Below are 144,179 nucleotides of genomic sequence, written 5' to 3'. Positions count from 1 at the left end.
CAGGCTCCCTTGTTTCATTTGTACCAGTACCACTTGTACCACTTTTGGGGATGAAAGTCTTCATATTAGTTTCATCAATCAGTGATTGAGAGTAGTATATATCCACACATTAGAGGACCAGGAAGCCTCAGGCCCTGAGAAATAATTTGTACCATATTTAATTCAACAGTTTGTATGAATTAAATCTGGGTTTAGTGTAAGATACCAATGCATCATTCGTATGTAATGATGACAAGTGTATTCCTCCAATGTGAATTACTGTCCAGTTTAAGGGATTCAGTTTACATTATACAAATGTACTCTACTCAAAACGTCATCCTTAAAACGGACTACAGAACAATGAGCTAAAAATGACCCAAAAGATGTCCTAAAAAAACAGTGACTAATTTCATGAGCAGGAAAAGAAACGGAGGCACATTATGCTCGGGCACACACCTCATTAATGTTCCAAGCACAACCCTGTCTGAGGAGGTGAATTACTGTACCGAGTGGATCTATTTATTTTCGTAGAAAGAGGAATGTCTTGAATGTTCTCCTTGCACTGCTAACAATGCTTGTGTCTGGCGTGGCGTCAGTGCGACAGCTTTAACGTGGCCTCATAAAATCGTTATTGCGCTCTGAAAGACGTGCTGTGGCCATCGTATGAGGCTGTGAGTCCCGGGGTCTACCCAGGAGGTAGCCTGCTGACTTTGTTGGACAGATAGAGGGTCCATTCAGCACACACAGGGCATTCCATGTTAGGAAAGCCTGGCAAATGAAGAACAGAGTGGATACAGTGGTAATGCATCTGCTACACTACAATGTGGCTGTGCCTAGGGTGGAAGAGGTACATATAAAATGGCTCCTCAAACACACAGAGATTCTACCTCACCTTGCGTTGGTACAAATTAAAGCGCATTGTGTGGGGAAAGAATATTTTCAATCATGTTGCATTGCAGCTCAATACAGTCCACAGCCTGGACTTTATACTGTGCAAAGAGTATTGACATACTGAAATAACATGTTGTCTTATATTGTTTTTTTGGTACCACGTCCATATGCATATACCATATACATATACCATATGTATATGGAAGTCTCTGATGCCTTCCTCTTGGGGCCACCATACAGGGACTGGTCCAGTCATGGTAATGTCCAGGTATGTCTGGAAGCTTTTGATATAGAAAAGATCTGCATCCTGGATGTACCTTAATCTGATCTGCCATTTTTGTACCAGGGTGGTGACAGCTCTCTGTCCTGTATTGTATTTATACAGGAGAAGCTGAATAGTTGGGTAGCTACTGAGTAGCACCTGAAAGAAAGATTTGTGCTCTCTGAAATTATATTGTCAGTCTGTGTTGAAATTTTCTGGCAAACCTGGACATTAAGTTGCCTACTCTCATTATTACAGAGCTGTGATCCTTTCAACTGTAATGTGTTGCACCACTGGTCAAAGATTAGAAAAAGTATATACAAATGGTCAATTAGCACGTCTGTTTTAATTGAACAATTAGCACATACACGCTCATTAGCACATCGGTGCTAACTGGCAATTCTATTTTCAACAATGTATGATTTGGTGCAAATATAAAAGTGATCAAGGATGTATCAAGTTTATTTGAATGCTAGGAAATGAAGTTTATTTTTACTGGCGATTTGTGGATGTGTGTGTGTACAGGGAAATAAAAGCTGTTTCCCCTTCGTGAAAACAGAGAGATTATATGTGCATCAATGTTTGTCAAATCTCTCCTAATTTATGACAGGGCCTCTATACAATTATCTGTGACGGAGAACCTAGAATCTCTTATTATGCCAATTACAGAGTACACAGGCACATTTCCATAAACATGACAGAGCTAGAAATCATATATTGTATGTATGCATGTGTGTTGGTGTACTACACAAAAAGACTGCTTCATTGGAAATGTTATTGGTGCATCTTCAATTTGATGGTGTTGGGCATCATTTTAAAATGCTGATAATTACGTCCCTTTTTAAAAACTCCCAATTATTGTGGAGATGTGTCCTGATGGTGGTCCATTTTTGCATTTCTGATATGAAAAAGATGGCTATCATCGACACTTTGTAGGTCTTATCTGAAAAAGAAGTAAGACATCTTTAATATCCTGTTATACCTCAGGTTTAAAAAATGTTATTAATTAAACTGATTAGTGTTGTTGTGTGACTTTATTTAATTAGCTACTAATGTTCCTGATATAATAATTATACTCTGTTCAACAATTCCTTTTTTTCCAAGAAAGTACATTTTTCTTATTTAATACTCCACTTTTAATACTCCTATCAGGCATGGCTAAGCTGTGCAGCTTGGCAGACTACACTATAGAATAGTATAATCATGTAAGGAGTTGATATTTCATTATTGCCTCAAAAAAAAAACATAATTATAATGACAGTGTTATGAAATGAGAAGGTAGGAGATGTTTCCCACAGTTTCAGAATGTGTGGCATAATATGTTTTTCTCAGCTCTCAGCAGTGTGCAGTATGAATGAAGTACTGGGAAAATACGGGCCCATAAACTTCACAGCATCTGTAGCCGCTTTGTGATAAACTAGCATTGTTTATGTGCAATGTTGGTGAAAAGCTTTTCAGTTTTTTGCTGCATTATTGTGAGCTGTTTAACAAGAGACTGAATTCAGAGGTACTTGAATATTATGACAATTGACTTAACAATGTTTTATTTCTCTTGTTTCTCTGGCTAAAATGCCACTTAACCGCATGACACAGCACAGCAACTTAACAGCAATATTTAAATGTCATGGTTCTGCAAGCAAAAAAAGGTTACATTAATTTTCATTCAATATAAAAACATACAATTTAAGGTTGTTCACACATGTTGACTATCGTAACATGAAAATAAAAAAACGAGTACACCATTATGATTTCAGGAACAATGCATGCTTTTATTTTTCTGTAGGTCGCACTCAAGATGTATATGTTTTGTGGGTGTGGGTGTCATGTTTAGCCTGTGATACTTAAAAATATGGCCTCTTTGAAATCCTGTACACTAATAAGTGGTAACTAATAAACATGACTGAAAGAACTGATATAATTACAGCCTTCCTCCTATTATTTTAACATTATATAACATTATAATTATAGAAGGTAATGACAGTGGAGAGAGATTACATTAGACTCCATCAGGAAGCCTTACATGGAAGCAGGACCTAGTGTTGAGAGCAGTACAACATGAATCATTGGAGAGGCAAATGACCCTTTGTACAAAATGCACATTGAATCTTCTTTATCTTCATCGGTCATCTGACCACGGTTCAGTATGTCCACTGGGATCCAGAGTGGCATACATACAGGGAGGAGGCAAATCAGTAGTAAATTAAATTGCCTGACAGTTTGATTATTTGAGAAGGATTACAAATCAAGTAAAATTGCAATACGATGGCATGGATGCAAGCTCCAGATTAAATCTGTCTGTGGAATGCCTTTGAAAATGTTGGTCCGCAAAACCTCTGTAGCAATCCATTCACATTGGGTCATACTATGATCCAATCACTTAGTCTACGGCTTGCATCGTCTCAAAGAGCCTGCATACTGGTACAATGTGCCCATACTTGCTGCATAATTCTGTGCTGCATATTGTTTTAGTAATTACAGATTATATTTCTATGTCAGAATACAGTTTAAGACTTTCTGGCAATTTCTATATATGGCCCTAAAACCTCAGAGCCAAACAATAGGCATGTACAATAGAGGTGTAATTTAGCTGCCCATGGGTGGGAGTCTTTCATACAAATGAAAATGTGAAAATATCCAGTTCTCAATCAGGCATTTTACTGTAGTTACAAGAAAAATGACAGAAGTTACTGTATGTAGCTATCTATCTTGTGAACTACAGTACCTGCAATTATGAGCTATTGCAGTATAGCTGTAAGACTTAAAAAACGATGTTGTTAGACAGTGTGTAAAGAATTATATGGGAGAAATAACACTGGTAGCTAGCTATTCTACTGTGCACATAGGTAAGCTCTGACTGCTAACTTACGCTAGCTAATTTACATATCAGTTCCTGCAATTCTAGCTGGTCTGTCAGACTACTATAAGGCTGGCAAAAGCAATTCAGTGATATACCCACCCATTTTTTGGGACATGACCAATAGTCTGTAAACAGTCACATGAAACATGTTGGTGAAGGTGGGCCTTCAAAAAGACTACTTACTTTACTTTATTGTCACTGTAAAAATACAACGAAACATCGTTTGGATCAAGCCTGTAAATGGCCAAAAAAGACCACAAGGTATAAAACTATGAGACATACTAGAGTTTGACTAGGTTGATGGTGTGTGTGTGTGTCTGTGCACCTGCATGTGTGTGCGTGTGTGCATGCGTCATACAAGTTTCATTGCTGTTGGGCTGGGCTGTACCTCCTGACTGAAAGGGAGAGCTTTGAAGCCGACTGCATATCCCCACGTGTCCTTACTACAGCTTCACCGTGGATTGTATCTGGCTTATTGAAATAATGTTGACCCTGTTTTTGTTCGTTTTTCAGCTTCCTGTCACAATGACACCACCGGGAGACCACGCTCCAATGGACAGCGGGAATATTGAGCTGCACTCCACCGAGAGGTGACTCCCAGGAAATTCACGGCGAAACTTTGGTGAGTTCCTGGAACCCTTCCCAGACAAAATTAATATTTGTTTGTGCTTTTCTCCCCCAGTTTTGATTGTTTGTGGGTTTCTTCATAACACTTCACTGAACATATATTTCAGACTTGTGTAGCATTTTTAATAATTAGTAGCATTTTATAAAAAGCTGTTGCTCCATAGTTGAATGTATGATGAGATTTGGCTCTTTTATACGTGGGTAATTTTGATTGAGATGTACTGCAGTGATTTACTGTATATCACGGCAGAAATTGGCATTCAGGAGGCTTTGGTTCAAGTCCCAGTCAGGAAAAATCTGTTTATTCACCCTGAGCTCCTCTAAAGACCTGAGTGTATCATCAAACTCACGGTGATTATATATGTTTACACCGTGCAAGCCTCCTTCCTTGTTGATGCAATTTAATTAATTTAAATTCATGTCAATAGGCCTACTTATTTTGTCCCAGAAGGAAAATTTGCTTTGCAGGCTGATTACAAATTAAGAAAACACACAATACACTCAACATGACATCTGTAAGTGCTACAGTCAATAGACATGAGATTAAAATGCAAGCAGAAAATACTATACCAACAAGTGGGAGTTGGAATAAATACATTTATATAATAAATAAATAAATAAATAAATTGTTACTTGCGTATGTTCGACAGATTAAGTGGGGAATTTCCTGTGCAGTTTGGGTAGCCTGGATATATGCCCAGACGGAAGGGGCTTGAAATTGCTTTGCAAGTGGTGGCCATTACAGTCAAGAATTGTATTGGCTTTTTGTAAAGCTTGTTCGTGGCAAATTTCCTTCAGCTATACAGTATCTGTTGTGCACCAATGACCTTGCTGGCAATCTTCACTATCCTGCTTGTTTGTTTGTTTGTTTGTTTGTTTGTTTGCTTGCTTGCTTGTTTTGCCTGTATGCAGGTTGCCATGTCATGTTCACTGGCATAAAGGTACAATAGGTAAGATTTTTGCATTAAAGCATTGTTACAAGACCATTGTAAATCCCTTCCTATCATTGAAAAAGGCCTACTGACATGTTGACTCACCCTCTGCCTGTGTTTATAGTCCTTAAATTTGAGTTTTAAAATACGCAGTTAACGGGCCAGCACTCTGTACCAAAACATCGTACAGCTGTACAATAATTCAAGCTCATTGATTGAAAATTGGTTCTAATTGCCACAGCCAATGGTGTTTCAACATCAGCGCGTTCACAGAGAAGGGGTGGGATAAACAATGTTGTGGTTGTTATTGTATGAGAAAATAGTCATTAAAGGAGCAGAGCTTTCACAGAAAAATACAGATGCTGTTGGCTCTATTTACCGACTAAGTCTGTATTTTCATCAAACGTGAGTTTATGGTCAATCACTGTGCCTATATACATATTTGTAGCTATCGGCTAGTTCAATGTTTGGCCCGTCTGTGACTGTAGCTTTTGTGACTAATAGCTGCCTTCTAAAATCGGTGACCATGTCTTTAGTTTTAGACACTTTAATTGAGTTCTCACACCATTTAACAAACTCCTCCATGACGTCCAGGCTCATTTGGCCTCTTCTCATGTAGCTGGCTGACAATTACTGAATCATCAGCAAACTTTATGATGTGTTTATCCTCACACCAGCTCCAAAACTCTGTATAGAGGATATACACAATGGTGGATAGTTCAGAGCCCTGGGGAGACCCAGTAGATGAATAAAGTTTATCTGGCCTGCAACCATTGACCTTCACACTTTGAGATGTACAGTATTAGTAAAAAAATCCAAAATCCAACAAACAATGTTACAATCTAGTAAGGAGGCTTTCTGCTAAAAGATGTAGTTGAACAGTATTAAAAGCAGAAAATAAATCAACACAAAGTCTACATTGTGTCTCGGGGCTTTCGAGGTGTTTACAGTAAATAAAACACTATGAAATGTAAGAGTGGCACCTTACAACCCCTCTTTAGGCAATATAGGCATATTGCATGGGATTGGGAAAGTCCTCTACCTCACCAAGCACTTCCTTTTTGGCTTCAAATGAGAGGTTGTGTGGATGACTATTAAGTCTATCCGGATTCACAATAACAGTTTTTGCTGGAGAGAAAATGTGCAGATTCCATGTTAGGGCTGATGCCTCTTTGTAGGATCTCATCATTCCCAATAACATTTTCACACATGACCCCCCAAAATGAAATACCATTTGGAAGGGGGAAAACATGGAATAGTCGTACAGCATAATATCATACGTGTGTGTATGATTAGGGTCAGGTGTGAATGCAGCTTTTGCTCAGTTACAATGTAAGCAATTTCACTTGTACAAAATAGATTTTTTTCATACACTGTAAGGACACGTGCCAGTTACTTGCATGACATGTTAAGGACTAGATTCTCCTCTATCGTGCGTTTCCCATGACTCACCGTGCTAAATCCACATGGGGAAGAGGGAAAAGATTGGTTCCAGGAGGTTTTTGTGAGCTAAACACTCCAGGGCCTTTTCATTTTTAGAACAGGTTTAACTCCACAGACATGTACACTGCCACCTCCCAACCTATGTACCTATTCAGTCATTTGGTAGTTTTGGGGTCATTTTGTCAAATGACTGAATGACTCAGTTTGATGTGAGTGCATGCATCATTTTCACTTAAGGTATCTGCTTTTCCAGTATGTGTAGGAATGTACCTTAGATAGATATGACAGCTCTGCCTCCAGCCCAGCTCTGAAAACATTTGCTTGTGTTAGAAAACTAACATTTCAGGACATTTAGGTATTTTGACAGTGAGTTGAAGTGAATGTATGGAAACCTTTCCATAAGCTACCGGAACTCTTCTGAAGCATTCTACACTGTGTATTTCTGAGAAGGACAAGATGTATTGTTTTGGCCGGATACCCAACTACCTCTTTAACTCATTTATATTACAATATAGAACTGGAATTATATTTTTAAAGTATATCACAATTCAAAGCTATGAGCAGGCAGCGTTGAAGTGCTGTTCCAAAAATGGCACGTTGCGAGGTGTCCAACAATGATGTCTTCCACATTGATAAATGGGGCCAAATGTGCAGACATATACACATTAAGCTCCAATTCTGGGACACAAGAATGCCATTTTAAATTAAAGAGACTGGGTTACAGTGACTCAATGAGATAATGCTCTAAAAATGTAATTTAAATGCAAGTGTCATTGGAAATGAATGCAGTAGATTTCCTTTTATTAGGAACAAGCAGGATGAAATGGAGGTAATTAAGACCACTTTTGTTGGAGCCATCAAAAAAAGATGAATTTGAAGCCAAGCTCGCTATGCCATCTCTCCATCCAATAATGAGACATGCATGTTCTACTGTATTTGGCCTTCCTGAAAACGACTTCACTTCAGAGAATTAAACTATTTACACCGGCCACACTAAAATGTCATCTTTATTTGTGCAAAGTTTTATGTCCATCATAACATGGTCATTTACCTATGCTGTATACTGTATGTATATTTGTTATCCATTTTTTAAATGTATTTTTTGGTACTAATACAATTTCTGAATGGAGTTTCACATTTCATCCAGATTAAGTGAATCACAGACATTTTAGCATAATCTAAAAATAAAAGGCTGAAATGTTAATTCTATTAGGAACTCGTCATTGGACATCTGTGTATTGCTGTCTCCTCAGTAGTACATTGTCAACTTATTTTTGGTGGTGGCCCCCCTCCAAATGCGCACAGATACGTTTGCGATGTGACGATAAGATACAAAACAGGTTGTTTGGAGGAGTGTGTGTTTGGCATGGCACTCACAACAGTCTCAGTGGCCAGATAACAGGAATGAGTTCTTCCTTAGCACCCCATATCTGGGTTCCACCAAATCATTTAAGGGATCGTAACAGACAGCTGCCAGTCATTCAGGGGTTGTAATTAATACAGTTAATACAGTTAGTATTAATACAGTTAATACAGTGTGTAATCAAACAAGATAAGTTAATAATAAGAAACTGATTTGGATCAAATTTTTAAAATTTCTCAAAAATAAAGGCAATGAGTAGAGCAGTTTGTTTTGAATAATTTAAGAATGTAAAGAGGTAAGCTGAAAGAAACACAAAGCCTGAAATTACGCTGCTCAAAATGGATCCTAAGGATGCACTTTGTAAATTCAGACTTTAGTTAATTGTTTGTTCTAGGTTCCTTTGACATGTTGCTCATTATTAAAGCGAATTACCTGTCTCTGTTGTTTTTCATTTACATTTAAATTTGAATAGCAGCACCTGAAACACTTTCAGTGATCAGTGGCCTTGGTTTTCTTATAGTGTGTCTAGTACAAAAACATGATGGGCTCATTCCTGAGCAGAAATCATCATGTCCACCTTTCTTTTGTGTTTTTTTTCTTTGTATTTTGGAAGGAACATTTTCAAAGAGGAGAACAGTACATTCTGGGCACTGGGTTGTTTTTTTGCCATAGTAAATCTCTGCAAAACCTACAAAAATAAGTCGATCTTAGTTCTATTACTTTTTTTTCGCAAAATAAGACTGAAAGATTGTCAATCTGAGGTGAGCCAGTTTGAATCATTTCATGCAATTTCAATTGTCAAGCAAAAGATCAAGTTATTTTCTACTTGACAAAAATAAATGACATCTCATTACAAGATTAATTCCTGAGAATTAAAGACAGACATTTTAGCATTGTGTTTCAGTAGTTGTTTATTATGCTGATAGAAAGGACTTTCTGCTGTTTCTTCAGCAATTGTGGTTTTGGAATAATGCATTACAATGGACTAACATGGGGGTCACAATGTCTGTGGAAGCAATTAGCGCTACTATCTGAATGTGCTGTTAATCAACCTGGTAGCTACACAGTAAGCCCACAAGCCCAGAGTGTTCTAAAATGCAGTCGATGACATGTCTGTGAATGGATATGCACCTTTTGTGTGACACTCCTGTCATTTCCATTGCCTCGATATCTCCTGGGAGCCTCCTGGTTGAGTCAGTCAAACTGAGCGATGTCTAGTGGAATAGATGTACTTTTACAACCGCCGAACCCAGACGCAGTCAGACTGATATGTGTAGAGCAGTTTCATCACTTCTGTAAATAACTCTGCTTTTGCGATGCTGCAAATGTGTCATGGTCTATGCAGTCACACATCTCACGCAGAAAATCTTAATAGCAATGGAACAAAACCAGATTACACTGATATCAAAACATTGTGTGTGGTAACTTCCCTTTGGCATGTGAAATGAATCCAAATAAATTATTAAAAGAAAGAATGATAAAAGAATGCCAATCTGTGCCATTTGGAGGTGGTTGATTTATGTCTTGGTTTTTATTTGTGACTAATATGCTTAGAGCCTTTAGCTAATTCTCATTACGGGCTTATCAGCAGCTACTGTATGTAATAGCCTGACCCTAGGTCTCTGGACACCGCCATTGTCACAGAGCAATTTGACATTGCCCTAAAGAGAAGGAAATTAACATGCAAACGAACTGCAACTTTCCAACAATTAATAATTCCTCTACATTGACAGGCACATCAAACAAGTGCTTATCAGCCGTTCAGCACACCGACTCCACTGAGATTCAATGCGCTGAACAACAAGCAAATGAATTCAGTGCACAATCAGGAAAACACAGCTCTTGGCTTGAGCTCCAGCCAAAAATCTTGCAGTTGGGCTGAACGCCGCCCCCCCCCCCCAAAAAAGAAAACCTCCTAACCCTTCCTTTAAGGTTACCAATCACTCATTTACCCCTGAAAAAACAAAGCAACTTAGCAAGAAAGAGTAAACGTCAATGGGTATAATTACCACATTGCAAATGTACCGTACGTTTCTCACAATACAACTGTGCAAATTCAGCGCAGAGGCCCTTGTGTCTGTGACCTTGGTTTTTAATAATGCAGGTGTTTCTTGTCTTCCACAGCACAATAAGTTGAGAATTTTTTTAAATAAAAGCTTGACATTAACTTTATCTTCTTAAACCTATTGAGTCAGGATGAAAACCCGGAGCACAAAGCCTTCAAGTAAGGTTCAGCGCTGAAAGAAATAATAGTTGTCTCCAGACAATGCCATGCAATGTGGCTTGCAGCACTTTTCTTCATATAATCAGTAAACTTGTGTTGCTGCCATGGTGGCTACCAGGGCTTCAGCATATTGCACCAGGATATTGCTATGCGCTTCATAAAGCTACTATATGGAGATGAGAATAAACCAAGGGCAGATCATATCTGCTCAATTTATATTTTCAGAACAGAACAACTGAAAAAAAATGACTTCATAAAAATGTCCCTAAACACAAGCAGATATTTTTCAGTTCAAGGTCTGTGAATGACCTGAGGTTGTTTTCGGCTTATCTCCTGGCCCTCTCAGTTGGAGGAAGGCACGGCCATCCAGAAAGAGGAGTGTACAGCATGCATCGTAGTCCTCGTTAATGTGATGAGCTCTGTGAAGGTTGGCCCTCCCCTGTTTTTACACTACAGGTCAACCGCTAAAGCTGCCTCTTCATCAAATATTGTTCCCTCCTGGTTTCTCTCACAGCAGAGTGCATTGATATGTAATCCTGCTACCTGGTGAAGGTGCAGAATCATCACTGAGTGACAATCCTCCAAAGATGTTTTGCAACCATTTTGATGTGTTAGTCTTTGGATGTGCATTTAAGGATGAGTCAGCCCTACTCTTGTCACACTGGGCATGCACTCTTTGAGGTTAAACTTCAATCATAACAGCAGCAATGGGTAGTCTAAACACAGAAAATAGGAATGTAAGCGTGCTTATGAGTGTTAAACTGTAGCGCTAAAAATAACACTGGGGATAGGTAGCACAGAATAAATTAATACAATTAATGAATCAACAACATGACCGTTGCTCAGACTTGTTTATTATTCTCAGTTTATGCAAGCAACTAACTTCCATATTGTAGTTGTTAATTTCCCATTTTTCTGAACATTTTCTGCACGTTGTTTCATTTAAATTTTTCTGCCTGTCATAGTTCTGAAACATACCCATCGTTTGCAATTGCATTTGATTGCAGTTTCCAGTGAAGTAGGAAATTAATACTTTTAATTTATTTTAATTGTGATAGATGACCAATTAAAAAATTCAGTAATGGGCAACCACGGTCCTTGCTCAACATGCATTTGACAGCTGTAGCTATCCTTGTCTTCTCTAGAGAAAATGCACATTTCATTGCATTGCTTTTTTTAGGATCTTGACATTTGACAGTTTAAATAGAATATTCCTTCCTGAGAAATGTTCTGTGTGTCCAAGTCTAGTCTTTTTCTGAGTGTGACATTCAAGATAAAAGTTGCTAAATTGAAAGTAAATTGAAAAAGTTAAGTTGACATTATTGCGTGCACCTTCATGATTAATGGCTGATGAGAAGTAAAAAAAACAACAAAAAACTGTTCTATTTATAGCAATTTAAGTTGAATTTATTTTATAATCTCACACCCTTTTTTCTGAGAATTACAATCGATGCTCTGTCCAGTTTGCCAAAAAGGATAAACAGTACCTCATAGATGTTTACAAAAGGACACATTATGCCTACAAGAAATTAAAAAAGTGGTCCAAGGTTTGGCAGGATCATTGCAAATAGCATTTGATGACACAGGGAGGTCATCGGGGGAGCTGGCATATTTACCTGTTCATCAAGTTAGCTGGTATTATTATCGGTTTATATTGTGGGGAAACTGATCTGCAGTGATTTCACTTCGATCCCATTTCTTCCCCATTATGACATTTAGTCATAACAGCTAAACCTCTTGACAATGTCTGCATGCTTTTATGCATTTACTTGCTGCCACATGATTAGCTGATTAAATATTTGCATTAACAAGCTGGTGTACAGTTCTACCTAATAAATTGGTCAAGTTATAACAATAAATTGTATAAGTTACAAATGTAAAAGTTCTGTACCCACTTGGTATAATGCTGGAAAACGCTGGTATAAGATTACTTTGAAATAACAAAATGGCACCTGTTGGCTCTGCCAAAAAATGTGCAGACACTTCCATGATTCAAACAAACACTTGGTGACTCAGTGCTCCATGAAAGCTACAGCCTGTCGCGTCTACTGGGATGACCAGAGGCTGGTAACTGAAGGAAAGCACTGATTGGTCATTGGCCAATATAAATTAAGGTCTTGTGGCATGTAAGGTTTCAGCTTGTCAGCAGAAACTTTTCTGAATGACATCCATTAATTTAATTCTTATTAGTTCTCCCCCAGCAGCTGGGCTCTCCAATCTTGGCCGCCACCAAAATTGGAGGGAAATTTACTGTGCTGTAGAGTACTGTGTCTGTGTGTCTGGCAGAAGTGAGATGAACTGGGAAATCAGTGTTAGCTGGGATTCGAGGGATGGATTCAATCAAAATGTTCCTTAACTTCAGTGTTACTTTTTCAATGCAGAACATTTTTTCTCATTTAGGGGATTTCTGTACTTCTGTATGTTCAGGGTGGAAAATCCTTCACTGTCTCAACAGTTTTGTAATAATCTTTTTTTGTTCACTCAAGTAGAAAATATTAGCTTGTTTTAAGGTACTGTTAAGTAAAATGTTCTAATGAGTCAAAACTCACCTCATTGTCTTATTTAGTGAAAAAAGTAATAGAAATAAGATTTTAATATCATGTTTTTCTTGTTTTGGTTTTCGCATTGTACTGCAATTGTGTCCTGTATACAACAAGCATTTGCTGTAAAGTACCACAATAAAGTATTTCTTCAGTTCTCTATGTCCTAAGCTGTTATCTTGCCAAACAATGTACATATGCTTTCAAATGTTTCACATAACTTTATCAAAGTCAAAGTTAAGACAAAAAGTGGATTGAATCTAGGCCTTGTGAGTCAAATTAAGCCTAAATCTTTATTCCATCCAGGCCACAGTGTCTTAACCCATCACAGGACTATGTTACTCTGGTGAGTGGCATGCACCTAGGTGATTAAAACTGCTTTAAGTAATTCCTGTATTTCTTGTATTCTTGGCATCACAAGTAGCTTCAGCATAAAAAATATGTAAAACCATCTGCTACCAATCAGACTACTTTGATGCAACTATTGACATGAAATCTATCTGTTAATGTGTGATAATTCAAGACTACTGTGCCAGTATTTAACAAATTTTTTCCCAAATGAAATTACCATTCATGTAGAGTAATTTATAATTCAGTTGAATGTTATCAATATTTAATGTTGGAGCAACACACTCTTTTGTGGCTGTCAAAGAGATGTCTGCCTTTTAAAACGGGCTGACAAAGACAACAATTGTAGGGATTGTGATTGAATAATGTGTAGTACTGTGCATACATTTATTAAAGCTATGTTTGGTGAGATATGATTTACAGCATGAAAGCACAGAACATCCTGGCCGGAAATCAGGGAGCAAAGAGAGGGACTTTATCATTATAATAAATGATAATGTAATAAAAGTGTCTTCTGGAAAAAATGTACAATGTAAAAGTATTCTTGCAACAAAAAATGAACTAAAGAATATTAAAAAAGTGCCATTCATATTACTATTCACTAACAATGGTTAATTAATATGATTATTTCCTCTCGCCCTTCAATCAATCTTCCAATGTTTTTTTGCTGCCATTATTTTCCTCATATGCTGTACAGTGTAGCCGACTAACAAAGACTTTCACTTTCAGTGCCTGAGTTAAAGAAGAACTACTGATGGCAGAATACTCTGAAGACTGAATTGATGATTCTGGCTTTAATTAGTATAGCCTGTATTAGTGGCATCATCAGTTCTTTACAGGCTATGCTAATCTATGCCAGAATCAGCAATGCAATTGGGACCAGCAAATCCATCATTTTCTCTGACTTGATGTGCAGAATACACGATGCTGCATTTGAAGAATGATAATATGAATGTACTGTATGCACAAGTTACTATTTGGAACTTTAAAGTAAATACATTACGGCCTTTCACTTGAAACTTTGTTCAGGGCCTAGTATGTATCCAGTCCAATGCAACCTATTTATTTGTGTCATGCCATAGCATTATACTTATTGTTTGGCATATGTTTTTGAATGGTGATTCAATGACGGCCAATACAATGAAGTCTCAGACGACCATTGGTATGGATTGGAATTTTTTTTCACTTTTTTAACCCAACTGTGTAATAATTAAAGGGCTTTATGGGTCTTTATAGAGGGATTTATAACAGTCTCTCTTGCTTGTTCATGTCATGCAATGAAAGATTGTTCCCTTTCAACCTTTGTAAAGCAGAAATGTGTTTGCTCCTTCAGCAGAAGAAATATTTACACAAAGTATTGAAAGGTACAATGTTCTCTAATGCACTCCATAATACATTAGGCATGGATCTCCAAGTTTAGAGGTTAGATGTTGTGCTGGTTGGAAAGCAAAGCTTTTGTTTGCAAATGCATATTTTTAGTAAATAAATAAATGTCACTAAATTACACAGTCTCTGTGATTACAACGACTGAAGCCAGACGTGTCCCAACTTAATTTCCATGCCTTTGTAAAGAAACAAGCGCAAGACACAGGAGGTACTGCAATGTTAATTTACAGCTGCAGAAATACAGGTCTCCTGGAGAGAGACAGAGGGAGTGGATACTCATTCCAATCATCTTCTGCAATCTCCCAAAATCTTAGCAGTCCTCTCCCTGTTTCTCTCTCCCTCGCTATCTGTCTGTCTGTATTGAAGAGAGCGGGCAATGGCATTTTCATTACAAATGGAGAGAACATTTCATAAATGTTGTTGTAATTATTGATTAGGGTAGTTGCAATCACTGTGGTAGGACTTTCTCACAATGTAAAACTATACAATTACATTGTTGAAATGATTAACGACCAACCACCATCACAAGCATTGGAAGCATAATAGCAATAATTCCTGTATGGTTGAGTTTTCGTAACCCTAATTATTTGCAAGTATTCCTTTGTAATCAATGCAGTTACATAAATTAGATGCAATGCTTCCAGAACTACTATAACATGCAGTTGGAGGATGGAAAGGCAGCATTTAAAATATGTTGAATGTGATATGGACATTTCAGTTTTGAGTTAAACTGTGCCAGAACATTAACATATTGTTTGAATGGTGGCAAGTGCTTTTACAGCTAGTCCCATGTCGCTAGAAAAATGAAACCTTATCACACAGTTATGATCTTTAAACAATTTTTATACTGCCCAGAATCTATGTATTGTCTATTATTTAATTTATAATTAATATACATATACAGTGTGGAAACACCAGAGGGATTTCTTTGTACTTAAATGTCCTAGAATACAGGTCATATTGTAGCTGAACATGCTTGCTTTTGCTTTGCGTAACACAGCAATGACATTTCCTACTTCCTACTACGATCGTCTCTGGCAGCTGTGTGCAGCACTTGAATTGAAGAGGGGTGTTTGAAAGAACCATATGGTGCAATCGAAAAGTATTTACTTTCTAGGGCTACGGTTTCTGCTATGCTACATTAGGCAGCATCCATTGAATTACCTGGAGTCATTTGATGTGGGTGGCTGGACTAAAGTGTCATTAGTCTCCAATACAGTATTGCTTTTTCAATAAAAATTAAGCCCCCTCATTAAAGTAATGAGTTTCTTTCACTGAGATAGATGCTTGATGAAGATGTCTGGATGAATGAGTGTATTTCTTTCAGTTGAAGCAGATGGAGATATTGCAGGTCTTCATAAACATACAAACATCAACATTTGTATGGATTTGAGGTCTTCCTAACATGGTGATTCATAAAATGGTGATTTTCCTGCATTCTGGAAATCCACTGAATGCAATGGAGGGGATGAAGTGAGAAATGCACATCTTTGGCTTCAGGTTTTCACAACAGGGTCTACAGTGAACAGGGGAAGGAAGCTCTTTGGGAAATGCAGTTTGTCACATGTGCCCCATGTAGAATGTTTGGAATGTGAGTGCGGGGCATGTTGGGCAATTAAAATGGCTGCACGGTGTGAAAGTGTCTATGGAGAGAGAGACTGGATGTGAGGGTTTCCCAAGGACATGGGATATGGAAAGTGCCAAATATGGGATCTTGCATGTTTCTACACCGCTGCGGTGACATTATGAATGGTAGTGTCGATTACATTGTTTTGCCCCTCGGCCAAAGGTAGAATAGGGCCGAGACACTAAAAAATTAAACACGCACATTTCAACTGGACATATTTTAGACAGAGTGTATTACATTGCAGAATTCCGCCTGCTTTTTAATCACACAAATGGTATGTTCTAAAAAAGGTTAAGCACAGAAATACACTCACTAAGCACTCCATTAGGTAAAGCTTTACACCAGCTTGTTAATGCAAATATTTAATCAGCCAATCATGTGGCAGCAACTAAATGCATAAAAGTGTGCAGAAATTGTCAAGAGGTTCAACTGTTTTTCAGACAAAATGTCAGAAGAAATGTGATCTAAGTGACTTTGACCATGGAATGACTGTGCCATTGAGCAGCATTCTTTGGACAAAAACGCCTTGTTAATGAGAGAGGTGAGTGGAGAATGGCCAGACTGGTCGAAGCTGACAGGAAGGTGACAGTAACGCAAATAACCACATATTACAACAGTGGTACGCAGAAGAGCATTTCTGAACACACAACGTGTCAAACCTCTTACATGGATAGTCTACAGCAGCAGATTACCAATAAGTCTAAAAAAATAAGTCTAATAAATACCTAATAAAGTGTTCACTGAGTGAATCTTCATCGTATTTTAGAGCTCAATTGTTCTTATATAAATTGCCTTTCACTATGTAATGCAGTCGTGATACTAGAAAACCTATATGCCTTGTAATCTGTTTTCAGCTGCAGAGGGACGTCAAAGGCAGTTGTGCAGAGAGAACTACTCAGCTGACAGCTTTTAACAATGATTGAATCTCTGCTGGGGAGGGGAAGGTTTGGTGTAAAAAGGAAACACCAGCCAAGTCAACCAATATGTTTTTAATGAGCATTTACGATACCTTCTATTTTGCTGTCATATGACGGTACTCAATGCAGTGATTTGTATTCAAGGAATACATGGATTCCTTGGTTTGGTTCATGTTCTGCACATTTTCTGAAATATATTACAATTTGTCCAAGTAATAAGTCATACAAACTATTGCATGTTATTGTAACTTGAAATTAAGAACTTGTTGAACTTGATTAAGAATGTTTTCCCCACACTGATGGCTGTTTTAGGTAGCAGGAATTCATATTCTTCTGTTCATGCTTTTGTGAAGTTTATAAACGTCTGTCAAAAAGATGCTGATAAAAAATAAGATAAATAAAAATATATTCATAGCACTAATACATATTTCCAGGGATACCCACAAACACAAAAGACAAGCACTATTTTTGAGGGCATTAATGAATTGGTGATTTAAGGTTTTTACCTGAATAGCCACACAACATGAACGATATAGCCATTTTGTGCAAAAGAGACAAAGGTTAATGTACTGTGTAATAGTGTGATCTATATCTGGCTTGAGATTAAATGCCCTCTAAAATGCATATTATTCCACTGAAAGATGTGCCACATTAATCTGGCTTTGCCTGTTATGACTATGTCCCATGATGTACTGTGAGTATTCAATATACAGAATTAAAACATCCCAAAAGTTTACTGTCAGTGTTGCCATCGTTCCCATAGTTCCTGTGAGGGTGAAAAACATTGGCACACATTAGCGCACACGCAAATTCAAGTATTAGCTTCCAGAAATATATTTAGAACTAGGTATTTGATTACAAGTTTTTTGGGGGGCTTCAGTACAATACGACTTAATCTAATTAATCTTAAAGGAGTCCAAAGCAATTGGATTTATAAAAAGAGAACAAAAACATTGTTGGTAATCCTATCACTGCCTGTGATTTTGTGTTTCGAAATTGATCTACACTGTGTGAAGGAAGCATCTGTCTGGTTAGTTATAATAATATTTGCAGTCTGAAAAAGTAATCTTTGGTTGGCTGTAATTAATATTGCAGAGGTATAACGAATGTGTGTTGCAGTCCAGGACACATTTCACAAGCCAGAAGTTAAGAGCCTCTTCGTTGCGGACAGAGCTTAAGAAGGCGCAGTAACTTACGCCGTGGAGGTCTTACCTCAGATGGCCTGGATTCAATCAACATTGTTCTTAACATTCACAGACAATTAAACACAAACACAGTCCTGCATGTTCAACAATCATTACAATTACCATTCTAATAATTTCTCAATATTATTATTATTGTTTTAAGCAATTACAAACAGAAATCAAAAGCATCAATCATCTCCATCCCTGCTTTTATCATGTTAATTTTATCATGTTAATTCTGAACCAGGTATATTCAAGTTTCAGTACAGTGCAGTCCATTAGTATTTGGACAGAGCTACAATTTCTGTTCTTTTGGTGCTGTACTCCAGCACATTGGATTTGAAATGAAGCAATTAATATGGTGTTGTGTCCTTTGATTTGACATAATACATAGATCCATATTGGCTGATCTGTGTAGGAATTGCATCCCTTTCATCCACAAGACCTTTACCCAGAACTGTGCAGGTTCATTTAGGTACTACTTTGCAAACTACAGCAGTAATCTGGCCATGCTGTTTTGTATCTTGCAGTGTAGCCTCTGTAGATCTGTGTGTGACAGTTCTGTGGAGGGTAGTAATTTACACACCTGCCTCCTGAAGAGTGTTTCTGATCTGTTGGACAGGTGTTTGGGATTTTTTCTTCACTATGGCGGGAATTATTCAGTCATTCAATGTAGCGGTCCTCCTCTGCATTTACAGTAATTGCCCCTTTGCCATTACTGAGCTTACCTGTGCTCTCTTTCTTCCTAGTGATGTTCCAAACAGCCTTTTTTTAGGTAAGCATATTATTTGGATAATATTTCTGACTGTTTATTCTTATTTCTCAGCTTAATAATGGTTTTCTTGACTTTCATTGGCACAAATCTGATCATCAAATGCCAATAACAGACTCCAAAGGCAATCAATAGCAAAACGCTACTACTACTACTGTAGAAACCAAAAGCTTTCTTATACCTGCACTAAAGAAGTGATTGAATGCACCTCCCTAATCAGTGACAGCTGAGAAGCCAACTGTCCAATTACTTTTGTTCCTCAATTTTAATGTAATTCCTACACAGTTCACCAGATGTGGATGTAAATAGCCTCAAATTAAAAGTCACAGCCTGCATGTTAACATATTCATTGTTTCATTTCTAATCCAATATGCTGGAGTACAGAGCCAAAATAAAAAATATTGTACCAGTGCCCAAGTACTTATAGACCTCATTGTAAAACATGCTCAGTGTACAGATTGTTAACACAGCACAATGTGTAATCTGTTATTAATTTGCTTTGATAGCAACCATGCATTATTTTCCCTCCTTTTCAAATTAAATGACATTTTAAATGCTGCATTAATTAGTCAGATGATATACTGTATATTGAAATTGCATACCACGGTAATGTACATTACTGCATTGTCATTAGAAACATTTTAATCAAAAACAAAAGGGCTTGCTTTAAAGAAGTGACATTTAGGATGGAAAAGCAACTTCAAATAGCAGCAGTATTCAAGCAGTACCTCATATCAATTTTTTTTCAATGAATATGTGAGTTGTGTTGTTGGGCAGATTGGAGTCTGCCTAAATTTAACTGGTGGCTGAAGGCTATCAACATTGTGACCCCTGAAAGTAAATGTAAAAAAAAATTATCCTATTTATTTATTTATTTAAACTTTTCTCCATATTTTGAATATTTTGTCAATCGCATTCACAGGTCCTGTTGCCATGGCATCCAATATCAATTACAGAGAATGCGGAATAGTATTAGCATCCTCTGAAGCATGTGCTGCCACTCTTCCTGGCTCTGCAGTCCACCGGCTAGGCAGCACAGTTACGCACTAGGCCACACACCCGCTCCGCTCAGCCGGCTCCTGGATTTCTCCCTTCATTTACTCTTACAATGGAAAAGTAATCATAATTCTGCCTGGATGCTATGTAGGTCACCCGCTGGCCGCACTCAATATCACCACCGTATAGATAACACACCTAAATAACAGTGTATATGGATACAGGATAATGAGGTTTTAACTAAATGAAAAGCTGGTACCAATTTTACATAGAGTACAGTCCGTGTTTGCATTTTCTTTTACATTGTTTTTATTTGCATTCACAATAATGTGCCATCTGACAGTTTTTTTTATTTTTAAATCCTGTATTAAACATCTATGATTGGATGTTTGACATCATCCCAAGTGTTATCAAGATGTTTTTGTCCCTGTTGAAACTCAAATTCTGGCCACACCATCAGCTGCTTAATTCTGCTGCAGGGTGAAGAAGACAAATAGTCTTCTGGGCACTTGGGCTCAAACCTCAGAAGTCCTGAACCCAAACTGCATATGTAATGTGGGCATGGCGAATGCTTATATAAAGGTGTGTCATTTTAAAATGTGTAGAAACTGACCACCCCAAACTATGCTGCAAGCCATTATCAAAATACAACCTATACTTGCTTGCACTGCAAAAAACATTGCTTATGTATCAACCAAGTCTCTGTGATTGAACTTCAAGTGAATCGCAATACTGTGACTAATGTATTTTTGTGATTACAAACATCCAGCTTATAAGAAATGCCTGTTTGCTTGTCCACCATAAATCCACTTATACAAAGCCTCCATGGTTTTCATGTCTGGTCTGTAGCCTACCTTCTGTGGCCACTCGGAAAGGGGCTGTGAAAATGAATGTCCACCACAATGCAAGTCGGAAAGGCTGAGCCTCCAACCCACCATTAATTCATAGCGAGGTACCTCAGAACGAAGCACGAGCCACAGCTCAGACTACGCTTGAAGATTGATTTGAGACTGATCTTTAATTACAAATCCGTTCTCGTCTGCGACTGGCAGCCATTTCACCAGCGTCGGGTTTCCCTTTCAAGTCTTAGGCTTTAGGGTATGGAGCTGTGGCAAGAGGATTTGGCGACGGAAAGTCTAACTCTTTAGCTTGAGGACAGTCTCGCCTCTTCTGTGTTAACAGACATTCATTCATTACACCGCAGAAATTCCTGTGCTTGTGAAGCCATGTGAATAATGTACTGAAGAGTGTCAATTATAGGCTGATCTCTGAACTAGTCAAGATCCATTCCAAGTATTATTTTTGCATGGCTTTTTTGGAGGGATTCTTCAATTCTGTTAGTGAAGTTCTGCCATGGTTAGCCAAGAGGAAATTAAAAAAGCCATCTCAATAGAATGTTTTTAAATGTTTTGTTATGATTTAATTATTTCTGTTCCACGGGGGGAATCAGCCAGTCTCCTAAAACACAAATAAGTGATTTTAAGGTGCAGAGTACTATGACCTGCAAAATTTCTCAAGCAAACAGAGTGCTCTGTTCAAAGTGAAATACAGCATTTCCACAATACATCAAATGGATCTAGATCCAGAAAAAGATATTTCAATTTCCCTTTATTAGTATATTTTCCACCTCCCTGGACTCAGAATGTGGGTGAAAATCCTTATTTGACTTTATGACCCAAAGAACAGTTTCAAGTGTTCTTCAGACCAGAAATGTTTTCACTCTGAAGTACCCGAGACTTTTGATTATGCCAGTACTCATAATGGTCTAATTGTGCATCTGAAATAGATTATTATTTTAAAACAGGGTGTCATTTCTAGTGTTAGTGTAGTTGGTCTTCCCAAATCTGTACTGTGAATACCAGGTCAGTAAGTTCTGAATGTGAATTACAAAGTATGATGCAAACAAACTGTACTGTGCTGACAATGGTGTTTTTCACCCTCTCTTTGCCTGACAGATGGGACTTTTTTTGTTTGATAAATTGGGTTCACTTTTCAGTGGAGAAGTGTGAGAGATCTGAGAGAACTGCCATGAAAAAGTGTGGGATGTGTGCTTGTCTAATCTGGGCATACACACACACCACATACCTCATAATTAGAAGAGATGATCGAAAACCTCAAGCTCCCCAGTGAAGCTAAGTCACCATGAATCACGTGTGACTTAAGCTGGCTTTTCGTGAATGGAGCTTTGTGATTCTGAAATCCGCATAATGTATGCTGAAAAATACTATGAGGGAAAATGTAATAGTTCCAGCACATTTATTCACCTCTTGTGCACATATGTTACAGTACATACAGTGAATATAGACACCGTTTTTAATTCTCGGATGAAATGTCAAGTTGATTGATACGTTTTAAGCCAGACAATGCCGATTCTTCAATGACCAATGGCAAATGACCCCGGTTACAGAGGAACAGAGTAAAGATAAATTGGCAAGGGAGAAGGTTTCATTTCTTAAGTGAGATCACCAAGAAAGGCAATTATCCAGCCTTAGAGCATGTGGAGATAATTACTCTATAATTGAGCATAAGTCAGAGACAGAATTACCGTCCATTTTGTGTCTCGTCTCCCAGCTCTCACCTGCCGGCACGCAGTGATGTTACTTTTTATATTTCAGTTATTTATCAGCTGGTCTTATTTAGAGAGGCTTAGGTACTGTACAATCCATTCATACAGCTGGGTATTCATTTACTCGAGGAATTCAGGTTAAGTACCTAGCTCAAGTGTACGACTGCAGTGTCCCACCGGACGGCTGTCCCAGCCCAGCGAGTTCCCTGCAGCCAGTCCTCCTGACCCAGGCTTTTCTCTGCCCTCCTGTCCCAATGGTGGACTGACCTACCCAATCAGTGAGGAAGGCAGATTTACAAACTTCTCAAAATTCACCTTTTGAAGCTTTTGACACTGAATGTCAATGTCAACAATTTAAGGGGCGACATTAGCTCAGGTGGTAAGAGCAGTCGTTAGGCAGTTGGAAGGTTGCCGGTTCGAGGTGTCTTTGAGCAATGGGTGGATTTGTACCTTGTATGGCTGCGAGTTGGTGTGTGTGTGTGTGTGTGTGATTGAATAAGATGCATCAATTGTCCTGTGCTATTGTGGGGATAAGGGCCTTGCTCAAGGGCCCAATAGCTGTGTGGATCCTGCCGTGGCTACTCCGGGGCCTGAACCGCCATCCTTCCGGCTCCCGGTCATGTACCTTAGCCACTTTATGTTAATATTAGGAGAGTGACATGTAGAGAGAGCGCAGATACTCTTGAAGAAGCCTTCTCCCCTCCTCTCTGCACATTGATTAATATGCATACCAAACCGACTACAGTCTGTCATGGGTCCTGGCTTCCATTCATAGACAGCTGTGAAAGCGCTAACACCTTACGGCAGCCGGGCGAGAGAGCTAAATCATCGCTTCCAAAATGCCTGTGAGGTAAACATTAAAAATAATGTCATTCGGCCAGCCTGCTTCAAAAGAGAAATGCTTTCCTTTCTATGTGGACTGTAGCAGTCTTCCCCTTTCACCAGCTCGATTATTAACACTGAAGTGCCATATACATCAGAGTTAAGATGTTTTCTTTCTCCCCAAAAAAAGATGATCTCTCAGTTGGATGGTCAGGCAGACTGGGTGGGACCCTATGGCAGTTTGGCGGTTTACGGTGCGATCAATCACTGCACCAGGGCTTACCGTGTCTGCCTCTGCAGGCATTCAAGCTGTGAAATTTATAGCAGGAAACCTGAAAGCCAGGTAACACAACACTGTCTCTGCCACTCAAAAAAAGGGACGGTTTCATTACCGGGCATCAATCAAGCCCGTCTTGAAAGCCGGTGCGATTTACAGGCTACAGAAGCGTTCAAAGTGCACTAATCGAAGTTCGCTCCGACCCCTGAAAGTTAATGAGCTGTGGTCCCATCATGGCAGCACCGAGCCATTCTGTGATGTACGTGAGACTGAAGTACAAAGGTCCATATCAGGGGAGCGCAATGCATGCTGGTACTACCCACCATGCATGAACTGTGACTGAACATTTAGCACCATCACTCTTCCGCAGATGTGTTTTTCTGTAGCTGCAAATAGAACGTAGAGGTGTCAACCGGAGGCAACTCATTCACAAGTACAGTGACTGAGTTGTCTTTGCTGTAGTTGATATTTTTTATTTGGAATATGGATGTAAATACCTTCAAATAAAAGCTGACAGTGTGTGCTTTAACCGCAAGTTCATTGTTTCATGCTGAATCCAATGGACTGGAGTACAGAGCCAAAGCAACAAACATTGGAGTCACTGTCCAAATACTTACTGTAATTTAAGTTTGTAAATTAAAGTTAATTGACAATTAGGTTTTGTTTTTTTTACAAAACTTGGCCTGTATTTAAATAGGCATTTGTCCTGACTGACATTTAAATGCAAATGTATTCGATTTTTTGTCTTCACATCATAATTTATTTAATTAAAAATAAATATTGTATCTGCCTGAATGTATTTGCGAGTCAATGCAGAGAAGAAATTGTTATTGAATCCACACTGGCTGTGTCTACATTTATATTCCTCAGGTATACAGGAGCTGCCCTTGGTCTGCACCTGATAACAGAGGGTCAAATATTGAGTGTATTACAGTATCCTGCTGTTCAAGTGCTGTATTTGTCTCTTAGGTTGTGCTATAGTAAATGTGTCACATGGATGTATTTCATATTTCATTACTGAAGCTGAAGGATCCATGCTCTCATACCTCCCAGAGAGCCAGGAAGGCTGGGAGAGGATCTAGGGTAGATTAGTAACTCTTTCCTCCATAACGGATGAAGTCCCAGTTCACTGCATCAATGCACGTACAGTGCAGTGCTGCTGGTTTTATTTACGTTGCTGGTTTTATTCACGTTGGAAAAGCCTGCGCGATTCTCTAGCTACAGTTTAACCCCTCAGCATATTTATGGCAGGGTCAGTGGCCTAAGTGTAATAATATAACCTGTTATGTTTAAACATTGTGTTTTATGGAACCACACTTCACGTTTGCAGTGGGTTGACAGTCAGAGAAAGCAGCAGCATTGGTACCCTGCCCAACCACCATCTATCATGCTCAGAGCGTTCGGGTCCAGGCTGTATGATAAATGATTGTAAAGTATCTAAGTGCATAATTCATCTTCTCGCATTTCATTTACATTCACTGTGAGTTTATATCTATATGATGTATTGCCTTTTTACAAACTGTGCCATCTGTAAGCCTTTTCTGATATCGTCTACAAAGGCCCCTGTGTTGTGCTTCCACTTGAAGTCAATTACCTCAAGGAAAAAGCTCTATCCACATGTCACTGCTCCGTATACTCATGTCTGGCAATGAGAGGAAGTTAATTTCCTCAGCTGTTAAAAATGCTAAAACATCAGCCTTGAATTTTATCACAATAGAGTCACTCGATTAGGGGCTTCCGGATGGTAGGTGGTGTAGCTGAGTTTTTATTCTATTTAACCTGAGCCCTTCAGTAGGAGACTGCAAACCTTCCTGCTCTAATATAATGGTCACAATTGGCAATACCAAAACAAGGCCACCACGATGAACAATTAACCATACAAGAATTGTATGTACAACACAGTTGCAAACTATATAACTGCAAGAAGCTTTTCAGCCCATATGAAATAGTTAACTGGCTACTTTTTCCACTGACATCTTCTGTGCTTGCTTTTCTAATGTGTTGGACATTACTTTTTGTCTACAAAAAATCAACAGAAGTACTTGTCGGGCGTTTTATGGAGTGACTTGATGATGTTTGACAGCTTGCTGTCAAAAAGTGGACTGAAGCATTACTCTTCCTCTCTTTACCCCTCTGTTGAATCTGTGCAGGAGCATCTGTCCCATTTATACACCTGTATACTTTTATACGTATATATATACACTGAGCACTTTATTAGGCATACCTGCATGCCAGCTTGTTAATGCGAATATTTAATCAGCCAATCATGTGGCAGCAACTAAATGCATAAGAGCATGCAGATGTGGTCAAGAGGTTCAGCTGTTGTTCAGACCAAATGTCAGAATGGTCAAGAAGTGTGATTGAAGTGACTTTGACCGTGGAATGATTGTTCGTGCCAGACAGGGTGGTTTGAGTATCTAAAAAAGAAGTCTAATAAATACCTAATAAACTGGTGACTAAGTGTACTTGCTCATTATTGCCTTCCTGGCCTCCTTGTGTCACTGGGAGTACCCTTCCTAAATGAGCATGCCCAGTGTATGAGAATTCACCTTTTCATCAAGATAAAGAGCCTAGGTGGTGTTAGTGTGTGAGGCTGGTGTTTCTGGGAATGAAAGTACGGTTCTTATATTATTCTTTGGCTGTATAACACTTTATCTGCATATCACATGCTGGCAGGATACAAATTGTAGCCCTTGTGTGTATTACCCAACATGCAAAGATAGAGCACATTATTAGCACATTATTTATGTTTAGAATTAAGTATTACAACTGTGAATATTGTTTTATATGAGCTGCATTCTACGTTCTCTTTCATTACACAGGACATACACGCACACACAGATGCCCACACACACACACACACACACACACACACACACACGCACACACAGATGCCCAAATATAAACTTCAGTGCATGCATATTTACTTTGCATGCTACCTGCGGTTTTTCCCAGTCAGAGATTTGACATTATGATTTCTCCTCAGAGGACCTCAAAGGTCTAGAAGAAAGGGTGAACATAACACTAACGCTGCTACGCAATTAAACTGCATGTCCCTCAAAAGCAAATATGAGACCTCGTGTTTTCACACAAAATGACATATTGTAAAATATGCCATTTTAAAATAATCATTTAAGTCAATAATTCATTTGGCAATGTAGAATATGATATTAATATCACAATTTTTTTTAAATCAATTAGTTCTGTTTTTGTTACTTGATTATACCTGTACTGTTCGCCATATATCTTGTGCCAAAAATCTAATTATAGCTCAGTTTAATTTCTTGTAATCACTGCTCTGCATTGTGCTGTGAAAAGCAATCTGTGGATCCCATTGTGAAGGACTCTACTATAATTAAAAAAATGATTGAGAGATTTCACTGATTTTGATCTAGTTTTTTTTATTACTTGCATTGAAGTGTAATTGTCATCCTGTCATGTTTCCGAAAATTGCACTTTGCTTGATTTATTTCATTAATTTTGCTATATCTGCCACAAAGGGATGGAAAGAGTCATGTATTACGATCAGACTTTAAAACTACAGTATGTCTACAATGGAAACTTTTCCTTCAGCCCAAACCAATTCAACTACGATCATTAGTGCCTCAAGTCCCAGGGTTGGAATGCTGTGGGCCATATGGCCTTTGTCTTTGCCACTGTATGGCTATAGATACAGTCAAAAACGGTTTATCCAGTCCTGCTTAGAGTTACATATTTTACAAGCAGCCATACTGTACTTTTTTATGTAATCAAAGAAAAGCTCCATTGGTAGGATTGCACCTCATCAATCTCCCTAATTTAAATCAAACTGGTTTGTATCAACACAATGTACAGTAATGTACTGTGTACTGTAGTGTAGGTGGCACATTACAAATCTGTCAAATGAATCTGTGATTTATGTTTTAGCATGTCCAATGTGAAAATTGAGCATAAAAGCAATAGAATTATGATTTTGTAAAGATTTGTGGGTGGGGGGGGGGGTGTCCCATAATACATTTTTGTATTGTCCTCCAGCAGTAATTCACATGTACAGAATCCTCATTTTGAAGGAGGCCTCTTTGTTTATCTACCAACTCAGGCCTGGCTGAAAGCACTGTGATAATAATTCTCAGTAGGTAAAATGAGAATAAAATAATATATCATATATTTGCAGTCAAGAAATGTCTGCCTTGTCTCCCCAAGCAATGATCCTACTCTTAATTGGCCTTCATACCAGTGGCGCTCCTGAGCTCAAAATCGAGGAGGCAGAAAATATCCCCTTAAACTAATTATTGGTCTTGACCTGTTTTCAATCATGTTCCTTGATTGACAAGTTTGTCAATGATGGGAATAATCAGTTGGCATGGAAACACATAGCTTCTTTTTCAAGCCGTATTAGGGAGATTCATCGATTTAATTTCAGACGCTTCGTCTCTACAAAGTCTGCACAATGTAATTAAATTTATAGAGACAGTGTTGTATTTACAGTACAGCATACACAAAACAATCTACTGAATTGTAAATAAAGGCTATCTAATCTGAGCTTGATTGTTTAAATGACTAAGTTTGTGTATTGATAGATACATCTTCTCCAAAATTCTCGCAGTATGAGTGCTACATGTATCAACAATTTAGTATAACGTCAATTGAATGTGCACAAATAAAGAGTCTTATTTCTGTTTTACCTAATCGAGTAAAGTGGCTACACCTGATACTACCAGCACTTTGTGATTTTACCACATTGTTAATCAAGGAAAATGATTGAAAACAGGTCAAGGCCAATAATTAGTTTCAGGGGATATTTTCTGCCTCTTCAATTTTGAGCTCAGGAGCTGCCACTGCTTAATACATTAGTATAATGAAGAGGTATACAGTATATGTGCACATTTCCTGGATTGTCTCATTTCTTGTGACTATTTAAAATTTGAGAGCAAGCGGAACCCAATTTTTTCATTTTATAGTAACTACTATTGATGTCGTATAAATGCATTTGTAATATCAGTGGTAATAATGCCAGAAATAGCTTAGCCTTCTTTCATTCTGATAACAATCAAGAAATTAACCTGTAGGGAGCCATCAAAAACCATACTGTGACTGTACATATATCATCCTGATTCACTGCAATATCAAATGGTAAGAAATGTCAGCTGATAGACAGAGTGTCCCATAGACTGACATGATAATCCACGCTAAAGCGAATTCTCATATAGTAGTGGGCTCCTGAACTGCCCCATCCATCACAAAAGCACGCTTCGGGAAAGATGGAGGAGAAAAACACTACACCTCAACTGCCATTCACCGGCAGAGAATCATTTCACATGGACTGCAGGCACGGTGGGGTGGAACGCCTTGAAATTGGCTCGGTGAGTGAGAAAATGTAGGAATTCGGGAGAGAAAATGTAAGAATTTCAGTGAGAAAATGTAAGAATTTGAGCGAAGATGTAAGAATTCGAGTGAGAAAGTGTACGACAGCATAGTTACCCAGCTCATCCGGATCCCCTTCCGTCCCCGGTCCTCTCTTCTCACTCCTCGCCACCCTGTCATCGCATATGTCCTCACCCCTTAAGCAGAATTTGAAAAGTAGTATAGTGTATTTACAACATTCAGCAGTGTTAACTGTCCTGTGTTGTGGCTTCTCTGTCATCTAAACTGAAGGACAGAAATCGAGTTAGCTCAGTCACAGCTTGCTGATGTTGGCAAATTGCATAACAACCACCCCAACACAGAATAAACTATCACCTGATTTTAATCATTTTAGTTCCTGAACTAACAGCCATGTCATGAGTACTGTAGGTATTATGGTTACCCACGTACATCATAGCGTTGAAATTATCGTTTTTTCCTGTACTCTAAACACACTGTGGCATACAGCTGGCAGGCTTGTCGGGTTAGGGTTGTGCCTCTTGTCTCAGGACATAAGGAGCTTCTGCCATGTTCTAGAGGAGTACAGCTGTTCAAGTGCAAGTCTCTTAATGAATCAAGTACTCTGTATATTCTGCTTCCCCCTTTGTGTTCATCTGTTTCATTTCTTCCTGAGATGTTTCTTTCTCTTTTACTAAAGTGTCTTGTTCATCTTCATATTATTGCCATTGTTATTGTACTTAAACAAGTACAGTTAAATGCAAACTTGTGGCAAATTGTTTGTTATCATGGCTCTGCACTCCAGAACATTGAATTTCAAAAATGTATACTATAGAAATAGTATACTATAGAAAAAGTATGTGGTATACGATGAACGCAACTTCTCCTCAACTTCTCTCACTATGTAATGTAACACTAGTGAGAGAAGTGTCACACTGACACTGTCTTATACTCATTTACTGGGTATAGTCAATAAAAAGTTAACTTGTTCATAGACAGTGTATAAGTGAAGCCATAAATGCCTGGAGAGATACTGCATCCTTTGAATGGCTATTGAAGGTGTCTCGGTGGCGCAGCCTGTAGAGCACTGAACGCATGCTCATTGCAAGCTGTGACGTCAACGGTTCGAATCCGACCGTCTGACAATTTGTCGCATGTCTTTCCCTATCTCTCGCCCCCATTCTTCCTGTCTCTATATACTGTCCAATAAAGCTGAAAAAAAAAAAAAAAAAAATGAATGGCTATTGAAATAGTTAGCTTTATAACCTTCACATTTCACATTTCTGTGGGTGAAATACATGCATAAGTGGATGCTGAGGTACAGTACTGTAGTTGTCTGACATCCTTAGCCTGTGTCATCTATAATTTATAGCATTTGAGGATTGCACATTATGGGTACTATTTTGGTGATAACCGTAGTGTAAACAAGCCTCACAGCAAGAAGGATGGGCTGGAATCCCTGCTGGGGCCTTTCTCTGTGTAGTTTGCATGTTTTCCCTTTGTCTGCCTGGGTTTCTACACTGACTTCCTCCGCAGTCCAAACATATGCAGGTTCGGCTAACTGAGGGGCCTAAATTGTCCGTAGGCGTGTGTGACTGAATTGTGTGTGCACTGTGATGGATGTGTGACCTCGCCCAGGGCATGCTGGGATGGGCTCCGGCCCCCACGCGACCCTGACCAGGAATAAGCGGATTAGATAGACATCCATTCGATGGATGGATGGATGGATGTGTAGATATTTAGATGTGCATTTAGATGTATAAATTCTGATCAAAGAGCAGGGCCATGCATCTTATATATCATCAGTTTGGGATCAAGCATAAATCAGTTTTAACATCCTACTTTTTCATCTGTATGTAGTGGGTATGCATATAGATAAGCAATCCATCACTGACTGTGGCCTACTCCACTTGTCCAACCAGTATATTGCGCCTATCTATATTATATTGGCTTAAGTGCTCTGTAACATCGCCAAATTAATCCCTTGTGTGCCTTCCTCAAAGATGACGCTGTTCCTTCCGAGGAAGGCTCACTTCACTTAATTGAAAGGAAGCCTTTACCTACAACCAAAACGTCCGTCATTTGGGAGACATGATTAAAGTTTGATCTCTGCAAATCAAGTACGAAGTAATGACATGCTGAGAGGAATATTTCGCTTTGCTTTGAAACGTCAGGACTGAAAAGTGAAAATATGTTGCATTAGAACAGTTTTATTTCTGTTATATTATTTCAATTTGCTGAATAATCTCATGCATTAAAATTCGATTAATATTGTAAAAGCAATTAAACACACCAATTGCTTGACATAAATCTGTCCACCAGCTGTTTTTCACATAGGCTAAATGTATGTTTAATACATGACCTGCATCTTTATTACTATACACTGACTAATGTCTTCTGCTTGTTAGATGTCCATTCATATTATCATTTCTATCACATTTCTCTCATCTCCTCTAAGGTTTCAGCAATTGGTGATTAATTATTACCAAATAACTGAAAATAAATATTTCAGCAAATGAGATCTCAAATAGGTTCAAAGTGCATTTCTTGAAACCTGCAGGAATACAGTTGCTTAAATTATAAAAATGTAGAAATCTGCAGGTACACATGGTCAAACAAACATGCTCTTGTAATTCAGATTTTAGCCACAATTAAATTAATGTGAAACACAGGAATAAATTTGATACCATAAATATTTATTTTTCAATTCTCAAACTCAAGGAACTCTTTCAGCATAGACGTATCCTTCATAAACCTTTAGTTTCCTCCTTGTTATTCATAATGGAATGGACAGATTTTCCATTTTCTGAACATTTGCATTTTATTCCAGAGTTTGGCTCTGATCCCAATTCCAGTTGATGACAGAGGAAGAAAGAGAAAGGCCAATGAGTGATGATTGATCGTAGTGGATCTTTTGTATTCACAATCACAATTTCAAGTACACATTTTTTATTTTCGTGAACAGCCATGTGGAAAATCTTTGTGAGGCAGTCTATGATTAAAGATGATTTTTTGTGCTTCATCATTTGGATGCTCCTGCTGGTCCTGTATTCTTTGAAGGAGAGCATTGTGCTTATTAGAAAAGACCAAGCAGTACTAACGTATAAACATTTGATAAATGCACACATACATATTTACAAATGAAAAATGAATGATGACAGAAGCAGGCTGAGCATTTGTAAAATGCAACCAGTTACATTAAGCAGAAATAATAGACTTAATGCATTTTGCAATGAAGGAGCTTCTGTATGTATAATGTGTTCGTTCATTATTTTGCCAGTACAGCTCCCAAGTTAGAATCTGTAAGGGAAATCGGGGGCGGTTTATACATTGTGCTAGTTGTAACACCATCAATTTGACCAACAAGGCATGGGTTGTGGTAATGTGATCACTTTTCTTCAGACCCATATTTCCCCTTAATGCTTGATGACTCTATATTAAATAGTGGGTGTTTTATGCCATTTCATGTTTAAGAATAAAACTCTTTAGTTTTCATTTATTTTATCTAAATAAATTAACTTTAGGCCTATACACAAGTTAAGTAAATATGGGTCTGATTTAAGCACATTTTCTGTTCCTGTTACATCCATCCTCAGCTCACAGCTCACCCCTAGTAGTGGGGTAGGTTGAACAGTGGCACTCCTTGTATTTGATATGAACTCATGCATTCTGTGATAGTGTAAATTATGGGTAAATTGCATGTATTTGTAGCAGAGAAATTTGGGTACAGTAACGTATCAAAGTTTGAGAGCTTAAACACTGATTGAGTTATACATGTTGGACCAAAACATGTCTCCCCTGTCTTCTCACAAGGTATTACAATCAAGCACCTTATGTTAGTGGATCCTGGTGATGCATATGCTAGTATAGGTAATCGCACAGATTTTCTGTGGCATTTCTGTTACATTACATTATAGTTATTTCGCTGATGCTTTTATCCAAAGTGACTTACTGTTGATTAGACAGGTGGTGTAGTACATGGTTGGAGCACATACCTACCCCCAGGATCTGGAGTTGAGGAGCTGGGCACTAGAATATAGTCTGATCCCTGTGCTGAGCGAATCACTTTGCCAGTCCATCACATGCAGATTCTGTGCCAGGTATGTGCCAGTGTGACAAAGGCATTTACTGTTGTTATACTTTGTGTATGCATACTGTACTTTGTGCAAGACAAGATGAAGAGCTTGGAGCAAAAACACTGTGTAACATTGCACAGACAGGGCACTGTCAATAAACATTGCCTTCAATTTCTGTCTATTGATGCCTGTGCCATCAGAGCTCCATAAAACCACTTCTAGCACTAAAAACGCTCTGTTCTTCAGGCTCCTCATCTCTGCAAGTGCTCTTTGCCATTACCGTTATAGCGGACCTGTATTAATATTCCCCCTTCACTATGGCAGTTATGCCTGACAATAATTGCGCGTTGGCATCATTCTTTGCGTTTTTTTTTTTTTATTGCGTTACAGTCTTTTATCCATTCCAGTGTTTGTATAACCTAATTTCAGGCACCAAGTTTTAAATTGCTCTCGATAAGTGCGTCTGATAAAGAAATAAATGTAAATGCAAAGTGGCCCATTTGCACAGTGAAAGTAAGACAATAACCATCCACTCTTCTTCAGCTATTGTAAATGAACAGGTTGAACTTTGGCTTGCCACTGAACACAGGATTCAGCCAATGTACATACATTTCGCTAGTTTGTTTTGGAATTTATTTGTACATGAATATGACATGTTGTAGAATATGATATAATATACCTGTGGCAGAGTTTCGTCACTAGGTGGACTGCACAACAGCATCAGCTACCTTCTTTCTGTCACTTAATATTACTAAATATTTATGGTATCACTGTGGGAAGCATAGGCAGCCACGAAAAACTCTAGGTGTTTCTGTAACAGTTTGTGACAGGAAGACCGTGGTCCTGGCGGTGATGTATCTGCATCGTGCTGGGATGCTGACTTCCCTATCTTTTATCAGAGGAATGAAAATTACTGCCTTCAAGTCTTGAAAACTGCTTTTGAAATCTTCTCACATTTAATACACCTTAGTCGTTCATTGACTACATCAGAAAATTGATGATAAAAATGTATATGCAATAAGTCATCATAATCATCATTCATCTTGTAGTCGAGGACATGTGATATTATGAAAGATTTTAGTATAATGAATGGCTTAAAGTGGATTATTGCTTGTGAATAATATATATAATTATATAAACGTTGCTTGCTAACCTGGAGGAAAAGGAAGAAAGATTGATATGTATTAATAGATTGGTATTCTCCTTTTCTTATTAATCTTTAGTGTTTCCAATGGTTGGATCTAATTTTAAATCAATCTTTGATTCCCACATACTTCTATCCCTTTTATAATTCTTAAGACACAATTGCCCTAATTGTATACACACTTTTTACAATTCCCTGATCTGTATATTCTGTATACTCTCACTGCAAACTCAGATATAAAAACAAACAGCTTGAGGAAAGCAACTTAGCTTAGCTAAGTAGCAGAATATATATCTTTCATAGATTTTGTATTAAAGGTGTGTTTTCCTGGGGGAATACTCATCTGTGGCAATGGTAAATGTAGTTTTATTTATTTCAGCAGAATTGTATTAAACTATTGTTGCAATTTACTGTATTTATGGTGTTTTTTCCCTAAAATATAATCTTTGAGGAATTCACACTCATGTATGTTTGCATTCCAGCTAATGAGAGCAGAAGAATTTAACTGTGTAAAGAGCACCTGATATACAAACACCAATATGATACTAAATTTAAAAAATCAATACCAAATATTTGTACTTTTCCTTTTATAAAATGTAAAAGCAGAACTGCCTTTGAAAAGGTGTATTCAATTTTCAAAGCAAGCTTTATTTTCACACTCATAAGAGCTTTTATAAAACCTGTCATTTCTGTATTTCCTCACGGTGTGCAACTTACACTGTCTGTTCTGTTGATAAGAGATGATGCCCTGCCAGTTCGTGTTGTGCATTCTTACATTTAATATGCTTTGTGTTTAATTTTTGCTTTAGAGGACTTGTCTGTTACTGGAAACTGCCAAGGCACTATTCAATGCAAGAAAAAAATCGATGCTTGACACATGGCATAAATTTCAATTGTGGGGTTTAGCCAAGCATGAAATCAACCTGCTCAGGTGTAATTGTTCTTGTTTCCACAACAACTTAATGGAAAGTGACAGGGAGAACATGCTGGGGTGAGCCACCAGCATAGGGGCATGGGTTCCTGCAGACCTGATGGAGCTCTTTTTTGGTTTGGTATTCAGGCAGTGTGGGTTTTTATGCTGCGAAAGCAAAAAAGTAAGTGTTCATTTCTACATAAGGTGGAACAGACATTGTACTCATTTTAAGTCTATTAGCACAAAATCCTATTTTTAGACTGCGACAGATTCATATGGTGGTATAAGAAGGTCCAACGGTGAAGTTATTGTGCTGGTGAGTGATCAGAATTTATTTATATTTTTCTATTGCTCCGGCAGCTTATATTTTTTATTGTTGGTAGAATGTTATATTTTTCCATGTTGTACTTCTGTTAATTGTTGATACAGCACATCAATGTTGTCAGAAATAGGGAGTATTCACTCTTCACTGGATACTGTACTATTGAATAGCCACAGCACTGTGGAAGGTGGAAGGAGTCCTGCAGTCTGGGGAAGGATAAAGTCCAGTGTTAATTTGACTCTAACATTAGGGATGTATTACATTACAGCTATTGAGCTGAAACGTCTTACAGTTGATAAGACTAAGCAAGGGACAACCCCCCTTGGAGAAATGGGGTTAAGGGCCTCCCTCATGGGCCCAACATGCACCTTTATCCAAAGTGCTGTATAATTGATGCTTCTCATTCACCCGTTCACACACACCAGCGGCGATTGGCCGCCAAGCAAGGCTCCGACTGCCAGACGACTGCTCTTACCTCCTGAGCCAATGTCCCCCTGGTCTTAGCCACTCGGCTACAGACTGCCCCACATACTGATTTAACACTGAGCATTTTACTGTTCTGGGTCATGGACCCGCTGTAGACCAGCAGCATAATCACACTGAAGACTTAACCCAGGGTCTCATTTGCATTCTGAATTAGCTCACAGAATAGGTGTCATGTCTACAACGACTACTAGCCATGATGTAATAGCAATGACAGAAGATTGTAGGGATGCTGTGTGCTTATTCACTGTTATCCGAGTGTTCTGAATGAAGGAGAAGCTGTGCAGTGCCTTTAATTTGGTCTACTGCTGTAAAACAGGCTTTACCCACCCACCCCACCCCCACAAACAAGAATACTCAAGTAATTGCAAAGAAAAATGAACTTCTCATCATGTAGACAGCACAGTAAGATATCCCACCTCTAATTTAGGGTAGCCTGATTGTTTACAACCGGCAAAATTGGCCAATTCAGCCACCTTTAATGCTTATTGATCCTACCCATTCACTAGAATACATTCTTCCTTTGCCTCATGTCCCTTGTAGTAAATATTTCAGTGAGAGGTAACCCTGCATGTGGTTTTTGTGCTTCTGAAGAAATAAGGAAACAAAAAATATATTTTCACAGTATAATTCACATTACACGGTACATTATTCTGCAGCTGTGAAGGCAAAGCCTGTTTTACAGCGATAAAGTTTAGATGACTGTAGTTCCAGTTTCAGGCTAGTAGGTAGGCCTGCTGTGCTGTGCTACAATCACGTTTGATGAACTGTACAGTGCTATACATGTGATTGAGTGAGGCAACACGTGAACAAGGAAACCACTTAGAGTATTCTGAATCTGCTTCTGATTAATGCCTTTACGCTAAAGACTCATTCGTCACGATCACTCCACATTACATTCAGACTACTGCCATGGTCCTTTTCAGATGAGTTAATGTTAAACGTGATTGATTACAATTACTAAATGACTAATTATCAGGAAATCTCATTACAAAAGTCAAGTTAAAACACATTGTTATGAAAGGCAGTACTACGAATACAATTTTTGCACTAAAGAAAACACATTGTAATATTCAAATGGAGGAAAGGTGTGATTGTTCTCCATCTACAGCGCAGTGGTCTTCAGACCACTCCCCTTCCTGTTCTGGCTGTGGTTCTGGCCGATCGGTTCAGAGTGACAGGGTGTGCAGAAAGCATTATCCAGAATGTCAAAATGTCCAACAGATTTTGTCCTCATAAATGACTGCAGCCAAAGTTATGAGCCCAATTTTTTGGAGAAGAGATACGATGCCTTTCATGCTAAGCACAACACATTAATTTTATACTGGCAGTCCTGGTTTTGTAAGTCTATTTATTACTGTCTTTGCAAACATATCAGTCCAGATCAGGGTGGTGGTGTCTGTATTTGCCAGAAATAAGAGACTTCTATTGCTATTTTCTAGGGTACGGGAAAATATTATTTGATTACAGTGAAGGCAGTAATGAAGTTTTGTTTCAATCGGCATCCTACGCTGTCACTTTATTGACCATATTTCTGTGTGTGAAAAGCATAACATTGCTGTGACACACCAGCCGGGCGCAGGGTTGAAGAAGATGACGGTTATTTCTGAGAGCACACAAGGCAATGTTGATAACAAAAGAACAGAGTAATGAAGGTCCTTTGAATGGTCCTGTTTGATCTCTGGAGTGGTTACCCTCTTTTGTTGAACAAGTAAAAGAAAATGGCTATGTAATGATGACTGTCTCTTGTGATTACCATGTGATAGCCCTCTGTGCTTTAATGGCGATGAAGCCTGTTTTCTTTTCTTTTGTTTTTTTTGTTGTTTTTTGTTTTACAAATGTAAAGCGGCCCACGTATTCTGAGCTGTGATGCACTTTGTCAATGAAATTTAATAACTGAAATTACGCAAGTGTGCTGCATTGTTTTGTGAATATTGTGCGCATACATTAAGAATGTATCAAATAGTTTACTGGCAACTGCTGATGGGTATATGCTAAACAAAATATGTTTATGAATTATCTAATATCATATACCTCATTTTGTTGGCAGGGTGGCCTCCTGCTAAAGAGATCTCTCATATTAGGCATATCTGTTCTCCAGTGGAACTGAACTACAGCTGATGGACTGTAGAGTGAAAAGAGCTGGTACATTTGATTATTTTTTAAGGAAAAGCATGCTTGTCTGCGCTCTCTCCATTGAGGATGTCGCTGTCATATGATAGGCCAGTGGTATTCACTCCTGGGGCTTGTTCAGCCCTGACAACACGTAGCAAAATGGTCATTTAAACAGAAACGGTGGCGCGTTGAACACCCTGTTACACCATAGAGTGTATGAGGAATAGTGGGACTGACTGATGTAGTACGGTTTGCTCCTATGGCGGCTGAGAAGGCATTCTTACGTCATTATCGATTTGGGATATACCTCCTACACACCCATCAAGCGGAGCAAACACACCTCAAAGCCTGTTGCAAAACGTTGCACGCCATTGGGAGGAAACATTCAACACAGGAACCATAGCAAAACGTTTTCCGATGGAACGTGCCCCTGTCTGCTGGTTTTTGTTGTTACTCAACACTTAATGATCAATGAACACAGTTAAACATTTTGACTGCATTACTAGCATGGACACTGGGTTTCTTTTGGTGCAGCAAAACATATTCTCAATGAAATGCTGAAAACGTTTTTAACAGGGGGGGAGTATTTGAAGTACAGGATATAGCACTTTGTGTTGACACCCTACTCTTACGCTTGCAGGTTAAAATACATTTAATATTACTCTAGAATAACTATTAAACTCTTTCGCTCACAGGTAATGCCAGACATTCAAGCTATCCTGTCCTCTTCATTTTCTCCAAAAGTAATTTCACGGATGTATGTTGAGGGACTGTTAATCGTTTGAAAATATTTCACATGGTTCCCTTTAATAGCTAAAAATGAAAACTCCTAGAATGGAGTAAACTGCAAGAAAGCACTCACCTGCGCACAGATATCTGAACTTGAATAAACAGCAGACCGTTACAATAACACATCCCTCTGCTCTGCACATGTAGGTTTTAAATGAAGAGGTAATGTGAGCTTGAAGGCACCACTTTTACCTGCAATCATAAGCGAGTACGGGATGAAAGTGCTCCATTGAGCAGATGCACTTTGAACTCTAATTAACCTGCAATGTCCTGATAAATGGCTTAACAGTAAATTGCTGCACTGACACAGCGCCTATATAATCCCAAATGACAGATAAAAAAAACCTGAAAAATGTCAATTTAGCAGACGTGACACGTGTGTTACATCATTGTTTATATAACATCAAAGAAAGTAGAATACTGGAAAGTGTGTTAAAGATAGAATATGCACTATTATTATTATTATTCCTCTTCTTCCTTACTTATTTGTTTAATTTAATTATCATTTTATGTTAGTATTGTATACAGCTGTGGATATTGCAACACAGCTGGAAATCCACAATCTCATTTGAAGTTGGAAATTCCCAAGAAATTAAATGGTGTTTGCATGGTGTATGTACTGTATATGCTGTAGGATATTTAATTAACATAAAAAAAAAACAATTTCTATGTATAACTAATTTTTTTGCAGACACTGTCTCCAGTTTAACCTTGTTAATACTGATGGATGCCATTTTCATGGATTCTCAAATTCAATAAATGTCTCTCTTGGCATAACACCTCCAACAGGGTTGTGTTCTGAAGGTTCAATAACAAAGCCCCAAGTAATTGATAAGGGTATCAAAACTATTTTAATTGTCGAGATTTACCTAAGCAAACAGACACATTCAAAAACAACACTTTCATAAACATGCACCCTGCACTTATTTAATATTTCATATATATTGTTTTTATTAATCAGAAGACACAACGTGATTCCACTGCACTGTACAACACATTTTCATACAGTTACAGTACACTAAAGCCTAAAATGGATTTGGACTTAAAGACTGATCTATTGGATAGACAATATTCAGTTATTTTAGCCAAAAGATATTTAGCAGTGGAAAATCGGCTTCACTGTCATGGTGGGTAAGCCCATGGCACAGCAGGCTTTAGGACTGCATCGGAAGTCGTAATGCCTTTGGCTTGTGACTCATGGTCATTGAAGAAGTAAAGCACATAGGTCGAGAGACATAGGAAAACCTCAATCTGATTGGATTTCAGGTGACCCCTATGACACCATGATTCATACCGTGACAGATTATCTGTCAGACTGCTGTTTTTTATCCTTTAATTAGTCAGGAGGGTCTCACTCACTGCGATAAAAATCTTTTGCAATGGAGCCTTGGCAAAAAGGTTACGGCACAGAGTACTCAATGCAATACAAAACAGTAAACAATATCCGTGAAGTAGAATGAGTCTTAAAGGTCAACAGCACCGTATCTGTCACAGCAAGAACATGCTAGTTTGTATGGTTTGCGACAAACAATAGTTTTTTATTTATAAACTTTTCCAACTTTTACATCCTAGTCAGCAATACGGTCTCTTGTGCTTCTGTGATGACTATAATGCCTAATACAGCAGGAATGTAGTGAAGTCCATCTAAAAAGATAACGAGTGACTTTGAAAACATTTGCTCACGACATTTAAGAATGCAAAAGGGAATATTTCTCAGGAACAAACCAGCTAGTCCCATGAGCTAAGTCTTTCACCACAAACCGCCAGTGTGTACAGTACTTGGAGTCTCTCCTCCTTTTCTGTTTGGCAAGAATACAATGTGCTCATCAAAGGGAGAGTCTAATCAGAGCTCTTGTTCTATGGAGTTGGTTGCAACCAGTACTAGAGGAGTGGAGCACCAGTAGCCAGTAAGTCAGAATGCAAGTTTGTGAGACTGGTTTAAAGTGTTGTGTTAATTCTCTGGCTGATTAAATCCCTGCATACAAACTTGCTGTACCCCCAATAACCCAGACACTTTGGACAAAAAACCCCTCCCCAGGAAACTCAAACTTCGCTGCAAATGCATCTTTCAATAAGGTACATCAAAATACATCAAAACCAGTCGATAAATGGTTAGCTGACTATAAAATTACTACTGTCCAGCCTTGAACCTGATCAAAAATCTGTGAGGACACAAGAGCTGACTGAAGGAACTGAAGGATCCTGAATGAGTCTGTAGCCTGGTCAAATCTTCCCTGATCTCATAAAACAAATGGACATCTCAGTAGTGTTGTCCTTATGAATGGATGGTGTTCATTACCAGTGTTTTTCCATTTTCAACAGCCTGTTTACCTTTTTTCAGCCATCTTTATCAAGGGTGTCAATAGTTTTGCAGGTGTGTATACTCTTGTTTTTCTTAAATTAGTCTAATTTAAGGGTTATATTAAGAGATTTTCTAATACCTGCTGGGCCCCACAATAAAGACGCTGACCCAGAACTGTATTGTCTATTGTACAGGGCTTAGTCATTTATTATACAGTGATATCAGTAATTGGCCCTGTGGATAGGATAGATAGGAACTTCATGGGTACTGTGGGCCATCCAGCGAATAAATTAGTTTTTTCTTATTCCTGTGAGCTACATAAGGACATGTTTGTTGGAGTGATTCATTTCCAGTAGGAAATCCAAGGTATCCAAACTGGAGACACAGCTGGAGTTAAAACTGGTAATGAGTCCCACACTATAGCGGAAATAATCAGACTTTGTGCGGATGCATATATTTAAAATACAGTTTAAAATAAGCTATTTTGGTATATTTGAAGCAGTACCAAATGCACTGGCCAGACGCTTGGTATTTGACATGGTAAATGTAAATGGTAAATGTTTGGCATTTTTACAATACTTTTTCTGAGAAATAAAATACTTGTACTTTCAAATATGTCATTATAATTTTACCAAAATTCGCTAAATGCGTTGAGATTCATTTAAAATCCCTACTTTCTTTCACCAAGTGTGTGCGTTTCGGCTCATTGCAGCAACCCCTGTCAAAGCAGGAGAGTGCAGTCGAGCATTCAGTCTCCTCCGAACGAGCCATGCCTAGCCACTCCTTCCTTTCGCTTCTCCCGGATTGGAAACACTTTGAGAAACATCTGAAATCTCCCGGAAATGCCTGCCACTTAAGGTAATTGCAATGACCTTTAGCCCGCCCGTGTATGGTCCCCTTCCTCCTATTAGCCCTTTTTAAAGGCGGTTTCAGACGCAGCTCCGGGAGATGAAAACACAATCAGCGCAATCAGCTCTTGTCAGAAGACCTTTCGCTAACACATGCTGATGATGGCACTGTATGGGGGAAATTGTTACGTTGACGGCAGACGCGTTTATTACTGTCCATGTTTAGGGCCTGAGGCTTAAAAATGCTTCGGGCTACCTTAGCTATTATCTGTTTTATTGTCCTCTTATGGCAATTATACTTGCATATTGCCATTATCAGGGGAAACCAAGGCCAGATAGGTAAACAATGTTTTTTTACCTTAGCAGGCAATCAGAGAGGTCACCCAGGGAGTAGGGAGGCATGGATATCATAATGACATCATTCAGCTGGACAATGGAAATGAACATGACTTATCTTGAGTGAGAGAGGTGTATATGCACAATGAAGAGGATGGTAAAAACATTTGTTTCTGGGTAAAAAACGATGCCCTTACTTGCTTCTTTAACCATTACGTTGCTTAGTTCTTCACTTTTATGCTTGCGCGTGTAAACTATATATTATTGATTGATACTGTGATCAATTAATAATACAACAATTTGATGTGCCTCAGATCTAGAAAGTGAATTTTAATGGCCAAGACTACATTTTATCGCAGTGCACTGAAAGCATTGTAGACGCACATTACCACTTAAACCCCTGGAACAGTTATTTTAGTGACATCAGGAAAAAGCAGGGAAATTGGAAACGAGCAGGAAAACCGACCGGATGGATCTCAGCCCAAGGGCTGTCTGAGCCACCCGTGTTGCCCAGCAACCAAGTACAAAATTAGTCTTCAATGTAAGGCCCTACACTTCAGTGGTCACATACCTGACTTGACAACATGTGTATGGAGTGAGTGAAATGCATCACAAATGTCATTTTAGACATGGACCGTGAAGAACTTTGGACATTGACCATGTTTTGATACTGTACAGACTGAAACCGACATCTAGGTTTATTATTGCAATGAGCCCTTTTTTTGATTGATTGCCTTTTGAATGACAATTACTTGATGGGTGAGTCTTGCTTGTCTACACTACCTTACAAATGAGTGTACACACTTTTAGGAGGACTGTGTACTGTACGGTATACCTCATAAATTATTCAAATTTCCTCACACAAAAACCAGTCAGACCACCATGAACCCTTCTCATGTCAAACTGCTGAAGCAATGCCTGAGAAGATTCAGTTGCAGGCCATTAGGGGAGGAGACACACTTCTCTGCCTGGTCCAAAATAGAAATGCAGGATCCTGGTGCAGTAATGGAGGCACAAGTGCCTTCCAGTGGAGGAGACGTGAAACCAAGAGCTTATCGCCCTCTTATCATATTCATGATAGATCGCACATGGCATGTTTCAAAAGAGTCCAGGTATTAATCTTATTGTCTTGTACAAATTACCACAAAAAAGGCTCTCCGGGTTGACTATTTCCTATTTAACTGATTGGTTTCCCAGTTGTCTACTCATATTGATTACCCCGGCTGTCAATGCAAAAGAGAATTGAGTTGGGTAAGTGAACATGAAAAACACAAAAGGTTAAGCGCTATATCACTACTTTAGTCATAAAAAGTATTGGGGGACATTCTCATTCTAGTGTTTGTTGTCTAATGTGTTTTTGCCACCTCTGTAACGGAGCCACCTCACGCTCCATTAGAGTCGCATAAACCCTGCACGTCACCAGCACTTTGTAATACATAATGCCTGGTGTGTTGGCGGCCCTCATTCACTCTGTCTCCTCTTAGGCAAAATATTTGAAATATGTATCCCTGAGCCCTGACTGTTTCCCTGACTGGCAGGGAGCTGGCAGGAGAGGAATAGCCAGAGGACCAGCCTGTCCTCGCGGCTGGATCGTCCGTATACAGTGCTGTTATGCTGAGAAACGGCTCACAGCCTCGCTCCGCTCGTCTATCAGCGCTTGTCACCATTAGCATTCATGGCCCATTACCTACTGAGCACCAAGCACGACATGTAGCTTCTGCCTGAGAAACGTACACAGCACTGGGGCTGTTCATCACTGGTACTGTTACAGACTATACACACACAAACACACACACACACACATATACTTACACACACAGACACGCTCACACACACACACACACACACACACTCACACACAGTCGCACGCACACACATACACACACACACACACTAACACACAAACACACACACACACATACTCACGCGCACATGCACATACACGCTCACACACACACAATCTCACTCACATGCACACATGCTCACACACACACTCACACGCACACGCACACACACGCACACTATGACTATGTGTGTCATTGTTTGATTGTGTGTCATTCGGACAAAATTGTTTATTATTAATAATAATAATAAACATTTTGTACTGTTAAATATGTATTGTGTGTATTTCATATTGCCTCTTCTACCATTTTAGTCACACGGCCTACCAATTCAGTGCTTTTTTGGACATGAAATTACCTTAAATGAGCATTTTCAAACATTATAGAGAGCGGTCTGTGACACTGTCTGGTTTTTGTATCCAGAGATTTCAAATAAATATAGAAATATCTGTAATATGCTTTTTTTTCTAACACTGAACATATGCGGAGGTTTGAAGTGAATGCCTTGTGTAAAATGTAGAAAATGAATGCCACCACATGACTCTATATAAAATCCAGAATCAGATTTTTCATTTACATCTCCGAATGATATGTCCTAGTTCTCTGTGTTGGCCAAACTACTTTTTGAATTATTTAGGTAGTGGCACTCACTGTTCAAGGTGTATGTGTCTGTCAGTGTCACTGAGAGAAAACATTAAGGAGGCACTTGGATCTAGGGAAATAGGACACCGGAGTAGACCATGATGCTGAAGAAGCACATTTAGACCTTACTGTGAGTTCCTAGAGGGTCACTTCACTCTGCCTTTTTGTATGTAAGTCTACTTGAAAAACATGTCTGTTGAATAAGGCAACAATGACACCTGACATGGATTGATGTTGTTCCTTTTATCAGAGTATCTAAAAGCACTTACCATATGACTGTGTGCGTGTGAGTGAGTGAGTATATGTGTCTGTGTGTGTTTATTCACTGTTCTGATACAGAACAGTGATTCAAGAACTACTACTGAAATTATTAACATACAATATAACTTACATCCACATGTGGCATAAATAGTTAGATGATAAGTCTGGAATATGTACACTTTATTAGGAACATTTTTACTTTATTACACCTACTTATTCATGCAATTATCTAATCAGCCAATTGTGTGGCGGCAGTGCAATGCATGCAGTCATGTAGATGCGGATCAGGAGTGGTCTGGTCAAAGCTGAAAGGTACACAAATAACCACACATTACAACAGTGGTGTGCAGAAGAGCGTCTCTGATCACACAACGCATCATAACTCTAGGTGGATAGGCTACAGCAGTAGAAGTCTAAAAAATAAGTCTAATAAATACCTAATAAAGTGCTTGGTGAGTGTATACTGTTATTGCCACCCTGGTACATGAAAGTGCACTTAAAAATGTTCTGAAAACACAATAATGATGCGAGAAGTGTCCATCTCCTGTCAAGTTTTATCAGTCTTTAATTCAGCCAGGTTTTAACAGTCTTTCATTCAGAAAGGTTCAGCCACTGGACAAATTGGAGAAATGTGAAGAGTAACGTGGCTGCTGGGGTTTCACTCAGGAAACAGGGGCAGACCAGGGATTGGGGATTATTGTGCACTGGCCAACTTCAATACAAGCAATATTCCACTATAATTAATCAAGGTAGTCTTTCCTTGGGTGGCATTCGCAGCATGGAAAAGTAAAAGCCCATATGGCCATGATGCAGCCTGGACGGAGAACAGAAGTGGAAAATATATCTGCAAAAACAGGAATCTCAGACTTCTCGTAATGTATTAGCCTGTATAACTATGTATAACTATACAGTAGGCTTTTAAGATCTGCAATATTGTGTCATTTATTTTAAAAAGGCACTCCGCCCCCTCTGTGAATCACCAGCTCTAAGCACTGCAGCTGAAGTGTGTGTACGTCTTGGGTAGATTACCTAAGATATGTCCGGCTCCCCACTATAAGCTAAACCACATACTGCAGGACAGCTAGCACCCTCTGGAGAAGAGACACGTCCCTTACACCAGAGAACAAACTGCTTGAGTTTAGTCCCAGAGACTGATCCCATTTCCCCTGCTAGCATTTTATACCTGCAAAACCAGTTGTGTTTCGCCCCTGCATGCTCTCAGCCTTAGAGGGCAACCGATGCGACTCGTGATTGAACAGTAGTGATGTCTTGGCTATAGGCTATGAACGTTTACCATCTCAGTCACTCAAAAGGGCCACTGTATGATTACTTTTGCATAATTAATATTTCAGTGTGCAATCAAAGCAGATAGTTTCACTGATACTCTCATTTGTTGTGATTATGTCATTATCAACATTATGTCATTATGCCGTTATCAGTATCTGAATTTCACACCAGTGAGAATGCATGTATTATCAGATATGATACAATATCTCTTCATGCAGAAGTAATCTGAATATTTTGTATCATAATATACTCATCTCCACCCAATTTAGCACATCTTACTATCTGTTCCTAGTAATTTATTTTAATTTTAGTTTAATGCAGCAGTCATTTCCCGCAATATTCTACAAGGTTTAATAAATACCTTAAAAATGTGGCAGCAATTGGACTGATAGTCAAATAAATAAAATCACAGAGACAAGTGCATCAACAAATAAATGCAAGGGCAGGCTCCCCCAGCAAACGCCTGCATGAACCAACAGTGACAGGTCCAGTGTCACTGGCTCACCTTCCAGGGACACCGTGTGGGGCTTAACTGATTAGCCAAAGGACACACGGTGCAGGATTCACTCTCATTATGGAAGCTGATGTGCTTGAAACCTGTTTGTGATTTGACGCTGTCAAAGGCCACTTTACAAAAATGTGGATTTGTCACATCCACATAAGCTGTAAAATGTGTGTATCTTCCCTAATCTGTATACTATAAGTATACCATGCAGTCTCCCTTGTTCATTTACGTTGGTTATTCAGATGTTTCATTGGTCGTATGAAATTTTAAAGGTAAAGTGTTGTTGGCGAGTGGGAGAGGGGTGTCAGCTCTGTGTAGAAACTGAATGCCTGCCAAACGTATGCTTCCTGTAACGGATCATTGTGTGTTCGACAAAGCACATCGGACAGCCGCAAGGTCATAAACATCTGCCCTGCTGCTCTGAAGCTATTGAACCTTCCGCCGGCTTTGAGTGGATTGATGGAATCATTCCAATGCACACATCCCAATTTCAGCCATTAGCACTCTTTTTAAAGCCAGGGTTGTGTGTACTCGATTCGGTTTAATTAAAAGACACAGGCATACAAGCAAACACACAGACACACACACACATACAGTACACACAAATTATGTCACCACAGTCCGTGCCCAGGTAAACTGCTAAGATAGAGTTTTTCCTTAAGCCTTTTTGTTGTTCTGCCCATTACTACACACAGCTCAAGATACAACAGAAAACCATGATGACCAAACTTCTCAGTCTCACAGTAGCAGCAAGCATAGGTCATCTGACCACAGTAGGTTACTTAGAGATGTGGTATGTTTCCCTGGGGAGCCATTCTGTTAAAACATTTCTGCGAATAATAGTTTATGAAAGGAGGACAAAAAATAAATGTTTTTCCTGCCATCTTAGATGTACAAATATTTCACTTGGCATGACTTTATATGGGTATATCATGCTCTTTATAATTGGTTTTGAGTATAAATCTCATAGTATAATGTTTTATATTCCTACTGTATGTCAAATCATTCAAATGTCAATGTACATGTCAGCTTCTGATATTTCTGATACTGGCATTGTTAAAGGTTCAGGGAATCTGGAACAGCTAATTTTGTAAAAGACAATTGTTTATATTGCCATTCAATTTAAACCTTTCCCAAAAGCAAATTTCTCTCGAATCAAGTTGATTATCCCAGATATTCACAGCTGGAAATATTAGCCCTGTTTGTATGGCAGTTGGGGTGTTTGGCAGTTTCATTTAGTTTCAGTAAATATCCTGCAGGGTTGATGGCTGCTATGCTCTGTAGATTGCCCTTAAAAAGGTTATCAGCTAAATGCATGAATGCAATGTCAAGATCAAATAGGCTGAGTTGACTTGCAGTAACAGCAGGTCCCCATCTGGAATTGATCCTTTAAATCAGCACCCAACAGATACTCAGCGTGCTATTCCTAGCAATGAAAGCCCTGTCACTCTACCACTGACAGAAAGGCATGGCAATGTGTCAGATTGTGTGGCTAATGACAATGCACTGAATACCTTGGGCACCTCTTTTCATGATTATGCATAAACTTTAACCTGACACCACAAATCCCAAATGTCATTACCTGTTACTTTGCAGTAATGAGGATAAAGGGACTACATGAGCTGATCACCTAGTTAGCCTATAGATTCTATAGATCCACGATTCAACCTACAGATCCCTACAGAAGCACCACACAATACAGAAATACTGTGCCTACTTTATATTGCCAGTAAGTACTGCTTCAGAAAGTATTCAGACCCCTTCACTTTTTGCACACTTTATGCTGTTTATTTAATTTTAAATGGATAAAATCGCTATTTTTGCCCATAGATCTACACTCAATGACCCATAATGGCAAAGTAAAAACATGTTTTTAGAAATTTCAGCAAATTTATTAAAAATCAAAAACTGAAAATTATGTTCATCTGATGGCTTCCATGAAGCCACTCTACCATGAAGGCCTGATTGATGAAGAGTTGTTGAGATGGTCAGCCTTTTGGCAGGTTCTCCCATCTCTGCCAAGGTCTTCCGAAGCTCTGTTAGAGTGACCGTTGGGTTCGTGGTCAACTCCCTGATTAAGGCCCTTCTTTCCCAGCCACTCAGATTGGCCAGATGGCCAACTCTTGGAAGGGTCCTGGTGGTTTCAAACTTCTTCCATTTCACAATTATTGAGACTCCTGGGAACACTCAAAGCTTTAGATTTTGTGGATTTCATGGCTTGTTTTTGTCCAACAGGCAGTGGGACCTTATATACACAGGTTTGCACCTTTCTAAACTAGGTCCAATCAATTAAATTTGCCACAAGTGGACTCCGGTCAAGTTCTAGACACATCTCAAGGATAATTAAAGCAAACAGGATGCACCTGACCACATTTAAAATTAAATCTCCAGCACAATAAAGTATGCAAAAAGTGAAGGGGTCTGAATACTTCCTGAAGCCACTGTTTGCAGAATGGATTTCTTCAATTTTATAAGTTGTGTGTTTTCTTTTGGTCAAACTGCCCAGACACCACTATGTTCTGTATCCTTGTGGATCCGAACCCAAGCTTTGGCTGCACTGTATGTATTTTATGGGTTGCTTCTTACTCACGGTCCCTTCCTGGGATTCTCTGTGGGGTGAAATTCTTTTCACGCTGTGCTGTGCTACATTCTTTTGCAAAATATATGATTTCTGCCAAATAGAGGACAAGGCCGAATGCAGTACCAAGAGACATGAAACCATTTTCCCTTCACAATTTTTCCCTGGAAAAAACATATACGGTATCGTCAAATTTGCAGTTAAAAAAGAAAGTAATACTCAATAAAATGTTCTTTTTTGAGTTATATTGCGTTTTATTAAAGAAGATAGCTGTCAAAATAATTGGCACCCCTAAAGATTCTTTTACCTAAAAATTGCCACAAAAATGGTTCTGTGGAAACAAAATCAGGATACTGCCTTGGCTAACTGTGTCCCCAAACCTAAACTGAAACCCAGTGGTCTGAGTGAGAAGAGATTCCTAAGGCACATAAAGCCAAGGAGATCAAAGATCTTCAATGTTTCAATGTCCCTCCATATACAATATTCTCCAACTCTATTAAATATTATGGAAAGGTACAGGGTCATTATCATTGCCAGCGGAGGCTGCATCACATACAAATCACAAGGGTACCAATAATTACTTTTTAAAATACTTTTGAAATGTTATTTTGGTTGATTCTTTTGAATCATTTTAGAAATTATTTTTTTTTTTCCTTGTGGGAAATATCCCTGTATTTGTTTTCTAGCCTTTCTTGTGCATCTGTTTTGAAGTGCTAACATATTAGGACATTTCCAAAAATGGATTATCATGCTCTCCCGAGCGTGACAGCATTGCTTACATCTGTGGTTCTGAGCATGAGACGTGGCCAGGGCGGTGTATAAACAGGAGTCAGGGGCGTTACCCACAGACGGCTGAGCGTGTGAGAAAACTGATTAAGTCATGGGGCATGTGACTGAACATCTCAAATTGCATTATTATTTTGCTGATGAAAACAATGTCTTCCAGTATCCCGACCGAATGATTCCCCGTTGTTTTGATCTTTCCCACCTAGGGTTTCGGAAGAGCTGTCAACCCTGTTCCTGTCGCTCCAACCTGGGAGCTGTATTTTCAGGGAGGCAGTTAGCATGTGTCACAATGACCCAGGAATAACAATCGTGGTGACATTTAGGTTGTTTTGTTCAGGGCTTAGTCAGGATCTCGGTTGTTGCCCACAGGACCTCAGTAATTATACAGGACTCACCATTCATATCATGTCCGATTCAGCTCAATTACAGAAGGCCTCATGGTGGTCGTACAACAGCGCTGATGATCAGCATTTGTTTACAATTCTCACTAAGTGGCTGCCATTGCTGATAAACCATCACTAAAATTGACTTCAATCTTCCTTGAACACCCTCAGCACGTAAGAAACTGTGGGGTAGGTTCAATTTGGATCAGAGGGTGTGAAAGATTTCCTGAGAGTGCAGCAGAAAAAGCAATAGTGGCACATAACAAATTGATATTATATTCATATCAGTTTGTTTTTATGAAGATGAAGCAGACGCATAAACAAAGATTGACCAGTTCAAATTGCCATGGTGTTTATTGATCAGTTATAGTGAAAGAAAAAAACAAAAGTTAACGTAAGTTTTATTTGCAAACAGTGACTTCAAAACCATAGTGAATTATGAATACATGGAGTGAAGTTGCATTATTTAATGTAGTCAAGGGTGAACTCTCATAATCACTGGACAGCGAAAGGAGTATAACCACCATTCAGCCACATGAAATCGAATCCCGACCATGACCGTGCTGACTGTAGCCTCAAACTGCCTGTAGAGTCTCCTGGGAATTAGCTGGCTATTAGAAATTAAACAGGTATCAGGGCTTTCCCTTCCATTATAGCAACTCATCTGGCCAATCAGGTATCTGCAATCAGCCTACACCAGCCAGCCACTCATGAAATAGTGTGGCAAGGCGATGACAAGGGCTGATCAGCAGCCAGACTGCACATTGTATAGGTAGTGGCAGCTGGCAGAAGGCAGGTGGGCTAGACCGCTCCATCTCCATCTTCATCTCCAATTGATGAAGGAGGTTGCAGTGATGGGTCAAGCCTGAATCTATGAAAATAACAAATCGAGTATAAACACTGGTTACAAAAACAACAGCCAGTTCTCTATGAAGATGGACTATAAAATAAATTGGACAGTATAGGTGGTTTGGAAAGCCTGTAGTCCCTTAGGCTGCTCAGTAGCGTATGGACAAAAGAAAAACAGCTGTTGTTTTGAATGTTTCTACAAGCTGTACAATAGGAGAATATTTTCTTTCGTGTTTCTGCTCAAAAGGACTCCAGGCAGATACCACCACAGTGCCTCACTTCCCACATATCAACCTTCATGACCTTCCTGGTGTAAATGAAATCAATGGACTAAATCGCACATGTGGTTGCTGTGAAATTATTTATTGACAAATGTGAGTTCAAAGGTTCCACCTAACCTTTGATTGGCTATCGAGGATGTGCAACTTGTTGCTATGTGATATTGTTTAGGAGGCAAGGTCATGCTTTATTTATTAATTTGTTTTATTTATTTATTTTTCGTTGCTGTTGCGGCCGCTCAGTGCAAGGTGCACTGCTCAAACTGTTTGCTCTCATATTGCCAAGATATATCAAATCCTCCACTGCTTTTTCTGAAGAGAGCTGAAAAATATCAACGTCAAGGGACACCTGCTTGATCCTGCCATTTGAATTTGCAGGGTCTGTTCTTCAAAAGGCATCTGGATTTCAATCTTTTCACACTGGTCACCTTGACTTCATCTAGATCTTCGGTCACGTCCATTCTTCAAGTGCAGCATAATGAGGTTAAAAAAAGAAAAGAAATGTAATCCAGAAGGAAAATTCTGGGAATGTTGCCTCCCTTCTGTGAGATGACAGATGGTGTCTAGCTGCAGTGGGAGATGACCAGGGTGTGGAGCAAGGAGACCCGCCCGCGTATCCAGTGGGACACTATCGTGAGCGGATTGGCTGAACTCTTAGGTGCCCCGGTGGCACCAGTTGGATCTCAGATTAGAGGTCTGCCATCAGGTGACATTGGTGACCAGTGGGGGGGCTCTATGTTGGGGCAGTTGATCCCACAGGTGGCTGTTCTGCCCCTGTGCATCTCAGCATGCCAGGCTTACCAGCCTACCAACCAATAGCCTGCGGGAGCAGCTGCTATGGCAACCCCATGACAACAGACAACGAGAATACCTAAAAATCCCTTGTGTCTGTCCAAAGCACACATTCAGCTTCAAATGTCTGAATTTTGTTATGTAGCGCAACTGTAGATGGTCGTTCTCCATGATTTACATCAAGACAGAGAGTTTGTTCCAAATTGTTTGAGTCATTATATTGTCTTTATAAACAAAGTTATAAGCTTCTACAGCTGTATAACAATTTCAGCCAGCAGTCATTTACTAATCCATGCCACTTTTGAGTCTGACTGTATTTAGAGGCCAATGCGTCCAGCGGGAAGAATGCTATGAATTCCACATGAAGGCAAAACATGGAATATGCATCCTCACTTCTTTTTAGCTACCATTCAGGACAAGTCCAACATTTTTCTGAAGGGGAAACAAATCTAACCGTTTTGATGTAGTCTGACAAAATGTTCAAAACCAAATGTCTTGATGTCTCTGTCTGCTCTGCAGAGTCCAGCGTGCACTTGGCTTGACTCTGAGATCCAGTCAAACAAATATGTGAGGAGTACATAATGTAATGAAGCATGCAAATAACTTGACTAATACTTTGGCCTGCTGCCCTGATGCTGTTTGAGTTCACACCAATAAACCAGGCAGCCGAGGCCAGTATCCATTCTCGTCCTAATGGTTGGATATGATATGTATCTGAACGGTATTGAATTGTTGTGGAAAACATAAGCATGGAATGTAGCTGTTGGACCAGTATGGGATCCTCTTTCAATTCAATTGCACTACAATTGTATTCGTATTGCGCTTTTCACAGGAAGACTGACACAACGATGCTTTACAGAGTAACAGCAGGGTGAAACGGGGAGAAACCTGGTCTGACCCCTCCACATAGTAAGCGTTTGAGGTAAAAACACTCCCAGTGTGGAGAAAAATCCTCAAACTGTGCCGAGAAAAAAGTCCTCAATGCGAAGAAATCTCAGGAGGAACCTGGCTATAGAGGGGGAGTCCATCCTCTTCTGGCTGGCAGGGTGTAAAGGTAGAATGGATATAGCAGATATGCAATAGGGATTCTATTAATCGAACCCAATCCAATTATCAATGAAATAAAATGACCCCGACAGCATTTACTGCTTTTCTATACACCAGGGAGGACCTTTCAAACTTTAAGTCATTAAATCAACATTGACTCCATATTCCCAGGGTTCCAAAGATGTAACACTGCACATACACATTTACATGAAACAGCCTGTTTCCCCAGACCACTATCTGAAGAAATTGGAATAACAAAGAAAAGTTTTGCCAAATAGACACCAGATGTAAATCAGTGTCTCCAAATGAGATTATTTTTCTTCTTCACATCAGATACAAGCATGAAAAGGGGCGCTGAATCAGTCATTACACTGTGCGGGGAAAACCAATGAAGATGACATCAAGGATTCTAATGAATAAGATATTAAGATTTGGCAGTGACAGTTTGTGATGTCTGGGCAGCAGTTGTCCTCAGCAGCACAGTGCCACCTACCATCTGAACCACAACCACAGTCAAATCCACAGCCACAGCCACAGCCTGATTATATGCACCGGACAACGGCTTATTTCGGCCTTTGCTCTCTGTCTGTACGGTACATGCAAAATGGCTCTTGCCACACATAGTGATGAATGAGATTTACCCAAACTCTTTTCATTAAAAGGACTTCCTCTATGAATCATCTTAATATACTTAAAAGAAGAGGCACAACTAAAGTAGAGTATAGTACATGAATAAGTAAAACCCCCTGCAGCTATGCCTCAGCACTCTTTCGCTCTCTCTTTCTCTCTTTCTCATGTGCTTTCTCACCCAGGCCGGGTCAGCTGTGGAGACCTGGTGTATTATGTCTGACTTTGCATTCTGGGCAGCTGAGGTAGTCCTCTCACCAATGAATGAAAAGCATCTCTGTTTCATTTGGCAAGCTGACAAGCATTCTCTCCCTTCCCACATCTCAGTTTCAAGATGTTTTGTTTTTTAATTCTTTTGTTTGAGTTCAGAACACCATGCTTACAAGAACAGACATGCTTGCTTGTACCCCCCGTTTCTTTTTTGTATCCCAAAGTGTGATTCAAAAACTTTACCTTTATCAGCCAGTAATATTTTTCAAGTGTATTCACACTATTCTTAGAACATGGGACCCGCATTTTTAGCTGTTTTTTGCTGCTTGTTCATGCCATATTTTGCCCACCACAATACAGACCAATCCTATGTCGCACAAAGATGTGGTATTTATATATTCACTGAGCACTTTATTTGGTAGACCTGTACACCAGCTTGTTAATGCACATATTTAATCAGCCAATCATGTGGCAGCAACTAAATGCATACAGAAAAAGCATACAGACGTGGTCAAGAGGTCCAGCTGTTTTTCAGACCAAATGTCAGAATGGGGAAGAAATGTGATCCAAGTGACTTTGACCGTGGAATGATTAGAATCCCCTGGGATTTCCATGCACAACAGTCTCTAGAGTTTGCAGAGAATGATGCAAAAAACAAAACACATCCAGTGAGCAGCAGTTCTGCAGGAAAAAAACGTCTTGTTAAGGAGAGAGGTCAGAGGAGAAGGGCCAGACTGGTCAAAGCTGACAGGAAGGTGACAGTAACACAAATAACCACACATTACAACAGTGGTATGTAGAAGAGTGTACCACTCTGAATACACAACATGTCAAACCTCTTAAGTGGATAGGCTACAGCAGCAGAAGACCAATAAGTATAAAAAATAAGTCCAATAAATACCTAAAAAGAGTGTATATACATGTACTGTACATTACATCTTGATTTTAGCATGTAAGTGAAAGTAGGCATAGGCTCTCCACCTGGAATATAGGTGGCCTGTTGTGTAGTGGTTAAGGTAAATGACTGGGACACCCAAGGTTGGTGGTGCTAATCCCGGTGTTGTCACAATAAGATCCGCACAGCCGTCGGGCCCTTGAGCAAGGCCCTTAACCCTGCACTGCTCCAGGGGAGGATTGTCTCCTGCTTAGTCTAATCAACTGTACGTCGCTCTGGATAAGAGCGTCTGCCAAATGGCAATTATGTTATGTTATGTAATATCTACAGCTAGCAACATACTGTACTGCGTTACATATTTCTTCATACAATCTCAATCAACAAAAGTTTATGTGGAAAATTCTGACATTTACGGTATTTTACAGCACCATTGTAATTTGCCAAACACAATAATAACATGCATAGTAAACAAAGTAAAGAACTCATCCTGAATTCAAACTACAGTAAGAATTTGGAGATGTAACACAACTGCAGAAACCGAAATGGTTATCTTTATTGCTCATTTTCAAAACTACTCTATGGCAGCATGATTACTGAAGATGTGATTCATTGTCATCTCAATGATATCATACAGAGATGTTTATCGAAAACAGCATGCATTAATATGTATAATAGTATAACCGCTAAGGCATGAAACAGTGTGTTACAAATTACATTGTAACAAATTAGCAGATACATGCACATAACCCACATATGCACACACACACACACCTTTTCCAAAAAAGCTCCATGTACTGGATTGAATGACCTTTAGCTTGTGGTGGAATAAAAGTGGATTTTTATACCATTAACAAACATTTTATTTCTTGGTTGTGCTTGCAGAATATGCCAGGCTGCAACAATGAACCTGAACGCCAGCAGCACAGAGGCCAGCTTATACCAGAGCCACAGTCCCCCAGGAATGAGAGCCTACCAAGACACAGACCATCTTCCCAGAAACCCCTGGCTGGAACGTCAAAATGGGGCCAACAATGACTCCTTCAGCAGAAGCTCCAACCTGACGAGTCTGTACAATGCTACCCTAGCCCCCACTGTGGCATACGACCCCCTTGGGGGTCACACCATCTGGCAGGTCATCCTAATCATCTTCTTTACGGGGTCCTTGTCCCTGGTTACAGTCATTGGCAACATCCTTGTCCTGGTGTCATTCAAGGTCAACAAGCAACTGAAGACAGTCAATAACTACTACCTGCTTAGCCTGGCTTTTGCTGACTTGATAATCGGTGTGATCTCTATGAACCTCTACACCACGTACATTATAATGGGCCAGTGGGCCTTGGGCAACTGGGCCTGCGACTTGTGGCTCGCCCTTGACTATGTGGCCAGCAACGCCTCGGTCATGAACCTGCTAGTCATCAGCTTTGACAGGTATTTTTCAATCACCAGGCCCCTCACATACCGAGCCAAGAGAACCACCAAGAGAGCCGTGACCATGATCGTACTCGCATGGTTCATCTCTTTTGTCCTCTGGGCACCGGCCATTTTGCTCTGGCAGTTCTTCGTCGGGGAACGTACGGTCCCCCACGGTGAGTGCCGCATCCAGTTCCTCTCCGAGCCCATCATCACCTTCTGTACGGCGATAGCAGCATTTTACCTGCCAGTCACCATCATGACTATGCTGTACTGGAGGATCTACAAGGAGACAGAGAACCGTACAAAGGAGCTAGCTGGTTTGCGTGTCTCGGGGAACCAGGGGGAGCCGACCAAACAGACCGGGAGCTCCCGCAGCTGCAGCAGCTACGAGCTCAACCAGCCAGCACGCAAGAGCTCCTCCCGGAGGCCGGGAGGCCGTTTCACCTTTTGGCCCCTGACCAAAACCCCAAAGTCCAGCAACGAGGGGGAGCCTGAGCACAGCAGCAGCGACAGCTGGAACAACAACGAGGCCGGGGCATCCGAGTCAGACGAAGAGGAGATACCCCAAGCCCGCGCCATTTACTCCATCGTCCTGAACATGCCCGGCATGAAGCGGGCCATCAACTCCCAGCTCACGTCCTCCGAGGACCTGGATGTGTCGGAGGAGGATCCCCTGAAGCCCGATGGAGACAGCGGAGCCTTAGCCAAGGACAAGGGTGACAAAGACTGCAACAGCTACCACCAGCGCTTCTCCAAGACACCTGTTCGGTCCATGCCCTCCATAGAGTTACCTAAGCCCCCTGACACCCAGACCCCGGCTACTAAGTCCTCCTCGATGCCCATCTCCTTTAAGGATGCGGCCATGGCCAAGCGCTTCGCCACCAAGGCAAAGACTCAGATCACCAAGCGCAAGAAAATGTCTCTGGTGAAGGAGAAGAAGGCCGCCCAGACCCTGAGTGCCATCCTGTTTGCCTTCATCATCACATGGACACCCTACAACATCATGGTGCTGGTCAACACCTTTTGCGACAACTGTATTCCTGAGACACTGTGGGCCCTGGGCTACTGGCTCTGCTACGTAAACAGCACGGTGAACCCCATGTGCTACGCCCTCTGCAATAAGACCTTCCGGACCACCTTCAAGATGATCCTGCTCTGCCAGTGGGACAACCAGAAGCGCAACAAGTCGCAGTTTCAGCAGAGGCAGGCGGTGGCTTTCCGACGGAAGATGGGGGGAGACTCGTAGGGTAGCCCTCTGTGTCTGTCCGTGATGCGGTGTCTGGGCAGGGGGAAGCACTGCGATTAGGACTGCGTCCAGGGCACTTGTGAGAGCCTACATAGAACTGCTCCCACATAAACGCCGTCTCTGAACACTGTCCGAATTCTTGTTAGTGTCATGCAAGATCCATGACGTTCACTATGAGAAGGTGTCAATGGGTCACTGGTATATTTTTACACAAAAAGGGCTTTACACTACAAACATATTGAAGCATGCAGTACACTGATTCTTTGTACTGTTGTTGTAAACCTTACTCTCTCTGTACTGGTGTATACTGTTGACAACTGGTGTGTTGCCTTACAAGCGGGCGAGTATGTTTAAGTTACACAGACCATTTTCTGAGTATTTATTTTCTGAGTATCATACTTTACTATGTTATGTGGATGTTTTTAATGCTATCAACGAGCAAAACTTCACTGGCTTCATATGACCAGTTCAACTATTTCACCACTGACCACTTCATGCGTTTTGCTGTTTTGTGTGGTGACACTTTAGCAAATTTTGTGATTGTGGTGGTCTCTCTTGTGATTTACAATAAGACATGTCGTGAACTGTTGTAAAAGCTGCTTAACTTTTCACTGTGAGGTGGTATTTACATGATTTTGAAAAGTATGTACAAGTATTTTAAACAGCATCCACATAAATCCAATTTTATAGTGATATAAAAATACTTGTATAATGGTCGCTTAAAGCTTATGAACGTGTATGCTCTGTAATTTGAGTAAACATTTTAAACGTACCCTCACACTTTTCCAAAGGATTATAAAAGTACATCAGTTCTGTATTTATCACATTACAAATACTTTTGTATTCTTTTATGTGTCACCAAATTTGTAAAATAGATGTATAAAAATATTTAATAAATGTGTATTTGCAAAAACAATGCTGAGGCAACACCCTTTTCGCCCAAATTATAACTGCAGAGCAGTGCAACAGTGACGCCTAGTGGAAATATAATGCCTATTCCCTCTTGTCTTCTTGAGGGGGACATTTAATTTTAGGTGCAGTTAAAACCAGAGGTACTGATGAATATTGAGGCAGCTTCATTGTATAAATTGACTGATTATGTCATACATAAAGATTATGTTTATTTGGTTTACAGGTTAAATAACTGTTAATGACACTCTAGATTTATTGTATAAGAAAAAAACATCAACATCATATTGTTCATATCCCGTTTGACTGAAGTTAGAATTGAAACTCATTCAGTTCAAAATTATTTATCACATATTTTGTTGTGCTGTATGTTATTTTTGTGCCCACACTGAGGTGTGCATAGAGTCTAGTGTTTAGCAGGTTAATTCACACAGGTAAGACATTTCTTCAGTTTTATCATTCACGTTGCAGGTAGAGCCTAGGCTGTGTCCTTTCAACAAAATAAGACAAAAGGGTGAGAGAAGGGACTTATCCAAGTGTGTAACATAGAGTATATAAACATATAAAGATATGTAGCAGCATTAATATGCAAATACCAATGTGTGGTTACATTTTAATGTAACTTTTTCAAATGAATGATGGCATATTGAGCATTATCTGACCTCACAAGGTGTTCCACTTTTTTATTTAACAGACGTGGGAGTTTTTAAATACACCCTTGATTTCCTGACACAAACAACACATTGAATGGTTGACAATGGAACACAAAATAGAGCCTTGCCTATTACAATGCTGCAGTGTACAGTGTGTATGTACTGTAAAATGCAGAGGCAAATGGTGAAAGGCTATAGCGAACACTTCTATACTTTCTACAGTGTAGTCCAAGTATTTGGACAGTTACACATTTTTTGTTGTTTTGGCTCTGTGCTCCAGCACATTGAATTTGAAATAGAAACAATGACTATGAAGTCATTATATCCGTATTGGGTGAACAGTGGAGGAATTGTAGTGTTTTTTTTTTTTTACATAGTCCCCCCAATTTTAGGCGACCAAAAGTAATTGGACAATTGGCTGCTGAAATGTTTCTTGGACAGGTGAGCTACGTTTCATCATTAGTTTTTGCATAAAAGAGCTAGCAAAAGGGCTAGAGTTTATTCTAGTTGCCTATTATAGTTATCTTTCAACATGATGACCAAAGAAGTGTCAATGCCAGTGAAGTAGGCCATCATTAGGCTGAATAATCTGAATAAATCAACCAGAGACAGCCAAAAGATCAACCTGTACTGATGGAAAGAGGAAAGTGTGGAGAGAAAAAGGAACAGCTCATGATCCAAAGCATACCACCTCATCTGTCAAACATGGAGGAGGTAATGTTATGGATTGGGCATGTACTGTATGTCTGCCACTGGAACAGGCACGCTTGTGTTCATTGATGATGTCATTGCTGACGGCAGCAGCAGGATGGATGCCTCAGTATACAGAAACATCTTGTCTGCTCAGATCCAAGCAAATGCATCAAATCTGATTAGACAATGTTTCATCATGCAGCAGGACAATGATCCAAAACATACAGCCAAAAGAACAAATTATTTTTTTCTGGGCCAAAAATTGGAATGGTCCTGACTGGCCAAGACAATCACCTGACTCCACCTGACCTGAATCCAACTGAGCATGAATTTAACTTGCTGAAGACTAGACTGAAGAGAAAAACCCCCCTAAACATGCAGGAGCTGAAGAGGGCTGGTAGAGCATGACCAGGGAAGATGTTTATAGACATATTGAATAGGACTTTTTCAGTTTGTGTTCATTTGTACAGTTACTTTTGGTCCCCTAAAATTGGGGGAACTATGTTTAAAAAGGGCTGAAATTCCTACACTGTTCATCCAATATGGATGAAAAAAAAACCCTCAAATTAAAAGTCTGAACTTTAACAGACACATAGTGATTGTTTTTTATTGTTAAAATGTGTCATTGTCCAAATGCTGCACTGTATCTCCTCCAATTTAAGAAGGTCTATGTACTGTAAGGTTTTGACTGGTATTGATTAGGTCTGTTTTGAAGGATACATATTTTGTTGTAATTGGTATTTTTTTATAATTCAGATCATTTATAGATTAATGTGTAATGAAACTGCAGCGTGATAATACTTCATTCACATGTCCATCCTTCTGTATATCATCATGGGTTTAAAGGACACTCATACTATTTACAAAAAAAGCTTTAATTGGACATATTAAATGAACAACCCACTAACTGGATACATTAAAGAGGTATTAAAAATGCTCTATAGATTACCCAGGCATTTAAGGACAGATGTTTTTTTATGGGAAAACTCAAACACAAAGAACAATGCTGTTGCAGTCAAAGAACATTTTTTTTTTTTCTGCAATAGCTTTCTGGCCTCCATCCTGTTTGTATAGATGGAGGCAATAAATGGGAAAAACGGAAGCAATCGACTAAGCCTTGTTAGTTCTCTTGGACTAATATTGAATGGCTACACATAATCATATAACTAGCAATGAGATAATGTGGCTAATTTGTAACAATTACGCTGATTATGACCCCTAGGCAATAAGCTATATAACCTTAATTTCTTAATAAATTGGGGCATAACCATATCATGGCGACAGACAGAAATTACCGGAGCCAAACGTCAGCTAGGTAATGTAATGTACTGAGACTATTATCTGATGAAGGGAAAGATAATACTGCCAACAGACCATCATTTCAAGATGCATTCCAAAGCTGCAACTTTTTATACTCATTTACACCTCCCTTCCACAGCGCCAGATTAGGCCTACTCAGTGTTATCGCGTTACTTCATTGGCCCCTCTCTGCGATCAGTCATAGGACTCGGAGGATACGTCTACAACTCAGCCTTTGTTTACCAGTACATCGAGCAGAACACCTTCCCTGGTATTTATTTCCAAACAAAGGCATACAGCACATTTTCCAGAAAACATTTCATTTTAGTCTCCAAATTCCCACATAAAGTTAAATTATAAGCCTGACTTTGAGAGATGCTCTTTCTGCAGTTCTTTCTAACCTCCTTTGCTAACCCTTTCTGGCCCGACCTTTGTTTCTGCAGGAAATAAGAGGAATTATACGTGCGTGACATTGCACAGTGACCGCTCCTTAAATGTGCAACTGCCAGAGAAAGCCAAATAGATCTGTGGAAGACACAGTATGTTTCCAGTGACCTTTTATGTTGAGGTACGCCACAGCAATAAAAGGACAAAAAAGCTTTAAGAAAGCTCAAGATGTATTTTCCCCTGAAAACGATGTCTTGAAGGAGTGATGGGAATGCTTGCTGTACATTTACCATTGTGACATCATGACATTTAATCATTTGAGAGGATGAACAGGTTTTCATCTGCTGATTGTCAGGAAAGAAGCGTCTGATAACATCTGAATTATCCACAGCAAGGTTAGGTCAGACCCAAATTTAAAAAGCACTACTCAAAGTTAAGGACAAGGTTTTATGTATTTGTACTGTATCCACTGAGGGCCATAATTTGAAAATGTATAGTGCTTTATTTTGCAGTATTACATATTTCATTCTTGTTTTTGTAAATAGTGATATTTATTTTATGATTTATTGGCAGGTGATAAATCATAAAATTACAAACAGGAGGATAGTGACTCCTGGGTTTTTAATTCACCATCAGTATTATTTGCATCCATGGATGCCATTGACTTGTGCTTTATATCTTTTTTTTGTTTTGTTTGTTTATAAGGTAAATGTTTGCCATGTAATCAGCACAAACTGCATGTCCAGTCAAGATGTGATGATTTTCATGTGCCGTCTGCATTTTAATAAGAAAAGGATTTCAGTGACGGTTTCATTTTAAGGGAGTAAAGGATTCTTAGCTTTTGATAGGTATTTAACATTGCTTCAGAAGGAAAATTAAAGTCTTAAACTGTGAAGTGGTTCTGTGTTGTGCTGCAGAATTTGTGCGTTTACGTGCATTAATTCAGCCCTATATTAAACAGTGACAAGGCTTTGTAAGTGATGTTTTTTTCTTTGTTGAATTGTTTCTTGCGGTTTGTTGATTCATTTTACACCATGAAAACAGGATGAAGTGCATTCTCTGTCTTTTTGTACACAGAACTGTCCCTCATGGCCATGTTTTTAAACACAGTCATTTATATAATGTCTATGGATTGCTTTAAAAGAGCAATAAATATTCAAATACTGCCTGTGTCTGCCTTTTTATTCTACCACATATCTGTCAGTCAGCATCTAAACTGATAACTTTAGCTTTGGAAGACCCACCTGTGCGGCACTAGGGGTGGCCACCTTGCACTGACAGCTTTTTATTAAAAAAAGATACAGACAATCAACCAAAAACTCACTCCAGTGTAGGAAAAAGGAAGCAAGATATCCACAACCCCAAAACTAGAAGGCTACCAAAACAACCATTCCTCACCTGCCCCCAAACATCTCTTTCCCCGAACTGAAAACCCTAGTTCTCTTCGTAGCCCTCATAAAGAGGTACTGTAATTGGCCACAGCTACCTTGGTTGCACTGAATCACAGCTGTGGCCATACCTGTATGAAGGGCCAGTGCTGCCACCTTGTGGACAGCACCCTATTTTCCTTCCTGGCACCATAGGATATAACACAATTCAGTTGTGGCACCTGCTGTCAAAATGAAAAAAATAAAGCTGTGAGTCTCTTTGTCTTTGTCAGTGTGAAACCATAACACCTGGTTCCAATCAATGCTGAACTTCATTTGGAACTGGGTTTTAAGGTCAGAGGAGATGAAAATATAGCTTTTTGGTCAGGTTCCCCAGTGTTGGGTTTGGCGTCACAATGATTGTGTTGAAAAACACGTCATACCTATGGTGAAATATGGCGGTGGTTTGATGTCAGGGGGTTGTTTTGCAACCTGGGGCTTTTGTTAAGGCCAACTGAATGATGAATCCAGCATAAGACATTTTGACCAAATTGTGTCGCCAGCCAAGAGGGCTTCCCTGCAAATTGGTCTTAATTAATCATTTTATTACCTATCGTTTAGGGAAATATCTAATATTTTTTTCTCTGAGCAATTACATTACACTGACAAAGTATAGTTCGCCCTGATGTATAGAGTCTATTTTATAAAGCCTTTGCAGTTAATCTTTATCAAGGACCCCACTCATTTAAGGTAACTGAACATTGTATTAAAAGAAAGGCTTAAATGTAAATGCTACTTGGAGTTGCAGCTCTTCGTTTATGAAGATCTAGGCATTACCCTCACTTAGCAGCAAGAGGGTGCACTTTCCTCAGTTATTCAGGCTAACGCAGTAACTGGTAAGTATATTATTGAAAAAATAAAATAGCGTGTGAAGTGTAAGTAGAGCTGGGGTTGAGGGGGCACCTTTTCATAATCGTGGGCATCACTTTGAACAATACCACCTTCCTAGATATATAGAACACATATATAAGATATATATAGACATTACTCTCTTTACTGGTTTTTCCGTGGTGCTCGTCAGTCAATAGATTTGAGGTTTTCAAGATTCGAAATGCTTTTCCACAGTATCCCCACCAGGTGTCAGTGTTGAACAACTTTTTGTGACTTGGGTAGCCAGCCTCAATATTGGGTCTGGTTAAAGAGAACAGTTACAGGATGTTCAAATGCACCATGTCATTATAGTTTTTTTTATATGCTCTTTATTTTGATTTTATGATTTAAATTACATTCACACACAAATGAATGTCACTCTATGTAATTAATGTCATTAAATAGTCCGAAAAACACATTTTCAATAAAAAAACAGCAACCAGTCTGCAAGATCAAATAGGGTGCCAAATGTTCAAAATCAAAAATGTTGTCCAAGATAATGAATAATAAGAGAAAACGTCACCTTTTCTTCCTAATCTGACCACTCTTTTATTACTCATATCATGCTTAACATTAAGAACATTGCTAGATGTTTTGATGAGCATGAGTGCTTTTATCCATCCATCCATCCTCCATTATCTGAACCCGCTTATCCTGATCAGGGTCGCAGGGGGGCTGGAGCCTATCCCAGCATACATTGGGCGAAAGGCAGGAATACACCCTGGACAGGTCGCCAGTCCATCGCAGGGCACACACACCATTCACTCACACACTCATGCCTACAGGCAATTTAGACTCTCCAATCGGCCTAACATGCATGTCTTTGGACTGTGGGAGGAAACCGGAGTACCCGGAGGAAACCCACACAGACACAGGGAGAACATGCAAACTCAGAGAGGCCCTGGCCGACAGGGATTCGAACCCAGGACCTCCTTGCTGTGAGGCGGCAGTGCTACCCACTGCACCATCCGTGCCACCATGAGTGCTTTTAGCCTAAATTAAAGTTTATTGGGTGTGATGATATCACCGGGTCTTCCTTTCCATTCCCAAGACATTAATTAAGTTTGGATTATTTTCTTAATTTACTGCATATTAAGTCCTTGAATTTATATTTCAACAGGGAAAGCACATTGACACCAGATTCATTTTTGCAAGTGCATTACCACATCCTGTGCAGACTATTGCTTTATAGAAGATCAATTTTAAAATGCATTTGGTAAGTATGCACAAACACAATGCTGTGTTTCTTATTTATGAGAATCTCACCTCCCCACTGCCCACATCCAGTATACAGTTGATGGACTGACACTGTACCAAAACATTGTATAGCTGTACAATAATTCAAGGTTTTTGGTTGAAAATTGGTTCTAATTGCCACAGCCAAAGGGCGTTGAGAAGTTCACAGAGAAGCTGTGGAATAAGCAGTGTTGTGGTTTGAGTGTGTTTGTTGCTGCAATTCCTCTCTTCACCATTAGAAGTCCCAAATTTACATTACAGTAAATACATTACAGTAATTTAATTGTGATGTAATCACAATGGGCGTTTCAGAAGAAAATTGTAATTGCAAGCCAGTTCAGATTGTCATGATAAAATATATTTCCACCATTAATAAAAACGAAGCTATTGTTTTTAGGCATATTAAATGTAGCAAGCAAGCAGCGCACAGTAGCTTAAATCTGACTTTTATAAACCAGTGTATTTATGCTATATGTTGTTAACTATCTAATGAATACAAGAGGTAAGATAATTAGTTCGCCAACATTATGCTTTATAAAAGCTATCTATGAAGGCAAGTGAAACGGTGTAGCCTGGACGAGCGTGTAGTTCAGGCATTTCATAACGGCTAAACTAAATCAATTAATATTTAAACATGAACTGAATGACTTACCATTAGAATGCTGGACAATTGAGGGATGCGCTCAGTTGCTCACTGGCTGCTCGCTGTAGGTCAAACCAAACCAAACCAAAGTGATAATGGCTTCGTAACACAGCCGTCTGTAAAAGTTGTGTGTGTCCATGGGCACGAGCGGCGGTGCTCCCCTCAGCACTTGCTGCCCTAGGAAACTGCCGAGGTCGCCTATGCCAGGTCAGCCAAATTTAAAATGCAAAGAGAAAAACAAACACCGCATATTCTTTGGAATGCAAGACATTGGTTTTAGTTTACCATTACACAAAACAACACCTTGTGATGGCATAATTCATGACAAGAGTGTCCTAATTTGCTTAGTGAGGAGCTCATTATTGTTAATTCGATGTCAATGCGGTGCAGTTTCTGGCCTCCTGCCATTATAGCGCCCATTCAGTGTCCAGGCACACCCCCTGGGGGAGGAATAGTTCTTGGTTCATTGGAGTGGGAGTAGAATTTCTCCCTTATTTATTTATTTATTGTTTAGTTTTTTTGTTAAATGTCTGTGTGTGCACTAAAAATGAATTTATAAGTATACTAAATTAAAGAACATCACAATTGCAAATAGGCTATCCTGCTGCCCTACACACTTCTGCAAATGTCTATACTTGCACTTAACGGCTGCTGAGCTTTCGGTGCTGTCCTAAAGAAAGGTACCGAAAGGTCAGCGTTTTCAAGAATGTAGTACTGCACGTTGCAGAATTGCGCCGTAAGCCTAAATGAAAACACGCCGTCCAACTTGACGGCGAATGAGTCACCCAACACGTGGTGGAATTGAACGACTTGAGAGGGAACATAATGGGCGTGACATGTGTAGGGTACGGATAAATGTGCGCGAACGATGATTGTAAGTTGTTTTTCATAAATGTCGTTTGCAGTAATGGAAGGTAAACACAAACACACCGAATGCAACATGCCATTGAATTGGTCCACGTTATCAAACAGAACACTTAGTGAATTATGCATTTCTTCAAATAATAATTTTCAACCACTAAAATGCAGCCAAGTGAGTTCCAAAATGGTGTTTAATTTTCGCCAATGAACTGATTGGGGATGATGGTGGAGAAATAAAATCCCCGGATCATCAGCAATTTACCTAATAAGTCTGTCTGTCGGCCTACAATTGAATGTGTTGTTCCAATTCAGATTTTGGAACGTTTTCGTGTTTTAGTGCAATATATCAAACTTATTTATTGTCTTTAATCATTTTAAAATTCTCAAAGGTTGCCGCAGATAGCCCGCAGGCCTGCCTGCTAACCCAGGTTGTAGCATGTTTTCGAGCGGGTGTTGGTCTCTGTACAACTTAACTTGAATGTTTCTTTGTTCTTTGTAACAACAACTATACCGACTTTAAAGGATTCGCAGTGGTGACCAGACCATGTGGATACTATTTTGACTGAAAACAGTATGTGCAGTGAACCGAAATGAGGCGAGTAGACTGTCCTTTCCTAATGTTATATCGGGTTATAATAGTAGGTAGGCTACTGTGTTTTGGCTCGGTGTGTAGGCTTTTTGTTCCAACGAATCATTCGTTTAATAGGTTATTTACGACTTAATTTTACACTAAAACAGATTTTAACACTGTCAGTTTGGCTCATTATTTTAAAAAAAATTGGTTTTGTTTGCTTGTAGATTTAGTTTCAGTGACCGGACTATGTGCACTTTTGGCATTGGACTTCACTGACAAGATGTAGGTCTATTAATATCAATGCAATCCAGTGTATGTAATCAATATACATATCCTTTTTCAGAAGGAATTATTTGCCACATTAGTGGTCAGAACTTTTTGGTTAAAAGTAATTGTATGAATATGGAATATAAATTATTTGTGACATGAATATTTGTATGAGATATAATGGCAAATAATCTCTCGTTTGAAATGAAATGTCTCTAATTAATAGGATTAACACATCAAATTCGTGTTGGAACAAAAATCAGCATGCATGGGGATAGTCTTGGAATTGGGTTGATTTGGGACTGACCTTTCAGGAAAATTGCAGTGTATTTGATTGACTGATTTCTATGAAGGATTTTCCTTTGTCCAATGATTTAAGAATCTACATTACTTTTTTTTCTACAGCAAAGTTTTTATATCTTGACTGTTACACTGACGACAGTATCAGGAGAGCATAGTTATTTTACTTAGCAGGACTACATTTATAAAAACCTGGTACAATTTAAATTGTTTTCATTGAGGCATCACGTTTTATTGTGTTTGGTCCAGATTTTTGTTGAGTGTAGCACATAGTTCAGTTGTTTAGCATTGTTCAGGACAGTAGTCTGTTTATTGTGATTTTAAAATCTTTTCCAAAGATTTTCCATTTTTACATGGGATATAGCTCTTTGTGTTGCTCTGTGCGGAACTTGAATATCCAGTCCTTGTCAATCATGTTTTCATTCGGAAGGATGCACAGTCTACTCGGTGTAATGGCTTGTTTTGTAGCTTGCTCTAGTCGCACAACGCATTGAGTTTTGAATGTACTCTATATCTATAAGATGGCATAATACAATTAATAGTGTAATTGCACTTTTACAAAATAGACTGTTTTGGTTTGTTTTTGTGATTTGAATAATTTATTTTGTTGGGTCAACGGAAAATTACTCTTTCCTCAACCCTATCACACATATAGAATATCCCATGCCTGCTTAATCTATTCAGCCAATGTGGTGGCTTGACATTAAAAACGATAGGGCATAACCCTCTTATTGCTAACCCTGACCCTCTGGGGACGTCATTATGCGTGTGCCTGTTACCATATCGCATGCAGGATGATGGGCTCTTTTTCTGTGAATGAATTAAGAAATGTAGTCTGTTTGTGCCTGAGTAATGTCAGAATAATACCAACATGTATATCAAATAAATGTTTAATTTTTAAATGTTTAATGTGAAATACAGGCTTAAACATTTTATTTTATGACCGTACATGTGGACTGTGGATGGTGAACATTATGTTCAAACATATGTAGGTATACGAATATATACATTTTTATACATTATCTTGTACACTTTAGTATTTACACTGTTAGAATACTGTATTGCATGTTAGTATTGCGTTTGCCCTGAACAGGGAGCTCTAAGTAAACTGAATTAAACAGCCTCTGACATGTGAAGCACACCCTTGTGTGCTCCACAATTTAAAAATCATTTAAAAATGTTTTCTTTTGTTTACAGTTTAATTATTTTAATCGTTTATATTTTATATGAAACGCAGCCCCCCCTACACCAGGTGTGCAATGAAGGCCATTCAGACCCATGAGATTCAGGTCCCCGTTCTGAAGGAGCGTTTCGTCAGGACTCCCTTTAAGGAGCGGAGGAAGAGGGAGGCTGAGGTGAGCCTCAGCAAACAGCACCATCATCAACATCAACCACCACAACAGCAGCAGCAGCAGCTGCGGGGGGAGGCGTGGGAAGGCAGCGACTGCAGCCGGCAGTGCTGCACTGAGCATGTCCCAGTGGGCCGTTCCTCCGGCAGCCTATTGTGCGGCGAGGCAGCTCGAGCGGGCGGGGGAGAGAGAGAGCAGCAGCTCTCTTCCTTCGCAGCAGCACCAGCGCAGGCGCCCCGCGCCTCACCGGACAGAGAGCCTCCGTCAGCACACCGCACCTCTGCCTCGCAGGCAGGCACAGAGGCCAGCGACGGCCCCCGGCATGGCCTGAGCGCCCGGGGAGCTCTCCCGCGGACGAACATGGGCAACCAGGACGCCAAGCTTAAAAGGGCGGCGGGGGAGGCCAGCGATGGAGGGGACGACGGCGGGGGGGGCAGGGAGGCGGAGAGCACAAAGAAAGGCTTCCACGGCAAGAAATCGCACGGTAAACACGGCAAGGGGGGCGACGCCGGCAAGAAGAAATCCAAATCGGAGTCGAAGACCTCGGTGTTTTCCAACATCAGGATCCGGAAGAACCTGTCCAAGGCGAAAGGCTCGTCTGGGGGATCGAAGGAGGATGTTTTGGACATACGGGCCTCGCAGAATGACGAGCTGGACAGCGCGCACTCGCTCCAGACCAAAACCCCCGACCTCAGTCTGTCGGCTGACGAGCTGGGGCACTCGGACACGGAGCCCGAGCGCTTCCGCCTCACCGCCGAGAGCCGGCAGACCACTGTGGACACGCAGGAGGGACAGAGAGCCAGCTCGGGCTCCGACACGGACATCTACAGCTTCCACTCTGCTGCCGAGCAGGAGGACCTGCTCGCGGACATCCAGCAGGCTATTAGGCTGCAGCAGGGGGTGATTATTTCGACAACTGACGAGCTGGGCTGGAAGACGGACTTTAAACACACGCCTGCCCCTGAGCTCCAGCCCGCCCCCCCTGACTCGGAGCAGCCCCCGGCCCCGGAGGAGCTCTCCGACCGGGAGAACGGCCTGGTGGTGGAGCTCAGCTTCTCGGGGGAGCAGGAGCAGGAGGAGGACACTGGCGGCGCTGCGCAGGACCGCAGCGAGGAGCAGGGGGAGGCAGAAGCGGCCCTTTGTGCCGCGGTCGGGACAAAGGAGCCGGAGCCATTGAGCGGAATCGCTCAGCCCCCGGCAGCTGAGGCCGAGGGGAGCGCCGTTACCAAGACAACCAGCGCCAACAGCTTCCCGGACCTCACGGGCTCTTTTGAGAGCGCGGAGGAGCCCCCGGAGGAGGAGGGGAGCGGCCTGGGTCTCCCTCCCAGTTTGACGGGTAGCCACGGCGACATACCGCTGGGCCGCGAGGACGGTTCGGTGAACGGGCGGGAGGGGGGAAGCCAGTCTCTGGAGTCGCTGGGCAGCGGGGACCTGGACTCCGACCAGGCCGACGGCCTCCCCCGCTCGCGCCGCAGGAAGAGCAGTGTCTCCTTCTCCCAGTGGCCCTCGGAGAGCCCTCTGGCCACCCGGCTGCTCAAGTCCACCCTGTCCAACGCCTCGACCCCGTCCGTCAAACCCTACCCCCCCATCCACCCCTCCTACATCAAGACCACCACCCGGCAGCTGAGCTCGCCCAACCACTCGCCGGCGCCCTCGCCGTCCCAGAGCCCCCTGTTCCACCGGCGCTGCGCGGAGAACGACCGGGCGGAGAAGAGGAGGGCGAAGAGGCAGCGGTCCAAGAGCGTCGCCGGCCTGCTCAGCCACTCGGCCGACTGGACCGAGGAGTTCAACCGGCTCAAACCCAAGAAGGCCGATTCGGCCGACTACCTGGAGTACGGTGGCTCGGAGGAGAGGCTGCGGGGCGGGAGCCAGCCCCTGTGCGCCACGCGCAAGTCCTCCGCCGTGCAGGCCTCCACGTGCAGCTTTCAAGATGTCTTCACTGGTGAGTGTCTGCTTGTTGTTATCGTTTCTTGTTGTTGGATTTGCTCATAGCAGTTTCGCTGTCAAATGTTTCATCGCTGTTTGTTGTTTATTTTATTGTATTATTTTTATATTTTCACAAGGGTAACACACATCATCATACCATTACCGTCATGTTATTGTGTCTTATAAGCAGCTGGTCATATTTATGAACTTATATATGTGACTAGTTTATAGTGTTCACATTTACTGTAAGCATTCAGTTTGGGATTAGAGCATTTAAATTAGCCTATGCTATTCAAGTCCACATTCAGTATTGCAATTCTTTTTTGTTTCATTTATTATTAACGGTGTTGAAATCCATACATCGAAATAGCCACATGATTCTGGTCACAGCTTTTCCTATGGGGCGCAGCTGTTTTGTCCTTGATGCGCCTCGTTTAGCATAATGCACGCTCGAGGCTATTGCGTCTGTCTGGGTGAGAAGGACAGGGGGTATTTTGGGCAGCGAATTCTTTTTCTGGAATAACTGCCGGAGTTGTGTGGGTCATCACTTCCTCAACACAGAGACGCTGTGAGCGTGTCCGACCTCACTTCCTGGTGCGTCAGTGATTTGATATTTTCAGCACACCAGCAAGTCAGTGTGAAGGCAGGTGATGTAAAAGTCCACTGAGCCAGTGTGTTCTTGGAACATCGGTACAGAATGCATTTTCCTAGTGTTGGCCCTCTCGTCTGAATGTTAATATATATTTAATATATATATATATTTTGAGTGTTCAGCTTGTTCTGCTTGTTTATTTATCTGACCCTGTATTGTAAGGTTTCGATTCAAAAATGTGAATGGATTTGGGCAGCGTGGATTTGAGGTGCTCTGGTTTGCAACATAATATCGAATCTTAGTGTTCAGATTATGATTGATTGAATTTTAGAGGCCTTATAAACACTGGATTTTGATACATTGCTTGGCTAACAGTACACCTCCACATGGACATTAACAAAAAAATAAAATAATGTAATTCTCATCAATATATATTTTTTCCTTGTAAACCGTACAAAAAATGTAGCGCTGAATTGAGATTAAATGCTTAATCCTTGTTTTATTTCGAAAAATTATATTTCCTTTAGTATTCCATTGTGATTATACTGGGAGATTTGTATTTCAGTGGTGTGTATTTGCTGATGTTTGTGTGCAGTCACAGATCCTTCGTAACGTGGCATGAAACCCCACCTCCTGCAGTAACCTAGCTCTGCATGTATTGATTGGGCTTGCCTTTGGGCCTTTGACTACTGATTTGACATAAATCACTCACCCTACATCTCAATGTGCTGGAACACCTTTATCAAATCATCACGTGTACAACACGGGGTTATAAACAGAAGAATGCATATTCACAATGCAACATCACACAGGATGTTTACATGTTGTGTAACTGGCGAGATGGCACAAAGGAAGCAATCACCGTGGAAACGTGCTGATGGGATATCAGTGGGGTGGGGGAGGGGTGTCGGAGCAGAGCAGTCACAGCCCTGTTAATGAAACACGAGCTTGCAGACAGCTCAGCAACTAGACCCTGTGCTTTGAAATGAAACGGGTGTTTTAAAGCAAAGCTTCGCGAAAAAGGGCCTCGTAATTTATTATGTCTGTGGTTACCGCGCAAAATTTATTTTGCTTCCAAATCTAACAGTTCTGTCTCCAAGGTCTGGGCTCCCTTTGTTCAATGGGATAAATTTGAAGAGACATTGTCACTTTTGTTTGAAATCAAAATGTTTCACAGATAGCAAAGCAATGGTGGCTCACTGCAAACTCTGCATGTTTGGCTTCCATGTGTGTACCATTAGTTTTCTCTGAAGAGTATACTGTAACTAAAAAGAAAAACTAAAACATCCAGCATGTAATTCTGTGTGCTCCTATTGATCTTTCGGAATATGGAAAATATTTAATAAATCTAAAAGCCCCCCTTCAACCTTGCTATTTCCATTTTGATTAATTCGTCAAGATTTGGTTGTGTCATCTCCTACAGTTGTAAACGTTGACCGATAAATCCTCACCTCTTGTCTCGGATGTTATCCAGGTTGTCTCACCGTTCGAGATGAAACCCGATAACCTGGTGATATTTACATTGGACCGAGTGTCGGCATCAAAGTGTGTGTGCTCAGATCTGTTTACCGTCTCGCTAGGAGTGCAACTGTGTGTCTGAAATCCTCTAAGGTCATTAGAGCCATTTTTTTCGCTAATCCCCTCACTGCTGCCAGACATCACATACTGTAGCTGCTGTCTCCAGGCCTGCCAGAGTATCTCACCCCCACTTCAGTTAAACCCCCAGAGCTGTGAATTATTTCACTGAATAAATCTAGCCGACTCATTTTAAAGCGAGGTTGCCAGACATTTTACATACAAGGGCGCCGACAGTTTGGATCAAAATTTTGGTTTGCATGACTCCATGACCGTGCTAACCCTGAAATTGAGTAATGAGAGCCCTGGAGCGATATTAATTCAATTGGGCCCATTTATTGCCTGGTTTGACTGCAGGAAAGTGGGCGCTATTACAATCACATTACGAGTGGCCCTACAGGTTAATTTCATTTGAAGTACTTGTAAACCTGTTTGGAATGTAATGTTTTGAGCATGTAAACAATGGCAGGGACCACTCAATTCTCTGTTGTATTTAATCTTCTTGATTTTGCATGGCATCCTTCTGTCTTGACCATTTTTTGGTTTGAGGAAGAAATATGGTGTAGTAAAGAATATCCTTTATTTATTGATCACCTTTCACTTCATTGTCTCACAATCCTCACAGCTGTTCTGGATGAACAGCTTGTGATTATCCAGGGTTTTGATCTGTACCATATGGCTCCATATTTCCAGAAACAGGACTGCTGGAATGTTGTGTGTGGGTTTTTCTTTTCAACATGGACAGGGATGTTGGAATGTTTTACCTGCACAGGATACATTGTTCAGCTTCCCATTGACATCTGTACAGCTAGATTCTTATGGATGAGTCCCAGATAAATTACCTTAAGTCCCCGATACATTACCTAGCTCTGGGGAACAATGGCCATGCAAGCTCCCCCTCTCCCCATCCACAGTTTTTTAGTTTAAAGATCTGAATGGGATTAGGATGACAGTAAGTGAGATATTGAGTTGAGACTTGTGTAGTTTAATAAACTGTGGGGTGGATAAATAAACTGCCTCTGGGTTTGAAACCCTAGAGAAGAGCTGTAGCTTGTTTGCCTTTTGTGTGCGTATGAAATAGAATGCACTGCTTCTGAATAGAAAGTGAAAATTGGCTGAAGAGAAGCCCAGGCAGCTGCAGCATAGAGGGATTTATTGCCGTTTTTAAGCTTCACCTGCAGGTGTAATTCAGCAGTTTATCGTCTTGAGGAGCCTTGGAAGCGGCATTACTGCAGCAGCTCTGACTCATCCCGCAGCTGAAGTGTGGCGTCGACACACCTCCTCTGTTTCTTCCTTTTCTGTTGTGTGTTGAGTGCATGCACATACGCACGTACACACGCACGCACGCACGCACGCACGCACGCACGCACACACACACATACACTGCAGTCTGTAATATTTGGACAGTGACAATATGTGTTGTTTTCACTGTCTGTACTCTAGCCAACAAACAGGTGAAATGAATCGATCACCATGTGCTTAAAGTGCAGAATTTCAGGGGTTTTGTATCCATATAGGGTGAACCCTGCAGGAATAGCAGGCCTTTTTATACATAGTCCCTCCAATTTTAGGGGACCAAAAGTAACTGTACAAATGAATAGAAACTGACATGAAGTAATCTCATTCAATATATTGTTCAATGACTGCCTGAAGTCTACAACCCATAGACATCACCCGATGCTGGGTATCTTCCCTGGTCATGCTCTGCCAGGCCTGTACTGCAGCCCTCTTCAGCCCCTGTTTGTTTCTGGAGCTATTGCTTTCAGTCTGGTCTTCAGCAAGTGAAATTCATGCTCACTTGGATTGAGGTCAGGTGATTGACTTGGACAGTCAAGAACATTCTATGTTTAACTTGGTTGCTTTGGATTTATGTTTTGTATGAGTGTCCTGCTGCGTGATGAAGAGTTGTCTGATCACTCTTTCCTCTATCCATCACTTTGGTACAGGTTGATCTTTGTCTCATCTGTCCATAACACTTTGTTCCAGAACTCTACACGTTTTGAATGTATTTTTTTAAACATTTGGAACCTGGCCATTCTGTTCTTCTGGCTTGCTAGGGGTTTGCATCTTGTATTGAACCCTCTGATATGCTGGCATAGTCTTCTCTTGATACCCGTCTTTGACACATCTACGCCTACATCCTGGAGAGTGTTATTAATCTGTTGAACAGTTACAAAGATTTTCCTTCACCGTCATCCACTACACTGGTCTTCTGTGGTCTATCAGGTCGTTTGCTATTGCTTTGTAACAGGGTAACAAACAGTTAATAATTTTTTTACACCTAATATTTAGCCTTTGTGATTTATTCTTATTTTTCAGCTTAATGGTTGCCTACTTTACTGGCATTAACAATTCTTTGGTCCTCATGTTCAGAGAACAGACTCCAAATGGAGATGGCGCAGCTAATGATACCTACCACACCTGTCCAAGAAACATTTGAGCAGCCAATTGTCCAATTACTTTTGGTCCCCCTAAAATTGAGGGAGACGGGATAAAAACGCCTACAATTACTACACTGTTCACTCAATGAGTTTATATGCTGGAGTGCAGAGACTGTACTGTATATACAGGGAGTCTCCATAAAATTTGGGACAAGACATTTTATACATAGTCCCCCCCCTTTCAGTGAACCATAACGATGTTATGTAATTGAAAGTAGTCATGTTTAGTGTTGCATATTCTTTGCATGCACTGACCGCTTGAAGTCTGTGACCCACATACATCACAAACACATTGGCTTTGAAAAACCCCTTTGTTGTTTTAGAAGTATGTTTGGCATCATTGTCTTGCTGTACAGTAAGTGCCATCCATGAGTTTGGAGGCACTCTGTTGAACTTGAGCAGAAAAGAGGCTTCTGTACACTTCCGAATTAATTCTGCTGCTGTTTCAGCTATTGCATAATCAATTAAGACCGCAAACTGCAACAATCTTGGTTTTTGAGACAAAGTAATGGTTTGTATCATAATAATCAAAGTTTATTAAAGGATAGCCCCTCGAGATGAAACCATTTCGTTTTCAAGGGTGTCCAACATAAAACATACAATATAATACAACAGACAGTCACATACGACATACATACAAAAAGCTCTCATTTACCAACACACCCTCACATCATTCCCATAGATCCACACACATGCACAAAGTAAAAAGAAGATACCACGACATGTAACTACTTTGCAACTACTACACTACACCAGTGCTCTTTTTCTTCAAATGATGTTCCAAATTTTATTTTGGTAAGCCTGAGATTTGGACAATGCCTCTGACTGCTAATTTATTATTATTATTCCTCAGCATTATAATTTCTTCCTTGACTGTCATTGAGGCGGCACGGATGGTGCAGTGGGTAGCACTGCCGCCTCACAGCAAGGAGGTCCTGGGTTCGAATCCCCGTCGGCCGGGGCCTCTCTGTGTGGAGTTTGCATGTTCTCCCCGTGTCTGCTTGGGTTTCCTCCGGGTACTCCAGTTTCCTCCCACAGTCCAAAGGTTAGGCTGATTGGAGAGTCTAAATTGCCCATAGGTATGAGTGTGTGAGTGAATGGTGTGTGTGCCCTGCGATGGACTGGCGACCTGTCCCGGGTGTATTCCTGCCTTTCGCCAAATGTATGCTGGGATAGGCACCAGCACCCCTGCAACCCTGTTCAGGATAAGCGGGTTCAGATAATGAATTAATGAATGAATGACTGTCATTGGCACAACTCTGGTTCTCATGTTGACAAATGCCTGTAACAGGAACTCAAAAGCCTCGAATCAAGACTAGATTGTGAAAGCTGTCTTATACCTGCACTAAGGAAGAAATTGAACAACACACCTGATTAATCAGAAACAACTGTGAGGCAATTTGTCCCAAAAATAATGGTGCTCTGAAATGTGGGGGACTATGTATAAAAAGTGCTGTAATTTGTACATGGTGAAACCAAAAACTATTAGTGATGCCCTTTAATATAAACACTTCTGCCATACCTTTGGAAAATTGCGCAGAGTATAGTAGTTTTGGGTACAGCCGCACTCAGCGAAACCCTGGAAATACATTTATCAGTGGTCTGCACTCCTGGTACTTGAGAGCCCCTGGGTGTGCTGGTTTTTGTTTTCATTTTAAAAAAGCAACCAATTTAGACTCAAGAAACCAAGAGAGGTGAGTTAACCGTGTAATTAACATACCTAACGATCAATTAAGTGCTGTGTAAATACAAAACACACACCCAGCGCACCCTGTGGCCCTCCAAGCCCAGGAGTGAGGACCACTGGTGTACAGTATATCATCGAGACCACGATTAGAGAAAGGGGGGTTTTGGAGTTTAGTGTGGAAGAGGAAGTCTCTCCTGCGGCTGACGGTTCTCCCTCTGTCTCTAGGGCGCACCCTGCTGGAGAAGTTCTTCCGGCAACAGGACGATGCCCAGCCGGAGGAGGCTGAGAAGCTGTGCTCGCGCATCCTGGCCATGGGGCTGCTGCTGCCCTTCAGCGACTGCTTCCGCCAGCAGTACGGGGGCAGCGCCTCCCACATCTCCGCCAAGTTCGACGTGAGGACCCCCCTTTTTTAATGCCTCATCTGCTTCCCTGCTGGGTGGTGCTTCTGAGTGTCTGTGTCTGTGTGTGTGTGTCTGTGTGTGTGTGTCTGTGTGTGTGTGCCTGTGTGTGTCTGTGTCTGTGTCTGTGTCTGTGTCTGTGTCTGTGTCTGTGTCTCTGTGTCTCTGTGTCTCTGTGTCTCTGTGTCTCTGTCTTTTGGGGAGGAGTCGCTCAACCCCTGGCTGTTAGATTGTATGGGAGAGGTAGTGACTGATAAATGTGCTGGATAGATGAGACTGCTGCATGAAGTGTGCAGCCTGTAGCGTAGTGGTTATGATGCATGACTGGGACCCGCAAGGTTGGTGGTTCAAATCCCCGGTGCAGCCGCAATAAGATCTGTTTAGCTGTTGGGCCCTTAAGCAAGGCCCTTACTTAACCCCAAATTGCCCCAGGGGGGATTGTCCCCTGCTTAGTCTAATCAACCGGAAGTCGCTTTAGGATAAAGGTGTCAGCTAAATAACATGTACTGTAATGTAAAAGTGTGCGTTAAATGAATGAAGGGTGGGATCTTGAAGCTGTGTGAAAGTTCTGCAGTCGTCATAGTGACAGATCCAGCTCTATCTCTCTCAGTCAGCTGGAGGTTGCACTGGGTGAGCCAAATTATGTAAGTTGTCATGAATTTAAATTCTTGGTGGGGCAGGGTAGCTGACTCGTCCACTTTCCTCATACAGTAAGTTTTTCAAAGCAAGACATATTTGCTGTCGTGAATTTTCATTATTTTCACATTTTTCAATTTCCTCACGCTTAGCTGCAGGAAAATATGAATAGCCCATAGTAAACAAGTAAAGTAAATCTGCCCAAAATATATGAAATTACAGATATTTTATGATTTATATCTTTTGTCATTCCCCTTCCTCCCTTGGTGAAGAAATGCTGAAGTGTTGATACCAAAGTTAAGTTGTTTATGTGGTACAGTATGAAACTGTCATTTCAATCAGCGCGATTCTTTAGCACAGTTCCACAATAATGACACTGCAGCTCCCCTGGTTCTTTCTCTTCATGTTAGTAAGTGGCTGGGATAAAAGGCTCTGCTGTGTTGTTCCCCCGTAAGTGTTCGGGTCTTACAAGGGTGCTGGAAGACACTTGAGTATTCAAAGCAATACGTGTTTGTTGTATGAAGTTTTCATTATTTTCAAGGTTTTCAATTTCATTTCTCTTCAAATTACACTCTAGCTGCCGAAAAATGTGAATAGGCTCTAGTAAACACGCATCCCCTCAAGCAAGTTGAATAAATCCAGTAACAATACCTTTTAAAATAGTAGTAAATGCATATTTTATACAGTAGGATTAATTTATCTGCAGCAATCTGATTGCATGCCCTCGTTTGCTCTCACAAATGCCCCAGAGACACGCTGCCTGACACGGCGTAAATCAACTCTGATTAGATTTGCTCTTATAAAATGTATTACGCATCCAGTCTATTGGATTCCTGTTTTTCTTTTTTTAAATGGCTTTGTTGTCAACCCCTGGGTGCATGCTCAGTATAAGCACTGGGCATGGTCAAGACTCGTTTTTTGAAACAACGGTCGAGTGTGTTCTGCACTGCACTTAATGCTTTTGCCTTGATGTGGCATTGCTTTAGATATCTGCAAGTGTCCTCCGGGGCCTGGCTCTTAACCCCATCTTTAACTGAGAGCTGATACAGAACGCTGTGTGTTTATTCCCATTGTCATCACGGCCCTAATTTATTCAGGATAAAAACTGAAATGCCTTCAGTCATGTATTGTTCTATTTGCGTCAACACTTGCTTCAGTATCCAGAAACATCTTCCTGGGTTTGTTTTGGTCCTCATTAAAAAGAGGCTATTTTCTGTCTTTGCCACTAAGGCAGCCATTCAGCAAGACAAACGCCCAGTGTACAGCGTGTTGTGCATCTTGTTGGCGCGCCCCTGTAGCACTGTTGTGCTTTGTTCGTGTGGATGCACTGTGGCACTGAATCGCAGGAGCTGATATTATGTGGCACGCTCTAGAAGCGCTGTGCCCTCCTGTTTCCTTATTTGGACGCGTCATGTGACCTGCCATTCTGTTGGATGATTCACTGTCCTCTTGCTGGGCTATCAGTGCTGGATTTGTGTGCCTGTGCATGCGCGCACGCGCACGCGCGGCCCAATGCGTATGCCATCTGCTGACTGTATTACGTAACGCCCACACGTGCCCTGGGCTTGACGCTGCGCTGATGCTGCAGCAGCTTCCGCCTCCTTTCAGCCTGAACAGCTGCTCACAGCTCCCCCATGAGGCGGACAAGAACACTGCAGCTAGCAGTCTCACCAGCGTCCCTCTGTTTACTCCTTAGTATCAGAGAGCTCCTCTTAGAATCAGTGGCTCTTTTTTTTCTATTTTTTAATCAAAATTCACTTGTTCCTCAGTTTAGTAAATTCTTCATAACCATACGAACACATCTTAAAGTATATATAACAAATAAAATCATAATACATGATACATAAAATGGTGTATTTTCAGTTTTTTTCCATCCACTTCCTGGAAAACAAGATTTCATGAGACTTAACATCATATCAGCAGCAGTGTTTTTTGATCAGATGTCTGTAAACTTTCTGTTTCCCCTCTAATCAATATCCTTTCAAGTGGCTGTGCACATTCTTCCCTTCTAGAGCCATAGACTATGGCTCTCTGCTTCCCCCTCCTCATTCAACATCAGTCAAATCGACTCCTACCCCCTGAAAGAGCCACTTCATTCGCATATCCATCATATCGCGTAGTAATAAGCTAGTGCTGCTCCAACTTTTGTTTTTAATCATCTTTAATAAAACAAGCTAATCACAGAATTTTCAGCTCAGGACTGAGAGAACGGAACATCAGAGTCTTTCACGTTAGCAGGTACAGGCAGGCGGTCCTATAGGTCACAGTATGACGCGGGGGTGTGTTAACAGGGCGGTGCTGTAAAAGGCCATGCATGCTCAGTCAGGCTACCCTGTGTAAATAAAGGTTAATAAATAAACACAAGAGGTGTTATGTCATGACCTATGACACACAATCATGTCAAAAGTGACTATCCATCCTCCTGAGGAATTATGCAATTTATTGTTTTTGGCACCACAGTTTTTCTGTAAGGTCAGTGTTTGAGCTGGCTCTTCCTTTTTTGTGGTCACTCCATAAAAATCAAACGGGCAAGATTAGTCTTTCCGTGATTTGCTGGGAATTCCTGGAAACACGATGTCAGAGTAATTTGGGTACAGCATACGAGGCTGCAGTTTTGTTGAACATTGTTCATGGTGATTTTTATCATGCGACCCGGTGCTGGGGTGGAGACTGGTTGTGATGGGTGTCAAGTGGCAGGAGAGCAAAATCAGTGGGTTTTACTGGTTTCTCATGACCTGTGAATAATTGAATGTCCTCTGCTGGCACCCGCCCCTCCCTCCTTCGCGCTCGGACTGCACTGTCATTGAGCAACCCGATCTGACTGCAGGCAGGTCGTTTTCTGGAAGTGGCTGAGGGTGGCTCCACGCCATCAGGGCTACAGGGTCTTCTCGCGACTCGCTGCTGAGGAGCTGTGGACCCCTCCGTTTTAAAACGCGAGCAGGCGCCCTGCGCGATAGCAGGAGGCTCCGTCGTAAATCATCTCATCTTCTGAAAGGGCCTCTGGGCTCCTGGGCTGGTTTTTACGTGCCGAAAGAAGTGTTTACAACGTGACGGTGGGAGGCTGGTAAATGCTGTGTAAGAGCCAGCTGTGCCTTAAAGAGCCCGTCTGCGTTGCCTCTGCGGCCGATGCTGCGTTTCTGGATCGCCCCGAATGCCGGGAACGCGTCAGTCATTTTATCTCTCTTCTCTGAAGCCGCTTTCATCTCGGAGGAAAGCGCAGGTGCTGGGATACATCCGAAACTGCGGCACAGAGCCCCTCTCCGCTCCTCTTTCTTTCGGGCATGAGAGAAGAAGCTTGAGTCAGCAAAGCGGCACTCCTCGCCCGGCTCCGGAATATTCCGCGAGGGGAAAGGGAAGAATGCTGACGCTTTCGAGCGTATGGAGGATCTGAGCGGTCGCAGGGCTGAGTGCTCCTCCCACACCGGCCCTGTGCCCAGGGGCATGGCCCCGTTCTCCCCCGTGCCCGAAGCTCTCAGGGGGCTGCTGGAGGTCAGCCGACACAGGAGAGGGGACGAGAGGGAGCGGAGGCTGGACCTGGCCTGGCTCACACTGAAGAGAACTGTTCGCCGCCAGTGCTGGCTTTTTGAGCACATGGAGGTCAGCTAGCCCCCTCCTTTTCTTTCTCTCTTTCTTTCCTCTTTCTCTCAGTCTCTCTCCCTTTCTCTATTTCTCTTTCTCTCTCTAATCCTCTTTCCAGAAAGCAATGAATGGCTTGAGTTTCTGCAGTCGGCACACTCGAGGCATGGGAATGGTTCTGACGTGATTCTTTCAAAGTCTGCGATGCGATGAGTTTCGTACGATTCCATCTGGATGTGCTTTGTGTCCATTTCAATTTCACGGATATCCCTTTGAGACTTCCCAGTTTCTTGAATTGTTTGCTTTTCCTCAGTATGCCGATCATGTTTTGTAAAAATGATTTCTAACTACTGGACCATTTTCAAACAAAATGGTTCAGTATCTGATTTGAAGACGCACAAAGCTCAATATTATAATGAAATATTATCGATCATTACATTAAGCAATTGAATGTTACTTAATGAAAGTTAAAAGGCCTTGCCTCTGAATGACTCTGTACTTTCCTGTGTGATGTTGGCATCCACGCTAACCTTCAAAAGGAGAATATGAACTATAATGCTTCCTTGTAAACAAGAACATATTCCTGTATAAGCCAGCAGTGATATTCAGTGTTGATATTGTGTCTTGGCCATCGTGACTGGGGGATGACTAGTGATTGATTATGTGAAAATACAGTGCAGTCTGTATGTATTTGGACAGTTGGTGAAATTTCTGTTCTTTTGGCTTTTTAGTCCAGCACATTAGATTTGAATTTAAAGGATAACTGAGGTTAAAGTGCAGACTGCCCCCTTTAACTTGAGCGTACGTTTCCCCATATGGGGTGATGTTTGTCGGAATCATATCCCTTTTCATGCATAGCTCACCCTGACCAAAATTAATTGGCTTCTCAGTTGCTTCTGAATAGTCAGGTGTATTCAATCACTTCCTTTTGGTTGCCTTTGGAGTCTTTTATTGGTGTTTGTTAACATGAGACCCAGAGTTGTGCCAATGACAGTCAAGGAAGCAATTATCAGGCTGACTTATAAGAAGAAGAAAAAAAAAGTCAGAGACATAGGCTAAATCTAGGCTTTATTTTCCAAAATAAACGGAATGAAAATTGTACAAAGAATTGTCTGTATACGGACTGCCCTGTATGAATGTGTTTCTGCATTAGCACATTGGGCCAGTGTACTAATCAGAGGACCTCTTTCTCCCTGCAGCAAGACCAGCTCTACACCTGGGCTGCTGTCAGCCAGCCCCCTCACTCTTTTGAGAACCTTGAGGGGCGTGTCCCCGGACGTATCCAGGCCTTGTGGCCCCCACAAAAACCCGACGAGGAGCAGAAGTCCGGGCTGAAGTACACTGAGGCTGGTATGTTGATTAATATGTGAACATGTCGCACTTTACCCAAAATCTACAGTGTAACGCACAAACGTATCGCCGTGCCAAAACCTGAGCGCAAGACTCAGTGTTTTTTCTTTAGGTTTTTATTTCATTATATTCTCCTTTTTATTGTAACTGCTTTTAGTGGCTAGTAAAGCCCAGTAGCTTTAGCTTTTGTTGGCTTGCAGATTTATGCACCGTGGAAGAATGAGAAGGAGAGCCCAAGTTAAGATATGCAGGATCGCTCTGTACCTTTTTAAACTAAAGAGGTTTTAAGGGTAGGCTTCACTGCATGCTAGACAAATGTGTCTGGAGAAATATAGCTCCTGGTGCTCTGATCCTCACAGTGCTGTCCTGTTTGTGAATTGGGTGTTTCTGAGGCTAAGTCCACATGGATTGCGTTGTTTTTAAAGTGTGTTTTTCTCCTTTACTTCATGCAATAACACGTCTCTAGAGGATGAGGACGGTGAGTTATTATGCTTTTATTGTCCGTTTTGTGATCTGTGATGTTCGCTAATGTTGTTCCCGGTTTTCACAACTTGAAGACTGAACTTCTCAGAAAAATGTTCTTCTATTTTTCTGTTGTCGTGCAGTAATCGCAAACTTTTTCCATAATTTGATTGATTTGATGTTCTTGGGTGCGTCTGTGCACGCCTTTGTGTGTTTGTATTTACACCAACTATATGGGGCAGGGTTGCCCAGCAACATGGAATGAGTCACCGCCTGCCTGGCGCTTTAGCGCATTGAGATTCTCAGCACTGCTTACCTCCAGAACTTTCCCATCCGCTCCCTCTCAGCAAACCTGCACTTTCCCTTTAGCTGATAGCCAATAAGACTTTGGGTTTGCACTGGACCACACATACAGTACCCATGGCTTAGTTTTGTCCAATATCCCGGCCTGTACTCTCTATCTAATGTAACATTTTCTCAGTAATTAAAATTATGGATTGTTTTAGGCATGCAGCTGCTTTTGCAATTTTAACATTCAGAAATGTTTACCTGCGGTTGCGTCACTATATGGTGATTCTCCAATGCATTCCACAGTTGAATCAACCAGGCTTTGCCATATGAATTATAAATACCTGCCAGTTGACTTGATCTGAAAAGTGCTGCTACGCCATTTATGAAAAGATGAGTAGCAGGGGCTGTATTACAGAAACATCCTATCTTAGGTCCAAGGTTAATATCTGACAAGTCTAAGATAGGATTTCAGAGTTGGGATGTTTCAGTAATACGGTCCCAGATTGCTAATTTGTTACAGGATACAGATCCCCCATAATAGATATGTGCTGCAGTTTCAGACATTTTGACATTGCTCTTATTCTGATTTTTGTTCTCTTTAGAGCATGAATCGATCATCCTGGGTCTGAAGAAACAGCAGAGCGAGAGGGTTCAGGAACTGCAGGTAAACAGTGTGCATGAGCGTGACAGGAAGCCAGACACAGGTGTATTTAGATTCCACTGGGAGGGTGAGGATGGTCCTCCTTGGGAGTATTGAGGATTGTTTATGCAACCCCCATCTCTGTGTTATGTATGCAAAATGACTTCCCATCAACCTCAACACTCCCTAATTGGGCAGGGCTGAGGGTCTGATGCATGATATCTGAACGCCTTGTCATCTGTGAAAAGTCTTATGTTGTGCTTCCCTTCCCAAATATGTGGACAACACCTGGGAAGCGTGTGCTTTTGCACCTTTTTTAAAGCGCACTTACAAATACAGTGCCGGCCCTGGCGTACTGCAGCAAGTGCCTCTTCAAGGTATGGGAAAACAAATGTATTTACATATGAAGTGGAAGTGGAAAAGGCCTTGGTTGGATGGAAATACTGTCCTCTTGTGGACAAGATGATGTAATGCTACGCTAGCTCTTGAAGAATATCCTCATAATTTATTTCCTCTGTTTTAAATGTTTATTAAATGGTAGCGTATGGGTGGTGTTTTTTCTTTCCATACCTTTCTTTCCTTAACTTTTAAAAGTTTTTCTCCAAAATTGGATTGGCTGGTCTCTATTTGTAGGCCTGTTCCTAATGATTCTGCATTCTTTGTAAGTCTGGGGGATCTCAAACTATCATGCATGTCCTCTGAAAAGCACATAGCCACCAGCTGCGGTCTCACTCTGCATTCCTGCAGTTAAGCTGCAGTGCTCATGCACCAGTGCATTACTGCATTACTCACACAGGTGAGGCAGGCAGACCAGAAGCCCACAACTAACCAGGAAAGTACAGTCCCACTGTTTGAAAACTTTTCTACCTGGGCGGCATTATGGCCAGCTATGTACAGCCATGTTAAGCGGCTAGCCCAAATCTGTGCTGACAGCCTATGGTTTATTTTTGACTGCTTGATGCATTACTGTAACGAAAAGTGATTTAGTAGTTAACCACATATGATAGTAAATCATATGTGGCATTTTTTTTTTATTGATTTGGCAAAGTGATATGCATTTCCAGTGTGGTTGATTTCGTACTGATGTTTATTATGCAGGGATAGTTTACTCCCTCAGGCTGAGAACTGCTGCTTTTACACCCTCCCTTTACCTGGGAATCAGGTGTGAAGACAGTCAGTAGCACGAGCAGTTACAGGTAATTACCCAGGAGAAAAGAAAACCAGGGCTGGATTTGGATACGACGGCCAGATTTGATCTCTGGTAGTCTGTCTTCCTGGCTTCAGTCTACGAAAAGTTTATGGTGCCATTTCCCCAATAGGGGGCAGCACCAGCTTATATTCAGCGTAGTCACTCGGCACAATTCAGCATACACTGGCTACTTCATTCTAGTACAGTCAGGCTTTGGTGACTTGTCAGAAGTCCTAGGATTTGTTGTAGTGTAATGTCTATGGAGGATTGGGTCTGAAATGAGAAACCATAGTTATTACTGGTGTGATTATCACATGGGTCTTTACTTATTTAACTCTTGACAATAACATGTAATATCCAAATAGGTCTTAACTAAAATTGTCATCCTGTTCTCATTGAATTTCCTTTCCTTGAATCTTTTTTCCATAATTAAAAGGTATTACTAGTTGTTGGCAAACATTGTGGGAAAAGTTCATTAAAATGTATAAAACATACTTTTAATCAGTCAATAACATTGTGTTGTGCCAATCTGCCATGTTATCATCAAATAGGAGGCCTTCATGTTAGTTTTTTAGGGAAGCTAGCTTGGGAAGAATCATCGTCTGCGGAAATTGAATATACTGGCATTAAATGTGCCTGCAGTGCAAAAATAATATGTATTTATTTGAACAAAGATTCTAAATGGATGGTCATGTCTCACTTTGATTCGGTTCAATTCAGTCAATGTCCTTTTCATGTTTTTATTGAATCCTTTTGTGTTGGAGAAGATGGAGCTGAGATAACTAAGCAGTAGAAATGGGGGAAAAGGGAATGAAAAACAATCTATTGCATACAGTTCAAACGGTAAGATCATATCAGGTACATACATCAAGTCAGACTCCTCTGTTTGTGTACAGAAGGAAATTGTCTGCCGTGTCGGTCTAATAGCATCCTGGCTGTCACTCAGCCAAAACGAAAGCAGATTTCTTTTCTTTTTTTATATATATCATTTTTATTTTGCATTTTAGTTGCATTAATATACTTTGTACAATCGTATGTACAGTGCATCTCACCCTTATTTCATGAATAGAAATCACTTCATAAACTCTTCATAAAGAAAGAAAACACCATACTAGACTAGGCAAGACAGGACATCACAAATGCTGTGTTTTTTTATTGCAATTGTAACTGTGCAGCCACAACACGACTATAAATGCCTAGAACCCTGCCAGCAATCTCATCCTCTGGCTGCTTTGATGCACTTTGATGCTCTTTATCATCGGAGGACAGTGCTTAAGTGAGGAATCTTCGGTTCCCCACAAGGAGCCATAGCTAAAACCCAGCAGTCTAGACTTTTGAACTTCCTCGATTTCTCCTATAGCTCTGTTACATAGACCGTCGCCCCTGGGCTGATTTCCTTTTCTGGGGCTGTGGTACATCACCTTCTTTGTGTGTAATGAATTTGTATTGTGGAAGTGGTTGTACATTCCTAAGTGACTCATCCTTTATTTGTTAATTTTTCTTCTTTCCCCTTCCCCCTTTCATCTCAATACCTTGTTGTTCTTTTGAAAGTATGCATGTCTCTGGCACCCACAAAGAAAGGCCCTGTTTGGACCAAACCTCTGACATTCCCTATCAACAGTGCAATAAGATATTTTATTTGAGCCATTATGGCTTAAAGGCCCATAGACCTTGAGTGTTGTGGGTGTTTGAAAAGCATAACCATGCTGCATTCACAGGTGGCAGGCCCCTACAATAACATGAGTTCTTTCGGCCATTTTGTCTTGAAGGCCCATTGAGCTTGCAGTGAGCGTGTGAACATTACAACCATAACTGTATTTTCTCCTTTCCTTCCTCCTCAGGAGGAATCGGTGTTGAAGACGGTGAAGTTGAAGGAGGAGCACGTCAATGTGATTCAGCAACTGGAGCAGACCATCGAGGATCTAAGGACCAAAATCGCAGAGCTGGAAAATCAGTACCCGCCTCTGGAGAAGGATGTTTGCACTAAAGACCAAGAGTGTGGAAGTGAAGAGGTGGCGCTGAAGGACTTCTGTGATGTCGACCTGCAGACAGAGGGGCTCGCCCCGAGCTGCCTAGAGGCCAAGTCGGTGCAGACGTCGCCAGTGGACGAGAGCTTTAAATTTAAAGTGCCTTTACCGGATCGAACGGCCCCCTCCACCCCTCCCTCAGCGCCCAGTGTGTACGGGGAGGTGCTTCCCCCACCCCCTGCCCCCTGCCCCGCCCCTGGGTCCATCCCAGAGACCGCTGTGCCCATGTCCCCGAAAGCAGGCCAAGGGTTTGTTTGTAAATGCCAGCAGCAGCAGCAACAGAGTGGGATTCAGCCCCCACCCCCTCCACCTCCACCTCCGCTGCCTGGCCTACCTGTGCCCCCGCCCCCACCGCCACCCCCTCCTCCCCTTCCAGGATTTGTGGCCCCACCCCCGCCCCCTCCCTTGCCAGGATTTGTGGCTCCACCGCCACCCCCTCCCCTACCTGGCGGTGCAATGCCACCACCCCCTCCACCCCCCCCACTCCCTGGTTCTGCCATGCCCCCACCCCCACCTCCTTTACCAGGGATGGGTGTGCCCCCACCCCCTCCGCCCTTACCTGGCTGTGCCATACCCCCTCCTCCACCTCCCCCTCCTTTACCAGGACAAGGGGCATGCCCGCCTCCTCCCCCTCCTCTTCCTGGAATGGGACCACCTCCACCCCCTGGCATTGGGGGACCTCCACCGCCCCCACCTCCCCCACCAGGGGCAGGAGCCCCCCCTCCACCCTGCCTGTTGGGGGCTCTTCCGCCCCCTCTGCCGTTCGGACTCTACGCCCTGGGCATGGCGCAAGAGAAGGCGGCTCGTAAAGGAGTCGTCGAGCCACCGCGACCCATGAAGCCCTTGTACTGGACCAGGATACAGCTGCATGCTAAAAAGTAAATGCTTCAAGCTTTGTAGTTTTCTAAACTTGTCAGCAGCCATACTCTCATGCATCCTTCTGCCAAACTGAAGCTAAGCAGGTGTGGGCTTGGTTAGTATGGGAGACCTTCTTGGATGGGAGACCCTAACCCTAACCTTCTTGGAAAACTAAGTTGTTGCTAGAAGTGGTGTTGGTTGGCCGGTAGGGGGCGATCTTCTTTCTGGTCAAATTAACCAAAATGCAGTGATGGGGACTGTAGGAGACGCCGTTTTTGGCTGAGACATTATACTGAGGTCCTGACTCACTGGGGTTCCCGGTGTCCTGGTTAAATTCCATACATGGCTCTCTCATCCTGCCATCTAATCATTCCCCTGATATAATTGGCATTGTGGTGCAAAATGGCTGCCGTTGCATCACCCTGGTGGGTGCTACACATTGTGGAGGTTGAGGCATGTTTCCCCCTCATCACTGTATAAATGCAAACAGTTGTTATTATTGTGCGAGGTGCATGTAGGTATGTGTTCACAACTACCACCTCCCCATCACAGCCATCGCATAATTAAACAAAAATAAAAAATTTTCTTCTTTCACGTTTCTTAACTACACAACCCTGAAGGTGAATGGATGATTTAGCCTAACATTTAGCTTAAGATGCCCGGAATAACTCTTGACTAACAATTCACAGTAAAATGAAAGAAAGATGTCGTCGTGAATGCGGAAAGCCACTGTTTGAGTTAAAACAGCTGCCAGGCAGCTAGTGTGGTCGGCCCTGGCTGGAAATAGGCTCGCCAAACCTCTGATACACACCGGTTTGTGTTTTACCATGAAATTTGAAGTGCCAAGTTGTCTGATAAATGGAGATTGTTGAAGCATGAAACAAGATCAATGTTTAGAGGTGAATTATGTAGAGTGCCTTGAAATGTAATGGCATCAATATGTATTGATATTTCTGCTTCATGGATGTTGAACCAATGTTTATCTGTTGAGTGGGAGAAGGAGATGGTTTATCGTTCTAGTGCACCTATGTTTGTTTTATTTCAGAACAAATTATTGTATGAGGGGCTAATATCTCTCCCCTTCTTCCTACTAAGGGATGTGACCGGCCCCTTGGTTTGGGAGAAGATTGAGGAGCCATCCATGGACTTTGAGGAGTTTGTAGATCTTTTCTCTAAGACGGCGGTGAAGGAGAAGAAAAAGCCTTTGTCTGACACCATCACAAAATCAAAGGGGAAACAGGTGAGTTCACTTCACCACCTGCGGCCAACAGAGAGAATTCTTCTGCTCCACATCAATCATGATATTAGCAAAACTTCAATGGAATTCATAAAGCGTGATGCCTTAGCCAGGGCATAAATAATGTAACTTGTTTTCCTTAGTCCAAGCTGATCTTGGAAATGTGAGCATCAAACTATTCTGGGGAGCATTTTCTTCACTGCCTTTGGAACCACTACTTGATTTGTTCCTGATAATCTCCTCCAGATGTAGTAAACATAGAAATTGTATAGGAATAAACACTAATAGTGTTGGAATTGTCTGTGGATTTGGAAAGTAAGTTTACGGAAAAAGAAAGGTACAACAATGCAATTCCATTTATGGAATTCAGAAACTGGTGAAAATTATTTTGGATGTGAACAGTTAATCACAAATTAGAAATGGTTCATGTGCTTGTGACTGGTATGGCCTTGGTAATCTTTTTTTTTTTTTCTTTATAAAAAGGTAGTACTGTATATCTTAAACGTAATTTTTAAAACCATGTGGCAGAAGTTCTAAAAGGCTTTTTAAGTGCCCTTTACTCGTATTCTCCAGGCAGCTGCTGTTTGACCGGTTGTGTAATGTGCGGTAACACGTGCCTTCTCTGGAGACACGCAGTCCTGCAGGATGTGGGCCCTCCATAGGGCTTCTGTCCATGGGAGATGGATGGTCCTCGCCCCAGTCCCAGATCTGAGGTGGCCCTGTCAGACCCTCCACAAAGTGGAGCGCAGCCATGTCTGACCTCTCCCAGATGGTTCTGCTGGGGGGCGGGGGCGCCTGTGTCTATGTATGCTCTCCATACATCAGCCCACTTGGAACCAACAGGCCATCAGCAGAGACTCAATAACTTATCTTAACCTTTTTGGGTGCTAGTTTGTGATCCAGCGTGGACACATTGATACCTTCAGTTACTGCCGGCTCAGGGAAAAAAATGAAGCCTTTCAGCGATATGGTTTCCAAGCAATGAAAGAGTGTTGACATCTCTTGGTTTTTTTTGGCTGATCCTTTTGAGGTCAGGGAGGTATTTCCTCTGGAATAGGAAGCACCCATACATGTTTGCCTGGGGGGGAAGGGGCACTCCAGAGACAATTTGTAGCCTGAATTATTTTTGGCAAGAGTCATGAACAAAAGGGTGACTTTTGACTGAACTGGTCGCCACAGAAGATAGCAATGCCCATTAGCCCTGAGGCGTACAGTACGCCTTGGATAATCGTCTTCCTGTTTCATCTTTCCTGTAGCCTGACCCCGCTCTCAGTGTCTTCCTCTGCGCACATTTCAGTCCATTTGTTCATCTTAAAATATGCAAGTTAAGCCTTTAAGCCTCCTTGGATAATGTTGAATGAATTGTTCCAAATTTTCCTCCCCGTTATTTTATTATTATTATTATTATTATTTCTCTTTTTTTTTGTTCAGTGGCCCCAGCTGCACTGCGTTCTGGTTGGATTCTGCATATAGATGATCAAAGATGCTCAGCAGCGCTCCACTGCTGCAGGCAGCGCGGCCTTAACATTTGTGCCACATTACTCCCTTGAAAAATGTTTTGTTTATTTTTCTGCCTTTTGCCTCATGGAGAACAAATTTCCTCTGAGCTCTATTTCTGATCAAATGTTATATCAAAGAGAGTTTTTCTATGTATGGGAGACGACATATCTAGCAATAAGAGCTAAAAAGTGAACCAAAACAAATGAAGCCAAACTTTAGGTGAGGTGTGTGTGCAGTTCTCTTACTTGTCTAACTAGTGTCAGCAGCTAAATATTTTCACTCTGAAATGGCTGTTGTTCAAATGCAGAGAGATCGTATTTTGGGTGGCACAATGAAAGAAAAAGTACAGTGCTCATAAAAATCAAATTCTTCTAAATCAACAGTTGCCATGTTAGAACATTTTCTTCTCACGGGGAGTACTGGGCATATGCGGGGATAATTTACAACAATGGCAGGTCTTCAGACAGGATGAAGCGAAACAGGCCATTACTGGGGTTGCCAGGCCTTGTCCTGGACAGCCACAAGGTCTCCTGCTTTAGTTTTCATCTAAAAATCAGCAACTGGTTGGGATCCAAGAAGCTAGCTGGGGTGTAATCAACTGCTTAAATTAATCAATTACAGTGGGCTCCAGGATTATTGGCACCCTTAATACAAATGAAGAAAAAAGGCTGCATATCATAAACGACATGGGTAATTATCAATGTCATGTTCAAACATACTGGAAAACAATATACTTGTATTTCAATACATTTACTCATGATTCAATGTTTTTATTTAGTAATCTATTTTTTTCAGAAAATCACAGGTGCCAGAATTATTGGTACCCCTTACAATTATTGCAGATAAAATGAAATTGTGAAATTGTGAAATTGGCAATACAATTTTACTTTCATTTAGTTCATCTTTACTAAATTAACTATATTGTGTCATTCCATCACTTCTTGTTTCACAACAGTATAAAAATGAGGTAATAAGCATGCTAAATCCCTTTGTCAACCATCAGAATGGGAAAAGACAAAGTGCTGTCAATTCTGAAGAGATAGTAACTGACCATCACTAGTCGGGTAATGGGTACAAAAAAATACATGAACGGTTAAACATACCGCATAGCTCTGTGAATGATCAAAATAATTAAAGGTGGTATGCTGACGCATTCCTCCTATCTGTAGGTGAGGTGGAAGATGTCAAGCAATGGCATAATGTGCCCAACCTGATGTTCATTTGTATTAGCACTGTGTCTACTCCCTGTTTACATGTGAGGAGCAATGCATTTTCCATGCACCTGTGTAGACAGAATATTCCGAATAGAAATTCCAAGTGTATGTGATGGGAATGCCACAACGCTCTAATTATACTTTGGGGCCATAATCGGCATCTGCTCCTGTTAGCTCAGGCCTAAAGGAATGGGAAGAAATCAGGGTTTTATATGATTTGTGTTTTTATATCTCATATTCTTTGCTCTTCAAGACATAGAAGTCTTGTCTGCACAATTCACACTTCACACTTGTCTGCACAGTCTCTGCCAATTCAGTGACTCTGCTGCTGAAACCAAGATTTATTGCAGTTACTTGGTTCTGGTTTTTGAAACTTGAATCGATTTATTTCATTTAGGCTTTGCACATTTTGTGCAGTTTTGCTCCAACCTTTTGCTGAAACAGTGCCACATGTGCATTTTTAATCAGGTTTCACTGTAACAGTCTGTTTGTTGCACGTAGCAGACAGTGTAAGAGTTTCAGTCTATGATGGGGCTCATTTCAATCGCTTATTTTTCGATCAAGGTGCGCCATCTTTAAGGACATTCCAACCCCTTAACTTCTACTTCCACTTCTAGCTCCTAGAAGGAACATTTAAGAACTCCCAAACTTTCCGTACTTGTGAAAAAACGCGAGCTCATCCTTTGCTGAAGTTTTCTTTTTTTTGGGACGTATAAATCGAAGAAAAGGAGAACGGAAAAGAAAGAGGTGATAGATAAGAGATTGGAATAAGCCCACAAATGTAATTTGTTCACTTAATTCGTTCAATTTGAAATTAAACTAGTTTCAATTGAAAATTGTCTGATCAACAAAGAATATAATCATGACATTGATTCTCTAATTTACGTGTGTTTTATCACTTTTGGGAGGGTTGTTTTTAAAGCCAATCTGGAAGCATTTTAAGTTTCCAAATTTAAGTTTTGAAAATCCAGTTGTTGCAACAATTGACCTCTAAATAGCTGGGTAAGGAATCTCACCTTTGATGTACCACTGCCCTATTGGAATGATTCTGCGTCTCATATTTAAAACATTACCTCAGACAGCAACTGATTGAAATAATTGGAATCCTTCTTTCCCATAATTGCCATAATTGAGGTTCCTCCAAAAACTATTTCTTCTTGATAAATTAAGTTTTGTTTTTTTATTTGGTTGTTTAATTGTTCTAGCCATATCTTTAATTTAAGTTTTTGTGGTAAGGCTGAAATGATTTGTTTGTTTTGTCAAATCAAACCTATGTAAATTGTAAAAGATAAAAGAAGTGTGGTTCATCTTGTATGTATGTTTGTGCAGTATGCCATTATGTGGCTTTTTAAGGTCTTCAAGAATTTTACATTTGTATTTTCTAACCTCTAAGGTTGCTTTTGGCAAGCATTTTATACACAGAAATAATACCACACTCTAAAATGCTTGCAAAGCGTTTGAAAAAACATTGAAATGGAAGATTGCTTGTGACTCGCTTTATCATTTTGTATAATATTTGTGGTTAGCTCTTGGCAGCATTGGATAAAAAAAGCCTAGTCATTTTCTAACAATTGAATGAGAACATTATCAAAACAATTCCATCAGTTCTCATTTATTCTTAGACATTGTGAAAGAGTCCAGGATTCCTAAAAATTCCCGAAAATTATTAGGTTTAGTGTTTTCAATGAATGACATTTTTGGGCGCCATTTGGGAATGCTAATTTCCTTTTTGGTTGACATTATAATGAATGTTTCAACATTTAAATGTATAATGGGCAAAAAAGCTGTCATGTAAACATGGCCATCTTGGTTCCTGCTGTTGCGTACAGTAGCAAGAATAATAGTTTTTCTTGTACACAGATCAGAAGTGATACCGATGAATATTTGGCTTTATTGTGCTCTGGCGTCCCCTCTGATGTCATGTCCGTTGAAGTGGGCATCTTGTGAACCTGTGGATGACGCAGGCTGGAAATTCACTCTCGAAGCAGAGCCTTCAGGGGTTATGGTCAAAGAGAAGTGACGTGACTCTTTCTCCTAACATCAGAGGCCGCTTTATTTATTTTTGTTGGTGTGTAGCGTGTTGAGTTTGTTTATGTGTTCCACCATACGACTGTAGTTCATAGTTCCCTGTGACACATTGGAGTAGAACAAGGTGAGGTCTTTAGATCGTCTGTTTATGTTCTGAGGAATGTTTTTTGGGCTTGAGTAGACTTCTGCTTGCTTTGAGAAAATGTTTCCAGACCTCAGTGCCAGCCAAAGCTCAACTGAGGGGAAGAACTGCCCATTGTCCGGGCCTTTTGATAAAATCTGGAAACATGGTCGTAAGAATTGCTTTTTGTTCTCTAGGTTGGAGTTAAGAACAAATGGAACTATAGTCTTGCGGTAAGGTGACCTGGACTTCCCCTCTTGGAGCAGACATTCTGGCCTGTATTTAAAGCCCCGCAAAGCTAATTATTTAATCAGAGAACTGGGAGGAGAGGGGGGCTGAAGACTGCCACAGCTGTTTGCTGATGGGAAATGGAGGCTATTAATTTCTAATCATACACAGATTTTTTTTAAACCCACCCCCCCCCTTTTAATTATCATTTTCCTGATTCTTTAATTGTCTGTCAAAAGTGGGTCTGCTTTGCCTTGGGATCTGTATAAAGGGTAAAAACAAAGGAAATTTAATCCAGCATATGTCCAAATGGTTTCTATTAGTCAAGACAGAATATTTATGCTATACAGTTTTGCAGTCTGGTTTGTTGAGCCCGGTGGCCTGAGGGGAACACAGTGTCTACTGAATTGCCCTCAGTCTTAACTGGAACAGACAAGGGGGAGATCTAATCCTGAACTTCAAGGGAGCAGTGGTGTTGCCCTAATGGCACAGAGAATATTGTTCCAAAAACAGTATAGCTAATGGCAGTCGTACACATGCACAGCTGCCATGAGACAGGAGTTCAGTGGGTTATTCCCAGGGGGCAGGAGTTGCTGTATGTGGCAGTAACCCGTGTCTGTTGCTTAGCGGTCAGCGGATATCCACTAAGCGAGGTTTAGGCCTGTCGCTCTTCGGCAGGTAGTTCAGCAGCCAGCATCTGCTTCTAATAAAAACGCATCATAAAAACCATGATAAATGTCAAAGTTAAGAGTAACTTATTAAATGGTATGTCAGCCTTTTAAAATCAATTTGCCTTTACTACCGCTAATAATGCTGAAAAGACTGAAAATGTCATCATTTTTCTTTAGACAGAGAGAGCTGTTGTGAGAACAGAGATCGCAGTGATCAACTCCAGTAAACCATCAAATTTAGGGTCATAAATGGTCATTGAAATTTTTGTAAATATTGTCAGTTCTGTTCTCTCCAAGTGATGAGACTAATCTTCCGTCTCTCTGTTCAAAATTATTTATTGGCATAATCTCTCTCTCGCTCTTTTTCTCTCTGTCTCTCTCTCACTCTCTCACTCTCTCTCAACCCTGCAGGTTGTGAAGCTGCTGAGTAACAAGCGATCTCAAGCAGTGGGTATCCTCATGTCCAGTTTGCACCTGGACATGAAGGACATTCAGCACGGTGAGTACAGTCATGGGCTACCATCCCTTACGCTGCATATCACACACACACAGAGGAAGCCCCAGTTTTTAACATGCTGTATACCCGTTTGTATAGTATGTCACACTAGCTGACCAATAAGAGTTGAAATAACTGAAAATCATCTGTCAAACTCTCGCGCGCTCTCTCACATTAGCTCTCCATCTCTCTCTCAATGGCTCCTTAGACTGAGAGAATGTGAGGCGGGTAGCAGCGCAGTCAAAGTGTCAACCGCTTATTACTTCATCCCAGTATTCCCAGTGGGATGCATTGTTTGTTGCACATTGCTGACCAAGCTTTCAGTGTTTTTCCGTAATGTTAGCACAGAGTCGTCCTTTGTCTCTGGACGTGTTTCTCGTTCTCTCCGCACTGTTACACTGGAGGTGCTTCGGCGGAGCACGGTGTTCATGCCTGTACCAGGAGGCCTTGGCACCGTAGGGGTGGGGGTCTTTGGGCTTTGAGCGAATTCCCACTCGTCTCCCACAGGTTCCGGGTCATGAAAGCATTCACGCAACTTGAGACCGTGTTTGTTTTTTAACGGAACACTTGTTGTTGTTTATCATAGTGTAGCCACTGACGTGTTTCTGTATCACTCAGAAATCAGAGATTCTGAATCGCAACAAGCATATTTCCTTTCGCCGTAATCTCCCAATTGCAGGCCAACTCATTCATCAGGAGTGTAAATGGCATATCCATGTTTGGTCAAAACTTCACAGTCGAGGTGCTGTTCTCAGCTGTGGTTGGTCCCATAGTGAAAGTATTTTGGCACTCTCTGGTGTATAGAATGATCAGTGGCGAACCATTATTTGCGTCATATTCCTTGGTGCTGAAAGTTCTAAATGTATGCACAATCGTCAGTCTAACCACAGATATAGTTCAGATTTCAGTGTTAGAGGATGCTCATCGGACTGCACTGAGGTGATCGCCTGGGCACTGAAGGTCATAAGTAGGTCACTGCTATATATTCTGACCAATTCTAATCATTTAAAGAGGGTTTACTCTATTTGAGACACACAGACACACACACACACACACACACACACACACACACACACACACACGGTACATTTTTAACTTTCGTTCCATTGTTATTTTGAGATACTTGTTTTAACATAGAGAAGGACTCCAACATGTTTTATGCAATATTTCATCGCTCGCTAGACTTCCCAGAGCGCTTTTGAATAGTAGCCGCACAACAAGGCGCCGGTTCTGGCGCCGAGAGGTACGCGGTATTTTGGAAGCTGGCAGATGGCGCTCGGTTAAGTCATAGAGGGAAATCTGAAAACAATGATATGGTCCTTTCCCTCAGTCAAATATTTAACTCCATTTGAGTTAATAATGAGAACCAAATGAAGAAAGGAGTTTGTTTCACATCTGTGCCGGTGGTAACTGCGCAGAGCGGCCTCAGAAAATATGCAGGCTATCAAAGGAGGCGAAAGCAGGGAAGGGGAAAAATGTTGGGCTACTCTATGCATTGTAAACAATTTTTGGTCCTTTGAAGTTCCCCTCGAGCTCTGAAAAGGCTGAGATGTCTCATGCTCGAAGCCTGAAGTTGCTCATCTTTTGTTTGTGGAGCCATCCGTTGCTCAGTGGGGGGGGGGGAAACATTTTGAGATGTGTAATTGTTACAAGGTGATTCTGCCTTTAAAGTTCATTCACATTTAGGAGAGCTAAAGGTATCTGCTCATAGCTGTAAGACTCGGGATTTGTTGCTAGCAGATGTTTTATCGGTTGAATTGTTTAACCAAATTCTTCCGTATTTGTGTACAAGCACACCATTTCAACAAGGCTGGGATACGTTACTTTGAAGCTGCCAGAGCAAACTGGTAGAATAAGTATGTCAGCCACATTTATGATAATTTCTTATTGGATACATTTGTTTAAGAATAGGAAACATAAATGGTCAGAGAAAAAGCATTAAAAGCTATGAAAGATTAAATAAAAACATGCTTATTCATTTTTTTTTCTTTCTTTTTCTGAACATTCTATTATTGGACAGAGTACTTTGGTGTATATTTTATGTTGGTGCAAAGAGAATTTGTACCTAATTTCCATCTAATTAGTGTGTTTATATGTTAGCTAACTCTGAGACACATGGTACAGTTATTCTAGATGTGTTCTAGTCATGGGGATTATACATTTCCTTTGTTAAACACCCAGAGACACGGAATTCTGAGGAATCCTTCTTACATCCTTGATTTTATAATTTTCTGGCTTTTGGAAATACAGGGCCATTTTTAGTTCTTTTTATTTATTTGATCGGGACCTTGTACATCGCTAAGGCTGAAATCGGATGCCTTGTACACAGATACAGCATAACCGCTAACTTCACCGCCCGCTTTCATCCCCAGGTGTACGAACGTTTTGGAAATGTAAAATGTCCTTTTAGCTCTTACTGCAGGAGATCACCCGCATGAAAGTCTACAATGAATGATTTGAAATCCAGACGTTCCGTTTTAGCCTCTGAGAATAGGACGGATTAGCCAAATTATCTAAAGTTATATTTTGTTCCAGTCACTGACATTTATGGGACATCTGGGGTGTTGAATTCTGGGGTGAGCCAACTGACATTCACATTTCGTAAACACTGTACAGTAAATTTGTTAAGAATGTCCAAAAACCCCGAGCAGGGCATGTTGGGCCCCTGTTTCTATTGTGGTCTCCTGTAACTCACAAATCATCCCAATTAGCTATGGTCACACTACAAACATAAACCAGAATATGATGTGACATAGCTGTGGGTAGTTTGAGAAATATAAACTGCAGTCCACCCCCTCCTCCTGCTTTTGGTATAAATGTCAGTGCAGTGTGCTTACAGGCGACAGGAAGTGCAAGTCTCTCTTTGTGTGTCAAACTTAAGTGTCCCTACTTGATCTACATTGTTCCTGTAAGTGAGCTCAGTAGTGTTGAGGTGTGTGCAAGGATTGGAGTCAGATTTGTGCCAGGTGCGGACTGCGGATATGAGGTCGAGATTGGCAAAGAGTAAGGGAAGTGCTTACCCCAAGCAAATCTTCCCCTCCTGGTTCTGCTGATTAAAGTCTCTAAGCAGGGACCCATTTTTCCCCTGTTTATCCTGTTTAGATTGGTAGAGGTCCAAGATGGCATTTCATCAGTTGCTTGTCTGCACCATCCCAAACTGTCATAGGATGGAACTTTAAATTGTCTGATTGAACAATCTGGTTATGTAGGTAAAGTATCGACTCAATATGGACCATGGCACATTCTCATGAAACATGGGAGTGTTGACCCAGGATCAGGTTTCTCCTGTAATGTGCAAATCCTCCATCAAACTAAAAGCTGATCCTGAATCGGCACTCCTAATCTGAGATGCATTATGAGCACAGGTCCAGACATGTGACTGAATATCACATACTACAGTAAACGTATACACTGAATGCATCCAAGTACAACCTTCTGGAATTTTCCCTGAACTGTAATGTAATTGTCACACTCAATTTAATGTGTGTGTATGAATGTGGGCAAGTTTAAAGGTGTGCTGTGTGAGTGTTTATTTGTAGCGATACTAGTAATACTGCTTTGGTGTGCAAAAGCATCTTGTGAAATTCTTACTTGACATTAGATTCAATAAAAAGCAGTGGGGTGCACGGAGACTAGGGAGAATTGTCACTGATTTGCATCCTCCCAACTCGCCCTTGAGAAAGAATTTGCCAATAGCAGTGTGTGAATTAATGAATTAGCATCCCCATGTCTTTATAAACCATGTCCTCAATTTGTTCCTCTCCGATTTTCTGTTGTGGGATTGTGTTTTGAGAAATACACAATAACAAAAGTGAAGTTCAAGGCTTTTATGTCTATTATGGTCAATCTAAGTAGGGGAAAATGGCCAGTCTCCAACTTTTTCTCCAACTTAAAGAACACTTTTTCCTCTGCTGGTGCTAGCCAACATGAAATGAGTCTCGGGGTTAAAACTTTCACAATGAATAATTTGCTGTCAAGTCTTTTCCAACTACACATAATGTTTGAGAAACTGTCGGATTACAGACTTAATGATGTTTAGAGGCAGGGACTGTATTATGCGTGTTCCTACTTAAATGGGGACTATCTACCACATGCTGTAAATATGTTACTGCATTACAGTAAATTGCATTTGATTTTGATGAGAGATGCAGGCCTTGGTGAAAGAATACATATCTGCTCATTCATCATAACATTGTGTGATGAATGCGTTTCATGTTCTGTCCAAAATAAAGAATGGACACAAAGTAAATGTAAAAACAAGATATGTAAAGTTTCATATTTTAAGATTGTTTTCCTGAGAACAACTTGAATAGAAATGTGTCTGGTTCATGTCCGCTAGATTTGTCATGTTCAAGTTGCGTTTCAGCAGAAAAATAAATATGCAATTATTGACTGGTATTGGCTGGTAACCAGGACAACCCCCCGCCTATTAATACAGTAGTTGAACCCAGGACTGGAGGAAGTCGGGGCGAGTGTCTGTGAGTGGGCCCCTCTATCCCATTACATTACAGTACATTATTGGCATTTGGCAGACGCTCTTATCCAGAGCGTCGTACAGTTGATTAGACTAAGCAGGAGACAATCCTCCTCTGGAGCAATGCAGGGTTAAGGGCCTTGCTCAAGGGCCCAACAGCTGTGCGGATCTTATTGTGGCTACACCGGGATTAGAACCACCGACCTTGCGTGTCCCAGTCCTTTACCTTAACCACTACGCTGCAGGCTGCCCCCATCCCGCATTCTTACACACACACACACACACACACACACACACACACACACACACACACACACACACACACACACACACACACACACACACACACACACACACACACACACACACACACACACACACACACACACACACACACACACACACACACACACACACACACACACACACACACACACACACACACACACACACACACACACACACACACACACACACACACACACACACACACACAGTCAGTCGGCAGACGCTTTTAATCCAAAAAGCGATTTACAAGTGCAATCTGACACACGCGCACTGCCTCCACCCACACCGTTTTGGTTGATAAAATGCATGTGAATGAGCAGGAGATAATGGCAGTAAAGCAATGAAAGGGTAGATGCTATCCAGTAACTACATTTGTCATGGGCATTAACTGCTGCAGTCAGTAGCCTTGCTATTTATAACAGAAACACGGAAGGGGAAAGCCAGCACTCATTCAGATATATTCTTTATTAGTTTTAGATATGCAGCATGTCTGTTTGAATGTTTCAGCTACAAGCCCTTCATCAGTGGTTGATGAATCCAAAACATTCAAACAGACACACTAGACTTAATCTGAGAAGTGTATTCTTTATTTCTCCCCCTAGGGGGCAGCATCATTGAGGGCCCTGAGCATAAAGCGATCCTTGCAAATTCTCTGTCGTTTCTTTTTTACCCCCATTAGTGAGATTATCTTTGTCATTTCATTTGACTATCAAATCTTTGTCTGACAGTACCCCCTAACCCCCACTCCCTTTAGCTGTCAAGTAGATCTTTTTACATGGAGCAAGATATCCAATAAGCCAGAGTGTCTTTCATGGTGTGAAGGGAAGGTTGTGCGCAGTGATAATTGGAAGCCCTCAAAGGAATGAAAAGCTGTGAATCGCAGACTTTGAGAATTGAGGCTTTGCACCTCTGTATGGAAGTGAACAGTATATGCCTAACCCTTTTTTTAAAGGTATTTCTGTAGCCCATATTCTAATGTTTTCAGATGTTTTTCATGAGTTGAAATATTGAAACACTACACTGTATAAAATCGCTCTCTTGTATGAATAATGAAAGCAAGTCAAACCTCGACAAACTATGTGTTTTGACAGATTCTGGTTGAGTTTCGCCCAGTGTTTCTTGTTTTAAGTGGTTGGGCATGTTTTAAAATCTTACCACTAAAACTGATACGGCACCACCATCAGATTAGTATTTCTTTGTAGAAATCCGAATTGCAGAATAGGCAATAGGTATATATCACAAGTGAAATATTATAGCATAAAAATTCAGTTTTAAGGCAAATACTGATTGAAACTCAGTCAGGTTTGAGTTACTCCAAGGTTCAAAAACATAGTAGCATTCCACTTGATTAGAAAGTCTAAATGTGAAAATGTCATGTTGCTTAAAATTATGTAAGGATTTAATCAGGTCAATGATTTCACATTGAATGATGTAATTTTCTGCAATGTCTTCATGTTTTGTTAGCCCATTTGATTATTGTTATTGAAGAACTTTAAGATGTCACTCACTCACTGTTACTGTAAGTCACTATTAGGCTTTGAAATGAGGGATTCAAGCTTGATGTAGACATTGCTCAGCTAAAATGTGAATGCTGTGTGTGCATGCTCAACAATTTCTTGGTTAATTTAGTTGTTGGGCAATAATTGACTTTATATCACTTTAGTGGTTTTCTTGGTATATCTTTTGACATTTAGTACCTCATCAAATTTTGTTATCTAGGTGCAGCTTGGCAGACTGTCCTTGTCTCAGGTCTGCCTTGGCTTATGTCTTTAAATATTTAAAACCTGTCCCATGTTGCATTTTCCTAATTTCAAACACAGAGTAGTGTGAAAGATGGCAGTGTATATTGTTGCATTGTGTGCATGCACTGCACTAAATACAGCAATGTAATACTATATCTCAGATTAAACAACTTCAGCTCTGTTTGTGTTTAAACATTTACTTTTAAAGGATTACGGTCTTGGGCGCCAGATCCTTGCGCCCGAGACAAAAAGGCGACATCAGGAATCCAGACATCAATTCTTTTGTTCCGTGACAGAATTTAGGTAACATTTCTTAAAATAAAAAACTCCTGTAGACTTGCATGCTGATTAAATATAGCGGTAGACAAATATTTCCGCTCACGGGTATCTCAGCATAACCCATGATGCTGGGGTTGAATTCCAAGTCGTTGTCAGTCTTCAGGTGTACTGATACCACTGTAGGAAAGAACTGACCGAAACAAAATGGCTGCCATCATTTATCAGGAGACTTTCCATAAAGAGGGTTTTGTTTAATGGATGGGCTGATCCCTATAGGCGATGACTAATGTAATGTTTTGGGAGGCAGTAGCCCGTTTCTTTATGGCTTTGTGGGATTTTGACAGTTATTAAACGGTCATTTAGGCATTGACTTGCTGATTCGCAGCTTGCCAAAACCAGCAGCACGAATAGTTATTTCAGAAAATGATGGAAAAGTATTTGGGGGACAAAAAGGAAGAGAATACGCAGTCACAATTGCTTTTGCAAAGTAAGACTTGATGGTCAGTTTCTGGTTTGCCATCCATTTGGGGATAGTTTTTACTGGCATATGATTGCAACTTGAGCTGTTAATTTCTTTGTAGACGATAATATTTTCAGTTTTTGAAAAAGCTGGGAAGTTTTCAAAAGTACGTGCGAAAGTACTGTTCTGTATGACACCTCCGTTTTTACAAATGGTGTTTCCACTACTTTTTTCTTTTCTCCACCTCAAAACAATTGGGTTTTTAGACTCGGTTTTAATTGGTACGCAAGTAGACAGTCTGACAGTTGCAGCGAGGAAGACTTGCGTTTGGGACCAAATTCAGTTAATTGGCGCCAGACTCGTCACACCTTCATTAGACTGCTTAGCCGTGTCAGGCGTGGCGAGACATGGGGCCCCCGTGTTAGTGGGTGGCACCAGACCCTGTGAGAATAGGAAAGAAATATGCCAAATCTGCGCTAAAGCTGTCGGCTTTGCACATTGGGGATTTGACCCTGATCAGGGGTCTCCAAGCTAACAGATTAATTTACCCATGGATTACGCCAGGCCAAGTCTCCCACTCCTGGCAGTGTCAGGAATGGGCTTATTTTGTCTTGGTACCGGTTTTTTTTCCTGAACTCTGGCTCCAGGTTCTCAGTGCTCCCAGGGTCTGATCTCCCAGTCTGATCTGTGGCCATTGACACTTAGCTCCACCAGGTATCCTGTACCCCCTCCCCGCCATGTCTTGGAAGCAGTGCTGTTTTAAAGGCTTTACCAAAGCCCCACGCCCGCTCTAAGCCATATGACCAGCGGGGTCAAACTCACTAATGCCCATTCCTCCATGGTCCATTCTCCCAGGACTCATGCCTCATCTCCCCCGGAAACTAACCTGTCTCTCTCTCTCTTCTGCCCCCTCCCTCCTCCCACACCCCTCACCCCTCACCCTGACAGCAATTCTGAACTTGGACAACACCGTGGTTGACCTGGAGACCTTGCAAGCCCTCTATGAAAATGTAAGTTTTTGGGATGGGTGAAGAGAAGAGTCTTTTTAAACCATTAAACAGAATGACTGAATATCACATTTAGGTCTTATGCATACTTACTAAGCTCAGCGCTTGAGCTGCTCCCATCTGACCATAGATTTAGGTTCCTAACGGTCAGCAGGCATATATATATGACAAGACTTTTATTCCCTATGCCATACAGCCATTAAATACAGAATGACTGCACCCGGGAACACTTGCTATTTTACTCTTGCATCATTTATTACTTCTTTGCTGCCCATTTGCACTATTGTTCTGTGGGTTGTATATTCTGTATGTTTTAATGCTGTGATATGTGTACTGCAGGTGCTTTTGTTGTGCCTTGTGGATCCAAAAGACAAATTTCCACTGGGGTGGGCAATAAAGTTAATCGAATCTAATGCATACTATCCACAGCAAAGGGGTCTTTATTTCAGTCCCCAGGAGACTAGGAATAATGATACAATGCGTGTTGCTTTTAATATTGATTGTGGTTGGTTGTAATCTAAACGATCTATAGCTTGATTCATTTTCATAAGTTATCAACTGTACCTTTTTATAATTCTTTTGTGCTCAGTAAAAATGATGTTGTGATTTGGCACGGTAGTACAATTCTCATTAAGCTTTTTTTCCCACATCTTAGATTGAGAAAGAGATTGATGTAAGTGAAACTCAGAAATGTCCCAGTGCCCTCACATTCAAGATGAACTTATGAAAGGCTAGAACATTCTATTGACAAATTTGTTGCGTGGTAGACACAAAATAGGTGGCTGCACATGTATTGATAATTTTATCTTAAAGAAAATTACAAATGGCTGCCATCTTTCATGAAAATGAGCAAAAATGATTGTATAAAATAATGATTCACATTTGCTGCATCTTAGAGGGAAACTACTTGAGATTTTCTCAAAAACATAGGAGTCAAAATTGGCAGCCCTAAATAATATTTTAAATAAAACTGAGCGACGTGGCGTCTGATGGAATTCTATTTTTTAAGCACAGTCAGTGCAATAATAAAAAAGCTTTGGAAGTCTGGAAAAGTTGGCCAAGTTTGCCAGGAACAGGATGCATGTGCATTTTGCCCTCACAATGAGGAATATGATGTGAAGAAAAACCCAAAGATCAGAACTGCACTGTTAGATGCCACCTGACCATTTCTAAACATCATTGGAACTACAGTTGGATTCATATGTTGTGGTCAGATGAGACCAAAATTGAACTTTTTGGCTATGCATACCATCAGCATGTTTGATGACGAACACAATTGCAAAGGAGAAGTACCTGATACCCAGGGTTGACATATGGTGGTGAGTCATTGATACTTTGGAGCTGTTTTGCTGCTAGTGATCCAGGGGCTCTGGTTAAGATTGATTGCATAATCAATTCCACAAAGTACCAGGATATTTTATTCCAAAGCTTCATTGGCTCTACTCAATTGTGTACTGTATTTAAATAAAACTGGCTCCTCCATATTTGTAAATTTTTCATGATGGCTCCATATTTCATATCGAGTAGTTCTTTTCACCCTACATATGTCATTAGAAGTAATTTGTATAAATCTGAGGGGCACGATCTTTTCAAACGTGTAATGCTTTTGGTATTCGTTTTGCCATCTGTAAATAGTAAAAATACTATTTATGTTCTGGATTAAATCTTCATTTAAGACTTCAGAGGCATGTGGTGCTTAGTGCCTTGGACATTAACTTTACCATTCCAGGTAGTTGCATTTCTGAAATATCTTTAATCTGTGTTATTCCCTTGTGATGAAAATGAGGGAACAATCGTTTAAAAAGATGTTGGATATGATTGTGTCGGTTATTGAACTGGCTTCTTCAGTCAGTGTGCAATGTTGAGATATGAATTGACATATGCAAGTGATGGATCTTTTGCTCTGACTTGCCTCGGCTGCAATTAACAATGCAGACTTGGGTGTAATTACTGGTAATTGCTTTCGAAAGGGGACCGGTGATTCATTCCTAGACAAAAATGTTTATTTCTAGTGCACCCTTTTTGTGAAAATGTTTGCTGTTGCCCTTGTGGCAAAGGATGATGAATTGCGTTCCGTGTGCCACATTATTATGGTTGGTGATTGGGTCCATTATTACGCTCGAGTTCCTAGCACTTAAGACCAGGCTGCTGCATACTATGGAATTTTTGTCTTTTCCGTTTCCCCCTCCTCTGACAGTGTTCGCAATCATCCCTCTTCCCACCAAGACTTATACTTTCATTTGCTTTGGCTTTGCTTGCCATGCCCTTTTTTATTAGAAAAGAATGATCAATATGTATTGTTGAAAAAAATGTTTTACTGGGGATATCTTTGGGAGGTTTTGCTCATGTGAAAAGATGGCATTTTTTAAAAATCTATGATAGTTATGTTTAAAACGAGTGTTAAAATTCGCAGCCATTAAATTTGAATCACAGCTTTTCATTCTCCTCTGTATATTTACTTCTCCAAAGAATTTAAGCTTTTGTAGAGACACTGTTGAACTTGTGAAGTAAAGTCTGACATGCTTCGAAAAGCAAATGAATAAATGCATTAATATCCAATAGTAAAAACATTAAAACCACAGATCCCCTGGAATGACGGCTATTTACTGTGGGGTTGGCACTGTAAAAGCCCTGAATACATAACCTTTGTGTCCTGGCTCTCGTGATAAAGTGCATTCTCTTTTTTGCTGAGCTACATGTGTCTATAGAGGCTAAAGCAGTTTCTGTGGAGGTCTCATGGCTTAGACTAATGATCCTTATGCTGTGATAAAATACTATATAATATATTGTTCATTTTGGATGTTCATTTTGAACAACTGTTCAAACAACTGTACCCAGGGATCAAAAGCGCCTTTCCCTTTCTGGACCTGAAGCAGCACCCGGTGATCGAAGTGGAGTTATTTTGTTTTGTGTTTGGCGGTTTTTTTTGTTTTTCCCTTATTATTTTTCTTCATATGTACAACTCCATCCTGCCTCATTTTGTCATTTCTAACCGCATTTAGACAGCCTACTACTACTCTGTACGACTCCAGCATTCAAAACGTGCCCAGAGTGCAAGAAAACATGTACCAGGGGGCTCACCCAAGCATAGTGCAAGTACGGTCCTGAGAGCCGTTTGTTGCCATTTGAAGATTACTTTTTTCCCTTCTCGGGGAAAATAAATAAATGAATGAAAACCCATGATCTGCAAACAAGCCTCCCTGGAAGTAAGCTGAGACATTAAGATGTGTGTTTCATGGCAGCTTGTGCAGTAATTATGGAATGCAGCCTGAAATCTGGATAATTTAACCAGAACCCCTGTAACATAAGTTACAAAGTATGCAGGGGGAGAAACGGTAACCTTAAGTCTCTTGTGCTTTGTGCAACACTGTCAAACTCCACTATTTATGCTTTTAGAATTTCTCATCTTTCACCGATTCTGATAAATATCTTGCTTGCTGTTGTTATTGATAGTCCACAGTTGGCTCGTGTACCTTTATTGATCTTAGGATAACATCGAAGTGTTCCCATTTACAGCTCCCATTGATAATTGCGCGCACAGAAAGCAATCTGCTTTTTATTTTAAAAATTTACACTATAAAACACTCTTTAAATGAGAAGCAGAGCCTGTCCTTGTCAACAGATGGCAAAGTGAACAGAATACTAATCACTCTGTTTGATGCCCACGTTTGAAGTATCGCAAAGCTATGCGTGTGCCGGGCCTTGAAGTTAACATTGTTTCATTTTGTTTGATTTTGTGATGGAGGCTAATGGATCCGAGAGTTTGCCATAGTTTACATTCAGGCCGACCCCTTCCCCCTTTTCTAAAACCGGGATCTTCAAGGCATGTCACTTTGAAGGAGTTCATTCATTGTAAATGAGAGTATATCGATCGCACTTCTGTAACTGTAACTGAATGATGATTAGGCCAAACTTTGATCGTCATACGCTTTGCTTTTTTTTTTCAAATTTTTTTTTTTTAAGATTGAGACCAGGGTCTTTGGTGCTATGCCGTTGAAGTAAAACGCAGTTGTTTATGGAGGCGCTTATTCTCGGAAGTGCCAGCTTGGACCGTTTATGAAGCTGCTTGCATTTGGAATGAATGTGGAATCACAGGGAAGAAAGTAGAATTCCACAAGGGATTTTGTGCATCGTTTGGCAAAATCGCATTTTCTCTTTTAACTCAGGTCATAGGAAATTATGTTTCTGTTGGAAATATAGGACTAATATGAATATGAAATCTTAATTTAGACACTTCCTCTCTGTGCAGCTTTTGCTGTGCCCCCGTTATTCCGATTTAAAAAACAATGTGTAGACATCTCTGCCTATGACAGCATATGCCAGTCATTGTCACAGAGGGTATCAGTATGTGCTCTGTACATTGTACTGTGCTGTAATTGTATCATCTGCTCCATTGTTTCCGCAATCCAGGCTGAATAGGCCGAGTATTTCATCTGCCATTAACTCCAGTTCGGATGTAGTACAGCCTTTATCAAACATAGCTATCAGCATCATTTAATAGCGTATCAGCAGACGGGTTGTAAGTAACATTGATATCAGTTGGCAAAGCGCAAGTTCCTGAAGGGCTTATAGTGTCTGTTTGCCTTCATTTTAATCCAGTTCCTTTAACGGCTTGGCACATACATGGGAGCAAATGGAAAAATCTGTCAAATAAATAAATATCTCATAGTGCCAAAAAACTGCTGTCTAGCCCTCTTTGGTTACTAACCACAAATAAAACATTTTCAGAAGGAATTCATGAAATGCTGGTTGCTGCTGCTGCCCTCAGTTTTTTTATTTTTTTATTATTATTTTTTTTTTATAAACCCTCCTTCCCCCACTGCTGCCTCAATTTTATGTTATTCCATGTTTACGATATTTCCGTTATATGCTTTTAATAAGCATTTAAACGATTTGTGCTTCTAAATAATCGATGACACAGAAGCTTCTTTGTTTTCCTCCTTACAGTGGTGGTTCTCTGTTTTCAGGGACGTCAGGAAGACGAGCGCTTTGTAGACATTGTTTCCGAACCGAAAAGTTTTGCGCAATTAAGGGGTTTTCAGAGGCTACATTTTTGGTTGTTATAACACATTTGGTGGAGGAAATTCTTCGGACAGTGTAGAATTTCAGCCTGTTTTGTTGGTTTTGGTTTTCTTTTTAAGATTGAAATATAAACTAAATTCTGACTCCTCACAAATGAAAATGTGGGCAAAAAAGACTTGATATGCATCTTCAGTTACATTCTGCCCTGAGTTCTGCCCTGTTATTCACACATCTAAACTGTTGCTCTATTGCTTTCAGCAGTATAATTTTAATACATGGCCTTTGTACCTGAATATGTGGAATATAATATTTGGTTGCTGTGAATTTCACATGTATAATAGATGTACTTTGTTCTTTGGCAAATAAGTGACACGTCAGATGTGTTCTGTGTTTGTTATTCTTTGAGGTAACCCTGAGGTAATGTCATTTCAGAGAGCACAACAGGAGGAGATGGATAAAATTGAAAAGCACATTAAATCCTCTAAAGACAAAGAAAATGCAAAGCCTCTGGATAAACCTGAACAGTAAGAAATGTTCTTATGTTTCCATATACAGTAGTTATAGTGGTGGGTATTGAGTTTGGGGGCGATGCTGGGAGACTATGGGGTAGAAGGCTTCACTGGTCACAGACATAACCACAAAATGCCACCTGTAGTGTACTTTACAGTTACTATTAGATGTATTGTATGTACAGTTTGTAAGCGATACCCAGGTATAAACCCAGTTCTAATACTTTTCTTTACACACCAAAATACAGTTTGTTCATACTTGATACTAAGCTTACAAATTACCTTATGCGATACCTTGGCTGTTTTATTTTTCAACTTCAATGCTGCTCAGCTTGTTTTGAGATTGTATGGTATAAGATTGTTTCTTATTGTCCAATGTTCTCGTTGTCTCCAATGTCCCAATACATTTCATCTTCTTGTTTCAGATTCCTCTTTCAGTTGTCGCAAATCCCCAATTTCTCAGGAAGGGTATTTTGCATCCTCTTTCAATCAACCTTCACGGAATGTATATCTTCCATACTCCGCAAGCTTGACACGCTACAGAAAGTCTGCACGGTGAGTATCGGCGATGGTCGCCATTTCTATTTGGGGCTCTCCATGACCCACGGGCCCTAGAAGATGGAGGCTATATTTGAAGGACTACTCACCAGTGAGGGCCTAACCAGGTTTTGAAGAACAAGCTCATTCAGCATAATGGTGTTATGAGGACAGAGTTGAAGTGTGTGACACCATGGCAAAGACCGCAGAAGGTTCACCCGGTTTGTGAACTGCTATCTTGGCGGTGAGCAAACACAGCTCCCGTCAGGAGGTAATGCGGGGTGTGCTACGCTATTTATGTCTTTGGCTTTTACCCCATTACCCAGGGAGGCTTACACCTCCATGTATTTATACGTTCATGCAGCCACATATTTACCGAGCGATTCAGGTGAGTTACCTTGCTCAAGGGTACAACAGCTGGGCCGCACATGGCACATTGACCCAGGCTTCGGCGAGACTTTCCTTTACTATCATGCCATGCCTCTCTCTGGGTGAACACCATCGACTCATTCTGTCTGTCTGTCTCTCTCTCTCTCTTTCTTTCTCTCTCTTTGTTCCTGTGCTCTCCTTTCCTTTGTTACTCCTTCCTCTCTCTCTCTCTCTCCCTCTCTTTCTCAGACCCTGCACAGTGGTGCAGGGCTGATGCAGGTTTTGGGCCTGGTCCTGGCCTTCGGGAACTTCATGAACGGGGGAAACAGGACCCGAGGTCAGGCAGACGGCTTTGCCTTGGACATCCTGCCCAAGCTTAAAGACGTGAAGAGCAGCGTGAGTGCTGGCAGGACGGTGCCTCAGCGGGGCCAAACCCAGGCGCATCGTTTTCAACCTCACACTTTATCAGTCCCCGCTTTCTTGACTACCTAATGCAAAGTAGGGAACTGAAGAAGGGCAATTGTCAAAATCGAATTCAGATGCGGTAAAAATTTATATTCAAGCACATCCTGTCCTTTTGGTGTGGGCAGGTTCAAAAATGAATAGTGTAAATGGTGAGTGGTCTGGGAGACGAGTCTGACTCCTGTCCACTTTTCTTCCATGTTTCACCGATCTGAGACCAATCTTACCCTTCTTTTGTTTCATTTGGTACAAACAACACATAGTTCTTTAGCATGAGGCTAAGTGTTTAGCTTTTAAGCTATCTGTTTTCCAACCATAAATTGGCTTGCTCATATATTTGGGTCTTGTATCAGACTGGTGGAATTAAGTCTGCACACTGTTCCCGGCTTATTGTCCGTTTTCATTTCTGCTCATTGCCATTGTTTTCAGCAAATAAAATTAATGACTTTGGAGTGGTGTGAAGACTGCATTCAAATATTCAAATCTTTAAACTTCTCACACCAAGTCACTATGGCATGCAGATAGATAAACATTGTAAAACATATGTAGTTTTATGCAACTGAAACCCAGGTACAGGCTGTTCGTTTAGGTGTTTAGGTGTTTAGTTTAAAGAAGTCACAGACAGCCTTGTGTGGTTACATAAAGTATGTTTCAGAGCAAGCGTTTGAATTGTATTCTCTCTGTTCTAGGATAACACAAGGAGTCTTTTGTCTTACATCGTCGCTTACTACTTGAGGCATTTTGATGAGGTATGTTTTGGTTCCGGTCTGTTTGATTCCCAATTCAAACCGTGTCATGTATACTCATTCGGTTAGTTTTGTTTTTCTTGCCAATGGGTGTCGAGGGTTGTTTATTCTTTAATTGTATTGATTTCCCTGCTGATCATTTGCAATCGTAAATTGTGCTCTACCCTGCCCGAGATGCGTTCAGTTTTGTCTGGCAAAGCAAGCACGCTGTAAATAAGTTGTTTTACGTTATGATTTCATCACGGGCTGTGGCCAAAAACAACCAATGTGACAACATCTCAGTTTTGACATATTCTGTAATATCCTGACAGTCTCTGTACGAGCATATGTTTCTGTTAAAAGTGTGACATTTTGATTTATGTCATCATAACTGCGATTTATATTCTCAGAACATGGGAGCCCAGCCTCCGATTGAGGTTTATTTCAGAGGTTTTATCGCTGATTAGAAGTTGGCTATCGCCGCCGTGTTGGCCATCGCCGTCTCGTGATACATGAAGCCGCTTTGCGAAAATGAATATTTATTTATTTATGTGTTTTGAATTTTATCCCCCGTCCTTTCGGCAGTGCTAGTGACTTTTACTCATGCCTGTCAGCATGAATGACTGTGGCCTTCTCATGCGGCTGAGTCTTCTGTGTTTCATTTAAATGTGGTCGCGACACAAAACCGCTTGTTGAATGTTGTTTTGTGACCCTTTTTTATTTTTTACAAGTGGTTTTGTTTCTGGCTTTGATAATGTTCTATTGTCCATATATTTACATTATTGTTCCCTGAAAATGCAGCTATCAGGGAGGGATGTTGTGGGGTAGCACCACCCAGTACTTCCTCGCTGGAATTTTCACTTCTCTTTGCTGTTTGAAATTTTATGCTAGTATTGCACAATCTAATATCGCTGTTCATCGGGGTGGATAAAGCTTCTGATTTATGATTATTATTTTATTTATTTGATCTGTCTTGCAGGATGCTGGCAGGGAGACGTGCGTCTACCCTCTCCCCGAGCCACAGGACCTTTTCCAAGCTTCGCAGATGAAGTTTGAAGACTTTCAGAAGGACCTGCGCAAGTTAAGAAAGGACCTGAACGGTAACCAAATCTCCTCTGAGATCTCTCGTCAGCTCAGAGCTCCGAGACGGATTCTCCCCCACTGATAAAAGACTGACAGGAGATGGACAGCAGGCCTGCCCGCCTTGATGTTCGGGCTTTAGCGTTATTTGAGATAATCGCCCTTCGATCATGGAGGGGAGAGCTTGCATTCAGGCCAAATCCCGCCACCACTTCATCAGGTAGTAAAACTACTGCCTGCCATTAACAAATGAGCGGGAACATTAAAAGTCTAGTTTTCTGTCGGGCTCTGAGCTCTGTCGCCACACATAGCTTTTGTTTGGTCATCTGCTTGTCCCTGTGTGGACAGCACGAATATCCCCAGAGACAGCAGTGGCCGGCAGCAGAATAAAGCCACTCAGTGGCACTTTAGACTCCTCCTCAAAGGAAATAGAACTAACTCGTCAATGCCATTTCTACTAAGTGAAAATGTGCTAGTTCCCACAATGCTCATCAGCACAGGATGTTGTGCCACAATGCCACAGAGTTATATTTATGTATTTACTTAATTAAGTCCTCTTTTAGAAACCCACATAGAAGACATTAAACAAATGGGACCCAGACACTGGAATGCACAAAATGAATGTATGAGAAGCTACATTTTTACCCAGTGAAGGAATGGAACGGAGAAAATCGGCTCTTTTTTTTCTTTTTTACATTTTTGCCCTTTTCTCTGACGTCTCGTGGCTGAGGCCAGGGCGGCCGGCGTGTAAGGAGCAGGAGTGATGTATTATTTAGCCGACACCAGTCTGACACGGCGGGGCAGAGCCGGGGCCTTTGGCTGCGGCAATTTCTTTTAAATTTCATGTCTCTGTAGGAGTCGCCTCCTGCCTCTCTCCCCAGCGCAGCGGGGCTCCGTTTGAAACGGCAACCCAATCTGCGTTTGATCTCCCTCGCCCCATTGCACCCGCGCCGCTCCCAGAGTGCCCCTAATCTGTCCCCCGTGACTCCCCTGCAGCAGAGTTACGCGTGCGGCGGGGTCTGCACCAGGGGTGCGCAACCAGGGCCGATCCGTTTTGGGATTTTGTACCAACTTCTGCTGCTAATTATTTAATTGACTCAATCGTATCTTATCTGACGCGTGTATGAGTACCGGCTACAGCTGCAGACTGCAAGTGTATCCTGATGATTTTACTGTGCTCAAGTACAGGCTTGAACCAGGGTAATTTCTAGAGCTAGAGTCAGCGAATTAAAAACCAGGCAATTGGTGGGAACAAAAACCAGTATGCAGACCGGCCCCGAGTTGTGCACCCCCGGTCTACATTCTCTGTCTGGGGAGAGGTAAAGGGCTGGTTGTACTCTTCGCCACTTGTTATGGTTACTAAGGGGACAATGGTTCCTCTCAATACACTCTTAAGTGTTTTTGATATCTTCTTGGGCTTGGATGTGAGCCCCCCCCCAGCATTCCTTTAACCTTGTTGCATTCAGGATCCCATGGTTCCTCTGTGCTGACACATGCTCGCTGTGGTTATGTCCTGTCATTCTGTGGGAGTCTGTGGGGGCACTCGAGTCATCGGTGAGATGGTTCTGTCTGGACTTTTCCATGCTGTCAGACATCCGTACTGTTTGCTGTATTTTTGGTACTGCCACAGAAACCTTCCACTGTATGCCACAAGTTCTGACATCATCATAAACTAATAGAAGTTGTATTGTAATGATGTGATTGTCTGCAAGGCTGCGCTAATGCTTCCAAGGAAAAATATCACATAAAAAAATTATTTTAATCCGTAAACGACAATTTCTGTCCTATTTTCTAGTGCCGCCTCTTGTTAGTTATCAATGAAATTATAAGTAAAAGTGACCTATATGCCATTCTCAAGGTGAAGCTTGCATGTAATTGAAGCGTTTCCTCTTCCATGTGTAAATATTAAATCAAGTATAGTCCTCAACCTTAGCGATAAATAAATAACACTTTAAAGACAAGGTTTAAGCTTGAGGTTATTTCCTAGGGGGCAAGTATTTAAGAGCCTGGAAGTTGTTAGTGCATTTGAAATAGCTAACAGACTTTGTTCACGTTCAGATTTTTCCAATTTATTTTCTTGCTTTTTAAATTTGCCTCCCTTTTAATTGTTCTTGCTTGACTCTTTAAGTGGTCTTGCTTGAATTTTGCCCCCGCTCCTTGCTCTTCCATCTTATCAATCAATAGGGGGGGAACCCAATACCCCTACAAAGCCAGGGGGAGTGTTATCGATCAAAGGGCGACCAGCCTAGACCAGCTCTAGAGGGCTGGCGACCCGTTTCGAGGAAGCCATTTGGGTAATTGTTTCTGCCCATTTTACTGCGATTTCTTTGTTTTCAGAAGCAATCCTAACCGGCCATTAAATTATTAAACGGCGGAAGCAGGAGAGAGTTGTGTAAGCACCTCCTGTGCTGCCCTCACATGTGCCGCGTGAGAGAGGACGCGATGAAAAGCCGGTCTCCACCGCAATGGCGTCTCATCCTACGCCTCGTCCTCCGCCAGCTCCAGGAGACCGCAGGCTTCTGATCTTCACAGAGCCGTGCAATTCCCTATCGCTCCATAATCCACGTGATCCAGAGTCAGTCTCCGGCCACGTCTGACGTCCAATTTTCTTGCGATATTTGAGGTTAGGTTTGGTCACCAGAGCGCTATTTTATGTAAAACGGCGTAATATAATTCGCCTCAGCTCTACTCTCAGTCAGAGGAATTGTTTTCTGGTATCGACCGTTTCGGATGCCAGTTGAGCTTTCCTTCCCTTGTAGGGAGAGTTATTTGCAGTCATTTCAATTGCTAATGGCTCATCTGATGCCCCGTAACGTCGGGGCCTGCGATCGATACGGAGCAGCGCTGCAGCGCAGGGTTAATGGCTAGCATCTGTTCTCTCCGCGCACTCCCCTAATTGAAAGCAGATGGCGTCAATAGCTAGGCTCCTGTCGAACCGTGAGCCAGGTTTTACTGTCCCCACAAATCCAAACAAGCCCGTCTCAGGAAACCACTCCACCCCAAGCAGCTCTTACAGTAAGTCAAGCGGCACAAAGAATTTGGGAGGGGAAAAAAAAAAGAGAAAAGACAGGACCCAATAGTGTGCTTACCTGCTCACACTTCACTGTAGGCCGGACCTGCAAGCCTGCAGTGAGGAAATAGCTCTGGTCCTTGGAGGTTGAATACAAGGACTATATTAGTGCAGGAGAGAGCTTTTTAGTTGTTATGTTGTCAAAACAAATCATTCTTATATTACGCTGGGACTCTGGGCCAGTCTGGGTAAGTTAGATTTCACAAAGGACATGGCTCGTATCTGTAGTAATGGGGGGGATAGTCTCTAAACCGGGAAGGTCATATGTTGCGGAAACTCTGAATGAAATGGATATTCACAGAGCTGTTTTTGCAGCTACTACCTGCATCGCTGAGGAGAAGACTGACAATTTGTTGCCGACTTGAATTTCCCAAGATAAACTGTGGCCAAACGATTTGTTTGTACCATCCCACAGTATTGCATTTCCACAATGCTGCTTAGTATTCAACAGCGTTGTGAACATGACACTTTTTCTGAATGAGGCAAACAGGCACACTGAAAGAACTATTCTCACTGTGTCACAGATGGCTGTAGTCCCTCCTATTAAAGGTAATGCATGCAATACGCTGCCATACAGCGGAGGCGGAAATAGTTGAGGTGATTGCCATTTTCTAATTTGCATCAACTATAGTATACCACAGACCATTTCACCAAGTGCATTTCTGTTTGTGTTATCGGAACCTTTGGCCTTATTCAATACTATGCTACCATCAGTAATAATTTCATGCTGACATGAGAGGGAAATGGCATCATTGTCATATTACTTTTTTTTTTAAAATATATATATATATATATATATATATATATATATATATATATATTTTAAAAAAAAAAGTAATATGACAATGATATATATATATATATATATATATGAATGGGCTGTTATGACAGGAATGTTGGGCTGAACAATGGGCTTTTGAACATTTTTGCCCGCTGACGTGAGTGGATTGCATATTCACAGCTGGTTCCACTGGTAGAATACACACTTCTCTTACCTTTGTAATGATGACATTTTCAATACTCTGAATCCTACAGGCCACCTGCAATAGATTACTTCTGCTGTTTGTGGCAAAAGTCGAAAGCGTTTGAGAACGAAAGCCAGAGAAAGCGTTTGTGATGCACTGTGCACTAGGCAGGCTTTACAAGGCTTTGAATAATGTGCATTGCATCCAACTGAAGACATTTTCCTGTTCATTCTTTTACAGAAACACCCTAGGTGGATATAATATAAAAACAGAGGAGAGAGATGGGAGACATAAACAGGCAGACATTTCTTCACTTTCCCTTCTGTAAAACGCTTACCATCCTGTTTTGCATGTTCCCGCTGTCATTCCATCTGGTCATTATATAAATGTGTTTGTTTATTGGTTTTATATTTCTCTGTGTGTGCGTATATTGAAGTCTGAATGTTCATTCCTAGCAGTTTTTGGGGGCAGCGATATTGTGTTATGGTTTTTCTTTGTCTGAATTTCCCACATATCAATACATCACTGTGAGCTCCCAGGGCTGCTCCCTGAGGTGGCGTAAATGGCCACAGCAGATGTGGGAGCCATTGATAGTCATCGGGGGTTGAGTTAACTAGGTAACCACAACAATGTGGTCCTCCTTTGGACACAGGTCAAGAAATGCCTCTAAATGGGCCATATGGCGTTCAGATTTGTATTCGACATGCAACTTTCTAATTCATCATTGCCACCGATTGTGCGTGACTTGCAGTCCTTCACAGAAGTTAGAAAATTCCTCAGAGCACATTAGTCTTCGTGCAGTGAAAGGTATGCAGGTGAATCGTACGGAATGCGTTTCATTGCTCGTATTTTTTTTTTTTTTTTTTTTTTTTCGGGGGCCGTTATTAAAATGAAGCACATCTGCATCTCTACTGCCATATATCAAACGGCTTTACAGTAGTGAATGTTTCATGTCTCGTGTTTAGACTAGCATTACGTCTTAAGCATCATGAAGGAGGAGGGTTGCATTCTGGGTCAGCATTCTGGTATTGTACTTAAGCAGAACTCCATGTTAAAAGCTCCTTATTGGCCTATTATAGCCACTCTTTCACACCACCTGAAAACCAGGAAATTAAACATCACACCCCATCTTTAGTTCTTGAAAGCATGAACCATTACCCAGCCCAGATTGCATCACAGTAGAAAATTGTATTAAAGGGACAGCTTGCCCAAAAATTACATTTAGGTATGTTTCTACTTACCCAGAGTAGTATTTGTCCATTTTGGCATTTTGTAAAGGTTTCCTGTAGTTCACACTGTGTAAAGTAGACCATACTGGTCCCTTATTCTGTGGCTTCAAAGTGTAGAAAGTACACCCATTAATATATCATGAACTTCAAAGCTGCTATGTGCTTTATTAAAGCAAGTTATTAATTACTGTTTTTAATAATTGTGTGAGGTGTCTTCAGATGCACTGCAAAACCCAAAAAATAAGTATTTAGACTTAAATCTTGCTTATTTACATTTTTTGCTAAATAAAACGAAAATATTGCCAATGATGCAAGACATTTTTGACTTAGAATAAGAATTTCACTTGCCAAGCAAATCTCATCTCAAGATTTGCCAATGGAAGAAGAAAATGTAACTTTTCAAGCAAACAATAACTTAAGACTAGCAAATATGTTCTACTTGAGAGAAAAATAAATAAGGTCTTAAGACTAAACTATTACAAGACTAAAACTCTTATGATGGTCGCTTTTTGCAGTGTGGTATCGCAATTTTCACTTCTTTGCTACAGTATCGTACTTTGACACACCTGCACATTAAAGTTTTGTATTCAAGTAATTATCCACAACCTCGTATTCACTGCCATAGCTTTTGTTAATCACATTTTTATGGCAGTGCCCTTATATGCGTAGTTGCATGTTCTTGGTGTCCTCCGAAGTACTGTGTAGTTGAGGGGTAGTGAACTAGGCATGGTTCTTGTTTTTGTTCCATCCGAGTTTGATTGTGCAGTGTCGATTATTTTTAGATGTTGGTCTAAATTGTGAAACAGTGAGTATCTCCATTACAGTCACTTGCGCTCATTAAGTTTGATAATCAATCCAGTTTTGTAGTTGAGCATTCAGATTTGGCAAAAACCACACCTGGCCACACCACCAGGGCTGTAACCCCAGGTTTATAAAATGTACAATTTCAGGAAGAGAAATGGTTAACGGTAGAGGTTTCATGTTCATTTTTTTTCTTTCATTTGGAAAAGATTTGTCTTGCCATGCATGTTCGCTCAGCTGCTGCAGTACCGTACATTCCTAGCATCATGGGATTAGAAGTCATTTCCACTCTCATCCCAATCTGTGTCGCTACTGCAAGCTTTTCTCAGAACTTTCTCAGAAAGTAGCTCAGTCTATCCCTTTAAGTAATCTTAATAGTGTCCTGCTAGTCATTTTAAAATGTACTTGTGTGCACAAATCCGGTGAACCTTAACCCTAATCCTCAACGCTTAATATATGTATTAGGTGGAATCTGGCTAAATGCCAGTGTGAAAGTAAATGCTTAAAAATGTACGTAGGTCAATGCACATTTGGTCGGTGGTGGTGGGGGGTGGGGGGGGTAACTTTTTTTTTTTTCTTGTATCGGAACCCCTTTAGTTTGTTATGTCCTACTTTTGTTGTTTTCTTGTTGTAGTTTATTTCAGATGCATTTCCTTTCATTTTTGTAGATGTAATATTACATTACATTAATGGCATTTGGCAGACGCTTTTATCCAGAGCGACATACAGTTGATTAGACTAAGCAGGAGACAATCCTCCCCTGGAGCAATGCAGGGTTAAGGGCCTTGCTCAAGGGCCCAATGGCTCTGCGGATCTTATTGTGGCTACACCGGGAATCGAACCACCGAACTTGCGGGCCCCAGTCACGTACCTTAACCACTACGCTACAGGTCGCCCCTTATATAATATAATTGTAGGATTGCATATTGTTCAAAAGGGGACAATAAGTACCGTAAGTGAACACAGTCTGTCTTGTGGTTTGTTCTACATAGGTCAAAATCGGCAGATTTGCTCATTCGTAGCATAAGAAAAGAAAGCAAGACTGTGATGTGCCTACAGGAGATTTATGTTATTTCTGGGGAAAAACAAACAAATTAGCACTTTGATGGAGACAACCTCTCATTTCCTCTCTCTCTTCTCAGCATGTACCACAGAGACTGAGAAAGTCTGCCGCGTCTCTTCCGAAGATCACCTCCAACCCTTCAAGGACAAAATGGAGGAGTTCTTGAGCCAAGGTAAGGAGCTGTGCATGGCTGTCACGGTCCTATGATGAACTGTTCCCAGTGAAGCTCAGCCAATGTGGCTGTGTGTACCAGAGGAACCAAGTGCACCATCCATCACTTCACCATCAGCGTGACTAGTGGCTTACATAGGCGTTGTGAGTAATGCTCTCATTTTGAGTTTTTCTTTTCTTTTAAACCCAGACTTTGTGCAGTGAGTCTCAGGCTTGAGGTCTTGTTGAACTGACAGTTGTTGACTCAACTCAAAGCCATGGCCATTCATATGAAACTATATTGTAGAACTATGTGAGATTTGTGGGGGTGAAAGTTTAACTGCCACAGTCGATGGCAAATTAGTTTTTTCTGAGAAGGTATGTTTTTGGAAAGGTGAGAAATAAGAAAATAAGGGTACTCTTACAGGAACATAGAAGCTATGATTTGTCATCGTCTATAAAGTGTACTTGGGAAAAAATAGTGGAAATTCTGACTACTATGCGACTTCCGAGAGACACAAGAATACACACAGTGCAAAGAACATTTAAACAAAGGTATATTGTGTTATGTATTTCTGCCTAGTGGAATTGAATTTCCCTCAAGGTGTAACAAAAATGATGAGGTTTCATCAAAGGCTGTCCATCAAAAATAGGAATTTGCCATTTACCATTTCAGGGTGCCGCTGTGTTCAATTAATATTCTTATTTGCGTAGCGCCTTTCCCACACTGCTGTATATATAAAAATTTCTTAAAAACCATAGACGACTTAAAGATGAGAAGAATCTAAGAGCAATTTAAGCAGCCTGTTCTGGGGCCAAACCACATATTACTTTGTAAGCAATTCATAAAACATTAAAATCAACTCGGGTGTGATATGTACTCTGTTTGAGCAAGCTCTTAAGGCATCTCTCCGGATGCATTTCCCTTCGCATCGGAGACTGAAAGAGGCATCGCGCTCTGCTGTCAGAGCTGGAGCGTCGTGGGCCTGGTCGCGATTAGCTGGTCGAGAGGCAGCAGCGCTTAACGCTTTTCAATAATGCCCGCTGACCCCTGAAAGTCCCATTGACCATGAGATTTTTGTAACCCAGTTTTGTCATTAATCTCCGCATGTGACCCATGAAACAGGCCTTGAAGACCTGGGCCTGCATGTCAGGCTTTAGCCTCCTGAGCTGTCTGCCCCCACCACCACCACCAACCCCCCCAGAAAACCCCTGGCCCTGTAAGCACTTTCAGGGCTGTGACGACTCGAGGGCTCCTGATGTGGAGACCCTTAACCACAACCGTGCTCAATTTGTCAAAGTGCACCCGGGGCATTGACCCCCGGTGCCCCGGAGCATCCTGAGGAAGCCCCACTTCCCCCCCACCCCCCCACCCCCGGATTGGGCACGGTGCGCTCCCCTCTCCGGCCGGCTCGAAGAACAGTCACGTTCCGCTCTGTTCCTCTCTCAGACCCACGTTCCCCCTGCGTTCCCCCCCGCTCCCCTTTATGTTTCTCTCTCTCCTAAAAAAAAAAAATAATGCAAATAAACATTCCGTGTCAGCGGCTCTCGGAAAGCTCCGGAGCTGTTTATCCTGCCTGCCTTTTAAAAATGGGCATGATTCATTACAAGTATAATGGGCCCAGATGATAAATCTGTAATATGCACACTTACAGGCACTCATGCGCGCACATACACACACATACAGGCACACGCATACACACAGGCTCTCGTGCGCACACACACAAACACACAAACACACACGCACACACACACACACACACACACACATACATACAAACACACACACGTATGTATATACACGCACACACACATACAGGCACACATGAACACACACATGCACGCACACATACATGCAGGCACACATGAACACACGAACACACACATGTATATATACACACACACACACGTACAGGCACACATGAACACAACAACACACGTATGTATACTCACTCATACACGCATACACAGGTGCGCACACACACATGCATGCAGGCACACATGAACACACCTCAACATACACACACACACGCACACACACACACACACACGCACACGTGCACACACATACACACATACATCCCGTTCTCCCTTATTTGTTTGATTTTTTATTTTTTATTTTTTTTTACTTTTATTCAGTGTTTATTTTTGTGTTTCTAACTGATTGAAGAACCCGACTTGAAAGAAGCCAGCCTCTCTGTCTCTCTGAGCCCCGGTCGTGCCGAGTCCTTCATATTCCAATCATATTCTAATCTGTTACACATGTCTTTTGTTTTTGGTGTTTTTGAGTCCGAGCTAAAGGACGCCTTGGTGAAAGCTTGTCTTTGACGGCGACACTGGGAGACGAACACGCTTTTCATCTGTGTGACGGACCATTTCCTGAGGGCAGGTTCCATTGTTAGGCATGACATGTGACTTGGAGAGCTCCACTTTGAATTCACAACAGACCCTTGTAAGATGGAGAGAAACTTTATATGATGGTTGTTGTTGTTTGTAATCCCCGTGTAAAACTGGCCTACCGCCCCGAACAATGTCAACAGCTGTTATTATCTGACCACGAAACTAGCCTCAGAATATGAGCAACCTTATTTTGTCTTTTCAAAGTTTTTTCTATTGCTTTCTGACCCATATTTTAATTTATTACTACAAAATAGAATATTTGTGGTAGTTTTTGATACAATAAATGTTTGAATTGGATGGTTTTTCAAAACATTCCATTTATATCAGTTATTTCCGTTTGTCAGTTTGACATGTTCATTGAGAATATTATTATATCACTTTCGTAATGAAGGGGTTTTGTCAGAAGTTTATACTGATAATAGATTGATACTGTAAGTACATTAAAGGGATCTGAATGTCATAATTGATGTTTTGCCACAAAAAAAGCTCACATTTGCAAGGAAGTGGAGCATTCCTGCTTCCATCCCCAAGTAGCATGACTACGCTGGACTTTTCAAGTTTTCTACTGGACAGCTAACCTCGGCCAAAAAGAAGAGAAGCAGAGCTGTAGCTGTCTAATATTATAGGAATATTTTTGTTTCATATTAGCACTTTGCTCCTGATGTGTAGTGTTGCCTTTTTCCTTTTTCTACCCAGCTGCAACTTATCAGCCCCAAAAAACACGAGAAAATTCTGTCATCCCAGGAAGCCGTTAGTTTCGTAGGCCATGAGCACACCACACTGCTATCAATGTGGCCAGGATTGAATGACATCTAGAAACCACAGAATGACCGCTCCAAAATTTGACACTGATTTTCTTATACCAGGTTACATGTCCGTATTACACTGATGCCCCCATTTTGGATATTGTTTTGTCCATTAACAACCTTTAATTTGGAAATCTTATTTTTAATTTGGAAATCGTATGCCGGACCATCCTCTGTTCTGATTGATTATCTACAAACAATGGGTACCACATGCAGAAAGATCAATAGGAAGATTTAGTGTAGGGAACAGTAGATCTTCATATTTGACGTGTCAGGAGTGCTTAGATGTGCCTCTGGCTTCAATTACATGGGATGATTTGATATTCCCTGAAAGGAAGGCTGTAGATCAGAGCCGGGAGAGATCTCCTGCCTTCCCCGTTCCTGAATCTTTGGGAAATGGTGTTGGATAACTGTTTGGGATTGTTATGGCTGGGGGGGACCAGCCCTGTTCTGACTGGGAAAGCAGGGAAATGTGCTCCGGGTATGGCCCTGCTTTTCCACTCTCATGATATCCCCTCGCACACGACCATTGATGAGGTGAAGTATTGCGTGTTTTCATGGAAGCCAGATATTGAAATCAAAGAGAGCATGTCTGGAAAGTCTTCTGGTAGTGTTAAATGTCTGCCTTTCCCCCCCATAAATCCCTCTCTCCGCGAATGGCAAAAAACCTCAGAAGCTGAACAATAACAAATGAAATTATGTGGCAGGAGAATTTGTTGTGTAACAGTCCTTCAGAGTAGATCCTTTGAAAATTCCTTGGCTTACTACTGAACCTTCAGACACGCCTCTGGCCTGTAATGCTGTTGCATTGGGTAATGCCTTTCTCAGAGGTACGCTGGACGGAAACACGCAGTATAAATGCTATTTTGTTAGCGATGTCTGGAACGTTCTCTCTGTAGATTTGTGTGTGTGTGCACATGTTACCGTTTGCAATCAGAGGGGAAACGGAGGGGTCCGTCTGGCTTTTGTGGGGCTGCAGCCAGTCTTGGTGTCTTGCAGAGATATAGTACATAAGCACACATAGTACCCAGTGGCTCACTATCCTCATTCATACCCAGCCTCCCTTGGTCATACAAAGAGGGACGTGTGTGTGAAACAGGGCCTGCTGTCACTGGGACTGCCACACTGGGCACCACTGCACCTCTTATCACGCATGCGCTGATAGCCCTTAATCAAGCCTGATTGCAGGCCTTGTTTATACCTGCAGGCTGGAAAGACTTATCACCCAGCGCGTACACTTTTTTTTCAGGACGAAAAAATGTAAACAGTTTATCAGCTGAAAAAGTCGGCAAACAGTTTAATGGTGAGAGGCCAACTTTCCTGCCGCCACTTGAAATGGTCCTGTCAAATAGGACTAATCTCGGCAAACAGCGAGTTTACGGCAAAGCTGATAGCAGCCCTTGCAGCAGGCTGTGTCTGAGGACTTGTAAAATATTAACGACTCGTGTACTATACCGTCTCATGAGGGAATTTTAAACTTATAACCTCCATATAAGTGATTTAATGTTTCAATCAAGGACATCTGTAAGAAGAACTGGGAGAAAGCTAAATATGAAGTGTTGGAAATGTGTCATATTTTGTTGTACCTGATTTTTTTTGATCACAACTGTGTTTCCGTTTACAGCGAAAATCGAACTGGAGGCCCAGGAGACGCAGCTGACTGAGACTCACAAAACGTAAGAGCACCCTTTTGGTAGCCTAGAGCAGTGGGCAGAGCACATTAGCAGGGTCTTGAATTCCAGTTTGTGTCGTCTATCTGTAATGTACATCACTTCATGCAGGAAAAAGCTGTCATTATGAAGACGTTACTTTTCCGAGTACAACATTAACTGTGTTTCGGTGAAAGTTAGGCGAGTATGAATATTTTTAACCAAACAAATTCTATATCCACATAGGCTGGCTGCTGTAAGGCAGGTCTCATTGAAAAGCATTGCGTCAGTTATTGCTCCATTACAGAAAGCTCATGGCTGGTTGTGAGGACCCAGTGAAGGGGTGCAGAAGGCACGGGGTGCCGTGTTTATCTAGCTCTCTCAGGCAGACAGCGGAGGCTCCAGCCTGCTGTTAACTCTGACATGACTTGGAATGCATTAGCCCGAGCCCCAAACAATGAGCTCTTCATGTTATTGATCAAGAGCAACAAAGGAGAGGGTTTGACACAGCATGTGTAAAAAGAAAAAAAAGAGTTGGTTTATTCAACGTTCAACTCGCTGAAAGGGACAAAATTGTATTTTCCCAAAAGCAATTTCCCTGTAGACAAGTACATCTAATTGGAGCTTGAATTAACTTAGTTTTCTGTGAGGAGAGAAAAAAAAAAAAAAAAAAGGAAATATGTGTCTGGAAATGTTGCTGACTGTGAGTGTCTCGTGCAAGCGTTAAACAAGCCCCAATTAAGCGGATTTCTAAATGCTTAGCACAGTCAGCGTAGGCAATATTTTCCCCAGATTTATTCTCAACTTATTGTGCCTATTAGAAGTGTTGTTTAGGTTTTCATAGAATTTTAAAATATGAAATGCTTGTGAGCCCATACCATTGTATGTTCATGTTTTATATTGTGCGTTCACAATAATTCTATTGGAATTATTGCTAAATAATGGTCAATTTGAATAAATTCAATAAAAATGAAAGTTGAATGCAATATTCAATACTGTTAGAAGCATCTAATTGTTATGCATATGAAATTATGTAGGCCCTATATTGAATTTGAAGAGGAGAACATTTTGCTTACGCCTAAAGGACAATCATTTATCTTTAGAGGAGTAATCTTCATCTTTCCTTAGTTTGACTTGATATTATTTTAAAGCCTTGAAATCTACAATGCAGTTCTACAAATATCGTACATTTTACATTTATGGGATATGACATGTAGACAAAACATTTCAAATGATTTAATTGAGTTAGAAAAGAATGCAATAACCATAGCCAGAAGATATGGCTCTAATTTTTGGTGCTTTTGTTTGAAATTTCAGCAAACGCTTAATCTTATATTGTCCGGCATACATTAAATGATAACTGACTCTGTCGGGTTACAAGTGACCTCAAAATAGAATCCCATATTATATACAGAGTAGAAATACCTCTGATCTCTCACTGTTGTCTGGTAAATTTCTAAAGATCTTTTGTGAGATTATGACAATTTCAGAATCATTTTCTTGGATAAACGATAACCTGATTAATAAACTGTTGTTATTTTGGTGCTGACAGTCCTCCTTATTGCTCTGCTTTCAGTTTCTTGGAAATGACCATCTTCTTCTCCGTCAAAGCCAAGATGGGGGAGAAGGAGGTCTCTCCCCACACGTTCTTCTCCGTGTGGCACGAGTTCTCCACCGATTTCAAAGACTTGTGGAAGAAGGAAAACAAACTGATCCTGCAGGAGAGGTAGGAGCCTGTCTTTATCACCTATGAACCCTACATATGAGGGCCCCCCCACCCCCTGCGGTCCCGGAAACCAGGCCAACTTGCCACCTATCATCAGTTTCAATTAGCACACATTTTAGAGATCACGTCAAGGGGCATCGGAATGGTTTATTTTTACAAAGGCGAAAACCGTTTTCATGGAACCGATGTTGGCTCGCCCAAAATTCACAACATGTAACTTTCCTCTTAGACAATCTACCAGGAATGCGAAATAGCGCGCTCGATTTAACGTCCCCAATATATTTTGTTCCCGGAATAAAATGGAACATGTTACACTACTGTTTTTCTCCCCCAGCTTTGGGTGTTTAGATGTGAGGAATTGATTTATTTATGACTGCAGACCCAAAGGCTCGCGACCGCTCTTTAAATGTTGTGAAAGCGCTGCGGCTCTTTTCTTTCTTTTTTTGGGCTTAAAAAGTGCTGTTTTCAGAGATCCCTCTGTCTGTGCTGAGCCCTGGCAGAGCACTGATTTAATGTGGCATTACCTCAAATACCTGTGCCTGCCATCCCCTCTGTTCTTTTCGACATTTGTTTGCAATAAAATCCTCGGTTAGGAGAAAACGACAGGCCTCCTCACCTTCTCCCAGTTTCAGGCCTGTGTTTCACTCCTGAAATATGTTTTCCCTCCTGGCAAGCTATCTGTCAGCCTTGCGTTGGAAAATTAAGACCCCAGTGCAGGGTCAGATTTGTTATACCGTGCACTTTGCACTGCTTGGAATGATATAGAAGCCCTTTGTTGTGACAACAGAAGGTGCAGGCAACCGCATTCCTAAAATGACTTGCTTTTCCGTGGAATGCCAGCGCATTGCTACTTCAGGCGAGGGTGTTTTGAGCCAACATGGCAGTCTCCCTCTGAACTTGCCCTCAGTGAGGTCAAACTCTGGTTGTTGGCAGTACTGTTCCCTCTGGTGGATCACAGCAGACAGAGAGGGTTTGGGTGGTGGGGGGATTGGGGGGGGGGGGGGGGGTGGCAGCAAAGGGCAGTTTTGGCCGTCTTCTGAGAAGGGGGCCGGAACTTCACTAGCATCTCTCTGAATAAATTTCCTTTGTTGTAAAAATAACTTTGATTTATTCAGAAGATGTTTGGAGAAGATTTGTTGAGGGCTAATGAATATGATTCAGCTGATTGCATCTGGAAGATGTTAGCCTCACGTTGCTTCAATGGGGATAATATTTTGCAATAGCATTGCTGTGAACTGAAAATAGCCGGTGTGGTTATGTGCATCATTTGCTGTAAATATTAAATAAGTTGATATCAAACATTTGTTCTTCTGAGGTACTAGAGAAGAAAGGAGACTGGAAAGTTGCCCAATATAAGCATTCAATCCCTGGAGCTTGGCTTATCTTTACACACGAGTTTCCCATAACATGTACCACATGTTTAATATTAGATTATATCTGCCTCATTAAAATTCATTGAAAAGGGGAAAGCCGGTGAAATGAACCAAATCTATTGTTTTAACCTGAATAATAAAATGAGCGCATGATTGGTTCCGTGAGCTTCCAGTGGTGTGATGAGGTTTCCCGATAACGCGAGAATCAACAAATACAAATTAGCCCGTACTGCTGAATGGCGATAAGGCTCGTTCTTAATATTATTTTTATTTGAAATCTACTTCAAATTGTCAGGGATATCTGCTTGGGATCTGGGGGATTTTTTGTTTCTTTAACCTTTTGCTTTCTGACATGGTTTGCATGTCTACTGTAGAACCCGAAATAATGAACATTAATAATATTTACTGTAAATGATTGAGGGTTTTTCCAGTAAAAACCAAAAAGTCCTCAATTGGCATTCATAAACATCGTAGTGTTCAGTTATTGCATATTTCCTGAAAAAATTCATTAAATTATTTACATTGATTATCTGCCAATGTTGTAATGCCTAAAAAAACGTTTTAAATTTATTCTGTAAATGCTGCATACTCTCTTAACTTTATTAAGTTAAGGGTAGTTGTTGTTTTTTTTTTGTTTTTTTTTCCAGGTCTGTGTGGGAAGGTATAGTTGGAAGACTTTCTTTATGGTCAAAGCGGATTTAAAATAGGTTAAGGAGAAGGTGTTTCAGAAATGGCCCCTTGACTTGCGGAGTTTGGTGATATTGTGGCCAAACTCACTGTCTCATAAAGACTCAACCGTCCCTTTGGTGGCAGTGGTGTGGCTGTGGCTGGCGATATTGTGGTGAAACTCACTGTCTCGGAAGGACTTGGCAGTGCTTAGCCATCCCTTTGGTGGCTGCAGTGTGGCTGTGGCTGGCGATATTGTGGTGAAACTCGCTGTCTCAGAAGGACTCTGCAGTGCTTAGCCGTCCCTTTGGTGGCTGCAGTGTGGCTGTGGCTGGTGATATTGTGGTGAAACTCGCTGTCTCAGAAGGACTCGGCAGTGCTTATCCGTCCCTTTGGTGGCTGCGGGGTGGCTGTAGGAGCGGTGACCTCGGCCTTCCAGAGGGCTCTTAGCGAGGAGCGTCTGACAGCTTGCCTCTTTCACAGGGACTCTTAAGTGATATTCCGCAATGCCCTGGAGCAACCGGCTCCATCGGATGGATAACTTCCCACAGTCCAGCGCCGCGGTGTTGCGTTTCTCCCCACATTAGTTACCCCTTAATCAGGAGATCTCACTGCCAGTGTGTTTGCCTTCCCTTTCCGACGGCACCTAAAGCCCTGAAGAATTCCCCCCCGCCCCCCGGCCCCCTATGTCACTATCCGTTAATTTGTCACGAGTCGTCAGGCTCGTAACCGGGGCGTAAAGGTGTGCAACTGCCGAGCCTGCCCGGAGCCAGGGGAAATGAATCCGTCTCCGTCTGACACGGATACTTATTTAGACTAAAGTTATTAATGTGAAGTGGCTGGCGCGAGGCTCTCTGCTCAGCGCTCTGAATGATGGGAAAGCGTTTCGCCGAGTGCTGATAAAGTGCGCAGACACAGGCGGGAGACGGTTCAAATGATTCTGGCTCTTTCAGCATCAAGATATGACCTTTCCAGCAGGACGGTCTGCTCGTCTAGAGTTCCTTCAGGTGTGTGCGTGCGTGCGTGCGTGCGTGCACTCAATGGCTGCAGTCACAGGTGAAGTAGGCTCGTCTTTGGATTTGCACACTGCCAAAGGCATCCTATGCACTCCTGGTTTATGAAGTCCATGATGCGCCACTGTATACATCCTAATGCGCATTACAAGAACTAATTTCTCAGTTTGAGTCTGAATCTTGTATTTAAGCATTCTTACCTCATTCTCAAGGCTACTCTTTAGCATCATGTATTAAAGCCAAGCATTCCCATGACTCAGATCATGTTTGTTGCAGCACACATGAAGTTCAGACATCAGACTGACTCAAATTTCTGAAAGGCTTGCCACTGTCTAATCATTATCTAACAGTGAAGTCACTTGATGTAAAATGAAATATATATATAAAAAAACCCTTAAACATTATTATTATTATTATTATTATTATCATTAAAGAACCACAAATACGGTAAGTTTTCCTGCTAAATCTCTGGATTGCACTCTCCATGCAGATGAAGCACATGAACCCGTCTTGAGTATGCTAACCGTAAGGAGGACTTGTGGCTATATTTCATCTTAGCCAGAATAACAATCAAGTGTTACTGTAGCCTTCTGTCAGGAAATGATCGGTTCCCCCAAAAGCGAGTCTTCTGCTTTGTCTCCAGCATGTCCCCTGCCTGACACTCTGGAAGCAGTGTCTGTAATTGCTCCTGCTAAGCTTTTACAGCTGAAGACTCCCTGGTAATTGTCAGGACTTTGTGATTACTTTGCCGCCTTAATTATTTTGCAGGAGAAAGTTCTGGAACGGAGCGTGACCCCCTGAAGAAGCAGGCCATATTTGGCCCTGCGCTCTCAGGTCCGCGCCGGCAGGTCTCGGGGTCCAAACCTCTGACCTTCCTGAGCTTAGCAACATGGGGCCGTATCATTTTAAGTGCCGAAGGGGAAAACGCAAGAGGGGAACCTTGTTGTGCAGCCATTCTTTTTTCTCAATGGCTCCTGATGTTTTTTTTTTTGTTTTTTTTTTGTGCTGTGTGGTGTTTAAAGTAACCCGCTACTGATGGGTCTGGGTCTCACGGCTGGAGAAGTTTCAGTCGGCTTGGCTGGCTCTTGTGGACGCCCCATAATTCTCCCCCATGTAAACACTTCAGGCAACGTGCATGGCCCGGAGAGACTATACACTTAGCAACCAAATTCATCTTCACAATATGGTCTGTTTTCTTTTTCCTTCAAAAGGAGAGACACAGCATTCCCAAACGGGTTTTTAAGGAAGGTGAATTTCAGATGGGAGCAGGTCGCCACTCCTTTGTGTAACAAGAAAGGACACATTCCAGATTATCAGAAATTCATCATTTTTTCTTTCTTTTTTTTTTCTTTTAATTCAGCTATGGACAATAGCTTTTTTTTATTTTTATAACCACATTGACCTCAATTTGCAGCCTTTTTGCTACAATGAAGCGAAAATGCAAAAAAGAACGGAGTCAACACCAGTTCAATCACAAACTCCATTTCTAAGCATCTTACGATTTGCTGCATACATAAGGTGTGAGACAGGATTCATTGAGACACTATTCGATGCACATGAGCTTTCAGAATATTATTAAGTGCTCATATATGTAGGCCTTCCCTGTCCTCTGAGGTCAAAGGCATATCATCCAGCGTAATGGAAATTATTTGAGTATATTTTCCTTTGGTCCAGTGGCGGCTCATGTTTGCACCAATTAGAACTATTTATTTCAACAATGATTCCGCATTGAAGAGAGGAAATTAGGAGTTAAGAGGTCAGGGAAATGAACAATAAAATCCACATCATCGTACCACCTCTCCCCTTTCATATTACAGTACTGTATGTGGAGTAATGTGACTCGACTCAGTAAAGGAGGTATCATCGCACAGCTCACAACTTCACAAGATGCTTAAAAGTAGGAGTAGCTGTGAAAATGAATGCAAATGAACGGGATGATTTATTGTGGGTAGCTAAAGCAGTGACTTCTGGATTCTGTATTTACAACATCACGTATGGTTCGAAGATAGCTAGCTATGCACTATAGCGCGACTAAAAGCTAAGGTGCCTACATTAAATTACATCTGCATCCATCCATTCTTCTCTTCTATGAAACTACTCTACCGATCAAAACAATATCCCATTTTAATTCTTGTTCTGTTTGAAGATCACATTCTGTTTTGTCAGATTTACCTTCAGGTGATTGCTTTGATTTACTTATTTTAGTGGCCTGTGCCAAGGTTGAAGAATCTGGGGGGGGTATATCACAAAGTTGGATTGGATAACTGTGCTGAGTAAAACCCGGAAACGCTTGCTGTATCCCACACGACAAAAGCAGCCACACAGCCAATGGCACTTTCTTTCTTTTTTACAACATCATCAACCTGGTTCTCTTGCAAATGTACTCATAATAAAGCCAAAGGTAAATACAATTTGTGTTCGGTCTCCGCTCACGCAAACCAGCTTTGCGTTCGCTTTTCTCTGATTTTCACGAGTAAGATGAGAGAGACGGTGAACGAAGAGTATTAATAAGCACATGAATATGCATTCAGTTTCATTATTTCAATGAAATAGTTTTGCTGCATAAAATATAATAATTTTCTGTTGGTGCAGAAATTGATGCTGTAATGCTGGACAGGCATGAACTCGCTAACAGGAGGTTTTAAAAAGGTCCTGGCTTTCTGGTGTTAAACCTCCCACATAAAGCTCCTGTCTGCATTTTGCACCTAGTTGACACCCCCAGCCCTATCTCCCTGCTCCCAAATACTCAGATCCCTTCACAGCAGTGGCTGGTGGGCTTGTTTTTACACCCAGGTCACTTCTAGGTGAGAACCTGTGACAATCTCTCACCAAACTTTGAAGGCTGATTAATCAAAACCACTTCTGTCAGACACACATATTTGACCCATACCTCAAAAATGGATTGGTCAATCCCAACAAGTGACCTCATTTTATAGCTCTGGTCTTGTAGTTTTACATCAACTGAAAAAGAAAAACATCTACATTTTCACTGATACCCCCCTTTACCACATCCACTCACATATCTGCTTTATAGGGTTAGTCATACAGTACACCAGCAGTGTGTGACAAGCTCGCTGAGGTTGTGAAAGTGTTGGGAGTTATCAGGAAAAGAAAATGTGAAGAGGTTGGCTTTAATAACTTCCGACCGCAGAGATTAAGAAACGGGAACGGGGAGCTCCGTCGGGTCCAATTAGGGGCGGCGTGGAAGAGATATCTGCTCCCAGCCACCCTTCCAGTAAGCAGCCACCCGCCTCATTTACTGTAGACACGATGGTGGGTGTTACGGGGGCAGGTTACTGTAAAAAGTACTGTAAACAGAAAGCACAGAGGGTGAGAATCGCAGGCCTCCACTGCCAGTTTCCAGTGGAAAACCGGCCCCTGCCACGAACCATTACCACCCAGCATCTTGCGCTAGTGTCCTGCTATTGTCTTTGGGCTTCTTTGCATTATTCTTTTTAATCCCTAGTTTATGTCCTCTGATGTAATTGCGGGAGATGGTAGGAAGTTGTCATGTAGTCGGTTGTAATGTTTTGACCATATATGCCCCCTCCTTCACTGTGCACAGGCCTTTATGCAATATGTGCATGTACGATTTTTTTTTTTTTTTTTTTTTTTTTTTTTTTTTTTAAGGGTTCATTTCAGTTGAAAAAATGTGCTGTTTAGTCTAACGATCTTGAAATAACTTGTGTGATTTATGTAGTCACCTTCGATTGTATTTATACAGTAGTTGGACTCCCTACCACCCCCCCATATGTGGTTTGAGCTTTTCTTCTTTTTTTGTTTTTTAAGAATTCTTGCTCCCCTTCCTCACAAACGATGATTTACATTCTTGTCTTTGATCGTGATCTTGATTACGGCGTTAATAACAGAGATCTGACCCTTAATTAGCAATAATAACACTAATAATGTCGCTGGAGAAAAGCAAGAGTTTGGCATTTCCTTTCACGCTAATGAGGAAATGGCAAGAGAGGGCTGTCTGGAGCGGTTTTTGGGGGCTGCTCATTGGCCCCCGAGGGGCAGGGCCTCAGGGACCCGCAGTGGGACCGGGGCCCCGGGCTGTTGCTGCTCTCGCTCTGCGGCCTTATGGGATGCCCCCTGTATTGGCGTCTCACGTGTGTCCCTCAGGAAGAATAATCATGGAAGGCTCGGGCCCTTGCCCCAACCCCTCCCCGGCTGGGCTTCATAAAGCGATTACCCTCGCGTGTGACCTGCACATGTTTGAATGCACTGTCCCCCGGCCCCCAGGTCTGGGAGGGCCAGTCTCGGTCACGGGCCCCTGACGCAGCCTATTTCCGATATCTGAATGTAGGCGTGCCCTCTCTGAGATTGCTGGCGCACAGAGGGCCTTACTTACAGGACGGATTAGCATGTTTTTTGGAATGCACTGCTGTAACCTCTAGTACCAGGTTGCCCCGCTGTACCTGGTATGGGTGTCGTTCATCCTTTTGTTTGTTGGGGGAAAGCCACCTATTCACTACAGATCCCATCATCCCCGGGGAATGATCTGCCACAGGCAGGGGGGACGCGATTGCTCACGGTGTTTCTGGGGACTGGTGTCACGCTGTGTTAGGATGTGAGAGTCCTGTCGCTGAGGGACTCCACCGCTTTGTACTGCCAGCTCTGTCCACGCTTTGGCACACTTCAAACTGCAGGAATTACTTGACTACGATTTCAGCCCTGGTCAGAGGTCTTTTGCCAAACCAGGATTATGCGCTTGTGTTGTTGTTTGAACACACATGCTTGTGCCCATGCACCTCAATTTGTCCTTCATTATAGGTGGGCCTATATTCTCAAATAACTATTTTCTCAATAATCCAGTGATATAACTGTCTGCCTGATAGAAGGTAATTTTGTGTCCTTTTTTTGCCACAGATTGAAAGCCGCGGAGGAGTGCTTCAGACAAGCGAAGGAGAAGGCTTCTTACAGTGTCAAACCCAAGCATGCCTCTGGGATAGTAAGTGCCCTTTCTGAGGAAGAGAGACGACTGGTCAGAAACCAGGGAGCTTGGTTGAATTTGGTTGAATTTGGATACATGTAAACTTTTTTTAGATGTATACAACCTTGTATAGCCATGTTGAGTGTAAATAGTATTAATGTATATAGTGAAATTATTTTAATCTGTGTATATCCATTGTTAATTCTGTTGGATTAAATGCCATTATAGTTAATTTGTCTGACTACTCATGAAAGCAGTTTAAAATGCCTTAAATGCCCAAATCAGAAATAAGTCATCAAAAAAGCATTTTGAATACGTTTCTAATGTACAGCTCAAGACCTTTGCATTCTGGTATCAAAAATGCCCCGTCCTTGCATGCATATGTGAAAGGTCCATAGTGCATTACTCATCGAGCTACTTTTTCCCACAGAAAGCAAAGCTGGGCATGAAGATCTGACTGGCACCAGAGTTGGGGATGATGACTACGTTTTCTTTTTAAAGACTCGCTTTCCAGGAAACCGTTTCACAGACTATTGAAACGAATGGAAAAACAAAAACAGCAGTGTTTTTTTGCGAACTCTAGCACTTAGCCTGTCATTTTAATCTAAGTGAGTTCTCTCTCTCTAAATTGCTATTTTTTTTCTCCTCCCTGTGCTGTGGGCATTGTCCCCCTGCCATCCAAGCACCTTGCTTTGTTATAAACGCACACAGCTCTGATTGGAAGGTCACTTGGTCACATGGTTGAGTCAGCGGTATATATATAGACTCTGACCTAAGAGAACTTGGACAAGACCCTGGATGGCACTTGTTCTTTGTGGATTGAAAAGCAGAGCAACTGAGCCCTTCACAGCTGGCCAGCACACACAGACACATACACACACACACACCGGCACACATGGACGCAGACATACTGTATACACATACACAACTTCTTAAATTCATCCAGACTTAATATTCTGGTGACTTCCTGTAATGATTTGCCAAACTGTCAATGTATTCAGGTTGCTCTGACCCTTTAGAATCCACTCCAGCAACTTTTTTTTCTCCTGTTTGTTTGGTTTAAGCAATATGAAAGTGTGTCTGGTTCAAGCCAATACAGCAACAAAAATATGTGCGTGTCAAAAACATGTAAAATATGTGTATAGATGTATGAAAAGTGACCTCATTGTATTTTGTAATGGAGGGGGAGAGAGAGGTGCTTCAACGCGAGCTGCAGTAATTCGTTCAGGCTAACCCAGTCTAGATGGCAGTATAGCTGTTGTTATGATCTTGGTGAAAGTAACACTTTTTTTAATCAGGTGGTCAGATGCTTGTATTAATAGCTTGGCTACCCCCTTCTTCAGTACTACTTTAAGCCCCAGATTTTAGCAGCAAGTGCCCTGTTGGCAGTCTTCTCTATCTCACAATCGCATCATTTTGACAGGGAGAAAGTAGTCACGGAGCCAATACTATATCACCTCGGGTTTTGCTTAAACCTGTCCCATGTGTTCAGCTATAAAGTGAACTAAACAACAGAAAAGGAGCTGGCCTTTCATTCCCATGAAATATCCAATAGCCATTGGCTTTATACGCCGTGAATACTCCCGTGTAGAGCAGTCCAAGCCATGGCATTTGTGCTGTAGACCCTCTGAAATAACAGTAGACTTTCAGTCTGAAAATGGCTTGGTTCCAAAGCCAGAGTCCAAAACCAAAGTCAGATTCAAGGAAATGTGACTTCTGTATCCATTTACAATCTGGAAAAGCTATCGTTTTGTGGATCTTTACTTCCATGAAAGACCGTAACGGTCCGGGCATGAAGTGAGCAAATCCCCTCAGCCGAGCCATTGAATGAATTGCAGATGATTTAATTATTCGGTTTAGAGACATGAATCAAACATTTAGATTTATTCTCATCGTATCTTAGTTATGAAGAACCAAGCAAGATTATGGTACATCATGGTCTACTAAACAGCAAGACGTGTTTTGTACGGAACCAGCAGTTTGTTATTTGAGCGTCACACTCTCCATACAGATATTTAAAGTAGTACTTGCATCAGAATACAATACTTGACTGGGTTACTTAGACTATTTAAAGATGCTATTCTATCTATGTTTTTATCTATGTAAAGTAGTATTCAACTCTGTCTTTTTTTTTGCTTTTATTTGTCCCAGCATGTTGGTTCTGTGCCCCAATGTTTTCATCACTAAACAGTCCTGGAGTTGAAGGTGTATCCCCATGTGTGCAATAAGTGTTTCTAATTGGATTTTTTTTTTTTTTTTTTGAAAAGTTTAATTTATATAAAATAAACATATAAATAAATGTAGTGTTTTATTGTACATTTCAGACTGTTACATAAGGACATGTCATGATTGCCACTTGAGGGGACAACTACCAGAAGAACTACATTGCAGTTGTCCTCTGCTTCCTCTTCCTGTGACATTCTGTGTGTGGCCAGTTTGACTAAACAAATACTAGTCAAGAATCTCAGTATAATGTAGTGGTTCCTGAACTGAATTTATACACCAAAGACTGCGGGTTTGAATCCGTATGGTAGCATACCTGTTGTGCCCTTGAACAAGAATCTTAATCTCGGTTTTCTGTTAATATTTGACTGTACAAATGTAGAAATGGACAAGTCACAAGTTAAGTCGCCCAGAAATAGAGGATCTCATGAATTCATGTTGGGTTGATGAGTCACATCTGGCAGCAATGACAAAATTACGAACACCCAGGCAAAATACTCACACTTCAGGACAAAAAAAGAAACGAGGGGGTTCTACATGAAATAGATTTAATATATAATTAATAATTTTGTCTCTAGATATATATACATTTTATTGTACGGTACCATAGTTTAAGGATCTCCTTTATGCATTCTCACTATAGTGATACTGTATGTTGTTCTCCGATGGGCTGGCTGATGGCTGGGACCACAGGTGGTCTCGGGTTGGAGGGGGCAGGGATCTTTGGGGCCAGCTGCTTCTGCGGTCTGTTCCTCTGTACGCTACATTGTTCTCAGTCCAGGGAGATCAGTTAAGCAGGGCGTACTCTCTTATCACCCTCAGACTCATTAGGTGCTGCGCTATCAGTTTGGCACCACGTTTGTGTCGCGTCTCGGGCCTCAGTGTAACGCGAGAGTCAGAGGCCTGACGCTGGCCCCCCGCTCCGTCTCCGGGGCCCAGGAACGAGCTCCAGCTCACTCGTCTTTACTCTACGGTCGCGCCGCCAATAGCCGAATGGGGGGGTACACACGCCAGGGCCCGTGTGGTGTCTGCCAAACTTCACCCCTGTGCCCTTCAGCTTCCCAGATGCACCGTCCAGGTCCACGTCCTCAGCAAAAATGCTCGTCTGTTCCCCTTTATATGACAAAGTCTGCTTAAGAGCTCTCCTTTAAGAAGAAATAAGAAGTCAAGCGGAGGGAGATAGGGTGGGGAGGGAAGGGGCAGGGAGAGGGGGGGCGCGGGGTGAGGGGGGCGACGAGCTTCACTGCTTGTCGGACTCGCTGACGTTGACGGAAATGCAGCGGCACTCCTTGACCCGCTGGATCTTGCGGTGGCGGAAGGCTGGCTGCAGGTCGGGGCAGTCCAGCTCCACGGTGAGCGTAGTGAACCGGTGCGGCCGGCAGAAGGCGCAGGACTGGAAGGACTCCTGCTCCTTCTTGACGTGCCGCGGGATGTAGAAGGAGTTGCACTGGCCGTAGCAGAAGCGGTTGATGACCGTGCGGCTCAGGCAGCCCTCCTCGCTCACGGTCTGCCGCAGGGGCTGCGTCTTGCACCAGTCGCTCTTCAGGTACTTCCTCTCCGTCACCACCAGCGCCTCCTGGCTGGAGGCCAGCACCTCCTGCTTGCGCGCGCGCTTGTCCGAGGTGTTGCCGTTGCCCTTGTAGGGCGAGGGGATGGAGCCCGGGGGCCGGTGCTTCCTGCTCTCCACCACGCCGCACAGGGCGCCCGCCAGCAGCACGGACAGAACCAACCGCCAGTACATCCTGGAGGAGAGGAGAGGGGGAACCGTGAGCATTCACAAAGTACACAGCAACAGGGTGACCGTGGTGTTTAATGGAGAATGTGGAATCCTACAGCCGTATGATGTTATTTAATGTACAATGTGCCCCCATGAACAATGGATGCGTCCATGAACAATTTTCATGAAAGAAGTTGGAGGGCTATGGATAATTATTTTCAATATCAGGTTTGACGCCATACATTCCTACTTACGTGAAGTATGGTCCATCACTAGTTGTCTGTAATATTATGCATCTAGTATATATGCGTTATATTGTTTGTTTTCTTAATATTTTGCTGATCTACCTAAACTCCTTGTAGACTTAGCACTTAACCCTAACACAAAAGCGCTGCCTCATCCTTGTCGGAGGGGTCAAGGGTCCAATCCTCCAGCAGGACTGGAGGTCGTTAAGCAAGTAATTAAGGACTTTTCTTTTGAACGGGACCTTTTTACTGCTTTCGGAACAGTATGTGCAGTGTCAAGCCCTACTTCTTGGCCTCTCTAAGACCCCAGTGCAACATTATCCCTAGCTAACAGCCCCCTCGCAGATAACTCCTGTTTTCAGCTCCTCAAGTTCTCAGGACTGGCGCTGTCTCAGGGCACGGGGGACAATTATGTCTGCCGAGTGTGGAGGGGGTGGGGGGGTAGACCGGAGCAGCTGATCTGGGACTGAAGGGGTTATTCTAGGTCACCAGGGTCTTTCATTGCCATACCCCCCCCATAAAGAAATAAAGCAATGCGCAGCAATACAGTATAACTACACTGTGGGATTTCTGTTTTTCCATCTCAACTCTAACTGAGCACAATATAAGCAACTCGCTGCAATAGTAGTAAATTAATAAGTTGAAGGCCTTATTCCCACACACAGCACTGACGTGTTGATGTTTGTCCTGTTCGTTATGCCCATTGGAGGCTGCTATTCTCTGATATACTGGAAACTTTGTTGTAACAGACAGACAAGGACAGGGTTGCCTCCATCCAGAGGGTGCTGACACGAGAAACCTCTTTTGCCCTTTAAGAGCGAGGTATGCTTGTTTATCTTGCTTTGGGGCACGTACTGTAGAATAGTGCTTTCAGCAGTCAAGAGAATAAGCAGTAAGAAAGCGAAGAACCAGCAGGACGTGCATCATACATCATGGCCTTCAAACGGTGAAAGATCCAGCAGCTGCTTGGTACCTCTGGTTTGGATACAAGTTTGGATCGCTTATATTACCAAGTGGTGCAGTTTTGGACACCTAGACCACAGAGAACCTATTTGGTACCTTCATCCCCACCATTCTAAGCAGGTCCCATAATCAGGGCCACCCCCAGGGATTTTGAGCCCCATCACCCCAAAAAATTCTCTCATATTGTTTGAGGGCCCCTGTCAGTCAGGGCCCTGGGAATTGTTAAACCCTCAGGAACAACTGAAAAAGGCTGAAGCCAGAACACTCATTCATTTCTCTGCAACTATTTTCCTTCTGTTTTGAAGAGAAGGGGGACATTAATACATCATCTGAAGTTAAAATTGGCTTAATTGAGCCATTACTTTTATTTGCTGTTTTGTCAGTCATAAAAACTTCGAAAATAAACATGAGTGTTAATCAGACGGGGTGCTTTAAAATCTTCTAAGGAGAAAAGGAAGTTAATCTTATTGGACTCTGAGTAAAATAATTAAGATTTTGCTTAGTCTAGTCTTGAACCATACTATCGATATGTAAACATTTAGCAGAACCATATGAATAATAGTAGGTTTCTGAGAATCTAGACCTCTATTGCAGCATTGACCGGGCACAAGAGATGGTCTTTGTCTTTCAACAACCCATCAATGCAGTGTTTGGATTTAAGCTTGGAAAGTACCATACTGTTGTATGATACTGACAAAACAACTTCTTTTTTTTTTTTTTTTCTCCCACCCAAGCCCACCATTAACTCCTCTGCCTCCCTCCCCTTCCCTCAGTTGTGGGAATAGATCCATTCCACAGGGTCAGCAAACCCTTAAAGCTTTCCTCCATTTTAAATAGTTTCCTCCAAGGACAGGAAGAGACAAATTAAGTTTAATTTGTCACTTTGTCAAGCTCAGCAGGAACGATGCAGCTATGGTGAGATGACTTTTGACTGGAAGCTGGGGAACTTTCTCAGTTAGACGGGCACATTTGACACGGGAAGAGCGATAAATGTTGTGAAACACTGTAGATTTTGAAGGCTAGCGTGCCGCAATCCTCACCTACTGCTCTCGTGCCTTCCACTGATATCCCCCTCTCACACTCCTCACTCGTTTATTTTTTATGATTTCTGGAGAAATGTATTTGTTTTCAGCAAGGAATCCTAATGGTGGCTGTTTATTTGTTTATTTGGAGGATACTTCCCAAGAACTACTGAACAACTTCATAATTAGTGCTAAAAACTGTTTTTGAATACTCTTGACATTGTATGAAATTTGCCATCTGCCAATGTTACAATTTCTACAGTGACAGAACACCACTGTTTTAAAAGCCTGTTTTGTTCAGTTGTTGGCTCTGTCAATGGTCCTGCTTAAGACTACAATGCATGTAGCGGTCATGTACATTTTATTTAGGACCTTCCATAAAACGTACTACCATATGAATACATTATTTCTGCATTTCATAAGGTTTGTGAATATCTTGTTGAGTGTTATGCCTTATTTGTGGCTAGGCCTAGTTTAGTGCAGCACAGAAGATTTTGGAAGAGTCTAGCTTTAATGAAGGTATTGCAGCTTGGAGCCGGCAATAATCCGTGACACAAGCTCTAGATCTTGAAAGGAGACACCCTCAAGAGCCCTGGAAGACTGGGGAAAGTTTTTCTTTTCTTCTGAAAGTGGCAGCTTTTATTCCAGCTGCTATCTCCAGGGGTCATCAACCCAGTGCAGGACTTAATGGCTCTGTCCACAGACAACGATCACAGCCTGACCTGGCCCCTAAACACCGCCCCCCACCCCACCCCACCCCCACAACAAAAAACTAGAGGAAGGCGCATAAAGGCCACCCCAGTCCGGGCCACAGTGCCTCCCTCGTTTGGTTTCGGAGGACACTCCATGAAGGAGGCCGTTCTGTGTCACAAGCAAGCTGGCGTCAATGCCGCGTCTCAAGCCGCTCGCTGACTCCCACTGTCGGAGTCCCAGGGAAGCGAGGCGCCATCTTCTCAGCACTGGTTCACCCTTGCACTCATTCGCACTTTGTTAGGACAACCTTTCCACTCCAGTGGCCACGTTTTCCTGTTCCAATTTGAAGAAATGCTTTTCAAACAGATAAATCAAATCCCACATAATCCCACATAAACTGTTGTTCCATTTTTTTTCCCCCCAAATTTTTTTGTTCCGCTGAGCGTGAATTACAAGTCCCCTGTGGTCAAGTGGACCTTGGCTATTTGCACAAGAGATGATGGATGCGTTCTGCAGTTGCTGCTTCAGTCTGTCAGGGCTTCTAAACTGGTAGGTACTGTATGGTAGCCCCAGCCAGCTTGCCTCATAAATCCTGCTGAAAAACAAATTGTGGTTCAGGATAATGATGCTGCATCGAGCGAGCATCGGAAAATCCCTCAATCCCCTCTCCATCTTCATCCCCGCTCTCTCTCACCAAGACGCCCCATTGGAGTCTCAATAACCCCTAGGGATTGTGGGCCGAGACGGTGAACGGTCTCGCGGAGCCAGAGGAAGAACTGTGTCCACACAGCCAAGAGGCCAGGTCCTCCAAGGAACACAAAACCCCCTTACATTGCAGAAGAGCTCTGAAGTAAGTGGCCTCACTCTGAGTGAAACCAGTAAGCGGCCATTATTCTCTGTGTCACAATGGAGGATACTGAAACGGAACACTGGCCTGAGTTCGAAAGGCCTATATATGCCCAAGTATTTTGTTACTTAAATTCTTAGCTTTGCAGATAGAACTGGGTGATTCTGTGGCGCTATGGCATTGTCTGTGTCCAGGTTGCTGGGTCTGTTGGTTCCCCTGGGGTGCTGGCGACCCCCAGATTTCCCAAATTGTCCCGCTGCAATGATGCCTGACCCCTGGGCTCTTGGTTCCCACACACTGCGGTTATTACAGGCCACCTGATCAATCACCGGTCGAATACTGACCAGTGCAGTACATTGCCTCCTGCATCAAAGGATAAGGTATTTCAACATGGCAAAAACACTTCAATTACAAACATGTTCGGCCATAGCTCTGAAGATTATTTATGACTCTCCTACTACTACTCAATAACTATTAGATGCTATTTGTCATGGAGGGCAATAAACATTTATGGATACTCATGTATGTTGGCTAGGTTTATCTTGTTTCAGTGGAAGATGTAAAATCAGTGTATTTTTGGGCTATTTTAAGCCGGTGATAAATGACGTTGTTCCCTCAAAGTGTTTGATATCTCTAACGCACCATGCAATCACTTCCCTCTCCCTTTCTGCCAAAGTAGGTCTCTGCGCTCATTTGTTATGAAAACAAAATTTCAAGGTGTTTTAAAGAACTCGCA

General features: G+C 41.5%; 3 protein-coding genes across 3 annotated transcripts; 2 read left to right on the top strand and 1 right to left on the bottom strand.

Annotated features, from left to right (window-relative positions):
• The first annotated feature begins 50,257 nt into the window (after positions 1-50,257).
• Positions 50,258-58,321, top strand: LOC133115341 (muscarinic acetylcholine receptor M3-like). The gene is made up of 2 exons (XM_061225207.1): positions 50,258-50,279; positions 56,547-58,321. Exon 2 carries the CDS (start codon positions 56,564-56,566, stop codon positions 58,319-58,321), a length of 1,758 nt encoding a protein of 585 aa, XP_061081191.1. The 5' UTR covers positions 50,258-50,279; positions 56,547-56,563.
• Positions 58,322-69,686: 11,365 nt separating this feature from the next.
• On the top strand, positions 69,687-138,150 carry fmn2b (formin 2b). The gene is made up of 18 exons (XM_061232948.1): positions 69,687-71,731; positions 78,236-78,402; positions 83,820-83,970; positions 85,326-85,387; positions 88,394-89,457; positions 90,533-90,677; positions 96,848-96,935; positions 105,124-105,185; positions 110,637-110,728; positions 111,139-111,268; positions 111,869-112,015; positions 112,771-112,830; positions 113,786-113,906; positions 121,094-121,186; positions 125,995-126,046; positions 127,596-127,745; positions 135,670-135,751; positions 136,164-138,150. Exons 1-18 carry the CDS (start codon positions 69,700-69,702, stop codon positions 136,188-136,190), a joined length of 4,725 nt encoding a protein of 1,574 aa, XP_061088932.1. The 5' UTR covers positions 69,687-69,699; the 3' UTR covers positions 136,191-138,150.
• Positions 138,151-139,164: 1,014 nt separating this feature from the next.
• Positions 139,165-139,700, bottom strand: LOC133122789 (gremlin-2-like). Its single transcript, XM_061232949.1, has one exon. It carries the CDS (start codon positions 139,695-139,697, stop codon positions 139,197-139,199), a length of 501 nt encoding a protein of 166 aa, XP_061088933.1. The 5' UTR covers positions 139,698-139,700; the 3' UTR covers positions 139,165-139,196.
• Positions 139,701-144,179: the final 4,479 nt, after the last annotated feature.

This window comes from Conger conger, chromosome 2, assembly GCF_963514075.1.
Source record: "Conger conger chromosome 2, fConCon1.1, whole genome shotgun sequence".
Classification (NCBI taxonomy): domain Eukaryota; kingdom Metazoa; phylum Chordata; class Actinopteri; order Anguilliformes; family Congridae; genus Conger; species Conger conger.
The sequence above is the reverse complement of the archived record's forward strand: the minus strand, read 5'-3'. Positions and strand labels throughout refer to the sequence as shown.

Bases quoted from the DNA above. Each gene is read 5' to 3' on its own strand.
- fmn2b (XM_061232948.1), top strand. From the start codon at position 69,700: ATGAAGGCCATTCAGACCCATGAGATTCAGGTCCCCGTTCTGAAGGAG. The intron at 78,403-83,819 runs GTGAGGACCCCC...TTCTCCCTGCAG, and splicing joins ACATCTCCGCCAAGTTCGAC to CAAGACCAGCTCTACACCTG. The intron at 135,752-136,163 runs GTAAGTGCCCTT...TTTTTCCCACAG, and splicing joins CCAAGCATGCCTCTGGGATA to AAAGCAAAGCTGGGCATGAA.
- LOC133122789 (XM_061232949.1), bottom strand. From the start codon at position 139,697: ATGTACTGGCGGTTGGTTCTGTCCGTGCTGCTGGCGGGCGCCCTGTGC.
- LOC133115341 (XM_061225207.1), top strand. From the start codon at position 56,564: ATGAACCTGAACGCCAGCAGCACAGAGGCCAGCTTATACCAGAGCCAC.